This window comes from Onychomys torridus, chromosome 22 (genome assembly GCF_903995425.1).
Source record: "Onychomys torridus chromosome 22, mOncTor1.1, whole genome shotgun sequence".
NCBI lineage: Eukaryota > Metazoa > Chordata > Mammalia > Rodentia > Cricetidae > Onychomys > Onychomys torridus.
The window spans coordinates 34,843,733-34,987,911 of NC_050464.1; the positions used below are offsets into that span (position 1 = coordinate 34,843,733).

Sequence of the window (144,179 nt, forward strand, 5' to 3'; positions counted from 1 at the left end):
AAGGAAGGAAGGAAGGGAGAAGGAAGAGAAAGGAAGGAAGGAAGGAAGAAGGAAGAAAAAGGAAGGAAAGAAGGAAGGAAGGAAGGCAGGAAGGAAGGAAGGAAGAAGGAAGAGAAAGGAAGGAAGAAGGAAGAGAAAGGAAGGAAAGAAGGAAGGAAGAAGGAAGAGAAAGGAAGGAAAGAAGGAAGGAAGGAAGGGAGAAGGAAGAGAAAGGAAGGAAGGAAGAAGGAAGAGAAAGGAAGGAAAGAAGGAAGGAAGGAAGGCAGGAAGGAAGGAAGGAAGAAGGAAGAGAAAGGAAGGCAGGATCGAAGGCCTTGGGTTTGGGCCCCACAACTGTAAAGTCCTTAGTACTTTCTACTTGACAGGCCCCCATACTCAGCATCCATCAGGAGAACCAGGCCCCAGCTCAGGACACAGAGGAATTTTTTTGTTTTTGCTTTTCTGACTCATAAAACCAAACAGGAGCACAGAACCTGGGACCCAGAGCTGATCTCTTGAGCCTGGGGGCCAGGGAGGGGGTGTAGGTTCTTGACTGTCCATACTGCCTGATGTAGCTTTTCTTTCTTTATTTATTCAGCTAAGGGACCACTCTGCTGACTATCCGAAGATAGTTGCCGCTGAGGGCCGACTTGCCCTGGCTAAACTTCCCACTGTTGCCTATGCTGCTGGCTTTGGTGGTGGTGGGAGGGGAGGGGATTCTTCTCAAGCTGGAGGCAAGCTCATTTGAAAGAATGACGGGCAGCTATCTCCTTCTTCCTTGGCACTGGCCTCCAGGTGCCAAAGCACTAAAGGAGGCCCATTCATTTAACAAGGGCAAACACCATTCCTTGGCCCATGGCTGCCGTTGCCTGGGGGTGGGGTGGGGGGAAGCTCAACATCTGGTGGCCCCAGCTGGGGTTCGTGGGAATGGGGAGGTGCTTGCACAATCCACTGTCTGGGTAAATTTCCCAGACAGACCTCTGCTGATGGGGTCAGACTCCGAACACCTCGGACTCTGTGATTGGCTCCTTCGCAGGGACGCCTTCCTCTTCACCACTCTCCTATCTCCTTCTGTGATTGGTTCACCCAGATTAGTAAGGGGGCTTGATGCGTTTCAGAGAGGCTGGCACAGATCTGTCGCGACGGACGTGGGAGGGATTAACAATAGCTAGGAACACGGTTCATGGCACTGAACATCTTTCACGAAGGCAGTGGACTCAGGCATGAGGACAGAGGGTGACTTAGGCCACACACACACACACACACACACACACACACACACACACACACACACCATAAAAAAGGACGGGGGGGGGGGCCTGAAGTGGTCAAGGGACTGGCTTAGGGGGACTCTGAAGCCCAGTGCCAGTTGCCTCCAGACCCCAACAGAAGTGACATGACAGCCATGGCCCGGTGGTTTCATGCGCCGCAACCTGCCCTTGGCAGCAAGCAGGTGGGGAGGATGCAGTTTTGTAAGAGCCACGGCAGGGTACGAGGGCGATGCATCGCAGCTCAAGAGTCAAGGAGAAAACCCAGGGTTGGGGGGTTGGCAAGACAGCCCGGAGCGGGAGAAAGGACCAGGACATAGCAACAGGACAAAAGGCAAGGAGGGGGCCACATGGGGTCCTAGGGGGGGAAGGTTCAGCCATGTGTGTCCGCGTTTAGTCAACCTGCGGCCGCCCTAGCTTGGGCACTTGGGGCGGCCATCCCACCATCCCATGGGGCAGGAGGATCCAGTTAGGAGCTGAAAACCCTGTTGGATAAGAGAGGGAGGATATTAGCGGCAAGGAAGCCAGGCTCCTTAGCTTCTTCCTTAAGGTGACCTGGGCGTGACATGGGTGTACCTGTCATCCTAACATTTGAGAGACAGAGGCAGGAGGAGAGCAAGCTCAGGCTAGCCAGGGCTATACACAGACTCTGTCTCAAAAAGGCGAACCCCAAACAAACAATGAACAGACCAGAAAAGGGGGGAGAGATGTCCTAGCAGTTAAAAAGTACTCGCGGCTCTTCCAGAGAACCAGAGTTCGGTTCCCAGCACCTACGTGTGGCAGTTTGCAAGTAATTGCCTCTAACTCTAGGTCCAACCAACACTACCTTCTGGCCTCAGCGGGCACCTGACACATGGGTGTGAATGTATATGCACATGCAACGGTATTGTAAGCTGAGTGGACAGAGAGTGTTTGGAGCCAGCCGAGCTGTGTGAAGGAGAAACAGTGAGAAGGTTCAGGAAACAGCCATTCTGACTAGGAAGGCATCCTATCTGCTTCAAAGGGAAGGGCTAGGGGGAGGGGATGGGGATGGGCATCAGCACACTAGTCCTCTTGCTGTACCCTGGGAGGTAAGGTTTACATGGTGAGACTCCATCCCGCTCTCATGACATTTCAGACTGTTTCCAGCAACTTCTAGAGGCTGAGTGAAATCATCAAGATACTCTGTTTTCATCTGCACCAATGAGAATGTTCCCAGTGACTTCTGGGATAGGGATGGGGAGCTTCAAGAGCTACTGTAGTTGGTAGGGAGGTCATCGTTCCACTAGGGGGCACCCTAGACAGGTGTCAGCATCCAGAGCATCCCCAGAGGGCTTGCTTGCTCACCGCTGTGACCTAACTTTTGAATGCCAGACTCAGCAGGACTGGGGTCATCCGGGAATGTGCACTCTTTTGTTTTATTGAGACGAGGTCTTCATGTGTAGCTCAAACTGGCCTCAAATGGGCAACCGTTGGCCCAGGTAGCAGCAGGATCACAGCCACGCATTTTGGTCTGCCCCAACCCCACCCCACGGGAAAACCAGGCAACCCCCAGCTGCAGCCCCTCTGCCCAGGGCTGGAGAGAACTTACTCATCTGTATCTTTTTTGCTCTCTTCGATGAAGGCGATAGACTCGGATCTAAGGCGGTTGGTCACTTCATATGTCCGCAGGGTGACTCCAAAGATGTCCTCATGGTATCGGTTGTCATCCTAGGACAGAAACAGCCAGGGGATGGAGCATACAGCAGGTAAAGGGTTGGAGAGACCCAGCCAGAGCGATACATGGATTAGCATATGCAGACAAGACAAAGGCTGAGCCGTAGGTCCTGGGGTATCTTTGGGTCTCTGAGGCTGTGTGTTAGCAGTTACTTTGTCTTTTTGTGCCTCTCCAGGCTGGGTGGTAAAGAATCTACAGGGGTGAGCATTTAAATAAAGGAAGGGTGGCTGCCCTGAGGATTCTGGGCATAGAAGAAGCAACAAAGCCTGAAGGAAGTCTCGAATTCTCTCTCTCCTCCTTCCAATTTACCCCTGAAGGTTCAGATCCCAGCAAGGCTGAATTAAGTGTGAAATGCCCCCAGGTTATTGGTACCAGAAGATGGGAGAGGAAAAAGAAAGTAGCTGTGGTGGTGGTGAGGATATGGCTAAGAGCTTCCCCAGCATGCACACAACCCTGGGTTTCATCTCCAGCACAGGAGGAAGAAAGCATGTGTGTGTGTGTGTGTGTGTGTGTGTGTGTGTGTGTGTGTGTGTATTCAGAAGTAATGGAAGCTCCCTTGGCAGAAGTGAAGGGTGGGCTGGAGAGTTAAGAAGAATATTCTTTTTTTTTTTAAATTTAATTTTATTTTATGTGCATTGGAGTGAAGGTGTCAGATCCCCTGGGATTGGAGTTACAGTTGTGAGCCACCATGTGGGTGCTGGGAATTGAACCCAGGTCCTCTGGAAGAGCAGCCAGTGCTCTTAACCACCGAGCCATCTCTCCAACCCCAAGAAGATTCTTTAAGAGTGACATCTTTGTGGTTGGGAGGAGAGATTGATCTCAGTGCCGATGAGGGCAGTGATCAGGAGCTTGGCTTGGCTAGCAGAGTCCATGATGTACTCAGCTCGAGCACCCTGCTTCTGCAGCAGGGCCCAGAGCTGGAGAGAGTGGTTCATTTCCAGCGTGGATGATTTCTCTGTCCTAGTCTGCAAAGTTCCTGGGAAGCTATGCAAGTGTTTCCAGGGGACTGTGTCAAAGACACCAAGGGAGTAGCGGGCTCCACAGCACCCCTCCCTACCTGGCATGTCCCCCCCCCACCGCCTGTGTATGTTTATCCATGTGGGTACATGTGTGCGTGCACACATATGAAGGCCAGAGGATGATGTTGGATGTCTTTCTGGATCACTCTCCACTGGGTCTCTCACCTGAACCTAGAGCTCACTGATACAGCTAGTCCCACAGCCAGCTTGCTTTGGAAGTCCCTTTGGATCTGCCTTCTGTGTGTGCTGGGACCACAGGAAGGCTTCATGCCCATCTGGCAGTTAGGTAAGTGCCAGGGATTCAAACCCAGGCCTTCATGTTTGTATAGTGAGCACTTTACCTGCAGAACCATGTCCACAGATCCTGGCCCATTTCTAGCCAAAATCTCTTTCCCCTCACTGGGATTTAGAATGGAGTTTGGAGAAGAGCTTCTAAAAAACAACCTTTGGTTACTGCTTGGGGCTGGTGAGATGGCTCGGCAGGTAAAGGCTCTTGTCACCAAGCCTGATGATGTGAGTTGAATCCCTAGGACCCACATGATAGAAGGAAAGATCACTCTGCATGGCATCCTCTGACTTTCACCTGTGTACCACAACATGCTCTCCCCCCCACCCCCCACCCCCCACCTCTACCCACCACTACCCCCGCCACCCCCACCACACACACTAAAAAACTTGTTTCTCATTTAAGAAAGCAGTGGTGGGGGGGGACGCCTCTGGGATTCAATTTCCCTTTGTGGGGTGGTGCTCACTCGGCTGGGGAAACTGTCATAGCCTGAAACCTAGCCTTTGAAGGCGTCAAGTAAGGCCCTTCCTTTAGGGCTGTCATACTCCATGCCAGGTGAGTGGTTTAGAGATCGAGCATCTGGGCCTCCAGTCCACCCACCCCCTTCGATGAGCCTTTTTGTGCAGTGCAAGCAATAAGCATGGGGCTGAGGGGCAGCTTGGCTTGGGGGTCAGGAAGTGTTGAGTCAGGAGGACATCTGTTTAACCCCCCACAGGCTCACACACTTGTTGTTTTTGTATGCTAGAGCCTCAGACCACACTGACTGTGTGCGTGTATGCCTGCACACCTGGCTCTTCATCTCCTATCAGCTGAGGCTAGGTACAACCCCAGTTGTAAAGGGCAGAAAGAGCTCCCTGAATTATGGGTACCAATTGCACGACAGGGGAAACTCCTGGACCCTGGTTGCCTGCCCGCACTCACCCTCAGTCTGCTGAGGAACACACCAGCGTCCTCCTCCGACAGCTTCCCCTGCTGGGTCATGATGCGCTGGATGGCTTTGAGGACATCCGCAGCCATGGTGACATCCCCACAGACGTAAATATGGCCTCCTTGCTCCTTCAGGGCACGGTATACGGGCTCAGCTAGCTGCTCCTGCAGCACGTCCTGGACATATTTCTACAGAAGAGGATGATGAAAGGGATCGCTATGAGAGGCTTCCATGCCCCAATCTCAGAGGAAGCAGTGTCATGCGGGGGCTTGTGGGTAGGGAGATATCTTGTGAGGTAACCTCAGGGAAATGGGACAAGGGACCAGAAAGTGCAACAGGGGACCTGATCATGGTGTGTGAGTGAGCTGATTCCAAGCTCAAGCTTGTCTGCTGGACCCTCTGGGGAGCTGGGGAAGTGCTGCCCAGGTCACCTCCAGGGGGACCACCCCAGCATGTATGTTCATCTTAACTGTCAACTTGATAAAACCTGGACTCTCCTAGGGGACAAGCCTTTGCGTGTGTCTGTGAGGGAGTCTCTAGACTGGGTTAATGAGGGTGGGCATGCCCACCCTGAGTATGGACGGCACTCTTCCATAGGCTGGGTTCTGGACTGAATAAGAAGAGAAGGCAAGCCGAGCACCAGCGGTTACCTCTCTCTGCTCTCAGACCGCAGTTGTAAATGTGAGCACGTGGCTCAGGCTCCTGCCACAATGCCCTCTTCGCCACGATGGACTAGAGACTGTACTTCCTAATACTGAGCCCAAATGAAACCCCCTTATTTAAGGTGCTTCTCTCAAACATTTTGTCAGCAATGGTGTGTGGGAGCCCGTTTTTTAGGTTCCTTGTGGCTTTACCCAGCAGATCCGCATAGAGAGGATGATTAGGACCATGGACCTGAGTGCAGGTGTCTGAGATGGTCTGCACTTGGCTGTGCTTGGTGGTGGGGGGGGAAGAGGTCTTTGGCTCCACCCCCTTGGCGTGTCTATAAATACCCTGGGGCAGAGACAGTCAGGGCCTGTTGGAAAAGGTTCCAGGCCCTCTTCAGGCTATCCTTCATTTTCTGTTTATCTCTACAATCTAAATCCTTCTACCTAATATTTCCTGCTGCTCAAGAAAACTCTGGGGAACTGTGGGGTTGGTGGGCATGGAGGTAAATGCCCCACAATGGTGGGCATAAGGGCAGGCTAGGAGCTTGCAAGCTGGGCACAGAGGTACTCCACTGCAGAGTTTGTTTAATGGTCTGGAAACTCCTCCTATGTGAGGCTGGACATTCAGCCAGTAAATTCTGTTGATGGGCACCTCCCACCCCAGTCACCAAACTGCCACTTTCCACATCCTCTGACTGTTCTTCTCCCTATGCCTAGTCCTAGCCTGGTCCCTGGGATCTCCAAACCACCTCCTCATCCAGCGGTCAGAGCTCCAGCCCTGTGGCCCATGTGTATTCTAATCGGTGCTGTCTCTTGTGGGCAGTAAATAAATATATTTTGAGCTTCTCTGTTAATTTTAACTTATTAATTTTTGGAAACCAGTCTTATTGTGTAGCTCAGGTTGGCCTTGAACTCATACTTTTCCTGCCTCCACCTCGCAAGTGCTTGTATTTATAGGTATGGCCTCGCATGCCCTGTTAGGCTCTATTTAAAACGTTTTTTTTTTTTTTTAATTGTTAAAAAATATATGCAACATAGAATGTACCAAGTTAAAGTATACGACCCGCCTATAATCCCATCATTTGGGAGGTAGAGGCAGGATGGTTACAAATTCTAGGCTGGGTTGGGCTAAAGTGTGAACACTAGGTCAGCCTGAGCTATATATTGAGATCATATAATGCAGCTATTTAATATTTTCAAAGGTTTCAGCCCTATCCAGGCCTTCTGAATACAAAGCAGATTTGGGTGAGGGGCACTTGGAAGTGGGGTGTCTTAGTTTCCTTTCTGTTGTGATAAAACACTCTCATGAAAGCAACTCAGGGAGAGAGGATTGATTTTTGGCTCAGGTCCATCATTATGGGGACATCCCAGTCTCAGGAACACAAAACAGCCAGTCACATCCAGAGTCAGGAGCAGAGAGGAATGGATGCATGGCGCTCAGTGCTGAGCCTGCTCCCGCCTTTTCATTCTCTCCAAAGGTCCCGTCCTTGAAATGATGCTGTGCATAATTCAGGGTGGCTCTCCCCACCTTGATTAACCCAATTAGGAAAATCTCTCTCCGGCATGTCCATGAGCCAACCTAACCCAGACAATCCTCCAGGAGCCTCTCTTCCTGCGTGGCTCTATGTTTCAAATGGGCAATAAAAAGTGGCCAGCATGGGATGGTGTGTGTGTGTGTGTGTGTGTGTGTGTGTGTGTGTGTGTGTGTGTGTGTGTGTGTGTGTTGACATGCGTGTGGGCTGGTTTACCTTTGGCCTGTCAGGTTCCCGGGAATAGGCGGTATACAGCTCTCTGAAGACACCCTTGTTCTTGGCCTGTAGGGTCTCCTCTCTGTAGATATGATCTATCTTGGATTGTCGGCACCCGAAGACCAGGACCATGGGGCAGGGATTCATTCCTGGGGAGCAGGAAGACCTCATATCACAGATGGCTCTGATGCCTAGGTAGGCAGTGGTTGAACTTCAGGAACTGGGGTGCCAGGACCTCAGGGTGTGACATGCAGAGGAGAGCTCACATACATGGGGGTACCCACACATGTTCATGCATGCACACAGATGAGTACAGCCTGTGGGGAACAGGGGCATTCCTTCCAGATGCCCAGCCCTGACTTCTTACTTGCCCGCCATTAGAAAAGGCTGAGTCCAGACTGGAGCCTGACGGCCCGGACCCGAGTCCCAGTTCTGTATGACCTTGAGCAAGTATCTTCTCTCTCACAGCCTCAGTTTCCCCATGTGAAAATGGAAGCACAAACTGTCTCCCATGATGCAAGGGAAAGGGTGATTCTAGGGTGCCCCCGGTGTGAAAATCTGCAGCCGCCCCAGTTCATGTAAAATAGCACAGCATTTTCTAGAACTTCTACACATCAACCTTTGCACCTTCGGTTACCTCTCAACTTATAAATAGTGGGTACAATGTAGACTTTCTAAAATAATTGTTATACTGCACTGTTTAAGGGGAAAAGTCTGTAGATGTTCACTCCAGACTACATATTTTTCTTCAATTGTTTGATGGGCAGTTGGGGAATCAGATTCAGAACCCTGTGTGTGGGATGATGGTAATACTACCAACCACCTCTTGGGGTCACTGTTCTGTTGGGCACACAGCTGTATGGGGGTCCGTGTGTCTGTCTGTCTGTCTGTCTGTCTGTCTGTCTGTCTCTCTCTCTCTCTCTCTCTCTCCCTCCCTCCCTCCCTTCTTCCTTCCCTCCCTCTTCCTCCTTCCCTTCTTCCCTCTCTTCCTTCTTTCTATTAATCCTGGCCCAGAACTATGTAGACCAGACTGGCCTGGAACTCACAGAGATCCATCTGCCTCTGAGTCCTGGTCTAAAGGCAGTGCTAACACAGCCTGTCTAGGTTTTAAATCTGAATCTGCACTGTCCTTCTGTCTGATAGTATTGGACTCCTTATTTGACGAGTCTGCAACTGGGGACCTTTTCTCTCCCTTTTCCAAACCTGAACTTTATCTCACACAGCAAGGCCTGTCCTTGTGATGGTTCACGGGGCAGCCACATGCACAAATCCATTCGATAAGGATGCGTGCCTATCCTTGGTGGCATACTGGACTTTTAGGATCAACTCTTAAATCAAGGAGATGCTCTCTGAGGATGAGATTCCAGGCCCCTGGGACAGGCTGTGTAGCAGGTCTGTTTGGGTGGGCTGCTTAAACTGCACCCTGTGGCTACATCGGTATGGCAATCCCTCCTCTCCCCTCCCCAGGCAGTGAGGTTCTGAAGCAGGGGCCCTCCATCTTTCTCTGGGTCAGAGCTCAGTGGCCCCTGGACTTTATGTACCTTTGTGTTGGATGTCAAATTGTCGCTGTTGCCAGAAGCTTCGGAAGGGCGCGATGCCAGTGCCTGGGCCAACCAGGATGCAAGGGACCTGGGGGTTTCGAGGCAGGTGGAAGCTCGGGGCACTGGACAGAGAGAGAGAAGCATCACTGTGCGCTGCTCCATGTTGGAGCCCAGGGTAGCCCAGGGTAGCCCAGGGTAGCCCAGGCAGCCATCTTAGAGAGATGTATTGTCCTTTAGTGGGACCATGGGCTCCCTTTTTAGACTGAGAATCCATAGATTACAGGAATTTAAAAGTCAGTTTGCTGGAGTTTGGCTCTTTTTCCATTCCTCATCACCTGTCATCAGGCTAAGTCCCATGGACAATAAACCTGAGCTAACCTAGGCTTACTCTTTGTTCTGACTTTGGGAATGGGGACCCCTTTGTTGGGGGAACTATTGTATACATTGTGGGAGTTCAAATGCCACCCTGGGCTCCTACCAACTTGATAACAGGAGTAACTAACTCCAGAGTCATGACAATCAAAAATGTCTTTGGACATCATCAAATGTCCCCAGGGTGGGAAACAGAGGGAGACGATCACCCTGGGTTGAATTTTAAGTTAAAAAATTTCAATTGTGTGTGTGAGGATATCTATCTATCTATCTATCTATCTATCTATCCATCCATCCATCTATCTATCATCTATCTGTCTATCTATGTGTGTATGCATGCACATGCATGTGTGTATGTTTGTCTGTACATGTATGTTCATGTGGAGGTCAGAAGTCAACACTGGATGTCTTTCTATCATTTTCCACTTTATTTTTTGAGCCAGGTTTTCCCACAGATCCTGGAGCTCCCTGATTCAGTGGCTAGCTGCCTCTAAGCTCCATTAACCCACCTATCTGCTTCCCAATGCTAGAGCTGGGCTTACAGACATGAGTACCCTGCCTTGCTTTTAAGTGGGTGCTGAGGATTTGAGTTCAGATCCGTACAACTGTAAAATAGGCACATTGCCCACTGAGCCATTGCCCCATGTCCTGATTTCTTGAGAACCAGTCTTTAGTCACCCATGAGATATTTAATCAGGGGGTCACAGACATCGGTGCCTAAATGAGCTACCTGGGGATGTTAATATGTATGTTCTCAGGCTATGTGGTTAAGCTGGGCTTAGGACTCTGGTTTTAAGGGCAACTCTATGAGACTCTGATGAGGACAGTAGGTAGTCCCGACACCAACATTCTATCCTCCACAGGAGAAAAGCGTGGTGGGCGGAGCCAGTGTTGGAGCAGAGTTTCCATTGAGGAAGCAGCTGTTTGTGAGGTGAGGGTCCCAGCTCAGGACCATCCTTGAAATGGGGAAGTTTAGTCTTCTATCGATGGGGGTGGTGTTTAGTACACCCCCATCTCTGAGAAACTGGAGTGAAAACCAGAAAGAAAAACATAAACGAGGAGCCATTGAGATGGCTCAACAGATAGAACACTTGCTGTGCAAGCCTGCTGATCTGAGTTCGATCCCCGGATCCTATGTAACAGTGGAAGGGGAGAACGGACTCACTATGAGGTTGTGCTGTGACTTCCATGTGTATGTCTGCACTCACACGTCACACACACACTGGTAAAAGTAAAAAAAAAAAAAAAAAAAAAAATCAACCTGGTGTGTCTTTCACCCTCTGCCTACCACCTCAGGGATATCTGATGATGTCTGAAGACATTCTGGGTTGTTCCATCTTCAAGGATAGAATGCCCACTAGTCTGTAAAGCTCATGAAGGTTGAGGCCATCTTTTCATGGTTTTGTGTAAAGTATTTATTAACTGGATAACCAGCTGGCTGTGTGTCCATTGATCCTGTCTCCCTAACAACTCAAAATGATGCAGGATATTGGTGTTACCCCTGCCTCTATCTATCTAGAGCCCTTCAGGCTGGTCCTTCATGTACGCCAATGCACAGCATCATCATGCTGACAGGAGATGGCATGCATCTCTCCATATCTGTCACTCACCCTCTCACGAAGCAGGGGACTACATCATCAGCCTGTATCCGGTTGAGCCAGGAGGAGCACACACCGTGGTGAATTGGTCCTTCCCCATCTAACAGAACGGAGCAGGTGGTCCATGTCACCATGTCACGCACTGTCTCACTTTTCCAGTCCCAGCCCCACCCCTCACCCCCAGGGAAGTATCTCCCAGCTCAATGCCAAGTGTCATGCCTCTGAGTTCCAGATCTGGATCCCTGCCTCTGAAACGGAGGAGGCGCTAGCACCCTCAGAGTGAGCTCCTTGTGCATGGGCACCGGGTTTGGATTGGTCTGGATGGGAATATTCAGACCCTGCCCACTTGACCTGGGTTAGGTGCTCTGAATGGCTTGTTCATCCCAGTCTCAGAGCCTCCAGGCACTGAGCATTTCAATGGCTTGATCACAAGGGGAAAACATCACAGTGGCGCTTGTGTTCTTTAGCTCCAGCCAGGCTTTTGTGATGCCCCCGGGAGTGCTGTCTGGCAGGGTGGACAGGGTGGGGGGAAGCCAGTCTTAGGTGCTGCTCCCAAACACACCCCTTCCCTACTTCTAACCATACTCGGGGTTAGCTCAGCTATGGGGACACACTCTATTCCCCGGACTTGGGCTGGCAGTGTCCTGTAAGAATCTGGGATCTGCCGGGCGGTGGTGGCGCACGCCTTTAATCCCAGCACTGGGGAGGCAGAGGCAGGTGGAGCTCTGTGAGTTCGAGGCCAGCCTGGTCTACAGAGCGAGGTCTAGGAAAGGCGCAAAGCTACACAGAGAAACTCTGTCTCGGAAAACCATTAAAAAAAAAAAAAAAAAAAAAAGAATTTGGGATCTGCTCCACAGGCAGTTCAGGGAGAGACCTCCAGACACCTTGAGGGGAAACGCAGACGCAAGGGTCTCCCAGCTGGCACTTTGGTGCATGCGCACCTCGGGTGTGGTAGGAGACAATGGCCACGGTGAGGTGCACCTCGTCGGGGTACATGTCTGGAGAGGAGCTGATGGAATAGTAACGAGGCTGCAGCAGCGAGAGCTGGGTGAGGAGAAGTGTGGCCGGCATCTGGATGGACGGGAACTCCTCCAGCACCTCCACCATAGTGGGGTTCTTGCCCCATTTCCACTCCTCGTATTCCTGCAGCCCCTGTGGCAAGAGGACAGAGAGGAGCTTGAGTCCAGGTCCCAGGTTTCTGGTGGGGCCTGGAGGAAGGCCAGGGCAGGGGTGAACGGACCTGACGATATTCACTACCTACAGTGGGGCTATGCAGGTCTGGCTTTGAAATGGATCGGCTCTTGGGGTTGTGGTTTGATTGTGAACTGTGCCCCATAGGCTAACGTGTTTGGACACTTGGTTCTTGGTAGTGCCGTTTTGGGAGGTTGTCCAATCTTTAGGAGGTGGAGCCTAGCTGGAGGAAGTGAGTCCTTGGGGGCGGGTCTTCGGGTTTTATAGACCAGCCCACTTCCTGTTGACGCTCTGCTTCCTTAACTGCAGATGCAATCGGACCAGCTACCTCATGTGACTGCTTCTATACCTTCCCTGTCCTGATGGCTGCACCCTGTGACCTCTCTTGCCTTAAGCTGCTGGTTATTATTGAGCATTTGGTCACAGAGATGGCCATAGCTATTCCGAAATACCCAAGGCTGGTTAATTGACTCAGTAGAAATCTACCACTCACATCCTGGTGGCTTGTGGTTGGGGCGCCAGCAGATTTGGTGTCTGGGGAGAATCTACTTTGGTGTAGATCCTGGTGGTGCCTACATGTCCTCACATGGCAGAAGGGGAAAGCAGATTTCCTGGCTTCTTTTTTATAAAAATGTCTATCTGGCCTATGAGCGCAGAGTTCTTGACTCAACTGCCTTGTTTTCAGAGTGCTGGGATTAAAGGAATGTGCCACCGCTGCCCGTTGTGCGCTCGCTCGCTCTCGCTCGCTCTCTCTCGCTCTCTCTCTCTCTCTCTCTCTCTCTCTCTCTCTCTCTCCCTCTCTCCCTCTCTCCCTCTCTCCCTCTCTCCCTCTCTCCCTCTCCCTCTCTCCCTCTCTCCCTCTCCCTCCCTCTCCCTCCCTCTCCCTCCCTCTCTCCCTCTCCCCTTCCCCCCTTCTTTCCTTCCCTCCTCTCTGCCTCCTCCTACAGTGCCAGTCCTTGTGGTTGAATTCAGAGCCTTGTGCACATCACTGTAGCTTCCAGCCACCAAGCTGCACCCCCAGCCCAATCCCTACCATTTGATGTCTTCCCCCTATTAAGTGACACACTAACTCTGAGGGAGTCTAATTTTGATGTGAGAACTCTAGGGGCCATACACCCTCACCCTGCAGCAGTGGTTTACCATCATCCCATTTCACAGATGCAGCTGTGGAGACACAGAGGCCTGGTAAGCTAGGACTAGGCTTTGTGTCTGAGCCAGGAAAGGCAACCTTTAGCCAGCACACCAATCCCTGACCGCCACATGTTTGTGTGAGCTGTGAGGTAAGAATAGTTTTTACATTTAAAAAGCTTTACTTTAGATTTTTTTAATTTATGTGTATGTGATTCTGTGTCTTTGTGCTCTTTTGTGTGCTTGTATGTATGCATGTGTCCACATGTATGTGTGTGTGCATGTGAATGCTTGCAGAGGCCTGAAGAGGGCGTCAGGTTCCCTGGAGCTGGAATTACAGACAGTTGTAGCCCACCTGATGTGGACTCTGAGAACGAAACCAGTCTTTGCAAGGACAGCACGTTCTTTAACTGCTGAGCCGTCTCTCCAGCCCTGAGGACAGTGTTTTCAAAGGTATCTACTTCCAACGCTGAGCCTCACCGGCCTCCAGCTGCTCAAGGCTGCATTACTCATTTCTCTAACTGCTGTGTCTGAATCCCCGACAAGAAGCAACCTAAAGGGAGGTGGATTTGTTTTATTCTACGATTCAAGGAGATACAGCCAATCATGGTGGACAAGCAGCTGCAGGAACACAAGGCAGCCTTCCTACTGCACACACGCAGCAGGAAGGAAGCTGAGAATGAACAGGGACATGGAGCTGGGTTGTGAGAACGCAAGGCTCACCCCTGATGACTCACTTCTTCTGCCTACTAAAAGTTCCATGACCTTTCAAGCAGCGCTATCAGCGATGGACCAAGGAGGAGCCTGTGGGGGATACTGCACATTCAAAGACTTATTTTTATTGGTATTAATTATATACGTGTGTGTGTGTGTGTGTGTGTGTGTGTGTGTGTGTCTACATGTGAGTATTGTACTTGAATGCAGGTGCCAGCAGAGGCCAGAGGCCCAAATCTCCTGGAACTGGAGTTAACATATAACTGCAAGCTGCCTGATGTGGGTGCTGGGAACCAAACATGGGTCCTCTAGAAGAGCCACAAGTTCTCTGGACAGCTGAACAAACTCTCCAGCCTCACTTTTCACATTCAAAACACAGGCATTCACTTAAAACTGACTTCCCCCTGGCACTGACCACTATCTGAAACTGGCATCCGGCACCTGTGCTGCTGCTGGGCATGAGTTCCTGCAGGATGTTCAAGCTCATGATAGATGTCAAGGTGACCCCTCCTAGGGAACCATGACTTTGGCTCTAGGAACCCCCAAGGACCTTGGGCATTTTTCAGAAACCACATTGGGACACTTCCACCCGACCTCGCTCCTTTTCTCCTTTTCTTTGGCCAGCTTTGTTTTGCAGCCTGACCATCCCCTCCCAGCCCCCGCTACCTCCAGGCCCATTTTCTCTCTCACAGTTATTCCTGACAGTAACAACAACAACAACAACAACAACAACAATAATAATAAAATTTTGCTCACTTGTCTTGGAGACTCTGTGCTTTCCGGGAGAAATGGACTTCACATGAAATTCTCTCTCAAAGAATACTATATAAATGTTCCCTCGTCATACTCACCCCCGCCACCATTAATCATAAGTTTTGAGTCTAAATTATACATATTCTAAAAGTTCTAAAATCCTGCTAAGCTTAGGATGCAGAATGACGGCCACCCGTTCTACCATGGCCATCTGTCTCCAGCTCCCCACTTCAGAGTCCTCGCTGCCTTCTGGTGTTTATTTTCACATTTCTTGATAATACGCTCTTGCTAATGAGCCTCCTCCTTGCTACTCAATGCCCAGTACCCTTTCTTGGATAGCATAAAAAATCGCCTCAGCTGGGGGCTTGCTTCCTTGGAAGGAGACCCCCAATTCCTGGAAACACTGGGTTGCGTGGTCCACCTGAGTAGGTTTGTGTCTTTATTTTAAATTATATTGGTTTTTAAATTTTAGATTTATTTTATGTATCTGAATGTTTTTCCTGAATGTGTGTGTGTGTGTGTGTGTGTGTGTGTGTGTGTGTGTGTATGCTGTGAGTGTGCCTGGTGATTCCAGAGGTCAGAAGAGGTCATTTGATCCTCTGTAACTGGAGTTATGAGCTGCTATGTGGGTTCTAGGAATAAAACCTTGGTGCTCAGGTCCTCTGCAAGAGAAGCCAGTGCTCTAAACTGCTGAGACATCTCTCCACCTAAAACCCTACATCTTTTCTTTTTTGTGCACAAGTGTGTGTGTGAGTGTGTGTGACTGTGTATGTGAGTGTGTGTGTCAGTGTGTGTGACTGTGTATGTGAATGTGTGTGTGTTTGTGTGTGAGTCAGTGTGGTGACTGTGTATGTGAGTGAGTGTGTGTGTGTGTGTGTGTGTGTGCACATGCATACTAGTGGAGTTCGGAGGACAATTTTCAGGAGTAGGCTCTCCTCCACCATGTGGGCCCTAGGGATTGAATTGAACTCAGGTTGTAAGCAGGAGCCTTTACACACTGAGCTATCCTGCCTGACACCCCTCCCCTCCCCTTTATTTCAGACCGTGTCTCGTGCATTCCAGGCTGACACTGAGCTCTCTATATAGTTGAAGATGACCTTGAACTCCTGATCCTCCTGCCTCCACATCCTAACTGCTGAAATATATGTGGTACTGGGGATTAAATCCAGGGCTTCCCCTGTGCTAGGCAAGAGCCCTATCCACTGAACCACACCCCCAGCCACAGGTACCCTACTGAGCAAGGCCAGAGAGCAGCTTGGGTAGGCACCTTCACCGTATCTAGGCAAGGGTGGTAAAGCTTTTGGGTTCATCTGACTGCCAGAGGTCTCTTTTCTAGCAGTCAATTTTTTTGTAGCTATTCTGCATCAGAAAACACCATTGTTACCGCCCCCAGAACGGAACCGGTCTGTAAACCCACAGTAAGGATCTCTGCTACCTTTGTCTTCCATGCATGGGTCAAGGTGGTGCTGACAGGAGCTCAAAAATCACAAAGGAAGGTGGTAAGAGATATTAGAGCCAAGCCTGCTGAGGTTCAGGAGGGGGTCACTCTCGACTTATCAGGCCTTAGAGCCAGGAGAGTCAGATGGGACAGGCCAGCATGGCGGCTGTATGCAAATGAGGACACGCCCCCTCGCTCGAGACTGCCATCTGCCGTGAACAGTTGGAAGAGCACATGCATTGCTTTCCAAAACCCAGGACCCACCTTGCTGAGGACCAGCAGCCGCTGCTTCTCTTTCTCGCTGGTGGCCAGGGAGGCGAACTGCTGCAGCTGCAGGGGCGTGGGCGGCGTGGTGATATCCAGGTAGTACTTAAAGGCCTGGAAGATGGTGCAGGGTGGGAGGCGAGGCTCATCCTTCCAATTACTGATGACACCTGGGGAGGCACAGTGGGAATGAGGCTCCGGTCACTTAATCCTCGCCACACTCATCACTCCAGGTGTGGAAAAGGGAAGCACAGAGAAGTTAAGGAATCCGTCTAAGGGCCACACAGCTTTCAGGTGCGAAGGCAGGCGTTCTGGCCTCACACCTTGCTCTCACTACACTGGACCCCTGGCTCTCCATGTCCATGACTTCTGCATTCAGTGCATTTGGCAGAGGAATGAGAACAGTGGGGGGTGGGGGGGGGGGAGAGAGAGAGAGAGAGAGAGAGAGAGAGAGAGAGAGAGAGAGAGATATCTCATCTGTACTGAAATGTCCAGACTCTTCTTATTATCCCTAGACACTATAGTGTAGCGACCATTTATATAGCATTTATATTACCCTGGGTATGCCATCTAGAGAGGGTTTAAAGTATGCAGGAAGACACACACAAGTGGTATGTAAATATGACAATGTGCTAGATGTCATGTAAACACAATGCCTTTTCTATAAGGCACTTGGGCATGGATGGATTCTGGTATCTTCTAGGGGTCCTGGAACCCTTCCTTCATGGTGGGAGGACCATTCCACTTCTTTGTACCTTCCAAACATGATCCCCTACCTCAGTGTGAATTCAAGATATGATGGAAATTCTGGTCTAACACAGAGAGCTACATGGGATTGGATTCATGAAGGGGAGTGTGGCTCCTTCCAAGAAGATTTGCAGGAAGGCTGACAGATGGCATACCATTTTCACCTTCTAGTTAGCTCCCCTGTAAAGGTGACAGTCATAGGGTCACAGGCTGTCAGGTATGGCCACCCCAGCTCTGGAGCCCACTCCTATCTATGAGGTGAGGGTGAAGCTTGGAGACCCATCAGCTTTGAAGGTTCTTCAAGCCAGGTGTGGTGGTTTGGGTCTGTGGTCCTAGCACTTGGGAGGCTGAGAGTTGGGAGTCAGCCTGGTCTACATAGAAAAAAGGAAAGAAGGGAGGAGGGAGGGAAAGAACAGAAAAAAGGAGGTGGTGGTGCACGCCTTTAATCCCAGCACTCAGGAGGCAGAGGCAGGCGGATCTTTGTGAGTTCGAGGCCACCCTGGGCTACAGAGCAAGATCCAGGAAAGGCACAAAGCTACACAGAGAAACCCTGTCTCAAAAAACCAAAAAAAAAAAAAAAAAAGGAGGAAGAGGAGGGAGGAAGAGAAGAGAAGGAAGGATGTGAAGGAGAGGAGGAGGCTACTGATGAAGACATCCGTCAGCTGGAGTGAGGTAGGAAGCCCCCACTGATAGGCTGACCATGCCCTGGCCGATGCTCTGCCCACCTGGGGCCGAGGCCCTCCCAGCCCTTCTGGCGGGTGCAGCCAGGACCCTCACCCAGAGCTGTGTTCCTCTCCTCCAGCATCTCCACCTTCACCATGTGATTGGCAGGCGGTGCATCCTCCAGCCGCTCAATGAGTGCATTCACGAGGTCCTCGTGGTTGCCAGGAAAGACACCTAGGTGGTCCCCTGGCTGGTACTGCAGCTCCTGATTCCCGTTGGTGTGGAGACGCACAAAGATGGTTGATCGGCTGCAGGGAATGAGGGGGAATCGTGGGACACAGACCACCACCCTGTCCCTACTTTGCCCCTGGTCTGTCACTGTTGGCGGCAGATCCCCTCCTTCCATGTTGCCTGGTTCTGGACTGGTGACTACATGCCCAGCACTCATCTCTCTCAGAGCTCTCCATCACAGAGCTGACAGCCAGGTCCTGGACCAGGGACACCACCCATGCCATGGCTCACCTCCATCTCAACCCTCTTCTTGGGGCCAGCCCCCAAGCTCTCTTGGCCTTACTGGTGTTCATAGCTCAGTTTCCCACGCTGTCCCGTCTTCCCCTTTAAGTGCTGACACTTGCTACAACCTGCTATTTTGTCTGAGATGTATATTTCCTGTACCTCCCTGCTCTTGCCTCATTTTCTTCCATTATGGTATCATTTACTTCCTTCTGTGGCTGGTGATCTATGCTAGGGCAATAGGAATACCATGACACAGGACATTTGTCTGTTTTGGCTGTGGCTTTATCCCCATGGCAGTGGCTGGCACATAGTATGTCCTCAGAGTCCTTGCTGAATGAAGGGACTTCAGGCTTACAGGGTTAACTAGTTGCTAGCCACATCCTTAGTACCCATCAGGGTTCTTCTAGGGATCAGTACCTCATTGTAGCCACACATAGGGTGTCTCTGATGTATGAAGTTCCATTTCTTATTTCTCATAGAATTCTATTCTCTCTCTCTCTCTCCCCCCAGGTGTGTGTGTGTGTGTGTGTGTGTGTGTATGCATGCATGCACGCGTACATGGTACATGGTGGTGGTGGCATGTGCTTGCCACGGCACATAGGCACATATGTGGAAGTCAGAGGACAATTAATGGACTTGGTTCTCTCCTTCTGATCTGTAAGTCTCAGGGATTGAACTCAGGTTGTCGGGCTTGGCGGCAAGCGCCTTTACCCACTGAGCCCTCCTGCTGGCCCTCGACTCTCTTTTGCAAGCAAGGTCCATATCGTAGTCTAACGAAGGCCTGGCCTGAGGCTCAGGGCCTCTCCTGCTCAGATGTGTCAGTGTGAGAGAGTGTGGGGCTCTGGGAAGAATCTCTGCTCCTGGTCATACCCACATGGGTTTGTGTGTTTGCAGTTCAGGAGGCCCACATTAACCAGCTGCTTCAAGAATGAATTCTTCTCCGAGAGTTCGAGGCCAGCCTGGTCTACAGAGTGAGATCCAGGACAGGCTCCAAAACTACACAGAGAAACCCTGTCTGGGGGAAAAAAAAGAATGAATTCTTGGGGCTGGAGAGATAGCTCTGTGGTTAAGAGCTCTTGCCGAGGACCCAGGTTTAATTCCCAGGATTCATGTGACAGCTTGCAACCACTTGTAACTCTAGTTCCAAGGGAATAGGATTCCCTCTTCTGGGTATGTATGTCCATGGTACACAGATATTCATGCAGACAAAACATCCACACACATTGAATAAAATAAAACTAAAAAACAAAACAAAAACAAAAAAACCCAAAACCCAAAAGAGGGCTGGAGAGATGGCTCAGAGGTTAAGAGCAATGGCTGCTCTTCCAGAGGTCTTGAGTTCAATTCCCAGCAACCACATGGTGGCTCACAACCATCTGTAATGAGATCTGGTGCCCTCTTCTGGCCTGCAGGGGTACATGTAGGCAGAACACTGCATACATAATAAATACATCTTTTTTAAAATAAAAGTGTTTTTTTAAAAAAACAAACAAACCCCAAAACCAAAAGAATGAATTCTTGGGGCTGGAGAGCTGACTCAGTTGGGCTCGCTAAGGACCTAGGTTTGGTTCCCAGCACCCACACAGAGGCTCACAGCCTTCTCTAACTCCAAACATTGCTCTTTCCTCCTTGCCGACTGGTCTCAGAGGAGGGAGAGATGCTCGTTCCCCACATGTAAATCACACTTGAATAGATCAAGAGCACTTGCTATTTAGGAATGCTTTTGGCACAACCAAGAGCCCCTTTGTGCTGCAAATAGCCACCGTTATTAAAAATAGCTAAGCTGGCACATGTCTTTGTGCGTATGTGGGGTGGGGGTAAGTGTGGAGCCTTTTCTTGAAGCCTGGCACCCTGTCTGTTGTATGGTGGGGAACTTGGGAGGCCTAACAGTGTGTTCCTAGGGCTTGGGACACCCCTCTCCTCTTCCAAGAGGGTCTTGCCCTCTCTAGGATGCTGAGCTTGACAGTTACAGCAACTCATATGACTGGTTTTTCTCCCTAGCTCACATCAGCCTTTAGTTCCTGGGAGCAAAGAAATCATCACTACCATTGTTTTCCCTGTTGACAGGAAGAGATTGGCAGAAGCCACTAACCAGCAGGGGGCGCTACAAGGCCTCTAATTCAAGCAGAGTAAGTCTTGGAAAGGCTTTCAAATCAACTCTCACTTTCTTCCCTACATCAGGACTTGTTCCCAAGAGGAAGAAGGCCAAGGGCCCAAACCTGCTGAGCTGGCTGATGCTCACTGGCTTCCCCAAGGCCTCCCTACCCTGCAGGTGATTGGACAGTAAAGGAGGGGACAGGCTAGGGGACAGGATGTAGCCAGCTGGTGCAGAGAAGGTGGGTTCAGGTTCCACCCCATCTGGGATTTTGCACAAGATGACTTTGCAAGTGACTAGCCGGGCATGGCTGGGTGCCCAGGGCATCTGGGTGGACAGTCCTTAATGTTTTGTTGAGTTTCACTGGCCAACCTGAGAACTCTCAATTCTGCTGCGTTTTTTTTTTTTTTTTTTTTTTCTATGTTTGTTAAGCTATGGGATATGGATTTTTCTTTCCCTTCCTTCATTCCCTCCTCCTCCTCCTGTCAGTCCCCCTATCACAGACAGATGCTCTCACACTCCAGTTCAGGCTGGCTTGAAGCGCATTATGTAGCCCACACTGGCTTTGAACTCTTGCCTCAGCCTCCCAAGTGCTAAGATTACAGGTGTGAGCCACAGCTCATACGGTCTGTTGAGCAGCTCTGGGAGGGAAGGGCCCTTTGGGAAGCAGTCGCCTTTTGGGCCTCAGGTTCCTCTCTCCTCACAGCCTGGCCTGTGTCCTACTCATTTCTTTCACCTACACAAGAGTCACTTCCATGAACTCAGACAGACAGACGCACACACAGACACATGCGTGCACACATGAAGACACACAGACACACCCATACAGAGACACGAAGACAGACACACACATGATCGTGGTTCAGATAGGTTCACAGGCGAGACAACAACTGTCTAACACCTCATATTACGTAGAAAACTTCGAATGGCTAATAGTTTCTCCCTGCCTGAAGGGGAATGAGAGCCTTGAGCTAGCTCGGGCAAGGCGAGCAGGCAGGCTGTCTTATTCTCACTGAGAAGTCACTTAAAGGTCCCACAGAGGTTAGGTGAGTGGCTATGTGGCAGCGGTGGACAGAGTGGCGTAAGGGAGACAGTGGTCGCTCTGTGGTCTGATATTTGAACATAATGAGGAGTAAGCATACAAAGACCCCTGGGCAGAGTGATCTAGGCAAGAGGGACAGAAAAGAAGGGGCAGCATGTGAGGGAAGGGGACACGTTGCTTTTCTTCATTTTATACTGGTACCTCAGGAACTCAAAATCCTCTTGCCCCAGCCTCTTGAGTGCTAAAATTAAAGGTATGTGCCAGCGTGCCTGGCCGTGACGGCAGAGTTTGAGAGATGTGATGGGTGGATCCCAGGGACCTCTTCATGATCTCTGTGACCCCAGGGACCTCTTTGTGACCCGTCAGGCAAAGGTTTCAGAGCCCCCTTTGATCTGCAGGAAGCACCTGTAGGCTGTAAAGCAGAGAGTGCATCTGCTTCATTTTAAAAAGATTTCTTGGACTGCCTTAACAAAACAAAACAAAAACACAAGGTCCTCAGGCTAGGGAAATCCTCTGTAGTAGGTGTGCTTGCCACACAGGCAGAGGGTCTGTGCTCAGATTCTCACTCGCAAGTAGAAAGCTGGGTGAGGTGGTGTAGCTGGAGAGGAGGGTCCCTGGGGCTCATGGGTCAGCAGTCTAGTGGAATCGGTGACCTTCAGGTTCAGGAAGGGTCTACCTCAAAAACTAAGATTGAAAGTGACTGAGGAGGATCCCATCTGTCACCTTGGGCCTCTATACACATATACACACATGCGCAAACGTGTGCACCCCACACAGACATAAAGCTTGCTCTCTTGGGACCTCCCTTGACCATTGAAAATTCCCTCTGTGCTCTTGAGTTCCCAATGTTCCCTTTCTAGACAGCTTCTCCCTTTTCCTGCAGAGTCCATTCTCCTTACCAAGCAATCTCAGCCCTTCATTCTCTCTCCTCCCCTTGACTTCTAGAATTTTCTGTTTCTATCCTGCCCACACTCACCCTATGACACACTCTCTTACACATTGTTTTTGTTTTTGTTTTTTGTTTTTTCCAAATTACTGTGCCTGCATCACAAAATTCATTTCCAGGCAGGATGCTGAGTGGTGTCACTCTGCACGGTCACCCTCCAAAGGCCACTGACTTCCTCCTCGGTCGGTACTGGACCTATAATTAAGGATTGCTAGGGGGAATGATTTGTGATATCTTGTTGATGGTTTCCAAGGCCAGAGAACCCCCACTTCGGCCTTGGCCTGGAGAACTGGGTGAGTTCTGCTTTTCCACTCAATTATACTTGAAAAATTCTATAAAGCATCATCTTTTAAAAGCATATTTGGTAATTTTTCATTTTATGTGTATGTGTATGGGTGTTTTGCCTGCATGGACATTTGTGCACCACATGCTTGTCTGGGCCTACAGAGGCCAGAAGAGGACATTAGATCCCTTGGAACTGGAATTTTTTTTTGTTTCTTTGAGACAGAGTTTCTCTGTGTAGCTTTGGAGCCTATCCTGGAACTCACTCTGTAGCCCAGGCTGGCCTCGAACTCACAGAAATCCACCTGCCTCTGCCTCCTGAGTGCTGGGATTACAGGCGTGCGCCACCACCACCTGGCGAACTGGAATTTTAAGTGGTTGTGAGCCACCCTGTGGGTGTTGGGCATGGAACCCAAGTTCTCTAGAAGAGCGTCCCGTGTTCTTAACCACTGGCCTCTTGTTCCAGCCCCCAAACCGCTTAGGCACAATTTGGTCTTTTCTCTGCTAGTTCACAATGATTTTAACTCAATTCCGGTTCCTAACCTTGCTTGGCATATTCCTCTGTTAATTGTCACCTAAAGTGTGCCGGAGTCAGTTCTCCTTGGGTGGCTGACAGGGCCGATTCCAAGGCCATTTCCCTGTTTTTCCTTAGGGCCTAAGAACCATGCTCTAGGGAGGACTCACCACACACTGGCTTTTCAACGCGCTTGCAACATTACTTTCCACCGGATAGAATTGAGATATCAGCTACGGCTTTCCAACACGCAGCTCCTCTCCCTCAGATGTCCCTATGCACTTAATGTTGTGTTTAACTAATTGTTCAAAGGTATTAAGTGCCTAATATATTCTATTAATGTCTGAGAATATTTGAGAAAGAGTTCAAGAGGCTCGGGGGGCTCTGTAATGTGACCTCTTTAATCAAAGGCTTGGAAGGGCACGCAGAAAGCGTGCGTGCTAACTATGCAGGTAACTTGAGGAAGCTGGGAGAAACAAGGAATGTGCATGGATCCTGTACTATGCCAGCCGCTTTGGGAGGATCATTTTCAATGGTCACAGCAGAGGCCATCTGTGGAGTCATTTGGCGTGGCGGCCAGAGAACCAGGTCAATGTGACCTTGAAAAAGATGCTTGCATTTTCTCACGGTCCCTTTTCATATCTAACATGTGAGCAATTGTGGCCTTGATTTCCTGGACGGGTGGGAGTAAGAAATAGCGTCCAGAGAGCTCTGCTCGGTGCATGGAAGACAGAGTGTGTTAGTTACAAGTGAGCAAGCTTGCTGCCAGCATTTCCATGCTACAGTGAAGGGGAAAGGTCCTCAGAATATGCAAGTGACTTTTCAAGAAAAACATTTATTTTGTCTATGAATGTTTTGAATGTATGTATGTTCACTGCTACCCATGGAGGCCAGAAGAGGGCACCACATAACCTGGAACTGGAGTTATAGATGGTTGTGAGCAACCATGTGGGTGCCGGGAACTGAACCAGAGTCCTCTGCAAGAGTAGCCAGTGCTTTTTCCCTTTTAATATTTATTTACTATGTATACAGTGTTCTGTTTGCATGCATGCCTGCAGGCCAGAAGAGGACGCCAGATCTCATTACAGATGGTTGTGTGCCACCATGTGGTTGCTGGGAATTGAACTCAGGACCTCTGGAAGAGCAGCCAGTGCTCTTAACCATGGAGCAACTCTTCCAACCCAAGTAGCTGGAACTTTTAGTCACTGAAGCATCTTTCCAGCTTTCGATTCCATACCCTGTGATGTTTCCAAGGCCACATGGACCCAGTTTGTGTGTGGGAGAGCTGGGGTCAGTGCCTAGGGCTACAAAGAATAAATAATTTAAAAGACATAGCTGAGCTGGGCAGTGGTGGCACGCGCCTTTAATCCCAGCACTCAGGAGGCAGAGGCAGGCGGATCTGAGTTCGAGGCCAGCCTGGTCTACAAAGCGAGTTCCAGAAAAGGCACAAAGCTACATAGAGAAACCCTGTCTCGAAAAACAAAACAAAACAAAACAAAACAAAACAAAAAAGACATAGCTGAGTTTTAATTGAAAAGTGAAAAAATAAAATCCCAAGAGGGATCAGTGCAAAGACTTAAACAATTATTATAGATGCAGAAGGGTTGCCAGTCTGGGTGCGATCATTTTGCAAAGAGAGATGCCTGGGCTCAGTGAGGACACAGTGCAGGCTTAATGGGTGAGTGGGTTGTTTGGGAGGCCAGTGTCTCAGGACAGGTGATATTAATATGTCCCGTTCAGGCTGGTGATGGCAGTAACCGACCCAACACAGTTGTTGTTGGTGATCATGTGACTTCTGCTGCTGGAGCTGGGAGTGGTATTCCCAGTGGAGGAATAAGAGCCGTGTGATTGAAGTCTGAAGCTAGGGTCCTGGGAGAACAGCTTGGAGGTAAAGGGACCCAAAGGATATGGGGTCAGTGCCCTTGGCTGCCTAAGTCTCTTATTAGGAAGAAATGAATTTGTTCTGGGTGTCGCTGAAGAGGCTGAGTTTTAAGTCAAGTGCTGAGACTTAAAATGTACTTCAGTGGCCCAGCACTTGCTGAGTGTGTATAAGGTCTCCAGTTCAAGCCCCAGCATTGCATGAAACAAACGCCACACTCCACCCCAAGTGCTAAGACAAATGCACTCTGTATCAGATAGCAAGGCGTTTGGTTACAGTAGATAATAAGTTACTTGGTTATGTTGGGTAGTAAGATACTTTCTAGGGATGGGGAGATAGCTCATCCGGTGAAAGCATTTACTGTACAAATGTAATGACCTGAGTTCAGATTTCTACAGCCCACATAAAAGGCTGGGTGCATAGGGCTGGAGAGATGATGCAGCAATTAAGAATTGTAATTAAGACTATAAATGGACAAATCTCTCCTGCCTGCCTGTTTCCAAAGAACTACTCAGAGGCTTATATTAATTATAAATGTTTGGCCAATGACTCAGGCTTATTACTAGCTAACTCTCACATCTTAAATTAACGTATTTCTATTAATGTATGTATTGCCATGTGGTTGTGGCATTACTGGTCTGCTGGCATGTTGCTCCTTGGGCAGCTGGCTGGTGTCTCCTTGACTCCGCCTTTCTTTCTCCCTGTATTCAGTTTGGCTTTCCTACCTAGCTATATTCTGCCTTGCCATAGGCCAAAGCAGCTTTATTCATCAATCAATAAAAGCAACTCATATTCACAGCGTACAGGAGGACATCCCACAACAGGTGGCCATGGCAGAGGGCCCAAGTTTAGTTCCCAGCATCCACATAGTGGCTCATAATCACCTGTAACTCCAGTTTGAGGGGATCTGACACTCTCCTGGCCTTGGCAAGCATCACACACACACACACACACACACACACACACACACACACACACAATTTTAAAAAAGTAAAGTAAATGAACAACAACAAAGAGCCACATGCAGAGCACACATTCCTGAAAAGCCCAGCAGCCCACAGGAAGGGACAGGAGGGTCCACAGAAGCTCCATAGACCAGATCCAGCTTATGCAGCAGTGAAGAGTCCCTGTCTCAAACAAGGTGGAAGGTAAGGATGGATACCCAAAAGTTGTCCTCCGATCTCCCTAGGCACGCGGTGGCACCAAATCACCCCCCACAGATGATATATTATAGTTAGGGTTTCAAATAGAAGAGTAAGCTGTTTTAGGGTATGCCGGTCATCACTCCATATAAGATAGGTATCTTTGCAGCGCTTGAGAGTGGCGGTCCTCAGCCTTCCTAATGCTGTGGCCCTTTAACACAGTTCCTCAACTTGTGGTCACACCCCAGCCTTAAGAGTATGCTTGCTGATGTTCTTAACTGTAATGTAAGTATCTGTGTTTCCCAATAGTCTTAGGTGAGCCCTGTGGAAAGGTCATTCGATCCCCAAAGGGGTCGTGTGACCCACAGGTTGAGAAACACTCCTCTAGAGAAAAATCACTCACAGTAAGATAATTTGATTAAGCACTTTCCGGTGGAGATGCTGCCTACAGAGAACACCCAGCTATTTCACAAGGGGACTCCCCACTAGGATCACCCTGAGGCCCATTTCTTTCTTTTTATCTTCTCCCCCCTCCCAGAGCTGAGGATCGAACCCAGGGCCTTGTGCTTTCTAGGCAAGTGTTCTACCACTTAGCTAAATCCCCAACCCCAAACATATTCTCTCTCTCTCTCTCTCTCTCTCTCTCTCTCTCTCTCTCTCTCTCTCTTGCCAGAGCTGAGGACCGAACCCAGGGCCTTGTGCTTGCTAGGCAAGCACTCTACCACTGAGCTAAACTCCCAACCCCCCATTTCTTTCTTGACATTGTATGATTGACACTTCTCCTTTGTCCCTGTCTCTAGTTGGGGACATGGGGACATGAAGGCAGGAGTCTGAGACCTGGTGTGAGGGGACTCTTGAAGCTTTCGGTAGCCTCTGGAATCTGAGCTTTTTCCTTCCTGGCTATGGATGGCAGCTGGGAGCAGAGGGGATTGGTGCTGAGCAAACCTGGGTCTTCCTACCTGGATTTAGGGCTCTGCAGGTTTTGGCGGCTAAGGAATCGAGCGGCTGAGACTCGCTTTTTGTGGACGTTGGAAAGACCTGAGAGGAGAGAAATAATGGTCACCATGAGAGAGGGTTAAACAATGGTCCATAAAACCTCTTCAGCTTTTTGTGTGTGTACATATATTTATATGTGTGATAGCGTGTGTGTGTGTGTGTGTGTGTGTGTGTGTGTGTGTGTGTGTGTAATCCAGAGGACAACCTGAGTTGTCACTATAGGTAATGTTTAAACTTATCTTTTGAGACAGGGTCTCTCACTGGCCTGGAGCTGGCTAGTTAGGCTAGGCTGGCTGGCTGTGAGCCCTAAGGTTCTCTGGTTTCCTCTTTCCCCGTACTGGGACTGCAAGCATGCAACATCATGCCTGGCCCTTTCATGGGTTCTGGGGAAATCAAACTCAGATCCTTGTGTCTGAAAAGCCTGTACTTTGTCAAGTGAGCCCTCTCCTCAGACTCCTTTCCAGCTCTTCCTCTCGAGTGGAAAGGATGAGGGTGGGGGCAGGTATCAGTGGGGCTGGGTGAGGTGGTTGCTGATGCTGAACCAAATAATGCCAAGGTGAATGGAATGGAGGTGGGATGGTTCATGGGGCGGGCTGTGCCGCTGGAGAGAGGCTCCCAGGTGTACAGTCCCCTGCGTGTGGGGACAGAAGTGTGGTCTGTGTGTATGCAAGGGCGTCTCTGAAAGGGGGACCAGAGTGATAAAACCACTATCCCCATACACCCTCGAAAGGATCTCTCCAGCCCAACCCTCCCTAAGGTGACGAAGGCCTCCTAGGAGGGCAGTGTCAGTACCTTGTGTCAGCTCTGGAGCCTCAGCCACGTAGGTGAGGCGGAACTTGTTCCTCTTCCAGCTGCGGTCATTGCTGATGAGGGAATTGTTCGCCTTCTCGATGTTGACGTCATCCCCCACGCAGAACACATCACAGGCTGCCTGTGGCCCACAGAGAGTTTTTGGTGACCTCAGTTATCCTAGATGGCGCCTCCACAGGAGTTCTAAGGCATGGCATGGATGTCTCTCCCCATCCCTCTTTTTTTCTCCTCTCTCTCCCTTTCCCTCCCTCCCTGTCTCCACCTATTAATCTATATAGCTGTTCTTCCTTCCACCATCTATCTACCAACCCCACTCACCCGTCCATTGATCTGCCCACACTTTCATCTACCTAGCTGTCTGTCCATCTACCTTATTGATCCTTTCTTCCATCCATTCAACTAACCATCCATCCATCCATCCATCCATCCATCCATCCACCTACCTATCCATCCATCCATCCATCCATCCATCCATCCACCCACCCATCCATCCATCCATTCATCCATCCATCCATCCATCCATCCACCCACCCACCCATCCACCCATCCATTAACCATCCATCCAACCATCCATCATCCAACCATCCATCTATCCATCCATCTATTAACCATCCATCCATCCATCCATCCATCCATCCATCCACCTATCCATCCACCTATCCATCCACCTATCCATTCAACCATCCATCCTTCTATCCATCCATCTATTAACCATCCATCTAACCATCCATCCATCCATCCATCCATCCATCCATCCACCCACCCACCCAACCATCCATCCATCCAACCAACCATCCATCCATCCATCCATCCATTAACCATCCATCCATCCATTAACCATCCATCCATTAACCATCCATCCATCCATTAACCATCCATCCATTAACCATCCATCCATCCATTAACCATCCATCCATCCATCCATCCATCCATCCATCCATCCATCCAACTAACCATCAATCCAAGCATCCATCCATCATCCAACCATTCCTATCCATCTACTGACCCACACACCCATCTACCTTTCTACTCACCTATCTATTTGTCTGTCTCCACCTAATATTTATCCACCTACTCACTCTTTCATATACCCATCCATCTACCCCCACCCATCCATCCATGTGCTCACCATCACCCTATATTTTGAGCAGTGACTTGAGGTCTTCACCTCTACTGAAGACACATCTATGATGACGTTTATTACTAGAGTCTACATGCCCAGAGGCTTAACAATAAAAATGAAAATAAATACCATAGAACTTTCTTTCATCTTCAAAAGATTTAAAACAATTACACAAAGCCAGGACAAGCTGTCTGGATACACACTTTTTTCTTATTTGTTTCCTTTTTGGTCAAAGCTTCTCTATCAGCAAACATTAATGATCCTAAGATTACTGCTCAGAATGATTAGTAAACTTTTTCTGAGATAGGTCCAGGTTTGTCTTGAACATGCAGGTCCAAGTGATGCCCTTGCCTCAGCCTCTCAAACAACTGAGATTGAGGTATATACAACCATAGAAATATTTTTTTTTTCAATGAAATGTAAAGTTTTCAAACATAGGTTTTATTATTATCTGGCTGTGTGCCTATTTTAAAACAACAGTTGACATGCTCATCAACATAAAAATAGAAAAGTAAAATATCATACTGTGGAATATTATTTGGCTACAAGAAGGGATAAAGTACTGACCCATGCTACAGTGTGGACGAACCTTAAGAACTTTATAATAAGAGGGGCTGGAGAGATGGCTCAGAGGTAAAGAGCACTGGTTGCTTTTCCAGAGGTCCTGAGTTCAATTCCCAGCAACCACATGGTGGCTCACAACCATCTGTAATGAGATCTGGTGCCTTCTGCTGTACAGGCAGACAGGCAGACAGATCCATGATAAATAAATCTTTAAAAAACCTGTATAATAAGGGAAAGAAGCCAGTCATAAAAGGTCACCTGGTTTTGGATTTCATTCCTACAAAACGAACAAGAAGGAATGTCTGCAGACACAGACATGAGTGAGCTGGGGGTGGGACGGGAGACCAGGATGCCAACAGATGGCTAGAGCAATGTTCTCAACCTGTGAGTCATGACCCCGTTGACAAACCCGTCTCCAAAAATTTATCAGTTATGAAGTAGCAACAAAAATAATTCTGTGGTTGGGGGTCACCAAAGCATGGGGAACTGTACTAAAGGGTCGCAGTGTTAGGAAGGGTGAGAACCGCTGCTCTAGAGCCTTTTCAGGCCTGGCCTCGGGATGCTCAGTCAAGCTTGGCTGGCGAGATAAGGAAATACAGTGATCTCGAATACGAATGACCCTGAATCATCTCTGCTCTCAATGTCTGGGTGGAAATCCAGGTACGGGCTTATAAGTACAGCTCCTTCTAATAACTCAGAGCCTTGGGCCTCAGTTTCCCCTTTTGCCTTCTGCACAAGTGCCATGACAGAAGCTGCCCAGGACCCTTCCTTCTGGGGTTGCTGATGAGGAACCCATTCCAGGGCAGTGGACAGAAAGAATAAAAGCCACAGTGTCGGCTTTGGGACCCCCGAGGACCCTGAGTAGAAAATGTGTGCGGAGCTGTATCCTGGCTGATGGACATTGGGGGAAGGCTCTCCCTTGCCTATCCTTCTCTCTTTCCCCTTCCTTTTCTTCCTAACATTTCTCCTTCCTTCCTCCTTCCCTTCCTCACTTTATGTTTCTACCCACACCTCCTTCCCTTTCCCATGCTGGGGTTAGAACCCTGTGCCTCCTACATGCTGGGCAAGCACACTACCACCGAGCAATCCTACCATGGAGCCACACTGCCACAGACAGCTTGGCATTGTCTGGAGTACAATGGGTCTCCTACCTTGAAGACCTTCTTGGCCCAGGTCCTGAAGGCCTCTTCCTGCCCGCAGAGCTCATCCCCCTCTCTCATCTTCAGAATCCTCTCCCCTCCCAGCTCCTCCAGGAGGGTGTCCACTGCATGCCCAAAGGCGCAGAAGTGGGGGTACGCTCGAGATCCCAGGCCGAATACTGAGAACCTGTCCAGGAAAAAAAAAAACCCAAAAATTAGATCTATGACGGGGGCTGTAGGGTGTAGGAGGTAGAGTATCTGGTTTCATGGGCTGAGTAGTGTGACCTCGAAATTCACGGACTTGAGTCCTGAACCCCTACGGGATTGTATCTTGAAATAGCTTTAAGGAAGTGACCAAGGTTAGTTAGATCCTTATAAAGTCAATTTCCTCTCCTCCTCCTCTCCCTCCTCCTCTCCAGAAAGAAGGTAGTTTTTTTTTTTTTAATTTATTTATTATGTATGCAGAGTGCACCAGACCAAATTATGGATGGTTGTGAGGCACCATGTGGGTGCTGGGAATTGAACTCAGGACCTCTGGAAGAGTAGCCAGTGCTCTTCACCTCTGAGCCATCTCTCCAGCCCAGAAGGTAGTTTTTAACAAGCCAGTAAGAGAAGCCAGCTGGAACCTGCCCCTTGCTGAGCTCCGAACTTTCAGAACTATGAAGAAACACATTTCAGTGGAAGGATGGCTTTAATCCCAAGAGCTCTCAAGATCCTTCTTCCTCTTGGTCTCTAACAGTGATTACTGTCCTCAAGAGAAAGTTCCAGTGGTTTCTGAGGAAGGAGAGTCGGGGAGGGCAATGAGCGGGAAACACCAGCTGTTGGATGCACGATCCGGTGTTAGCTAGACCATCCACAGAAAAGAATCTCAGTGGGGATGCTTCTGTGTGCCACATATCAATTTGTCTTAAGAAGGGCCATGGGAATTCTAATGTGGTGGCCATCAGGGAGCAGGACTAGCAAAGTGACCAGGAGGACTTCTGAACATATCACATGTTGGTGTAGAGGTAGGATTTCCTCCATGGGGTTAAAATAGAACCTTAGTCACGCACACTGTACATGTGCACTGTACCCTTTCTAATGTCTGAAACTGATGTTTCACAAGCTCTCTCCACCAAGAGAATGCTGATACTTGAGTCAGTAGGGGTCAAGTTAATATGAGTTTTCTCCATGCTGAGGTAGGGACCAAAGTATAGCAGGGGGATGGAACTTGTTAACAAAATTTTTGTTTGTTTGTTTGTTGGAGGCAAGGTTTCATGTTGCCCAGGCTGGCTTTGAACTCTGATTCTCTTGCTGCCATCTCCTGAGTACTGGGATTTCAGGTGTATAGTACTACATCCAGTTACTTTATAGTCTTATAGATATTATAGAGCTCATTTCTGGAGTGTGGTCCTGGCTGGTGTTCTGAGCCAATAGGACTACAATGATGGATTCCAAAATGGGACAAAAGTCCCTCTCTCCCTCGACTCCAAGGAAGGTATGCTGCTGAAGACAGTCACCCCAGATAAGCCAGGGAGTGGAGCCCTGTCATCCGCTGCCCCTGAATGGCTTGAGGCTGATGGGGATGAGAAGGTGATGGAGACGGAAGAGGAAGGAGGGACATTGGGAGGAGACCCTGCATCATTACAACATGAACTAGGATGGATCCAGGGGTCTCACTGGCGGAGCAAAAGTTATCACAGGTCCCTATGTCCTCTGCAGACCGACACCTACATGGTTATATCGTGACATTCCCTTCTCTTACAGCCTTCTGTTCCAGTGGCTCCTGAGCCTTCTCAAGTGCAGCCTGTGCATGAGGCCAGGTCTTTCCCATCATGCCCCACAGTTTTGCTGGGTCTGGGTACCACTCCTCACAGGAAAGCAGCCTGCACATAGATGTAGTAACCAGTGTGGGCAGATCTGAGGGGTGAGAGAAAAGGGCTCTTCTGCCTCATGCCGTTCATCTTCGCCTTAGCCCAATACAGATACACCTACGTCCAACACTCCTGTTATGTGGGTGTGTAATGTTGGCCACACTTGAGCATGCTTGATACTGTTATTGACTTTTCATGCTCTTTGAATTGCTTTTTAAAAAATTATTTAGATGTGTCTGTGCAGGTCTGCACACATGTGTGCTGACGTGCATGCCTGTGCACAGGCAGAGGCCAGAAGAGGGCATTGCATAGTCTTCTCTCTCCCTCTGCCTGTGCATATGAGGCAGGGTCTCTCCTTGAATCTGGAGCTTACATTGTCTAAGTCAGCAAGTCCCAGCAACTCTCCTGTTTGCACTCTCTTCAGACATGGGATTGCAGGCATGTGTGGGATGCTTGTTTCGTGTAACTTCCTTGTAACTTTCACTCACTGGCTTGGCAGACCACATCCTATGGCTTGAGTATTTGAATCCCCCTGACTCACATGTGGAAGCCTCTTGTGAGGGATGAAGAGAAAAGGCTTTTGGGAGGTGATTAGGTCGTCAGGGTGGGGCTCCTTAGAATAAAATTAGTGGCCATCTAAGGGGTGAAGAAACCAGACTTCATCCCTTCCACCACATGAGGACACCGCTGTAAGGAGCTGCGTATGATTAGGAGTGAGCTCTCATGAGACACTGGCCTTGGACTCCCCGGACCCTAGAACTGAGAACAATTGATGTCTGTCAGCCTTTTGGTACAGCATGGGCAACAGACTCAGACACGTGACTGTCACTAGCTCACCAGCAAAGGATCAGGTGGCTGACTCATGGACAACACTTCTGGATAGTCTGAGGGGCCCACACCACAGTCACTGGGAGACTCACGTTTCCATGACAATCCCTACTTAGGAGTCTAAAGCTCCTATTTTAAACCAACAGTTGACTTAAGTCCTCATGTGCAGGGCCAGATAGCAAAGATATTTAAGATTTCAAAACTGAAGGTGCCTTGTGGGCCTTTAGACAAGAAAACAACCCCCCCCCCTAAAAAAAACCCCAACAACAAAAGCCTGCATATTTTTAATTGATGAAATTAAAATATCACCATGATAATCAAGTACAAGGACTTTTGGTGTGTGCACAGGTATGGGCACACATTCATATGGAGATGTCAACTTTAGGTACTGTGTCTCAGGATAGCTTTTTTTTTTTTTTTTTTTTTGAGACAGGATGCTCACTGGGACCTAAGGACCCTGTCTCTCCTTCTCAGGGCTGGGATTACAGCTGCACACCTCGATGTGTGCCGCTATGCCTGGATTTCACCCAGGTGTTAGGGATCGAACTCGGGTCCTCATGCAAGTGTGATAAGAACTTAACAGACTGAGCCAACTCTCCACACTCTCGAGGACAGTTCTTTAAATACAAGTCTACCAATGGGAAAAAGGGAGTTCTTTTGGAGGGGGAGGCGGGGGGGGGAGGATTAGGGTGGGGACAGCATTTTTTCCTGACTGGATTATGAAACTAAGGCTAAAATAATGTCCTGATATCAAAAGCTAAGAGCTGTCCCACATTATGAGTGACCACACACACACCCCCACATACACACACACCCACATACACACACACATACAAAATAGAAAAGAGGGTAAAATGTTGCAGTAGACATGATTCTTCACCACGTAGGAGCCCTGTGTCCTGTGCCGTCAATGAGCCTGGCTCTGAGCAGTCATTGAGAAGGCTGGTCCGGCCAAGGTGGGAGACGTTCATGACTAGGTCTGGATGGTGGACGAACAGTGCGTTGGTCTGTCTTGACCTTTAACCAGGACAGCAAACCTTGACAGTCCCCATTTTCTTTCTTTCCAAATACTTATTAAACTGGACACACATCGACTCCTCAAATGCGTGTCTTTGGCCACTTCCTCCCGCAAATTACTTCATGGAATGTGACTCTGCTTGGGAAGACGTGGGCCTGGGGAGTAGTTTTCAAATCGGACCTCACAGGAGAGGCCCCTGGCAAGGTTTAGAAGAGAAGAGGCGGGGGCGGGACCAGTCCTAGACCGGCTGCAGGATGTCTCCAGGCTGGGCGTACCCAGGCATCACACTGCAGATCGCAAACCTCCCTAGGTTATTTTTGTTTTGTGGAGACCAAGTCTCCTAATGTAGCCCAGGCTGGCCTTGAACTTGCCATCCTTCTGCCTCAGCTTCTCAAGGGCCAGGACACAGCCATGCACGCTCAATGCACCTCCAGGTGACTCTATCATGCAGCTAGGGTTGGGAACCACTGGGTCATCATGGCACCTACGGTTCACTCTGTGTAAAATTTGTCTCCTTGGAAAAAATGGCTTAGACAGTGGCATTCGGAGACTAGGACCCTCCAGCACAGATGGTGGATGAACCTTGGGGATGGGATTGGTGGAGGGGGGGAGGTGGGGTTAGAGGTCAGAGGTCATCAGGTACAAATGTCCCCACACATGGGAGACCAGGTAGTGTGAGTCAGAGAGGGAGGGACCCTGGAGGAATGAAGGGACGCTGGGTGAGAATTCTCCTCCTGAACAAAGAGCCACTTTGCAGCTGAGCCCTGCTCCCTTAGAGCCTTCGTCAGCCTCAGTCCCCTGCACGGGTGCTCACCTCACATTGGCCAGGGGTCCAGTACTTTCAAAGTTGTCCCTGAGGTCGGGTCCGTCGCCTGATGACTTCCGGGAGTCAGAGTAGGAGGAGACGCTGTTGAATCGGACCTTGTAGCTCCTGTGGTAAGCGAACACTTAGCTGTGAGTTCTGCCTTGGAGCCCCCTCCCGAGGCCAGCTCCCACTCTGGATCTTCAACTTGCTGGTCCTGGTTCTAGAACCTTCTCTCCAGTACTGAGCCAAACTATACCACTCCCCCAGGCTCTTTGAGAATGGACTTCCTCACAGTCACCACAATGATAGCCAACTTCTCAAATGTTTCCGGGCCTTGTTTAAATCGGGAAATGGAGACCCACAGAGTTCAGATGGTCTCATCAGTACGGAGAAGGGGATGGAGGGATGCTGTGACTGTGAGACCAGGTCTCCTGGCCTCTCAAGTTTTAGCAGGTGGAGCTCTGCTGAAGTGATGGTGTACTGGTTCAGTAGGGATGGGGCGGGGGCCGAGAGCCAACGTTTCCGTTCCCAGACCTCAGCGGGTTGCTGGAAACAAGACTGGTGCTCTCCGATATGGCAGCCATTTGCTCCCTGCAGCCATATAAACCCAAAGATAATTATAATGAGCTACAATTAAAAACCAGATGTCCAAGAAGAGGGAACTTGGCTAAATGTGGGATGCTCATAGTAGGTATCCAGAGACTTTTCAGCCATAAAGAAGAATGAAATCACCTGAGCGGCGGCAGCGGCGCACACCTTTAATCCCAGTACTCAGGAGGCAGAGGCAGGTGGATCTCTGTGATTTAGGGTCAGCCTGGCTTAGAGAGAGAGTTCCAGGACAGCCAGGGCTACACAGAGAAACCCTGTCTCAGAAAACCAAAACACCAAAAAAAAAAAAAAAAAAGAAAAAAAGAATGAGGTCACATCATTTGCAGAAAATGGGGGCTGGGTGATGGTTATGTAAGCCAACCCCAGAAAAATATTCCACATTTTCTCTCATTTGTAGTTCCTAAATTTATGTATGTATGAACACCCCGAAAGAACAAGTGAAACTATTTAGGGGACATGGGAAGGGGGTTAGGGATGTCCGGGAAGTATGCTCAACCGACAATGTGTACGTGTATGAAAATTTCAAATGTTGTTTCCTTGCCTGCACCCGTCAATTTCTGGTCCAGGTGCTCAGTGGCCATGTGTTGCTGGTGGCTGCTTGACAGCTAGTGTCAACAGATGAGATCATTGTAGAAAGTCCCACAAGCCTGGCCCATCCCTGCCAACACTCTCCTGCTATGGAGTGACAGTCTTAGACATTTTAGGGTCACGAGCCACATTTCCAGGAAAGATGGAAACTGTTTTTGGCACTGATCTGACGCACGCATGGACACTGTGTGTGGGTGAATGTGTGTGTATGTATATATGTATATGTGCACATGGGCACACGTGTGCATGTATGTAAGCATGTGTGTGCACATTTGTGGGGTGTATATGTACTTACTTGTGTGTGGAGACCAGAGGTCTTTGGGAGTCTTCCTCAGGTGCTGTCTATCTTGTGTTTTGAGACAGAGTCTCTCATTGGTCTAGAACTCAAATAGGTTAGCTAGTCTCCAGAACCTGTCTATCCCTGCCTCCCCAGGGCAGAAATAATCATACCTGCCTTCTTGGCTTGTTCTCTCTCTGTCTCTTTGTCTCTCTGTCTCTGTCTCTCTCTTTTCTGCTCCCCCTTTTGCATTTCTGGAGACAGGGTCTCAATATGAAGCCATGGCTGGCCTTGAACTCACAGCTGTCCCCTGCCTGTCTTCCAAGTGAGGAGATTAAAGGCATGAGCCACCACACCTGGTCCCACCATGCCTGGCCCATGACTTTTTAAAATGTATTTTCAGAGGATGGAGCTCAGGTTCTGCATCTCCCCATAGTTTTCCCTGCCAGGGAGGATGTCTGAGACCCGGACCTCAGCACAAGAGGCTCAGGAACCCAAGACAGAAAGCAAAATCCATTCCCATCAAGACCTTTTGCTTTTAGACACAACAAAACCGAGGGCTGGCAGCTGCTGCTCTGGCAGAGGATCTGAATTCAGTTCCCAGCACCTACACGGAGGCTTAAAACTACCTGTAACTCCAAGGGATGTAATTCCCCCTTCTGGCTTCTATGGGCACTACACATACTCACATAATAAAATATATTTAAAAAAAAAAAAAACCCCAATGTAAAACAAAATTCCCAATACTCAACAAACAATCCTTCCCTTCCCAAATCCCCTAAATGAAAACAGAATCCCAAGAAACACATTAGAATGCAAAAGGAGAGAGAGAGAGAGAGAGAGAGAGAGAGAGAGAGAGAGAGAGAGAGAAACAAAAAAGGAACATGCACATTCTGGCAGAGCATTTCTAGGCTGGATGCTTTTCAAAGTTTTTGTTCTAACAAGGTTCTAAATACACGGATGTGTATTTTCTGCCCCCAAAATAGACTCACATTGAGTCACTTCTCCAAATCCGTCATGCAGCATACCAGGGGGGTGGCTGTGTCGTTAGCGGGGGAGGCAGGATGGATGGTTGTGGGGTAAAAATACCAGCACGGGTACCGTATGAGGCTGGAGGTTTCTGCCATTGCTCTCTCTGTTGTGGACAATTCCCTCCAGCCTCAGCAGCAGCCTCTAGAGACTGGCAGGGGCAGAGATTTCTCCCCATTCGGTTAATGAGAAAGACCAGGGGTCAAGAGATTTGCTTAAGGTCCTTGAGTTAGTAGCACAGCCTGGGTGAGAAGTCAGGTCTCTTTGAGATTCAAAGGTGGCCTGGGATGTTCCAACACTGGACATGCATCATCTAATGTATGCCATGCATGCACACACACACATACACACGCAGCAGCAGCACGCACACATGCACACACACGCATACAGATGCTCTGTACCTGCGCTGGCTGTCACGGACAGCAACCAGATTGTGGGCTCCAGAGTCAGCCTGGGAGAGGGAGGGCCCTTTACGGGGAAAGAAACGCAAGGGTTCCGGGTACCTAGAGGGGAGAATGGATGGTGCCCTATCTCTCCCTGAAGGAGGTGGGGAGAGGGGAGCTGCTGTAGATGGAAAGGAGAGAGATGGGAAGTTGAGGCCAAGATGCTGGAGCTGGAGGAGAGCAAGTGCTGACCAGAAGGTGCTCATGGTTCTGTTCCCTGGGTACCCAGAACCTGAGCTTGGTCCTGTGCTATCAGGAGGGAGACCCAGAGAGATCGTCGCCATGCGTGTCTAAAGTCCAGCCAGTCAAGCATCACACACACACACATTCTTTCTTGTTTGTTAATTTTTCTGATTTTGTTTTTATGAGACAGGTTCCTCTGTGTAGTCTAGGAACTCACTCTGTAGCCCAGGTTGGCCTCGAACTCACAGAGATCCACCTGCCTCTGCCTCCCAAGTGCTGGGATCAAAGGCATGTGCCACCACCGCCCGGCTCACACACACATTCTCAAGTCACAGGGTCTGCTCTTTGGAGGCAACCCTATATTGGTCTCCTCGAGGGGGGTTCAGTGTGCACATGCCCTGTGTTCAGCACCTCTAAGGAGGTTCTGGAGATTTCCAAAGGTGGCTTGGAGCACAGATACTTCCACCTTGCAAAACACTCTGACCGGGAGTCCTTTTTTAACCCTTTCACTATGTGGGTCCTGGAGATCGAACTTAGTGATCAAGGTTGGTGGCACGCAACCCCCACCCCACTAAGCCACCTTGCCAGCTCTGTAAAATGCCTTTAGAACCTTGAGAGCCCCATGGGAGATGCAACTCCTCCAAGAAGGAGTGTGAAATCACAGGTGTCTGCCTGACGAGATATCTTATTTACTCTTTCAACTTGACTTGGACATTAGCTGCACAAGGAGAAAATGGCTCCCACAGGTGTAAGTTCTAAAGGCAGAGAGTTCCAGAGAACCGAGGTTTGCACAGTGTGCCTCATCTTTCCCGAGACTCTCCTATCTTTTTGTTTTTCCCTCATTTGGTTCCCACCAGTCAAAAAGTCAAGGTAGATATTTACAATCTTTGCTTGATAACAAAATTGGGGGAGAGACGTGTCGAGCTGGAAACTGTAACAGTAGCCTCAGTGAAGCCCAGACCACCAGCTAAAACCCATCTCCAAAGGCCATCAGCCATAGCCTGGTCCTCACATGAACCCTAGGCGTCGAGACATATTGTTCAGCGGTTCCCAAGAGCAGTATGTGACGTCAGAGGGGACATTCACTTACTTTCTTTCCTCCTGCACAGAGTTCGGGTGCCTCATCTCCATCAAAGCACAGCCAAATTTCTAGAAGTTAGAAACAAACAGAATATGAAGAACCTATTAGTGGAGGGGTCACAGAGTCTGGGGCCTTAGCTGGTAAAAGCAGAGCCTGAAGCCTGATGGATAGGTATCAGGGACAGCCAGGGGCTGAGATGGGCAGCCAATGCCCCAGCTGCAAGTCCGATGTATGTATGGGGATGGGGTGGTGCATACCCAACAGGTGTGAACTCTCCACCCCAGTGTACGACTATGTGTTGTGGCCTTTATTGTATGAAAGTACTACAGCATGCTCAGAATTGGAGTACCTCAAACACACAGCTCACTGCGGGGACTGTTTAGCCAGGAGACACTGACAGACAACATTTGGTATTGTCCCATTTGCCCAAGTTGGATCAAATCAAATCCTGGCTCTGGGGCTCTGGGAGGGAGGGCTTGCTTCTGAGGGGCAGCTGTGGGGCAGGGTCCCAGCTGTGCCTATTTCCTCTGGGGGATGGAACTCCATGCCAGGGCAGGGGCATTCCCTCTCACCTCCCCGTTCTCAGGGGGGTCTCCATTGCCAAAGGTGCTGGTGACCACCAAGACCAGGGCTTCGTGCTCCAGGTGCACAATGTCATACTCCTCCATGGACATTGCCTAGGTGGGCGGGGACATGGGAGAGGGGAGACGTAAGTGGTGATGGGAAGGGATGCAAAGGGGACAGGGACGCAAGCAGCAAGAAGGTGAGCTAGTCTGAGCTGCCTCTGTGAAGGTGAGCTAGTCTGAGCTGCCCCTGTGAAGGTGAGCTAGTCTGAGCTGCCCCTGTGAAGGTGAGCTAGTCTGAGCTGCCCCTGTGAAGGTGAGCTAGTCTGAGCTGCCCCTGTGAAGGTGAGCTAGTCTGAGCTGCCCCTGTGAAGGTGAGCTGGTCTGAGCTGCCCCTGTGAAGGTGAGCTGGTCTGAGCTGCCCCTGTGAAGGTGAGCTGGTCTGAGCTGCCCCTGTGAAGGTGAGCTGGTCTGAGCTGCCCCTGTGAAGGTGAGCTGGTCTGAGCTGCCCCTGTGAAGGTGAGCTGGTCTGAGCTGCCCCTGTGAAGGTGAGCTAGTCTGAGCTGCCCCTGTGAAGGTGAGCTAGTCTGAGCTGCCCCTGTGCTGGGGCCAATGTGCTTACTATTGGCTTACTATTCTGTGGGCTCACTCATGACGTTTGCTGGCATGACATCTTGCTATGGCCACTGTGTCCTGAAGGGTTATGGGAACCTGGGCCCTGGTCCAATGAAGTAGTCTGTAGGAGATTAGATCTTCATGAAGACCCCTGGACTTGTTTTTCTTTGCTTGCATATGTGTGTGTGTTTTTGGTGTGTGTGTGCGTGCGTGTGTGTGTGTGTGTGGTGTGTGTGTGTGTGTGTGTGTGAGAGAGAGAGAGAGAGAGAGAGAGAGAGAGAGACAGAGACAGAGAGACAGAGAGAGAGAGTGTATGTGTGTGTTTTTGTGCATATGTGTGTGGTGTGAATGTGTATGTGTGCATGTGTGTGAGAGTGTGTGTGTGTATGTGTGCGTGGTGAGTGTGTGTGCATTAGACAGTCAGAAGCTGACATTGGGCATCTTCCTCCACTGTTCTCCACTTCATTTCCTGAGACAGGGTCTCTTAGTTGAGCCCAGAGATCACTGATTAGTCTAGGCTAGCCAGCCAGCTTGCTCTGGAGAGTTCCCCTATCTCACTGTCCATGTACTGGGACTATAGGCAGGCCACTACCTGGCATTTACATTTGGGTGCTGGGCATCCAAACTCCAATTGTCATGCTTGGAATACAAGTGCTTTTCTGGCTAAGCCATGCACCCAACCCCATGTCCCCAGATACTTCACAACTTGGAGTCCTGACCACAGCAGTTAGGGTGGGCGCGATCTGGCAACACCTGACCAGGTTTGCCCAGTATTTTCTCTAATCCTGCCTCCAATATCCCAAAGGCCCTGAGCCCCTCGAGGCTGAGGTACCCACCATAGGGAGACACTGTCACCTGCACCTTAGCATTACTTGAACATTTCTCAAAGGACTTTCTGAGCCTCCCCAGATGCTCCATGAGAACCAGGGATCTTGTTTGGGTCAGGTATGTTTGGGAAATATGTGTAGTTCATAATTTCCCAAATTATAACGGGTGTTCATAGATTAAAAGCTCTGAAAAGTCCTGATATATCCTTGGAGCTGTAGCTATTGAGGTTTCTCACACTGATCCTAGCAGGATGGGCTGTCATCAACCCATTAACATTTTGCTCTACAGATGGGGGTTTCCTGTGCCCTAGACTCTTGGCAGATCCATGGGAGACATATCTATGTCTGATGTGTATACAGATATGTGCATTATTTCCCATGAGGGTCCAGGAGCGTATACTAGCCTTGCTCACCTTGGCATCAAAGGCGTGCTTGAAGATCTCGCACAGGGTCTTGGCGTAGGCTTGTGATTTGCCCGTCTCTGTGGCGTAGAGAATGGTTGCTTTGACCCTCTTGGCCATGGCTTGCCCCATTAGCTTGGCCGAGAACTTGACGGCTCTGCGAGGGAGCAGGTGGAGAGAAAAATGGGGAAGAGAGAGGGTCACAGGATGCTAGGATGAGACTTAGGGACCTCTAGAGACACACAGCACCCCAGAATTCAGAGGCCATTTGATTTGTGCATTATTTCCCCAGAGCAACAAGTTCCGAGGTCCCAGGTTGGCAACATGGCTGCTGTTGGATGGATGGTTGGCTGTTTCTAGTCCTGAGAACCTTGTTACCAATAATCTCCCAGCCCTGAATTAGAGGAGATTTAGAGATAAAAATTGATCTCTTTTATGTATTTAGTGTGTGTGCACCGGTAGTCATATGCTTCTGCCTCAGCCCAGGCACGGAGAGTCAGAGGTCAGCCTACCGAATTGGATCTCTCCTTCCATCGTGTGGATCCTGGGATTCAGATTCAGATCCTCAGGCTTGGCAGCAAGTGCCTTTACCCCATGAACCATCTTGCTGGTCTAACTTCAGTGGTTTTGTTGTTGTTGTTATTATTATTATTATTTTAACATCCTCGGAGGAAGAACAAGACTGCTTTCTTTACAAACATACATCCAGCCAAGTTTCTGCATGGAACTTGGTGCCTAGTGGGCAGCATCTTGGAGAGATAGCAAATATCTCTCCAAAGACACTGTGAAGTCTTAAAGACCCTGTGCCCAAGCTGGGAGGAGTCTGACATCAAGTTTGAGAACTCGAAGCTAGGGGCGTAGGGGTGGCAGGGGAGGGACAGGTGCAGGGGGAGGTGGAGAGGAAGAGGGAAGGGGATGAGTGGCTGCCGACCACAGACTTGGCTCTACCCTGCTGAACCTGAAATTCCCCTCCCTGTTCTTACTAGGAATCTCCTAGAAGACAAATTCCTAGACATCTCCCACCTGAGGCATATTGGCAGGAAGTTCATAATTTTATAGCGTTAGGGAAACCACCCACACTGCAGGAAGGCTTGGAGCTCAGGGGGAGGAAAGAGAGGAATAAAAGTTCCCTGGAGGGCTCCCCTGGAAGGCTGGGAGCACGGAGAGCATGGATAATTAACCCACAGGGTCTCCACCCTGAATGTAATAACAGTGTTCCTTCCAACTGCTTTTCTCTCCTGGCTCCTGCAGAACGGAACTGTAGACAAAGGCTCTCCGGAGACCGTTTGGGGTGCTCTGGAGGAGGCTGCTGGTGAGCTCTTAGTGGCCAGAGGTTGGGGAGGAGTCAGGAAGAAGAGAAAGGAGGGAAGTAGGGATGGATGGATGGAGAATGAAAATATCTACTAGGTCCAGGTTCATGGGATCAGGTACCGCAAGGTGGCTCGGAGTCTTGCCTCTGGGGTTCCTAGTATAAATGGTACCTGCTGCACACCTGGATGCCACACATGAGAGTTCTAGAACCTAGGGGATGAACACAAGCTAGCTGAGCTTGTATCAGTGTCTTCTGCAAACAGAGGTTCTTGCTGAGGGGTGAGTGGGGTCTTCTTTCTTGGGACAGACAGCTGTTGATTCCATTAAATCATCTTAGTGGCGTACACTACATACACCAGCTGGACCCTGGCTTAAAAGTGATTCCTTAGTGCCCTTGGTCCATAGCCTTCTGATCTTCCTTTTGGCTCAGTTAAACATTATTATTATTATTATTATTATAGTAATGAATAATAATAATTATTACTAATTTTTAAAAAAGACAGGGTCTTGCCATGTGGTGGTGGCACACACCTTTAATCCCAGCACTCAGGAGGCAGAGGCAGGCAGATCTCTGAGTTTGAGGCTAGCCTGGTCTACAGAGTGAGTTCCAGGACAGCTAGAGCTACACAGAGAAGCCCTGTCTCAAAAAACCAAAAAAGAAAGAAAAGAAAAAAAAAAAAAAGACGGGGTCTTGTTATGTAGCTCAGCCTGCCTTACCTATAACCCTTATCCGGTGTGTGTGTGTGTGTGTGTGTGTGTGTGTGTGTGTGTGTGTGTGTGTGTGTGATGGTGGTAGTGGAATGGAAATGGACGTACCCACCACTGTGCTGGCACAGGACACAGCACCTGCCTAGTTCCAGGTACCCCCAGCTTGTGAACATATTCCCTCCATCCCCTGGTGCAGGGCACTCACTCTGCCAATTTCTTGAAGCCAATCGCTCGCCGCTTTGTGGGGGTCCCATTGGTGCCCTTCCACACGTGGGTGTTCCATGGGTCAGGCTGGGAAGAGAAGCAATAATACCAGTCACAGCCCTGAGGAAATTCAATCCCACCTGGAGGTGCCCAGGGAAGCTAGGGCTGGCCAGCTCTCAGCCCTACAACGTAGGGATTCAGCCAGGGATGGCCACAGATGTCCCTATGCAAGGCGATGGGCACAGCCTCCCCACATTGTCCCACCAGCCCTTCCCACTTAGCCCAGATCCCTTCAGACTCTGTTTGAGATAGGCTCTAGCTATGTAGCCCAGGCTGCCTGCAAACTTGTCATCTTTCTGCCTCTCCCTCCAACCCAAACTCTTCCTGGATAAGCACGTCCTCTTCCTGAATACTCATTTCCCTGTCTCTGTAAGTCTCTTGGGCTACTGGGCACATGCGTGTTCACAGCACTGACCCCGATAGAGATGGGCCCCTGTGGGTTGGGAAAACTTGGCCCAGGGCAGGATAGATCCCAGGGCAGAGCAGGAGCACAGGGCAGTGTGGGGCAGGACCTGGTATTCGAAGGATGGAGTGAGTCGATAGTTGAGCATCTCCTGGTGGAATACAGGGGTGATGCTGCCCGACATGGGGGGCACAATCCACACCCAGTCAGCGGGGCAGCCCCCTCTGCAGCGGTATTCATTTTCCATGTGTTTGATGAAGGACTCCGTGGCAGAGTGGTGGTCAACGATGGTCACCTTGTCACTCTGGGGGAGGAGAAGGGACAAGGAGTCAGGAATGAGGAGAAGGCGGGAGGTTTGGGAGCCTTCCTTACAGAGTCTGCCAAAGGGCCGCCTTGGGATGAGTCTTAGCTCTTGAAGTCTAATGGTCCAGGACTTTCGTATAATTTTACAATTCTGCTTGGTGCTAGTGTGCCTCCAAGACTTTCCTGTCAATCTTGCCCATCTTCCCTACCGCCTTTCTCTAACCCGGGGCGGAGCCTCAGGCGGGAGCTAGACTCTCAGGCCTTTGGTTGGTTTTTTTCTTATATTTGTTTACTTATTTCATGCTTTACTTATCTTCTGTAACTATTTATCCCAGTGAAATAAAATCCGCTCAACTTAGTTTTCAGGAGTGAGTTCGAGCCGACTGGAGATCAGAGGAGTGAGCCAGCATGGAGGTGGGCGGACCAGTGTCTGGCACAGACTGACTGGAGCTGGCAGGTATGGATTCACAAGTTGTCGAGAGACACTGCCCTGACTCCGTTCTTTCCCTCACCTCTCCTATGTCCTGAGTGTCTCCACCAGCGGCTCAGTTCTGATCATTTCCACAGCTCCTTAATTCTCCCTGGGAGGTGGCCTCTTGCCCTGCCACCCCTACAGATCTCTGCACCATGATGTTCTGGGAGGTGCCTGCTCTAATCACATCCACCCAAGGTCTGAATGAACTTGCTGTCCTCTGTCTGCTCAGATGGAGGCCACTGGCGCTCCCTGTCCTGAAAGTGGCCATTGAGATCCCAGTTAGTGCCTGTCCAATTGGAAGAGTTGCCAGCACCTATCTTGGGCTCAAAAGCTGCCCTTTCTAGGTGGTGTACTTCCCACCCATCTTACTAGAACTCCTGTTGGGAGGGCGGGGGGCTATGTGGCCGAGAGTAGGATTGGATGTCGTCCCTGTGATGTGAATGTCGGACTCTCTAAGAGATGACAAAGCATGGAGATACCATCCTCAAACTGCAGAATGGTGAGTATCAAGTCCAGGGGTCTCTCCCACTTCTCTCTAGCAAATGTCTATCCTGCCAAGGCCCACAAGACAGGAAGGCATATGGACAGGAAGTAGGTCACATTGACAGATGGGAGCCCCCTGAAGGTGGTGTGTGTGTGTGTGTGTGTGTGTGTGTGTGTGTGTGTGTGTGTGTGTAGGAAGGTGCATGTGTGTATGTGTGTGGAGGTTGGAGGGGAACTTTCTTCAGATGTCTGTTTGAGTCAGCATCTCTTCTTGGCCCAGAGCCTCACCAAGCTGGGCTAGGCTGGATGGCCAGGGATTCGCCTGTCTCTGCCTCCTGTGTCACATCGCTGGGATTACAAGCATTTGTCCCCTCCATCTGGCTCTCTGTGTGGGTTCGGGGGGTTGTGAGGCCAGCACCTACTATACTGACTGAGCCATGTCTCCAGCTCCCAAAGGTGGATGGATGTTGTTGGCAGAACCCTTGACCCTCTGTTTGAAGTTTCTAGAAAGTTCTTTCCCCCTCTCTCTTTTGAGGCTTGAGCATGGTGCTGAGCCTTAGGGTACCTGGAAGCTGTACAGAACAGCAATGTTGATCTCCACCAGCGCCTGGTCCTTCCACAGTGAGGACGTCTTCCTGGTGTCCAAGTCCATCTTCTTGGCTACTTCCTGGAAGGGTGAAGGAAACATAGACTCACAGGCTGGCTAACTCTGGATTTCAAAGACAGCTGTGTTGTGAGTGGTGGAGTTCTTTAATTATCAGTGAACCCATTTGTGGGCTGACTAACTGGCCCACAGGTTCCAAAGATTTGCTACTGACAATCCAGGTGGTAACCAAAGAGACATGGCTGGCCCTTTTGCTACCAAACTCATGTGCCAATCAATGGAGGAGACTGTGCTAATGCCTGACGCTTGAGACCTGGAGAGCCAGGAGCTAGCTGCTTTCTCAGCCAACAACACTCTAGCAAAATAACTTGAAAGAAATACGTCCCAGCATTAGTATTTGACATAACTGAATGAACAGCCCGGACGCAGAGGCCTGAGGCAGATTCCTTAATTAAAGTCATGCCTTTCCCTCTCTTTGTCAAGGCTAGTCGCTGGTGGGAGCCCAGGTCTCATTACTACGCTCAGATGCCACCATCCCTCAATCTGGGTAAATTGCTCCTCATCCCCGGCTGACATTGTATATCCAGCAGCTGGAATTGAAGGGCCGGGGTGGCAGAGCCTCTCATTTAAGTTATGAGGTGACTTGGAGAGCAGAGAGCAGACATTAATTCACTGTCCGAGGCGAAGGCTTTCGGTTTAGCTTGGATCCGAATCGGGGGATACCTCTGCAGAAAGTGAATGGCTCCTGCTTTATGTGGTATGCTCACCACCCTGGTAAATTTCTGAAATGGGGGAGGGTACACACAGCTGGAGCATTGGGCAGCATTACTTGGATTTAAAGAATAATAAAAATTTGTTAAAAAGTGCCCTTTCTGACTTGAAGAAAAGCCCAAAACCACTTCCAGATGTTGCTTAAACTAGGATGTGGACTAATGTGTTTTTTTTCTTCCTTTGGTGCCAGAGGTTTGCATATACTGGTGTTCAGCTAGTGGAATCTTCTAGGGAGCTGTAAAAATGCTGATCCCCAGGCCATACCCCAGACCAACGGTGTAAGAGTCCTATGGACTGAGGCCCCACCACCAAGAAACTACTTTCCATAGTGACACCAGTGAATATTGCTTTGTTTTTCATGTTTTTGAAACAGGGTCTCAGGTAGCCCAGGCTGGCCTGGAACTTGCCATGTAGCAGAGGATAGCCCTGAACTCCTGATCCTCTAGATTCTACCTCCCGAGTATGGGATTATAGGCGTGGGCTACCACACCTGGTGACACCAGTGGGTTTTAACATCATAAACCTAGCGCTTGGCTCTGAGTTCTAATCTCACCTCTTCAACTGATAGACTGTGTGATTCAAGCCCAGCCTTGACTTCTCTGTTTCTCTCTAACCGCTTTGGAAACAAGGTCATCAGTTTCAAATTGTTGTTAGGACATTTGTTGACAAACGAAATACAACAAAAAATACAAAGTCGGACTGGGGCTCTAGTTCAATGGTACAGAGATTGCTCAAGGACCTTGGTTCAATCCCCGGCATCATAGACGCAAACAGAAAACCCAAACTGAACAAACTTGATAAACCAAGATACCCAATCCTCCAGGAACATACACCCTGCATAGCTTCTTCACCAAGCACTCCTCAACTGCATGGTCAGACCATCCTGGACCAAAATATTAGAAAGAATTGCATCTGTACAAAGCATGTGAAGCCATTCCCCTTGTCACTGGTCCTTGGACTATAGAGGGACAGCCCTTTGTATAGTACCTACCCTGAGTCTAGAATCATATGCCAACTCCAGAAGGTTCAAATATACGGGGGGGGGGGGGGCTCAGTGTAAATACTGCAGCATTTTATGTATGGGACTTGAGCATCTGAGGTAGGAGTGTGTGTGTGTGTGTGTGTGTGTGTGTGTGTGTGCGCGCGCGCGCGCGCGCGCATGTGTGCATATGTTCATGTGGAGGTCAGAGAGAAGCCTCAGGCACCAGTGTTGTTCTTTGGGGGCCATCTATCTCATCTTCTGAGTCAGGCTCTCACAACTTACCAAGTCAGCTAGGCTGTCCATCCAAAGAGTCCCAGAGATCCATCTGTCTCCACTCCCCTGATCTTGGGGTTATATATACCCACTACCAATCCTGGATTTTAAAGTGTGAATTCTGAGGATTAAACTCAGGTTGGGTGGGAAGTCCTTCACCAACTGAACCATCTCTCGGCCCCTCCGCAGACAGTCATAGCTGGAAGGGCCCAGGGAATCCTCTGTGGATGTGTCAAGGGAGGACATCATGTGCAAGGTGCTTGCACAGTGTTTGCTGTGGAGGTGGCTGTGCTATTTGTTACCTCAACCACCATTAGGAGAGACATAGGCGCTTCTGGCATTTCTAGAAGATTCGCCAGGATTGCAATTCTGTCCCATCCCTGTCCAATCTCCTAGCCCCAAAGCTGCTGCTGAGCAGTGCCCACTGTTCCCGCACCCAGGGACCTCACCTCCAGGATGTTGTACCGGGAATTGTCACAGTAGTCACGGACGCCGATCTCTGTGCCCATGTACCAGCCGCTGAAGGGGCAGGCGCTGAACTCCAGGCCCCCGATCTCGAGCAGCATGTTGGACACAGCGGGGAGGCCATACCATTTGAGCCCCAGGTCTTTAAACCAGTCAAACCTGCAGAGAGCAAACGGCCCCCGTTCAGCATGGAACAGTGTCTCCCGAGCACATGGGTGCAGCGTCCTCAAGTTGGGGATGCTCCAGGCCCAGTACCCGCTGGGAGCATGCACAGAACCGGATTATTGACCTCTCCACCTCCCCACAATCTCCTCTTTCCTATGCCTTTACCTTTAAATCTATGCTTAATGTTTCTGACTCTGGGAAACCTCCCCAATGTCCAGCTGGGTCCAGGTGACCTCATATTTCTCCTCTGCTGTACTCTTGTGGAACTGAGTGTTTTAGGAGCTGTTTTTCTACAGTCTTCTCCTCTTTGACACAAACCACAGAGGCAGGGACACAGTGGGCCCCTAAGCTAGTGCCACGGCCGGATAGAGTAAGGACTATAAAGATGGTTGAACGGGCCTAGAAATGAATGGAAGCCAAGTGTGCCTCAGCATCTGGTTGTGTTCCAATGTCTCAGGAGCCCCAGGAGAGGTGTTCCCTGTCCAGGGAAGACTCAGGCAAGGCAGGTGGGGTACCAGTGCCAGGTTGTAACATTGCAGGTTCCCCCAGAGGCTTAGCCAACAAAGTCAGCACTGTTATTTGCGTATGGGATATTTTAAATGAAGCCACACTTAAAAAAAAATTGAAAAAAAAAAACCCCTCTTTAAATAGACACGCTCCCTCTTGTGTGACTCACCTATCATCACACCCTCATGGCAGGTATGAGCTGAATCCTGTTTTTATTTTCAAAGTTGAGATATAGTTCATCATAGATTAAAAATAATCAACTTGGTTTTTAAGGTCTGTTTTGCACATTCCTTAAGTTTCTTAGCAACTTCCCTTAGGTTAGGCTCCTGTCTAGCACCTCAGCGTGGCTTTCCTTCATTCATCTTATAATTACATTTATTTACTTGTGCGTGCTCTCGAGGACAGCTTAGAGGAGTCAGCTCTGTCCTCCCTGGTGTGGGCTCAAGGATCGAACTCAAGAAGTCAGGCTTGGCGGCAAGCTCCTTTACCAGCTGAGCCATCTCTCTAACCTAGCACGTCCTTTTACTCTTAAAGGACACATGCCACCTGCTTCTCTTACTTCAATCTCCTCGCTACTTCTGGGCTCTAGATTCTGTCTGAATTTGGTTCACCCAGCGTCAGCCACTGTATGCAGCTTTCTGTACAGAATGCCCATGTCCATAGTAAGACAGTAGGCGTGTCTACTCTCGTGACCCCAACAGCTGGGCAAAGGGCAGGTCATGGAGTTGCTTAGGAGTAGACGTGTCTGATGGCTCAGGCTGGTTCATCCCTTGTCTCCCAGCCTGATAACCAGGATGAGACCCAGGACCCTCTTGCTGTCTCTTGGGGTTGGGAGAACCTGGGGTGGGGGGGGGGGTGGGGTAGATGGACAGAGGAGGTTATTGGGGGACCTCACCCCCAGGGCAGTTCCTCTTACTTGGGGTGCCTGATGGGCACTTCCAGCACCAGCTCTGGGGGGATCTGGAAGAGCTCAGGGTCATTGCCATTGGCCTGGAGCAGGAGCGGCAGGACGTCGAAGCGGCCTCTTGGGGCTTTCCAGCCCTGCTGTATGCAGATCTACAAACAGAGTCCCCCTGTCACAGCTCCGCCCCTGCCCCTCCAAACACAGCAGGCACAGGGGGCTAGGGCAAGCAGAGGTCCTCACACTCTCTGGGGCCTCTCAGTCATGAAAGGAGCTTTTAAAAATATAAATAAATAAAAGCCTCCTTTACAAGCTCAGTCTGACCTCACCATAGAACCAGGGCAATTTCTCCAGGGGACACAGGTCAGCGCTCTCCAGAAAGGGTCTCCCGTGCCGGCTGGGCACACAGCAGGGATGAGGGCTGAGTCTGACTAACTGTGGCATCCCCCACGGGCTAGCTTTATGCGTGGTGTTAAGTGCTGCAAGATACAAAGGAGATCTCCAGTGCTGTGGCTCACTATAGAAGACTCTTGCATAGCTGTCCACAGACACAGTGAGACACGGGAGTCCAAGTGTTCTGGAGGCCTCATTAAAAAGAAAAAAACCCAAGAAATGAAGTTCATTTCATTAGCATACTCATGATAAACTGTGAATTTTAAATCCAACTATGTACCTCATATGAATAATAATTCATTAACAATGGATTAAGATTTTCATGAGACATTTGACACCAAAATTAAATAAAACATTTGTTCATTTACTGAATATATTAAAATCTATGTTTATAGAATATAATAAAGTGCATTAAATTTCAATATTAATTTCCTAATTGTACACATTTTTATTATCTGATTTTTATTTTAAGTGTTCTCTCTGTGGTGTATGCATATTATGGATGTGCTTATGTGTGTAGGCTCTCAACCTTATTTTATTAGAGAGGGCCTTTTTTTTTTAAAAAAAACAAACAAACCTGTATTATTTTTATTTTATGTGTGTGGGTGTTTTGCTTGGGTGTATGTCTACATACGAGGTGCATCCCTGGTGCCTGTGGAGGCTAGAAAAGGGTGTTAGATTTCCTTGAACCGGAGTTACAGACAGTTGTGAGTCACCATGTGGGTGCTGGGAATTGAACCAGGGTCCTATGGAAGAACCACTAATGCTGTTAACCATAGAGCCATCTCTCCAGCCTTGAGAGTCTCACTGTGTAGCCCTGACTATCCTGGAACTCACTAAGTAGAGCAGGCAGGTCTCTGGCTTCAGAGTGCTGGATCAAAGGTGTGTGCTGCCACGCTGGGCTCTACAGACTTTTTTGAGACATGCATGGCCTCTGGCTACACCTGGAGCTCACAGGTGTGGCTAGATCGGCAGCCGACAAGCAGGATCCTCCTGTGTGCAGCTCCTCTGTGCTGGTATTACAGGCATGTGTCTCTGTGTTGAGCTTTTTATGTGTTCTGGTGATCCATGTTCAGGCCTTCAAGCTCATGCAATAAACCCTCTGCTTACTGAGCCACCTCACCAGCTCTATCTTTTGTTTTGAGACACCATCTCACTATGTAGCTCAGGCTGGCCTCAAACTCACAACCCTTCCACCTCAGTCTCCAGAGTGCTGGAAGTACAGATGTACACCACCATGATGCACAAAGAAGTGAGTCGATTTAAATATGACATTTAGTAGTAAAATTAATCATATTTAAGCCAAGACGTTTCCTAATTTATCCATATGCTAATTTGCTCTACCCTAATACTATAATTTCAAACTATACTCAATAGAAGACTACTGATGAGCCCTTTCCCTGTTTGTTTGTGGTCATCTTGGAGATCTCTTGGTTGGGGCCAGCTGTGTAGCATGTCATATGCGTGCACAGGCCACCATCGGGGACATGAAGGGCTCCATATAACAACATGGCCAGGTTTGGGATGTTTCTGTGTGCGGTGTGAGTGGAAACAGAAGTCGTACATCTTGACTTCAGGAGGACACATCCTGGTCAGGGATGGTTCCGGACACAGATAAGGAAGAAGATTGGGGCGCATGGTCATGTTCAGCTAAGCAGGAGCCAAGGTCAGCCAAGTACACGCTTGGCAGTTAGCGCTCAGCCAAGTAGAACAGAGTCTGGGGAGTCTGGCCCAGGCTCTGAGTGCACAGGTGCGGCTCCTGGTTGCCCTGGTTACAGTCAGTTCTCAGGATGATCACATTTCAATGAGAAAAGCCTTATGCATATGAAGTCAGCACACAAGGGTGTGGGGGGGAAGCAGGATGTGTGTGGGTTGAGTAAAGGGGGACCTGGACATTGGCATCTGTTTGCTATGTGTCCAGTGGGCAGAGCCTATTTGATAGTCACTATGTCCACATGGAAGGGACCTTGGGAAGGGAGATGGGCAGTCTTGATTCTCTTGGTAGCTTTTGTCAACTTTGGTCCCCAGCATTGTGGAATACAGATGCCTGGGTGAGTCAAGCTCTCTCTAGGAAGGATTAACAACTCAAACTTTTTTTTTTTCCTTCAAGACAGGGTTTCTCTGTGTAGCCCTGGCTTGGCTGTCCCGGCACTCACTGTGTAGACCACACTGGCCTCCACCTCCCAGAGATCTGCCTGGCTCTGCCTCCTAAGTGCTGGGATTAAAGGCGTGGGTCACCACACTTGTCTCAAACGATTGATCAACACACGTCTGTCAGCTCAGGAAGGTGGCCAGGGATGTGGCTTCACTGGATAACATTTCTCCTGGTGGGAAGCTGGAAGACCTTCCCTAGGGTCCTAGACATTTCTTCCTTCATTTAATAGTTGGGGACAAGTTCCTTGGCATTGGCAAGACTCAGTCTATTCAACTCTGAAAGGGGGCAGAAGCTCCCATTGGGAGGGCTGTGTGGTGAGAATGAGGTGGTTATGTGTAAGAGCAGGTCCTGTGTTCCTTGCTGGCTGGCCCCTCTGGATAAAGCATTCAAGTGGAAAAGCATAGGGGAATCGAAAGCCCAACCAGGGATGGGCTTGGTGCCTCTCAGCTCACCTCTGTAAATTGCACATTGGCTGGGTCCCCCAAGGTAGAGCCATCTGGCTGCTTGTAGCCGGCGTAGCGGATGAGCTGCGAGTTCCACACTCGGAAGTCATGCTTACCGTCAGTCCTCTGAGGGAAGATAGTGATGGCCGACCTTGGGAGAGGGAAAAGGACATGAATTACCAGGGCAGGATTTGCCCTTTGGAGCTCACAGTGACAAAGTTTGGGGATCGGATGTTCGGGTCCCTAGCTGTGGGAAGGAGTTGAGTTACCAGCTCCTGCCACAAAACCCATAGTCTGTGCAAGGTGGAGGGTGGGAAACACACATCCTGGCCTTGAAGTTGTGACCGTCCTACCTCAGCCTCCTGAGGGCTGGCGTGAGAGGGATGTGCCACTACACACTGCAAGGCATATGCTCTCCTGTCTGAATGTCATGTTCCACCCTTTGTCTGAAATCCCTCTCTGCTGCCACAGGCTCACAGCCAAGGCTGCGCTAGGTTCTAGTTCCATAAACAGCATTTGAGATGGAGCTCCCTGGACCCTGTTTTTGAGCACGTTTTGTAAATCTAACTCTCTAGGCCAGGGGATGCAGCATTTGGTGCTGCAGGCCACGATGTCACTGACGCTAGAGGACGAGGACAGAGTCTGGGCTGAAGACAACGCATGGAGGCAAAAACTGAGGTTCCGACATCTCTTAGTGAAAAATCTCTGCACCACATGGGAGACAAGCAAGCCGCTTTCCTTCTGGCATGGAGACACATGGCTATGTCTGTGGGTGGCCACCAGCCAGAGCCTGTTTGTGTACACATATATTTAAGAAGCCTATTGACAAACAGCAGAGCCACACATAGCGAGTAGGGTGTGATACTCGCTCTCCACGTGGGAACTGAGATGGAGGGAGCCAGAAGTGTGGCCACGCCTCCTCGTCTGCTTTTCTGGAGCTACCTGAGGGCCGTTTCAAGGTCTGTGCTGTTGAGTCGCTCGCTCAGGCATAAACTATTTCGGCTCGCCGCATACATCCTCCTGTGTTTGTGGCATAGTTTTGAGACCCGAGGTTTACATCTTAAGAAAACAATCCTAAATGATTATTTTAATTAGCTCTCAATGAAGCTCCTCTACCCTAAGGTAGATCACTGAACACAGCAGAGGGGTGCTGCCGAGTGTGGGGTGACCCCCTCCTCTGGCCGGCTGGCTCACAGTGTCCCTTGAAAACCACCAGAAGAGCCCCTAAGCGACTCGTGGGCTTAGCCTTGGCAAGATATGCTGGAATGTTCTCTTTCTCTTTCTATGCGTATGCATGTGTGTGTGTGTGTGTGTGTGTGTGTGTGTGTGACGCATGTGTACATGCATGTACATGGAGGCCAGAGGCCCATCATGCTTTTTGAGACAAGGTCTCTCAGTCATTGTGTGCTAGGCTGGCTGGACAGCAGGCCTCAGGAACCCATCTCCACTTCCCCAGCCCTGGGATGGCAGGCATGTACCACTACATTTGGCTTTTTAAAACACGGGTTCTAGATTTGAACTCAGATCCCTGCACTTGTATCATGAGTACACCTCACCAACTGAGCATCTTCTCTACCCCATTCGCTGGAAAGTTCTCTGATGTTTTCTCAGGGTGATGTTACTTAGCAAAGAGTCCTAAACATGAATTCCTCACATACAAATTATTTCTGTCCCGACTGGTGGCTTTAGGCAGCGTGGAAATCCATGCTGGAGGCAGGCAAGCCCTCTCTGTTCGAGCTCAGGGCGGCCCAGGGTGGGGGTGGGGGTTGTGGGAATATCCCTGAAAAAGCCTTTGGTGTTTCTGAGGCAGGACTGGTTCTCAGCAGTGGGGGACAGAAGTCACCAGCAGGATTGACAAGTGCAGCCAGCTGTGGTTGGGGCCTCATCTGTGAGGGAGCAGCTGAGGCCAGTGTGGAAATCACAGACCAAGGTGCCGCCCTGCCTCAGCTGGCTCTTGTAGGCTATGTTCATTGTATTTCTCCAAGAGTCCAAGGTGGGGTCAGATGGGGCAGAACTGGGAGGCAGCCACAGACAGCAGGGTGGGATGCTGTGAGGACTGGTTCTACTTGGAAATGGGAGTTTGTTGTTATTATTATTTTTCTTTCTAGGAATCCTAACTAGTTCCCTGTCCTTTCTGTGGGTGGCAGGGAACTACAGTCCAGTGAGACTCAGTTTTCTGTTGTTCTTTCCAGAACAGGAGGAGCAGGGGAGAAGAATCTTCGTGGGTGGCAGGGAACTACAGTCCAGTGAGACTCAGTTTTCTGTTGTTCTTTCCAGAACAGGAGGAGCAGGGGAGAAGAATGCCAGGCTATTTCTGCCATCTGGGCTGCCTCCCCAGGAGGGGACAGCCTTCTCTCGTGGCAGCTGAGCCATATCCAGAATTAGGACTCCCATGCAGGGACAGCACCCACCCCGCCCCATCCAGCAGGACAACTCACCTGAGGTTCCCTTTGTTGGTGGCGTACTTCACGTGGTTGCAGATGTAGTTGAACATGCCGTGGGCTGTGGTGCAGTCTCTGGCATCAAACACCTGCAAAAAGTGCATGGTGGGATTGCTGGCTGCAAAAGTGCATGGTGGGATTGCTGGCTGCAAAAGTGCATGGTGGGATTGCTGGCTGCCTCCCATCTCCCTGGCAGCCCCAGGGTGGGCGTCCTTTCTAGGAGACCCTGAATTCACTATAGCTGCACCCCATCTTAGATATCCAGCCCCGCCATTCTTGAGGTCCAGGCTGTATAATTGTGTATTGCCTTTTGTTTTTTTCCTATGTGAATAACTGAGAAAATATCCCTAAAAGTATACATGGAAGGCAATAACTATGAGAGCGGGCTGGTGAAGAAAGGAGTGAGCTGTTGCGGGCTGGTTTATGTTTTCTGTGGGCTCACCAGGCATTTCAAAACAAGCAAAAAAAAAAAAAAAATCAAATAATCTAGAACAGAGGGTGGAGGTGGGGGCTCTTGAGACCCTACTCTGCCCTGAGGAGTGACTGGCAATTGATGGCTTCTTGCTTCCTTTGGTGGCGTCGCACTGGACAGCTGACCACGCCCCAGTGAATAACCCCAACCCCCAGTTCACGCCAGAAGCCCAAATCAAATCAGTAGGTCACAGAACATAACTATAAAATATAAGACATGGACGTAGAAGAGGACCAGCTGGGAATGTGAAGGCACCTAGAGAAGGTGGTGGGGAGTGAACATGATCAAAATATGTTATAGAAATGAAACGCTATAATGAAACCATCAGTATGCAGAATATATGCTAACACAGCCCATCGAACAGAAAGCCTTGATCCTACAAACAAATCTACTTATAACATTAAACTACTTTCTAGGACAGACTCATGCTAGGGACACAGAAGTGAACACCTTCAGGCAGGTGCAAGAAAAAGGGAGTGTTGGGGTCTTTGCAAACAGGACAGCCTGGATCCTACATGGAGGCGTGGTAGTGTCATTCACTGGAGAGCCCTGTTCTGCTAGACCTCCACCAGACTGGATCTCCTTTGAAGCTCCCTCTGCCCCCTCGGCTTGCTCCCTCCCAGAGGGTCTCCCAGGTGTCTGAGTGTCACCACCTACCTGCAGCTTGGACCACTGGATCCTGCCCACACATCGAGCAGCATTCCGCCAAGCATGCTTGGCGCCGTAGATGAGCTCGGTGTCTTTGAGCTGGTAGGTGCTAGTGCTTTCTATCTCCTTATTCACCTCCTCCAGCCTGTCCATGTGGGCCTTGGAGCCAAACCTAAAGGGAGCGGGGACAGAAAGGGGGCCGCAATGTGATGGTTTGGAAGTGTTCCGTGTTTGTGTGTGTGTGTGTGCACAAGTGTATGTATATGTGCATGTATGTGTCTGTGTTGTGTGCATGTGTGTATATGCGTTTCTGTGTGCACAAGTGTGTGTGTGCATGTATGTGTGTGTTGTGCATGTGTGTGTATATGCATGTCTATGTGCATGAGTGTGTGTGTGTGTGTGTGTGTGTGTGTGTGTGTGTGCGTGTTAAAGGCTCGAAGGCTACTAACAGGTGAAGGAGCCTTTATGAGGTGGGGAACAGTGGGTATCTTTCTCAATCTCTCTCCTTCTCACTTTTGGAGGCAGGGTCTCTCATTGAACCAGGAGCTCATCAGTTTTGCAAGGTTGGTGGTCCAGTGAGCTCCAGGGATCCACCTGTCTCTACTCCACCTGCAGTGGAGTCGCAGACACACACCAACATTCTCTGTTTTCACAAGAGAGCTGGGGATCTGAACTCAGGTCCTCACAATTAAACTGGTGAACATTTTCCCACTGGTCCAACTGCCCAGGCTCCTGTACTTGCCTTTTAATGGATGAGTAGTATTGGTCGAGAAATTCTTTGGCTAGTGGGAAGAGCTGGTCCTTGGTGTGGACATCTTCTGGCTTCCGAGTGTGCTGGGATGGCAGCATGATAGAGCCCATGCAGATGTGCTCTGTGCACCCCGTTTCCTGGGGGCCAAGAAGTAAGTGAGTGAGTGTCTGGCTTCTCGCCACCAAGGTTAGCAGGTGTCATGACTGAGGACCAGGCCTGGACTCACAGAAAGCTTGACTTGGCATTCCAAGGGATCCAAAGGGATCTCCCAAACAAGCTTCAGATCATTGCTGGACATGATTGGTTGAAGCCCTCGAGGAACTCCCCAAGGTGTTTGCACTAGTCAGTTAGGGAAGGGGCCCTGCCACTGGAACACATACAGCCACGGTGCAACAGCCTAGTGTCTGTCTGCTTCTGACATCTCTACCTGAATCCTCTATCCTCTGTCAATCATGTACCAATAGCCATCCCAGCATTGGCCTGGAAGTTCCAACCCCCATTGAGGCTTCGGTAATGCTCACGCCCACAAGGCAGGGCGGAGGAGGAAGCAGAAGACCAAGGATCGAGAGGAAGTCTCTCTCTTGGTTCCGGGACCCTGGACGCTGGAGGTAGACCGAGCAGAGTTCTCCAGAGAACACCGCTGGACTGTGCCATACCTTTGCCAGACCCTGCAACCTACCCCTTCATTTGTAAGTTACCCCACAAAATAAACCTCCCTTTTAACTACGTGGAGTGGCCTTAATAATTTCAACAATACCCATCTATCACCTATCTACCTATCATCTATATATTATCTATCTATCTATCTATCTATCCATCCATCCTCTATCTATCTGTCATCTATGTATTATCTATCATCTATATATTATCTATCTATGATCTATCATCTATATATCTATCTAGTCATCTATTATATATCTATTAGTCTATCATCTAGGTATCAATCATCTGCTTTTAATTTTCTGTCTAATCTATCATTTATTATATGTCAATCATCTATTATCTACCTATCACCTATCTATCATCTATTATCAACCTATCAAAAATCTATCAATCATCTATCTATATATCTGTCTACCTACCCTCTATCCATCCATCATTTATTAATTCTATTATGTATCTACTATCTATCTACTCATAATCAACCCATCCATTAGTTATTTACTCATGTATTTATCATTGAATATCTCTCTCACTATGATCTGTCTGTCTGTCTGTCTATCTATCTATCTATCTATCTATCTATTTATCTATCTTCTATTTTTTTATTTTGAGACAATGTCTCATATAGCCCAGGCTGGCCTTGAACTCACTATGTAACTGAGGTTGGCCTTAAGTTCTTGACTCTCTGCCTTCACCTCTCAAGTACTAAAAGTATAGGTATGTGCCGTTACACCCATTTCCAGAGAAACTTTTTTATTCTATGTTGATCAAAGAGAACTAATAATGATGTTGTCATCCTCATCCCATCATTTGTTGTCGTCGATATTATTATTATTATTATTATTATTTACTACTACTACTGCTACTACTACTACTACTACTACTACTACTACTACTACTACTACTACGACTACTGAGACAAGGTCTCATATAGCCCAGGCTAGCCTATATGGCCAGGGAGGTGTGAGCCCATGCCTGCTGACCCTCTGGCTGTCACAACGTGGGTGGGTATTCTGGCCTCTCATGGTGGGGAGCTTCAGGTAGTGTTGATCACGTTGCCATACACAGGACCCTCCCCACAGTTATCCCCCCCTCCTCTTGTGAGGTGGGTCAGTCCCAACACTCACCAATGTACTCTTGAGGTGCAGAGTGTCAGTGAGGACCACGTCTGTCTCCCAGTTCTTGACCTTGAGGAAGCGGGGGCACCTGGAAGGACTGCCATTCTTGGTAGGCGACTGTTTCCCCGAGGCAGGGGGCTGTAAATGAGAAAGGAGGTGACATATGAGACTTGCAGGCTTTGCTCTTTTTTCTTGGGGTCACCCACTACCTTCAAAGAGAGAAGGCCCCAACCTTCCCTGGGTGTCAGGTGTGAGGTTCCCAGGAACGAACAGCTCTGCCTATGCAAAAGACACACGCTAGCATGGAAAGATGTTATGGATTCAGTCCTGGGGTGGGAGGCAGACGGTCATAGGGGATCGCTTCAATGTCATTGCACAGAGTCAGGGATATCTAGAATAGACTAGACATTCTTGTTTGTTGTTTATTTGTTTGTTTTGACACAGGGTTTCTCTGTGTAGAACCTTTCGTAGAACTCACTCACCCAGGCTGGCCTCGAACTCACAGAGATCTACCTGCCTCTGCCTCCCGAGTGCTGGGATTAAAGGCGTGTGCCACCACCACCCGGCTCTAGACTATAATTCTAATATCTAGAATACCTCATAGAGACCCAGTGGACGCTTGTTGAATGAATAAATGACAGAGGAAACTAGCAGCGGTTGAGCAGTTGCAGCAGTCCTTAGAGTTGTAGAAATCGGGTCATGTGCTTGGTTGGGGACACCCCCAATGGGAGAGGCAACCGGGGAGGGAGTGAGTCTGAGCTGTGTGACTCACGCATAGGTAAGTTCTAGCTCCCAAGTTCTCACAGACACGTTTCATCTTAACTCATCAGAACTCATGGCCAGAGCAGACACTGGCCACCTACCTCAGCCTTCTGAAACAGGAGAGAGAGAGAATAAACAGATACAAAGATGATATGGTGGCAGGTGGGGGATGAGAACACAATGGAAGGGAGGGGATGGAGCCTGAGTGGAGGAGGGAGAGAGGTGAGTGTGACAGCCTGTGGTCAGGATGAGTTTGCTGAGTTTGACAGACAGGGGTGGGGGTGGTGGGGTGTGTGGTGTGTCTGGGGTGCTGGCTCAGTTGCTTCACCAAGCGCACGGACCTGAGCTTGATTCCTGGAATTCATGTGAAAAACTCAAGCATAGCCATGTAAGGGGGAGAATAGGGATGGGAAGGTTAAAGGTCAAGCCCACCGCTCACAAGCTTGGAGGGGTTGAGGCAGGAGGTCAGCTTTGAGTTGCACGATGGAGCTGGTAGCCTGAGTCTTTGAAGACCAGCACAAGCTTTCTTCCCTCAGTCCTGGGTGTCACTCTGGGCTGCTTACATTGGTGCCCTGGAGACTGAGTGATGACAGCAGGAATTCCAGGGGGAGCGGTGGACATGGTGTCCCCATAGGGTGGGAGGGCAGAGGTTCGGAGTGTGGCGGGGAATGAGGACAAGGTGTAGGGTATGGTTGGTCGAGGGGTGCCTCAGCCCTCCCCACCAGGCAGCAGAGAAACAAGACAACAGGCCAATGGGAGAGCCTGGGTAGCACACCAGACACCTTGCTGGGGCTGCTGTACTTGGCTTTGATGTTTTAATTAGCTACCAGTGACACTGGGTGACCCAGGAGGGGACAAATGAACAGACAGAGGCACATGTAGCAGACAGGGGCCCTGCATACAGGACACAAATGGCTCTTCTGAGTGGGAACCAAGTTCTCGGCTCAAAATGCAGATTAGCATGCTCAGGACAGTGAGGCTGGAGCGGGCACATGTGGACTGAGCTGGCGGCCACACTTGTCCTTTCCGGGCTTTGTGTCTGCTGTAGGATGACGGAAGCGTCTGTGTGTGTGTGTGTGTGTGTGTGTGTGTGTGTGTGTGTGTGTGTGGTGGGGGAACACCTGCTCTAGCTGGAGGCTTGCAGAAGTGTGAGAAGAGGCATTGTAATGGTTTTCTGAACTCACTCTGCCAAGGGGTTTGCTGAAGTCTGAGAGAAAGGCCTGGGCACTCAGGCTCCACAGAGGCTGAAGGCCCCCACACAGGTGACAATGCTCGACCTGTAACTGGGGAGCAGGTATGACTCACTGACTCTCCTGAGGCAGGGGTCTGGGCTCTGTAGCCCACGGGCCCAACCCCTGCATGCCTCTGTGTTTCTATCGAGCACATTTCCCCATTTTTCCACAGTTGGATACAAAAACCCAAACAAGAATGGTATTTTGTGTTTCATGGATATGACACAAAGCTCAAGTTTCAGTGATAAGTTTTCCGATGGTCATCCATCCTGTTGCCTGTTTCTTTTGTGAGGGACCAGGACTGAACCCAGGCCTTTATACACACTTGGGTGAGTGTTCCCCACTGAGCTACATCCCCAGCCTTTGACACAACTCTGTTATGTTTTCCAGACAGGCTTTGCACTCACTGTGTAGCCCAGGTTGACCTTGACCTTGTCATCCTTCTGCCTTAGCCTTCTGAGTAGTTGGAGTCTTGCACCTTCGCTATCAGACCTGGCCTGGTTATGGTTTCTTGTACACTGTAGTATCATTGTGTTGTAATTATGACAGAAACCAAGACTGGAGAGTCCCCAAAGCCAAGGATGTCTCCAATTTTGCCACTGGCCTATTTTGCTCAAATGCCACTGGATTGGAGATCTTTCCAGAATATCTAGGAAATAGCCCTGTGTGCCCTGCTCTCCAGCAACTCTTACCACATGCTAGACATCTTCACAGCACTCAGCACAGCCTGCAGGTGGGCTTTTGTGCCTGTGTGTGCCTGTGTGTGCCTGTGTGTGTGTGTGTGTGTGTGTGTGTGTGTGTGTGTGTGTGTGTGTGTAGAGGTCAGAGGACAACCTTGGGTATTATCTCAGGCACTATCCACCTTATTTTAAGACAGGATCTTCTTTTGGCCAGAAACCCCACAAGTAGCATGGGCTAGCCAGCCAGTGAGCCCCAGGGGTCCACTCCTTTCCATTTCTCCAAGTTACAAGTCTAAGTTAAAAGCACTATGTCTGACTTTCTCCTTTGATCTTAGCATGCTCAACACCGTGGAGTGGTCTAAATGCACAGCCAAGTACTCTGGTAAGGTCTTAATTTAGGGAGGATAGAGAAACAAGAAGCTGCTTGGCTGTAGTGAGTGAGGGAAGCCAGGGGCTAGTAACAGAGGTGCCTAGGCTCTTTATGGGGTCACAACCTGACAGACCCATCATAAAGAGACAATATCATAAGAAGAAAATTCGTTATGACACCTAACCCATGGACCATCCCGGCTCAGTAGCAAAGCTCACTGTAGAGTGACGGCTGTTTCTCCTTGTGATTTCTCACCGGTAGGGAGCTGCAGTGATTGGGCTGCATATTCTAGCAAAACATGAAGTACTATTTCTACGGAATAAATATTGCTTTCTCACCATCGCGAAACTGAAATGCTAAGGATCTCAAGGATTGTGGGAGGGAGTGGGGGAGGGCTGAGAGTCTTGAAGATGCTTTCTCAACACTGTGGTTGGGGGAGGGTGGAGCAGCTGGAAGGTGGATCTTCTGGAAGTGGGGCTGCAAGAGGGGAGCTGGGCTGAGCCTGGTGTACAGGAACAGCAGCCAGAGGAGAGTCTGGGGTGTGAGAAAGGCCAAGTCAGCTTGGTGGTTTCCTGTCTGGGTCCTAGATGTTCTGAAAATTTGATGAGACATTATCAGACTCTGAGAAGCGTGGGGGAGAATGTGGGAGCTGGAGAGAGGAAATGTTTAAGGTAGGAAGCAAGAACCTCAATATTACAGGAAGGTGTCAGAGCAGGGGCCAAGGACCTGTGTGTTCCCAATAGTTGTGTCCCCTCAAATCTTCACATGGATGCCCCAAAGCCCCGTACCTCTGAATGTGACTGTGGTGGTCACTTGAGAGGGTCTAGAATCACCATTGGAGACAGGCTCCTGGGCACGCCAGCAGGAGAGTTTCCAGATTAAGTTCATTGAGGTGAGCAGACCGACCTCTGACTGTGAGTCTCACGGTCCTATGGGCTGGGGTCTTGGAACTGAATACAGAGGAGAACGTGAGCTGAGCTCCAGCGTTCACCTCTCTGCTTCCTGACTAGGGATACAATGTAACCAGCTGCCTCACACTCCTGTCGCCATGCTGACGCCTCCACCCTCTGACTGTGAACCAGAATCAACCTTCCTTCCATGGGCTGCTTTGGTTGAGTATTTTGTCAAGGTAATAAGGAAAGGAATTGATACAGTACCCCAACTGAAGACAGGGTCTCTATGAAGGTAACAAGTTAGAATTCAGTCACTATGTAGTCTCTCTCTCAACATGGCTGACATCACGTAGAAAAAGGGAATTCAGGGACAGAGGCTCCCTCACCCAAAGAGAAAGCCTTATGATCGTGAAACTGACTATTACCCACCACAGAGAGAGGAGCCATTCTGCTCACACCTTGATTTTTGGGTTCTCTCTGTCATAACCATGACACAAAGCACCAGGTTGTCAGGACTGGGTTATGCAGCCTGGGTGGGTGAGCCCTGGAGCTGAGCCCAAGCTTCTGCGGAGTCAGCCAGGATCTCCGTTCTTCCTTGTTGGCACCAGCCATGGCTGCTCTGTGACAGCCCTGCGTCAACCTGCCTCCTCTGGACTTGTCCTGAAATGAGGACAGCTATCCAGGGCCAAGCTGGGCAGCAGGCCATCACACCCCAGGGGCTAGACGCCGCCTACTGTGATCTTCCTGCAACCCTGGGCAACGCCTGCTCCAACCTGTGGGGACGACTTCTTCAGGAGAGCCAGCCTAACCCAGTTATGGTGATGTAGCATCCATGCCATGAGCAAATAGTTGCTTGGAGCACAGAAACAACTGTGCTTAGGACCTGAGAATGGTTTCTGTGGGGTATGCACAAAGCATTGTGTCCAAAGTGATCTGGTCCCTGCAGTGACCCTTTGGATGCCAGCAACCACTCACTCTGTTTCCTTTCCCCATCCTACCATGTTTAGTTCATGTTGCTGGGGAGGAGGAGTACCCAGGAAATAGACCTGTCTAGGAGAGGCAGCTCAGATCCCTGAGATGAAGAGACCTTTGAACTAGAACGTGAGCCAGGGAGGGATGATCCAGTTTCTGAAAAGCTGGCTGTGCAAGCCTGAGGACCTGAGTTCAGATCCCCAGCACCCATGGAAAAAGCCAGCGGTCACAATTTGTGCTTGGAACCCCAGCACTGGGACAGAGGACAGGTGGATCCATGGTGCACTCTGGCCAGTTGGTCCAGTCAAAATGGGTTCAGTAAGAGACCCCGGCTCAGAAAAATCAAATGGAATCACCCACTGGGGCATGAACAACTTACTATAGGCAACACTAACTGGGTTATAACAAAAATAAAAACCACAAAAGGACATGAAGTTGGGAGAGGGTATGTTAGGGTAGGGACAGTGAGGAGGGCTGGAAGGAGGGGATGCAGGATGGATATGACCAAACTGTATTGTATACATGCAAGGAATTTTTGAAAATAAAAAATAGAGAACGTTGAAGGTAACACCTGGCATTGACCTCTGACCAACACATCCACACAAATACATGTGCATATGCATCCACACATGTGCACCTGCACATGCACACCCCCCAACAAAGCTAGAAAACTCACATTGACCCCCATCCTGGAGAGACTGCTGGATAGTTGCATGTTCCAAGACAACCCTAAACTAGGCCCTGTGACCACACCACACTAGAACAGCTATATGCTCAAGAACGGAAATTAATTTTAATAATGAATCCTGTCAATACCTGTGGTTTGTTTCCACCAGGTCTTGTCCTGCATGTGAGCTTGCTAAACACACGTGTATTCAGCCTTTCAAATATCTTGGGAGCATGAGGAAGTAAAGGAATGAAGGGAGGGGTCTCTGGAACTGTCAGGAGGTCAAGGGGCCTCAGCTATCAGTTGGGAAAAGGGGTGGGCAGCTCAGCCTGGACTAGGGTTACGGAAAAAGGATTTTGATAGAGTGCCACACAGTGACTCAGTATTGAGAGAATTCTCCCTGGCTCCCCATCAAATGCCATGGTCTCGCTAGGTGGGACAGCCTGCACCGAGTACACTGGCTATGGAAACAAACCGTTATCAGAATATGTGGAAGTTCCCACAGGGCTGAACCCAAACACTGGTCTAAGGGCATTCAAACCCCATTTCCTGGCTCCACATTGGCTCTGACCCCCAGACAGCAGGACTTGGTGTCTTTGTGTGCACGCAGGGTATGTGTATGTGTATGTGTATGTGCATGCATGCGTGTGCACATGAGCGTCTATATGTGTGCTTGTGTGTACATACATGTGGCATATCTCTACCTGTTTGTACATGTGTATGTGGGGGGCCAAAGGTCCCTCTTGGGGTATCTTCCCCAGTAGCTCTCCGCCTCACATTTTGAGGCAGGGTTTCTCACTGAACATGGAGCTTGCCAGTCAGTTAGACTGGCTGGCCAGTGAGCTCTAGGAATTCTCCTGTCTCTGCCTCCCCAGGACTGGGTTATAGGTATATACTCTGTTGCCTGGCATTTTACTTGGGAGCTGGGGATTTGAACTCAGCTTTTCATGCTTGTGCAGTGAGCATTTTACTGATGGAGCCATCTCCCCAGAGCTGGTGATTGCCTTTCCATTAAGGGACCTATAAAGACCAGGGATCACCAAACAGATTGCTTAGGTAGAGGGGTGGGAGGCATCGACAGAGACTATATTCTGACACCCAGTGCAGTGGACAGAAGGCCCTGTTTAGGAGAAGTTTCTGGAAAGCATGGTTTTGAAGGGTCTGCTTCTTAGGGGCAGTGGGACTCAGCATGGGTGAGCTGAGCCAAGCAAGGTGGCGTATGGGAGTCAAGTGTACTGTGTGTGTGTGTGTGGTGTGTGTGTGTGTGTGTGTGTGTGTGTGTGTGTGTGTGTGTGTTGCATACACTTGAGTGTACAGGTCCCATGTTTGTGCCTGCAGAGGCCAGAGCAGGAGGAAGGACATCAGGTGTCTTCCTCCGTCACTTTATGCCTATGCCCTTGAAGCAGGGTCTCTCCCAGAGCCTGAAGTTCATCACATAGCCTAGGCTGGCTGGCCAGCAACCTCTTGAGACCTTCCTGTCTCCAGCCACAAATGCTGGGGTTATAGGCATATACAGCCCTGCCTAGCTTTTTATGTAGGTGCTGGATTTGAACTCAGATCCTCATACTTGCTCAGCAAGTGCTCCTACCCACTGAGCCTCTTGCCAGCCCAGACTCCTGTGTACTAGAAGTTGTTGCTAGAAACATTACCCAAGTAGCTACACTGTTGCATTCGGTAGGGGTAATAAAAACAATAGTCATACAGTATAGATGCAATTTTGTGAGTATTTTTGGTCTGCACCCTAGTGAATCTATGGGTGGAGAGAGAGAGTCAAGACATGCTTGATGCCGACTGTACTATCCTGGGTGGGGCTGGGGATGAAAAGAGATGGCAATCCTGAAGTACTCAGTACAGCACTGGCAATGCTCAGTAAGTACCAGGCATGGCTGCTGTGGTTACTGCCATTATTCCATAGACAACCCACTTCATCCTTCCAGGAGATGATGAGCCCTTGTGGTGAGGGGGAGGCTCAACTCCATGCTAACTAGTCATCTGATGGAGATCACCAGTGAGGACCAGGCCATCCTGGCCCCATCTACAGCACTGGTGGCTACCATGCTGTGGCCAGGAAACCCTGGGCTCTAATAGCTGCCCATCTATCTCCATGGCGGTGGTGTTCACTGCCACGGCTGATATTTTTATTTCGACATCACTAATAAGCCTGGGTCAGGGCTGACTAAGGGTCCCTGCTGTTACGATGGGTTGGAAGCTGTGAGGCAGAGAGTCTGCTCGATCCCTCTGCTACCCAGGCCCATAGGGCAGCTGTCCTTCTGCCATTCAGCAGAGCAGGCTCTCAGAGACTCCCCTGCAGACTAGGGAGCATGGGTTCACGAGCCTGGCCCCTCCTGCCTTGTAATTTGGAGCTCCCCAGAGGCCAACATGCTGGTACTTGCTTGGAAATACAGAGAAGCTCCACAATGGAGTCTGACATTTTGAAAGCAGCCAGGAAGCCCTGGGTCCCCAGGGAGAGGAAATGCCAGGTCCTGGTGAGGTGAGGGGTGGGGAGGGAGTCACAAGAAAGGCCACTGGAGTGACTACCTAATCTCTTCAACCAGCAGGAGGCTGGAGACAGGATGGGGTGCTGGGAGAGAGGGGCGGACCCCAGGGGAGAAGCCACTTTAGTCTGGAGCCTTCCCTACCTGTGCACTGTGGGTTGGATGAGTGAGTGATTAGACTCTGAAGGTGGACATCTGCCTCCAGACAATGGAAAGTTACTTTTCCGTTAGGAAAGCCACTGGGGCACATGAGAGACACAGATAATCCATGAGAGGGCGTGTTAAGAAGGACTGGGTTCCACTCCTAAGGTTCTATAGAGCATTTTGGCTTAATGGGATGTGGCTCCCACAAGCTCATGCTTTGAACAGCTGGACCCCAGCGGGGGGGTGATGTTGAGAGGCCTGGAGCCTGGCTAGAGGAAGTGAGTCACTAGGTGATTGGCTCTGAGGTCATAGCTACGCCCCCACTTTCTGTTCTAGCTCCACTTCCTGATCTGCCAAGATATGAGCAAGCAGCCTCACCCTCCTAACACTGCGGCAGCCAAGATGGCTTCCCTCTATGCCTGTCCTGTCATAATACAACCCCTGAACTGGGTAAAGAAAATAACCTCTCCTAAAGCTGCCCCGGTCAGACACTGTCATGCTACAGAGAAAAGAACAGAGGGAGAAGGGACCAGCAGGTCTCATGTTATTTATCTGTTGTAACATTTTACATATGATGATTATCACAGAAGGGCCTTAGCATGGTGCCTCAGGTGGGGTGAGCCTGAAAGCTAATAGCAGAGATCCAGTAGAGAGCCTCAGAAACTCAAACCCACAGCTTGTCAGCCATCATTGTTTGTTTTTACCAGAAAACTTTTTTTCTCTACTTTATGCTAGGCAAACTCCTACTTGATCTTCAAAGCTCAGGTCCAGTGGTACCTCTTGGGGCAAACCTCCCATGCTGTCTGATGAGTCACATAAGTTCCCACAGCACCCTGTCTAGCACTAAGCACACAGTAGATGTGCACTTGGCCACAAGGCTCTTGGGGACAGGGAAGGTGGAGTTTGCTTTTCTCTGTTTCTACCACAGGCCTATGCACATGGGTTTTGAGGGAGTACAGGAAGAAGCACATTCCACCTTCCATCTTGGGCCAGATGCAATTTGTGCTGCAGATGTGCAATACGAGGTCCACAGAAGTGTCACCAAAGACTAGAAATTACAGGATCTCTGGTCCTTCTAATAGCTAACTAAGACTCCCAGCGAGAGAAATCACCCCTATATAAAAACAAACAGCTCAGCTTTCCCAGACTGGTTCAAGGGTGGGTGGCGGCACCCGTGTGCCAGGCTCTCCAAATTTAAACTAACACGAACCCCCAAGGATGGTGGCACTCCTTTGGGCAAAGAGTGCAACTTCATTACTTCTTAAAAATAAATAGTGTTGCAAGTTAGGAAGTTCTTTCTCATGTCTAGCCTGTATCCTCCTTGTTTCCTTCATACCCTGTGCCCCTTTGCCCAGTTCTGGGAGGGAGAATACAGACAGCTTCTCCCCCTCCATGGTCACCAGCCTCTTCCTGACTTGGGAAGCAGACAGAGAGGTCCCTCTTTGCAGAGTGAACAGCGCTGTCTGTCTGAGGATGCTCACCAAAGTAGCCCATGAAAGTAGCATTGCAGAAAGCCACTGCTGGCCGAAATGCAGAGAAGGCCTGACTGTGGGATGCTCCATCCCAATCGACACATCTGGAACACATCCCTCCACCTAAGGCTTGGGGAACACCATCAAAGAGGAGCGGAAAGATTCGAAGAGCTGGAGGACCGGGGCACCTGCATCTTCTCATGACATGGAGGCTGCTCCCACGACACCTCAACTGTATGGCTCCCTAAACAAGACCTGCACAGTGACAACACATGCCCATGTGGATGGGGGAATCTCACAAGGCCCTGCCCCTATGTGAGGAGCCACTCACCATTCACAGCTGCCGAGAGAGAGAGAGAAAGACTCAGTCTTCTCTAGGGACTATCCCCGATAGGTGATCTATTCGGCCCTAAACTCGTGTACATACAGCAACAATGAATGGACTCATTGTTCACACACACACACACACACACACACACACACACACACACACTGACTAAAGAAGAAATCATGAGGTTGAGTAAGAGAGGAGGAGTGGGGGAAGGGGAGGGCAGGAAATGATATAAACACAGCCCTCCCGTTTGAAAGTCTCCAAAAATAAAAAAATAAAAATAAAATTGTTGGTGAAAGTATGAAAGTGAAAAGCAGACTGCTTTGGGAAAGGAGGAGGCGGGCTTTAGCAATCAGGTGAGATGGCTTTGAGCAGCCTCTGGGAAGGTGGGTGTAAGAGACAGTCCACATCATACAGGACCAGTTCTTTATTGAGTTGCTCCACATGAAGGCCTTGGGGGCAGGGATGAGATGCCGATGGGCCACAGGGCTGCCTCCATACCTCTGGAGCTGGCAAAATGTACCCTAAACTTGGGTCTCTAGGCATGCCCTTGCTCACTCTCTGTCTTGGGGATTGAACACAGGACCAAGGGAATGCCGGGAAAAACGTACTTTTACATCAGTTATATCCACGGTGCTTGTTTTTCTTTTTCTGGGAAAGGGTCCCACTATGTAGCCCAGGCTACCCTTGAACTCGCAACCCACTACCTCAGCCTCTTGAGTGCTGAGGTGACAGGCTGCCACTAGCATGGCTCCTTTCAGCTCTGTTCCTGAAGGCCATGTGGAACCTGGCTTTACAGTTGGTGGGTCTGGGAAGATCGTGTGGACCAATGGTTTGGACTTTTCAGGAATGGATTGTGTTGAGTGAGGTTCTGATGTGAGGGGTAGAGTGGACCCAGCCCCCTCACTGCTTGTCTCTCTGAGTCAGTTTTTCAGATAAAGTCAGTTGATCATCTTCTGGGTCCGCCCCTCTCATGCCCTCTCATGCCATGCTGGCTGAGAAGCCCATCGCCAAATCACTCCTGCTGTGTTCTCTGCACTGAGCTCCACCCCTCTAACTAGAAGATCAAGGTGATTTTTTTTTTTTCAAATTGCCACTTTAAACAAGGTGAACACCATGAAAGGAAGTGGCCACAGTCCTGCTCTTGCTCAGACTTTGCCAGGGACTTCCAGTTATTTCTAGAAAAGTCAAGAGTGCTTCTACTTCTTCCCCAGACTTCCCCTTCAGCCAAACTCCAAGGCTACCACCAACAGGGGATTACAAACTCCAATGGCAAACCAGCAAAGCAGGCTGGCAATGTCAAAACACTGCATTTGGGTATACATTAAGCACATGAGAATATTCCTCATTTCTTATCTTTCTTGACACATAGGAACTTCTTAGTCAATTTCTACCCTCCCATGTTGGGAAGCTCTTCACTGCCTGTAGTTCCAGTTTTAGGGGATGCGAATATCTGGCCTCTGCCTCCCAACTGCAGAGATTACAGGTGTGCACCACTACACTGGTTTATAGTTCCTTTCTTTATTAAAAATGAAGCTATGTGAACTGATAACCTTCCCAAGGCAAAGATGGACAGGAAGTGGCGCCTCTAGCCAGATCCTGGCTCGGCCACAGTTGGTCAGGTGTACAGTCTGTTGTCCTAAGAGATGAGTCTGATTTTTAATTTATTGTCATGGTTTCAGAGTTTTGCACAAAAATAGTGATGTTTCTTCTTTAAAAACATACACTATCTAACCATATGTGAACCTGTCTTATTAGGGAGTGTCTTAGTCACTCTGTTGCTGTGAAGAGACACCATGACCAAGGCAACTCTTATGAAAGAAAGGATTGAACTGGGGGCTTGCTTACCCTTTCAGAGGTTTAGTTCATTTTCATCATGGCAGGGAGTATGCAGCCAGTGTGGTATGAGAGGGGATGAGAGGGGTACTGAGTACTGAGGACCCAGTAAGATGACCAAATGGCTTTGAAAGACTGACCTAGAGACCAGCAGTGAGGGGTTGGGTCCACTTTACCCCTCCACATCAGAACTTCAGCACAATCCATGACTGAAAACTCCAAACCATTGGTCTACATGATCTTCTGACACATAGACCTTCCTTCAGACACTTTCTTCTGAACACTGTAGATACCTGTGCTCATGTGCACAACGCCCACACACATATTTACATAACTAAGATAATAACAATGAATCTTAGAAAATCACCAAAGAATGAGGAGATAGCTCCATGGTAGAGCACCTGCCTAGCATGCATAAGGCTGTGGGTCATCCTAGAACCCCCAAAATAAAACTAAACAACAGTAACAACAAAAGGATACAAAAAGATTTATCCCCTATCCTAAATGTAAAAATAAAGATAGCAGCATTGGTGTGCTAATAAATGATAATGGGTCTTGCTATTGATGGTGGTAGTCATGGGTGGTAGGGATTGTTGCAAAGTCTCTGTAAGGAGGTTGGCTTACGGAGACTGCTGTTACCCTGTGGTGGTTTGAAAAAGAATGGCCTCCATAGGTTCATTTATTTGAGTACACAGTTGCCAGGGAGTGGACCTTTTTAAAAAATTAGGAGGATTTGGGGGTGTGGCATTGTTGGAGGAAGTATGTCACTGGAGGCGGGCTTTGGGGTTTCAAAGTCCATGCCAAGCCCAGAGTCTCCCTCTCTTCCTATGGATCAGGATGTAGCTCTCAGCTACTGTTCCAGTGCCTACCTTCATGATGCATACTCCCTGCCATTATGAAAATGAACTAAACCTCTGAAAGGGTAAGCAAGCCCCCAGTTCAATCCTTTCTTTCATAAGAGTTGCCTTGGTCATGGTGTCTCTTCATAGGAACAGAACAGTGACTAAGACACTCCCTAATAAGACAGGTTCACATATGGTTAGATAGTGTATGTTTTTAAAGAAGAAACATCACTATTTTTGTGCAAAACTCTGAAACCATGACAATAAATTAAAAATCAGACTCATCTCTTAGGACAACAGACTGTACACCTGACCAACTGTGGCCGAGCCAGGATCTGGCTAGAGGTGCCACTTCCTGTCCATCTTTGCCTTGGGGAGATTATCAGTTCACATAGCTTCATTTTTAATAAAGAAAGGAACTATAAACCAGTGTAGTGGTGCACACCTGTAATCTCTGCAGTTGGGAGGCAGAGGCCAGGGATTCGCAAGTTCAGCCTGGGTTATGCTTTAAAAAAGCCAAGGGCTGGTGATATAGCTCAGTGTACAGTGCTTTGTGCTTGTATAGCCCCAGATTCCATTCTCAGGACTTCCCTCTCCTACAACAAAAAGAAATTATGAAGGAGTTTTTAAAGACCACAGTAGTTTGTTTTCTTGTCCATGAACAGGAGTCCTCAGTGTTCCATAAGGCCTTGGTTTGTTTGTTTTGCTAGGGTGGACCCAGGGCCTCCTGCTTGTTAAGCACATGCTCAGCCACTGAGCCCATCCCAGCTCCAATGTGGCCCTGATTTTTGAGAACAGTTTAATGCTGTTCATCTACAGATATTCCTGGGTGTCACTGGCTACAGGAGGGTCAGCCAGTGGGATCGTGGAATTCCCCACACCCCTTCTTCCTCCTTAGTCAACAGCAGCCACTTCTGCGGTGGCTCTGGCTTGGCTCATCCGCCTCTGATGCCCTGCAGAAAGGCTTGGCATTCTGGCTCAGAGGGACTGAAAGGCTTCATTTGTATGTAGGTGCCGAGAAAAGGGGGTACCACCCTCTCTTTCAGACCTCCCATGAGTCACCCCACTCTTGCTGCTGTGGGGTAAGGATGATTGGTAGGAGACATGCGCTCCTTCCAAGGGTCACCCTGGCCTGGCCCGTCAGCTGCCTGGGCAAGAGAGAAGTGGCTGCTGGTCTGTGGCCAAGCTGAGGCACTCTTAGAAAGGGATGGTGACTCAGCTGTCAGCACACATCTCAGCAGATTGGCAAGGACTGAAATACTTGGGAACAGATGGAGCTGGCGAGGCTGTGGGCAAACAGCCCCCCCCCCCCCCCCCCCCCCCCCCCTGCTCCCGCCACTTATCTGGTAAGATGGGTACTGCCACTGGGTTGTAAATGTAAATGACTTTTGACTCAACCTTAACACTTCTAGGAATTTTTTTCTTCTGAGTCTGCTCATGTGCCAAATGAGGTATCTATACAATTCCACAGGCTACGGTGCTGCTGTCAAAGCCAGAGAGTGGCCATAGCCCAAGTGTCCCATATGAGGACTTATTCAATAGAGGATGACATAGCCTCACACTGGAATATTATACACTTGTGAAAAAGAACCAGGCCCTCTGTACTGGTTACTTTGATGTCAATTTGACAGAGGCTAAAGCTGTTGGAGACGAGGGAAGTTCAATTAAGTTTCAATAAGATCAGGTTAGGTGAGCCTATTGGGCATTTTCTTAATCAGTGATTGACATGGGAGGGCCCAGCCCATGGTGGGTGGTGCCACCCCTCAGCTGGTGGTCCTGGGTTCTATAAGAAAGCAAGCTGAGCAAACTATGAGGAGCAAGCCAGTAAGCAGCTCCCCTCCATGGCCTCTGCATCAGCTCCTGCCTCCAGGTTCCTGCCCTGACTTCCTTCAATGATGGATTATGACCTAGAAACTGTAAAGTGAAATCAACTCTTTCCTCTCCAAGTAGCTTTTGGTCCTGGTGTTTATCACACCAATGGAAACCCTAATCAAGACACCTCCCCTGTTTACTTTCTCACAGGGGCTTATCTCCTAGACACGTTAATATATGAAAGAGCAAAGCCAAGTGCAGACACAATTTCATACAAAGGTATGAAAAGAACACACGTGTCATTTGTCTGTTTATACAGGAGGTGTTAGAACACACACAAAAAACAACCAATACTGTTGCTCTCTAAGGTTGGCATTAAGAAGAAAAATGTATTAGCGAGGATATTTGGTGGCTTTAGATTTTTTTTTAATATTTTCCTACATATCTTTAGTTTTATATGTTTATAAAAATATTTAGGGTTTTATATTTTACCCATCTTTAGAACATGGAACACAATGCCCTTCCTGGTAGTAACGGGGATGTAAGATGTGGAAAAATGGCAAGTTCCCAAACACTGGCAAACATGACACATCCAGAATTGAAGCTTGTCCTCGAACCCCAGCCCAGCCCTCTTGGCTTCGCTTCCAGGCCAATGGCTCTGGGATCCCATGCTCCCCTCCCCTCTCTCACCCTCACAAGGAGTTGTGAGAACCCAGGACGCTGCCAGTGCGTCCACTTACCTGCTCCTTCTCTGAATACGGATTGTTGAGGACCACGGGGACATTGCCTTTCCCCCACAGGTCATTGAAGACTCGGTCATTGTCACTGCCCAGGGGCAGGGCTTTGGGCGGCTTGCCATCCAGGTCTCTGAAAAGCAAGGGCGGGGGAGGGGAGGGTGAGGAAGAGTGATAGCAGGGTGGTGGCCTTGATCTGGGAGCCCTGAGTCTGTAGAGAACCCCAGCTCACTTATAGGTCTCCTCTGTGTAGCCTGTGGGCCCACACATCTTCATCAGGGACACCGTCCCCCACCCCCACCCCAGTGCCACAGGGAAGGCAGTTCCGGGCTGACATGCAATGTCTGTGGCTTCAGCATGGCTGCCACATAGACATCACTCAGCCCTCCTCCCACTTCCCGGGTCTGAGAATCTGGCATCTCCCAGATCTGTCAGCATCACCGTCATCAGGTATGTACTGTACACCCTATCCACTCAGGACAGCTTGTGATGAGAAAGTCAGGGCAAGGGATGGGTGGGAGTCCTGCAGGCTGGACCCAAGACTCATTCTGATCTTGACCAAGGCTTTGGGCTTCTTTAACAAGAAATCACCAGCTTAGGAGACAGAGCAATGAAAATAATATCACTCAGCATGGTGTCTAGAGTTAATTAGCATTCACCACATGTCAGGCACTATATGTATGGTTCATGAGTGTGTGAGTGTGTGTGTGTGTGTGTGTGTGTGTGTGTGTGTGTGTGTGTGTGTGTATGTGCAGGAGTATGTGGAGGCCCAAGATGAGCCTCAGGTGTTATTCCTCAGGAGCCATCCAACTTGCTTTATGAATCTCTCACAAGTATAGAGATCATGGATTTGATGGGACCACGGAATAGGAAACCCCATCCATTCCCCTGCCTCTGCATCTCCAGTGCTCAGGAGCCTCCCTTCATGTGGATTCTGGGAACCAAACCCAGGTCCTCACATTTGCAAGGCAAACTCTCTACCAGCTGAATGGTCACCTTACCCCTCGGTGTGTGTTTGACTCATCTACCCCTTGAGATGGTCCATGGGGTGGGAGTAAGAATTAGCTCCCATCATCACACATTCACAGACGGTGCAGATGAGAAACAGAAGTCAGGGGCTGTGGAGGTTAGAGCTGCTCTCAATGCCAGAGTCTAGGATGAGATGGAAGACAAGTCTCTGGCCATGCTGGTGGGGAATTACCTTGGCTGGGTCAACTCATACGGAAAGACCCATCTTGACCGAGGGCTGTTCCCAGGGATTATGGACTGTAAAATACTAGAGAGTGAACTGAGGCCCAGCATGCATCACTCAATGCTTCCTGACAGAGCACACAACGTGACCAGCTGCCTCAAGCTCCTGCTGCCTATGGTGAACTGCAACCTAGAACTGTGAGCTACAGACCCCCATGCCTTAGCTTGCTCCTGCCATGTTATTTTATCATGGCGATGGGAAATGACTCATCCCAGCGGCCAAGGTCCCAGGTGGTCAGTGGTAAAGACCAAAGCTTCTGGCTCACTGCTTACCCTCACGTCGAAGTAGAGGCTCCTAGGACTGTTTATCCACCACTGTCACCACCATCACCACCCTCAGAAACAAATCTCTGGCTTTCCTTTCTCATCAGCAGGAACACTACCACCAGTGACACCCTCACTGTCATAATCATGAGCTTTGTCACATCATCAACATCATTTTCACCATCACTATACCACGACCACCATCACCACCGTGGTCACACATCATCGCCAACATCAACATCATCACCATCGTCAACATAACTATCTTCGATATAACCACCACCCATCACAACAATCCATCAATCATCACCACATCATCATCCTTGCATCTAAATACAAAAATACTGCATCAACTAGCATTTCACCACCACGATCACCACCATCATCACCACCATCATCACATCACCATCACTGGTATCCAAACCATCACATCACTATCATCTTCGTCATCACCATGGCCAGTATCACTATCATGGCCACCATCATCATCACTATCATCACCATCCTCATTGTGCGGTGGCTTGAAAGAAAATGGCCCCCCAAAGGGGTGGCACTATTAGGAGGTGTGGCCTTGCTGGAGGAGGTATAACACTGTGGGGGTGGGCTTTGAGGTCTCCTATGCTCAAGCTATGCCCAGTGTCACAGTTCACTTCCTGTTGCCTGTGGATCAAGATGTAGAACTCTCAGCTCCTCCAGCACCATGCCTGCCTGCATGCCACTATGTTTCCCACCATGATGATAATGGACTAAACCTCTGAAGTGTAAGCCACCCAAATTAAAAGCTTTCCTTTATAAGAGTTGCTGTGGTCATGGTGTCTCTTCACAGCAGCAGAAACCCTATGATACCAATCATCAACACCATCATTGCTACCCAAGCCATCACTATCACTATCATCTTGACTATCATCATCATCACCATCATTGCTACTATAACCATCAACATATCATATGATCACCATTACCATCACCATTTCCTCACCTTCTTCACCATGATGACCACCACCACCTTCGATCTCACCACTACCAGCATCACAATAAGAATCACATGAGAAAGCCGAGGTCCAGATACAGAAAGTCATTAGCTCACATTACACGGTCCTCAACCACAGGCTTGGGCCTGACTCCAGAATGTGATCGCTTGCATAGGAAGCCCCATTGGCTTCCTGACCTTTCTTCTGATCGGCCCAGGCTAAGGCTATGATAGCAAGGCCCTGTAGGGTAGCCAGCCTCAGGGATGAATACTGGACCACATTACCCAGATGCCTATGTTACCTCTGTCCTTTCTTATGAGGGCTGACCTGTTCCCCTCTGTCTATTGACCTTGCATCCAACTGCAGATGTACCTTATTGTCACACCCTATCCCTAACTTCAAGCCACTCATCTATTTTGTGTCCCCTGTGGGTATTGGTTGCAGGCATGGGGCCTGTCTCTTGTCTAGCTCTCTGTGTTAACCTTCCCAGCTTTGGGGACTCCCCCTAACCAGGTCTGTGTGGATTGTCATTTAGGAGGAATCAGGAGCTGGGAGGCTGGTTCTGAATGCAGGGCCCTGAGTGGTTCCCCTTTGCACGGCTCTGATGGGGCCAGCCCACCCCTTCTAGCTGGGTTTCCCCTGGCCCCTCTGGCCCATGGCTCAGCCACTTCTGTTCTTCTGCTGGGTGAGGATTACATCAGAGGGAACATTCTGTCTCACCCTCTTTAAAATGTCACCAAAGCATCCCTAGAGTGGTTCTCGATGGCCAGCATTTCCCAAGTCAACGGATTACCTGTGCAGCAATTAACTAGGGAACGGGCTGTAGAAGGCCGCTTCAAATGTCACTCAGCTCCATTTCAGCTCTGTTGTTCCTGAGCTGACAGCGTCATGTGACCACAAATGGGGGCCTCAGCCAACAAGGGAAGAGGTTAATGCATTTGAGGACGTCTGTAATGTACCAGGTACTTGTACACAGTTATCTCATCTCATTTCAACAGCCATTCGCTGCTCTTGGTTTCAGACAAGAGAGCACAGCCCAGAGAGGCAATGTGTGTTCCCTAGAGGCCCACAGCTTGAAGCCGAGGTATAAGTTGAGGTCTGATGGCTGGCTGTTAGCTCACATCCCTTCTGAGATTACAAAAGGGGCCGGGAGGGGGAAGAAAGACAAGTCAAGATACTTGGATTTTCAGCCACAGGTGACAGAACAAGAGCCTCAGCATTTGTGAGGTCCATCACCTAGGCAACTGGGGTGGGTCCTCTTGGGGCCTTGCAGGAAGGAGCTCACAGGTTTAACATCTATTTTTTGTGTTTTTCCTTCCTTCCTCCTTTCCTCTCTCCTTCCTCCCTTCATCTCTCCTTCCTCTCGCCTTCCTCTTCTTCTTCTTCCTCTTCCTCCTCCTCCTCCTCTTTTCCTTTTCTTTCTTTTTCTGTTATGAACACCTTTGTTCAAAGAATGCACTTGGATGGGTTGGCTAACACATGCTGATTTTAGAATCATGTATGATGAACAGGGGTGGACATTTTTAGTATGGAGCCCAGGGAATGCCAGAGCTGAGCTATCTGATCTCCATGCTCTCAGGACAAATTCAGGAGTAGACCTCCTGACCCACAGCCTGTAGGAGAGGGGCTGTGGAGGACCTGGTACCCCAGGGGTTCGTCTGCATGATGAGGGCTCCTGAAGCATCCCATGGGGTCTGCTCACAGTGGCACCCATGTAGTATCCACAGTGGGGACTGGGCAAACCAGGTTTGACCCTTGGCTTTGCTTAGTAAGCCAGGTGAATCTGGACATGGAACTAGCCCCAGTGTGTCACTTATTGAGAGTTGATAACAGCATGGGTAATGACTGAGCGAGAGGACCCTCCTGGCACAGGGCTGGGGGAACCTGCTAGTGACTCTCCAACATTCTCCATCCTTTGTTCACAGAGTCTTCTAACCTTCAGGGTCTTTTGTCACTGTCCAGGCTATAGTCAGCCATGATGGACATGCTTTCTGCCTGTACCATCAGGTATGGTCACTAGTCACACGTGGCCACTAGACACTTCCAAAGTACAGGTCTGCAGTAAATGGAGCTAGATTGCCATAATTCCCAACCTGATCTCCACTCTCCCCTCCTCTGTGTGCCCTTTGTCCACCCCCAGCTGAGTGCTGCCTCTGCTCACCCTTCAAAGCACATGGGACACCCACCTCTGCAGGGTACTGCATGACGTCACGTGTGTACAGTGCCTGGCACATAGCACAAATAAGACACTAGCTATAATGACGCTCCTCAGCAACGAAGGAAACTGCAGCTCAGAGAGATTGGGTCACTTGTCCAAGGTCACATACCCAGTGAGGGAAGTTTGCAAAGCTGTTTTTTTTTGTTTTCCTCTTATAGCTAGGCATCCTGGGGCATGGGGGTACACAGCAGACCCTGGAGGTGCATCTGGCTAAACCACATACTCATGAAGAGTTGTGGGCATTTTCTTAAAAAATAATATTTGAGTGTATGAATGAGAGAGGGAGGGGGAGAGAGAGAGAGAGAGAGAGAGAGAGAGAGAGAGAGAGAGAGGAGAGAGAGAGACAGAGAGAGAGAGACTGAGAGACAGACAGAGACAGACATACAGAGTATCACAGCATGTGTGTGGAGGTCAGAGGAAAACTTATGGAGTGAGTCTATTCTCCCATAGCCTGGGGATCAAACTCAGGTCAACAAGGCAGCAGGCACCTTTACCTGCACTGCCAACTTGCAGGGCCCAGAACTTTAAATTAGGTGCTAGACACTTCCCATCAATGAAGGAAGAGCGTTGACTCCATCCACTGAGTAAATGCAGGCTTGGTGATTTTTTTTTTATTATTTCCCCAGGGGTGGGGTGGGGATACTAAGAGCCCACTGAAGCAGGTTGTCTCTTGACTTCTGGCAAGGGTAGATGGATGACTTTATTTGGTCATCACTCATGGGTCCAGGGCCTGCTTGTCCAGCTGCTTCGAATTGCCTTGATGTAGTTGGAACTATCTGGGCCTCAACTATGGAGGTGTGAAGCCAGAGACCTTGTAGTGAGCTCGGTCCCAGGCCTTGAGGGTTAGTGAGCTTCCTGTCTCACTCTGTGGCACACCTCATGATGTGACAAAGATATCCGAGGACACTGTGCTGAGATGTGCCCTAGCCACGTACCATGTCAGTATCCTGAACCTGGAGGTCTTCAGCACAGGGTATTTGGGAATCTCTCACAGAACTCATGGACAGGTAGCCTAGTCTGACTCCTCAGAAAGTTCAAATGGCTGACCACTGGCCAAGCCTGGGGACCTGGCAAGGAACAGGTGTGTCAGGCCTGTGTCTAGGCTCCGGGAAGGTAGAGGCAGTTACCAGACGATGGGGTTATTGCGGAGCAGCTGGCCTTGGCGGAAAGCCTGGCCCAGCTTTCCAAGGATGTGTTGGCTCACTCATTCCCATCCTCCTTGCCCTGCGCTGGCTTTTCATTGCTACCTTGACCTGGTCTCAGACGCTGGGGCCCGAGTAATACAAAGACCCCACGTTTATGGAGGTGGGATGTGGCAGCCTTGGCCAAGCTTTCCCTTGGCTACAGCAGGGTGCTGTCACCCTGATGAGGAGGTCTTATTAAATAAATTCAGAGGTTTTTCTATATTGAGACAGGCCCAGGCTGGCTTTAAATTCCCTGGGTAGTCAAGGATGACCTTGAACTTCTGAGCTTCCTGCTTTATCCCCTGAGTGATAGGATTATATCACACCTGGTTTATGAGGTATGGGGCTGAAGCAAGGACTGTGCATGCTAGGAAAATACTCTACACCCTCAGTCATTCTTTTTATTTTTTCAGACAGCCTTACTATGTTGCCCAGGCTGGCTTCAAACTTGCCACCCTTGGGCCTCAGCTCTCCTAGGTCTTGAGATTACAGGGTAGGCTGTAAAGTTTGCTTTTGAGAACGGGAATCCTACAAGGGATGCTGAAGATGGAAAAGAGAGGTAGGGTAGTGGGGCTCAGTCACCACCACGACTCTAATTACTGATACCCCCAAGATGGGCAGGACCCTTAAGCCTAAACCTGCAAGAGTAGGTAAGTAAAGAAATTGGGGGTAACAGGCTGGGTTTGGATGTAGGAGAACAGGAGAGTTCCTATGCCTTGACGCAACATCTGTCCTGTCCCACCTGGACATGGAGTGTGTGAACAGCCAGACTTATACAGCACAGGTGCTCTCAGTATTCTTAGGGGCTATGTGTCTGAAGAGCAGTGATGTCTGGGAGGTGGCTCAGTGAGTAAGTACCTTAGTCCAAGTGTGAGGACCTTAGTGCAAGCCTGAGGACCTTAGTGCAAACAGTAGGACCTCTCTGCAAAGGTGAGGACCTTTGTGCAAGTGTGAGGATGTCCGTGCAAGCCTGAGGACCTTAGTACAAGCATTAGGACCTCTCTGCAAAGGTGAGGACCTTTGTCCAAGTGTGAGGATCTTCGTGCAAGCATGAGGACCTTAGTACAAGCATTGGGACCTCTCTGCAAAGGTGAGGACCTTTGTGCAAGTGTGAGGATGTCCGTGCAAGCCTGAGGACCTTAGTACAAGCCTGAAGACCTTAGTGCAAGCATTAGGACCCCTCTGCAAAGGTGAGGACCTTTGTGCAAGTGTGAGGATCTTCATGCAAGCCTGAGGACCTTAGTGCAAGCCTGAAGACCTTAGTGCAAGTCTGAGGACCTGAGTTTGATCCTCGGTGCTCCCACAGAAAGCTCCACCCACTGTTTACCCTGCATCCCTTGGAGCCTTCCTTTACCTCTTTGAACCCTTCATGCTGGTCCCTGCCTCCGGATCTCTGCACCCACCCTACCATCTTGCCAGGCTGCCCTCATACCCAGCTTTCACATGACTGGCACCTCTGTCTTCCCCCACCTAACATTCTCCCCCCTTCTGAGCAACTTCCCCCCAAATCTCTGGCCTATTTCCTCCCTGGCATGAGTCACTGGAAGAGATGACGGCAAACGTCTATTTGTCTATTCTTCATGTCTCTGATGTGACTCGGGGAGGGGAGAGCTCCCTGAGCAAGTCTCCAGCTCTGAGAGCAGAACCAGGGGCAAGACTGTGTTTGCTCAAAACCTCACTTGGGTGGAAGGCGGCGAGAAGCCCGCTGGGGACATGTCAATTTTGGGAAGGTAGACACGTGAGTGAGTTCTTCCACAGCTCATTCAGGATGAAGGGCTGAGTGTCCAAGTAACAAGACAGAAAGGGGACAAGGCAGGGGAGGACAGATTGGGGAAGACACGCGTGTCTGATGAGGGGGAGAAGGGAAGTCACTCTGGGTTGTGGCGGGGAAGTTTGTGGGAGAGCTTTTGCATTCCCCTTCAGAGCTGTGTGTGCAACACGCACCAACCCAGGCAGCCTGGAGCCAGCCCAGATGAGGGTCACTCTGAGGTCACACACACTCACACATGCATGTGCAAGCATGAGGACCTTCATGCATGTACATGTGTGTGAGAGCATGTGTGTGCACATGTGTGTGTGAAGGTCACTGGGAACTCTCCAATTAAGCAGGACTGCTTGATCAGCAAACTGTGCAGGAATCTGGCTGTCTCTGTCTCTCTAGCACTTTTGATGTGGATGCCTCAGATCTGAGCCCAGTTCCTCATGTTTGTGTGGCGAGCACTTTCCCCACTGAGCATCTCCTCTGCCCCCTCTTGGGCACCTTGGTAAGCAAACACTAATGAACTACATAAAAACAGGCCAGTTACCTTGCCCTGCTACAGGAAGAACGGACCCGGGATCCCAGCTCTTCCATGATGATGGCTGGAAGGTTGGGAAACCCACAGAACCCATCAAAGAGGCTCTTCTGTAACTCAGGTGGCCCCTCCTTCTCATCTTGAAGGATGACAAACCTTGGTCATCTTGCCTTACATTATTTACCCCAAGCCAGAGCAATTTCAAGGTCTTAGTTTCCCTTCCAGACTCAGATGAAATATTCTGACAGCTTCAGACACCCAGTGGCCAGTAGCCAAATGTACTGTGGGCAACAGGGCCATCTATCTATGAGGCCACAGAGGTCAAGAGCACAGCCTCAGGCCTGAGTCTGGTTTGGTGGTTTGCTAGCTGTATGGCCCGGGACAAACAACAGAACCTCTTTGAACCCTGCTTAATTCATCATGGAAATGGGACACTTTTAAGAAGGAAACGGGATTGACAGAGAGATGTTAGTATGGGGCCAGCTTCCCCAGGAGTGGGCATACGACACAATCCTCCAACCCAGGTTTGCCACAGAGTGGGTGTCCTGCTTATTATCCCCCTCCCACAGCTGTTTCTTTTGTCCTTTAACTCCAGACACTTATTGAGAGGCTTGTAGGTTACACTCAGGGCTGTGTGACCCTGGCTAGGTGGCTTTGGCTCTCTGATCCTCAGTTTGCTCACTTAGAAAACCGGGCTGAAGCCATGTGTCCTACTTCTACAGCACCATTTGCATGACCTCTGAAGGGGTATGTAGGGACTGACCGAGGGCCTTGCAAAAGTGAACAGGGGGGTGGGCAGGTTTTCTGATCATAGGGCCAGGATGACCGGCTGTTCCAGATGGATGCTGGCCCAAGGACCTTGGCCTCCTTAGAACCCTGCCTCAGGGCAGCAAGCTGAGCAACCTTGATATCCCCTGACACTTTTTAAAGTGACCGCTCTCAAATACAGAAGGTACCAGAAGTCTGGGTTTGCAGTCTCCTGGGACCACTTGGCTCCTGGGGTGAGGGCATTTGGCTGTCATTCTATAGTAGCACATCACCTTTGGTCCCCATTAACCCCAGTGATGGAGCAGAAAGCAAATCTACTCATAGCAGGAATGAAGGGCAGCAGAACCGATACAGGGAACACCCTGTACTAGCCAGTGGCTGCTGCTCCGGATGGCCTTAGGAGTCACTGGCTGATAAGTGTATCCTGAATGTGGGATCTGGGTACAATAGGAAATGGCTCAGTGTGGCAACCATTCATCCAGCCTCTAAGTTGCCAGTGACAATCCTCAGCCCCAAACGGCATCTGGTCAGGGAGGTCAATGGGAGTATAAGATATTCCCCATAGCTGTGTGCACCAAGGGTCCCTGATGGTCTCAGGGATGCCAGTGTGAGACTGACCCTAAGGACAATGTGAAATGGACTCTGGCATTTGATTTCAGCCCCCAGGAGGCTGTGTGGTAGTGGGTTGGGGACATTCTGGGCTGCTGCTCTCTGCGTTTAGGGGTGTTCCTTATATTATAGAGGTGGTACCATGTGGGGACAGAGGGACATGCCATGCCAAGGATAAATTCCGCCTAAGGAGCCAGGCCCTCAATAAGCACAGGACCTTCAATAAGCCAGGCCCTCAATAAGCACAGACGGAAAGCCGGCAGAAGTTTCTGGGCTCTGCCATACGATACCAATGGCTTTGATCTTCCAAATGTGAGTCCATAGAAACTGGGAGTTACCAAGTGAAGCCAGGCTGACCTGTTGTCTCGTTGAAAATTGCTCATTTCAGAAAATTGCATCACAAACCCTGACACCACTGTGGCACTTGGGATACCAAGACGACACATCTATATCCTTCTATATCTGAAGCTCCTGTGTGTGTAACAGGTCTGGGTCCAGGCACACACCTTTGGCCTGCTGGCTGAGGTCCCCCATGTGCACCAACACCATCAATGGCTGCCTCTTTCTTTAGGAGATTGACACTGTCCTTTGTATCACGGTTAGGACATGAAGTGTCTGAAAATGTCAAGTAGGGGTGGGCTCCGCCAATCATATGCTAGCTTCCGGCTAGTAAGGTGGGCTTGGGTAGGACATGTGCATAAACCGCCAAGCTAGGGGAACAAGTGTCGTTAAGAAATGTCACCCGTTCCCTAGAACCTGTTCCTCTGAGCGGCTTCCCAGGGCTCTGAGCCTTCCGGGGTGGCTTTCTCTCAAACCTCGGCTTATCTATGACGTTTGGCTAAGCCACTCGGCATGTGCAAGGTAGATCTGGGTAGCCAGAGGGAGGCACACGATGGGAGAGAGATTTACGGAGCCACCCCCAAGTCAGAAAAAAATGGGTCCAGGGGCAGTGTCCTATGTCACGCTGGCTGTGCCTCCTTGGAGGAAGAAAGGCAGGCGATGGTTTCTGTGGAACGGAGTATGGAGTTTGTTTACAGTGCTCTTTTTGCTCCGTAACTACCCCAGCACCCCATGTTCTGGAAGGCAGCCATGCTCATCACTTATACATACCACTAGTCTTATACCAACGACTCTATAGTCTAGGTGGCACTTTTGTGTCACTTCCAGTGTCACCTGAGGGACAGGGTCAAATTAGTCACATGACGGGCGGGGAGTACTCCAGCACTTACTGTGGGTCTTCCAGGGGAGGACCCGCATCATATGGGGTCTGGGAGTGCAAGACTGTCTGAAATAGAACCCAAGGGGTCCTTCTACCCATAGTCTCGGACCCAGCTGCCAATCCAAGTCAAATGTATGAACCATGGATACACCCAATGGTCAGCGGCCATTGGCCAGAGACTCGACCATACTGGCTAAGACAGAGTCTCATGGAAAACCCTCTGAACTTGTCTTCTGCTAAGGAATAGGGTTAGTTGACTAGGACCAGCTTGTGTCATGCACACAACAGATACAACTCCGGAGTCCGGGTGCACCACATGGCTTCAGTGAGTGTCGCAGATGCGTGCAGGTTTGAATTCAGAGTGGCCCCATCCCCATCTTGGCAGCCTGGAGCAGGGCTACTGAGTTTGATGGCGGGAGAGGCATAGGGAATTCCCTAATTGTGGGACACACAACTCTCTGACTGCCAGGGCCAGCTGTTCCTCCCTCAGACGGAGCTGGCAACACCCGCAGCTCTGCTGGATGCCTTTCACCAGAGACTCCCAAAGCAGTGGTTTGGTGAACAAGAGGAGTCACCAGTACTTTAGGGTCTACCTCCAGGGTCCCAGACTGGAAGACTGTGGTTTAGGGTGCTGGACTAATTCTGCAGTCTTTCCCTCTCCTTGGAAGCCTCTCTTGTCCTTAGCTGGCTACAGAGAAGAGAAAGCAGAGTGGGTTTTAGAGTTCAGCTCTCCTCTGCTCTCTTTCCCAGGATCATGGCATGAGCTACCTGCCCAGTGAGCTCTGTGCACATGCCTCTCAGTCCCTGCTCAGTATCAACAAAGCCATTTCTACCTCTCTCAACCCCACCCTTGATACATCCTTCCCACATCCCACCTTATGTGACGTTGGGAGATTTCATGGGACAAACACACGAAGACACAATTCCCTGGACCATGGTTATTAATGACTCCCGGTTTCACGGCAAGAGCCATGTCTTCACATGGATGTCTGCTCACCTTGCATGACCAGGATCTCCAGGGAGAGATGAAGGGTGGCCAAGCCATGTGGGTGGGCAGGCTGGCTCCTGGGTTGCCAGGTGGAACCTCCACATTCACACCTCCACACAAGCACACACTTTGTGTATCTTACCTGTCCACCTGGACTCCTGTGTCTTTCATCTCTGCTTTGGCTGGTCCCTCTCTGCTGACTGCTTTGCCTCCGCTATTGAGGAGGCAAAGCACAGGCTCTATCTCTTTGAGTAGTTCATCATGGTCTCCACTGTCCTGGAGACTGGCCTTGGTACTTTTCATTGTAGGGTCAATGGCCAGACCATTAGCCTGGGAGACTGAGCCAGCTTCCTGTCCATTGCCTTGGGCATGCTGAGGCCCATTACCCGGACCTGTGACCCTGCCTGCTGCTAATGGCTGGTCTTTGCTGGCTGACGGTTGGTGGGACAGATCGACGGCTTTGGTGGGGGGGGCCCAGGGGCTGGGTCACCCGGATGGTCTTGGGGGTTCCATCCCCCGTGAAGGTGGTCTCCAGGTGTGTAGTGAAGCCCTCAGGGCCCCTCAAAATGAGGACCACGTGGGTCTCAGAGGCAATGCCTCTGAGTACCTCCAGGGCACTGTCATAGCTGAGGTCCACCAGGGGCCGGCCATTGACGGCGAGAATGATGTCTCCGGCTTGGATAAGGCCGCTCTGCTCCGCGGCACCTCCTCGAATCAGATCTGAGATGATCACGGGTGGCTTGCTGACCCGTTCCTTCACCAGGAAGCCCAGACCCCCGACTTTGCGTTTGAAGAGACGGACAGAAATGACATTGGGTTGGACCTGCTGAACCCCAAATGTGTGTTCTTCCATGGTGTCTGTGTCCTTTGGAAGGCCTCCAGGCTAAGATGACTCCTGTAGGAGACCTGAGCTACTCCGGAAAAAGGGCTGGTTACAGAATTTTAGTCGCCTCTGTCTTTGACGTCAACTTGGCGTCACCGGCTCATTGCCATTCAGCCTTGGGTGGCATGATTTCATGTGTCCCCACCTCCTTCCTTGTTCTCTAAGGAAGCCAATGTCCACCAGGCAGATGTCAGGAGCAATGAAGGGCTGTGTCCCCAAGCAACAGGTCAGGAGGACTGGGGGCTTGCTGCGTCTTATGACCGTGTCTAAAGTGACACACAAGCATGGGGACTAGTCTCTGGGCATCTTGGTCACCAGCTTGTCAAATGCAGATGTGATGTAGGGGTTTCTGGATCTGATGAGTAGAAAGAAGAGAGCAGGTGAGGAGAGAGAGGGAGAGAGTGCAGCAGAGCACCCCATACCTCAGAACTAGGATGGAAGACACTGAGTCATGGATGCCTGGGGTGCTGAAGCTGGCCTTCCTTGAGGGGACACCCACCTTTGTTAGCACAGGCTACTTGGCTTTATCCCTGTGATCAAAGCCCTCAGGGACCAAACAGCCTCCCTGGGACACCACAGTCAAGATAGCCAGGCAACCCTAGAGACCCAAGGGTAAGAATTCTCAACCTTTTATCTTTCCCAGCATGGGATCCACGGCTCTGACTTATCACACTGTCCTCAGTGCCCTGGGTTTTGCAAACAGTTCCCATTCACAGCTCAGAAGCTCTTCTGGCACCAATTTTTGGGCTCCCCACTCTGGAACCTACCCACCAACCTCCACCTCCACCATCACCAAGAACAAAACCCACTGGATAGATTCAGAGGCTGCATTAAGCGGTACCATGGACAGAGGATTCCAACTAATCCCGGCAACAGGTTCCCTCATTATTAGCTCATTTCAATTTCAAAAATAGACACTTTGTCATGTTAAGAAGACTTTCGAGACAAAGAGCTAGGTCCACACAAAGCTCTGGAGTACATTTGTTCCCCACATACCACATGAAAAAACCCCAGTGAGGGAATATGAGGAAGACAGACTGTGACCCTCTGGGCTTAGTAATGGCACCTAACACGCTCAATCAATATCCACTGACGGGAGACTAACACAGGAGTTTCTGAATACATCTATTCTCAATAGTTATTCTTCCTCCTTTGATGTCCACAGAAACCCACCCCTAGACCTGGAGCCCCAACTTGAAAGACGTCTCAGTGCCTGGTCCAAGGTCACATAGAGCAGGCGGTGGAGGGACAGACCAGCTTCCCTTTCAAGCCTGAGCTTCGAAACTTACCCGATAATTACTCCCAATGCATATTTTCACAGCTCCGTATTTAAGTTCTCTAAACTGCTATCCATTTTTCAAAGCATCACTTGTCCCAGGGTAGGGACTTGGGGTGATGTTTACAGTGTTAAAGGCCAGCAGGGGCCAAGCTGTAGCATGGTGGTAGGCTCAGATCAGGCAAACGCAAAGGAGCTGTGTGTATGGGAAGCTGTGGGCTGTGACAGGTGATCTGTTAGTGGTGGGCTGGGTAGGGATGGGGGGGGGGAACAAGCCAATCCTTACATCCGTTTCTCTTCTCCCCTCCAAGCCCCGGTTCTACCCGTATCCCTAGGCTCTTCTTTCCAGCATCCTCACCATGCCTTAGCACAAGGAGGGCCGCCCATCTGCTGGCATGACTGACAAACCCAAAACCTTGCTTCCTTTTGCTTTTGCACCTTCCCAGGGCCACCCCAGGGCTGAGCCAGCAGAAACAAGTGCCCACTGCCTCCGAGAACTGGAGCTGACTACAGAGGTTCCCCCTGCCTTTCAGAAGAGGTCCTCCCTTCCTCCTCCAGGGCCCCTTGAAGGAGGCTGGTTAGTGTTTTTGCAGCTTGTATTACGTAACCCCACCAGCCGCTCTGTGTGGGTTGGGGAGTAACGAATCCCTGGCCCAGCCCAGGCCGCTTTCTCCATCTGGCGCGGCTCTGTGTGTGTGTTTCTCTCTGTGTATTCATGCATCGCCCTCACGCTGTGGCATTTCTCTGCTGTGCGTGGCCCTGGTGTCAGTAGCCTGAGTATGTTTTAGCATCTTGCTGCCTAGGCTCTGGTGTGCAGGGAAAAGCACCCAGGACCACCATGCTCTCCCTTGTCTAGAAGGACGTGTTCTCTCTCTTGCTTCCTTAGCTCCCCATAAGTGCTCCATCTTCTGGGGACCAAACTCCAGCCAAAGGTGGAGACAGCTGGGGCTCTAGAGCTCTCTCTGGGGTCCACATTTGGCTCTGGGCTCCATTCTTTAATGGGAGAAGGGTCTGGAAGGGGAGGCAAGGACCCCAAGCTCACTTATTACCAACCCTGGCTTAGGTCAGACAGTGTGCCTTAGTAAAGGACAGTGTGTGGATCTGGCCTTTGGTGTGCCTTGATTAAAACGAAACAAACCAGAAACAAAGCATGTCACGGTGTCTCCCACCTTCAGCCATGCTCAGCTTACCCTCTGTCTCTGCAGTCTTCTAGAAACAGGGGGCCTCTTGGCAGGTGGCTGGGAAACTAGGATCCATCCTTCCCTCCCTCCTCCCTCCCCCTCCCTCCCTCTCTCCCTCCCTTCCTCCCTCCCTCTCTCCCTCCCTTCCTCCCTCCCTCTCTCCCTTTCTTCATGTGGTACAGGGGATGGAATCCAGGGCTTCATGTATATGCTAGACTATATCCCTTCTTAATTTTTATTTTGAGACAGGGTCTGCTGAAGTTGCCTAGGCTGAACTTGAACACACTCGGTAGTCCAGGCAGGCCTTGAACTTGCCATGCTCCTGCCTCAGTAGCTGGGATTACAGGCCTGAGCACTTGCCACAGTCTTGACCCCACAGTGACCTGGCTTTTTCTTTTTTCCTACCTAGAAGAACCATTCCATCTGCCATCGTGTCTTGTTCTTAGCCTGACCAGAGTCAAGTTCACCTGCCTTCCTTTGCAGGTAGACACAAGAAACTTTGTAGGGACGCTTATGTGTCCCACTTTGCAAACATCCAGGTCCCCCGAGTCTCCGCAGCCTGGCTCTGTCTGTGTTTCTGAGTGGGCTTCCTGTTTGCCCTGAGCCTTATTTCCCTTATCTGTAAAATGGTTCTTTAGTAGCAGCCACCAGCTGATTAACCCGGGGAATGGACAGGCACAGAAAATACAGGGAAAGTCATGCCACGGAGAGGAACATCGCCTGGAAAACCCGTCTTTGTTTATTATTATATAACATGGTGATTTGGACTCCCTGGATTTTAATCAGTACGGTTTGGTATTCTGTCTTTTGCTTCCCCTCAATCACAGTCCTTTTGTGACATCTCTAAGGGCATCCTTCCTTGCAAAGGGCACTGAGGACTCTCACCTGGTTCCTTCGGGAGCATCATCTACAGGGATATAGGGAGAGAGAGAGAGAGAGAATCTAGGCTGAACGGTCCTGCCAAGTTGCTGCCACTTTTGGGAGCTGGGATTCTAAACAAATCTCTCTCAATCCCCCCCCCCCCCACCCCCACACACACGTGCACGGTACGTACCATGGAAACCACACCTGGGCATGAGCCTCTGCTGAGTACTTCACTCATTCTGGGAGTGTTTATTTCCTTTACCTTGCCCTGAGGAAATAAGGGGACGACTGCCAGGGAGGAGGAAGCAGCCAAAATAGGGAGTGTCTGATGTCGCCTCCTTCTTGTGTGACCTTGGGCGGGCAGCTCCTCACCCTGGGTCTCATTTCTACAAGGGGAGGAATGGGGATGGTAGGAGTTCTTGGCTAGGAAGGGTGCCAAGCCCTCTGCGGGGATTTGATTCTATCCGTTTACAGCCATCATAGGAATGAAGAGCCGTTCTCATCCTTGCCTTGCTGGTGGATGAGGGTTGCAGAGGTGAACTCTCCTTGCTGTTCTTCTGGTTTTGCCTTGTTTTAGAAGGTTACACTTTATGAAGTTATTTCCTGTTCGGCTAAATTATCAGTAGGCTCTTAAGAAGATGAGAGGAAAGAGGGGAGACTCCAGAGAAGTTTAATAGTCATGGTTAGATCTAGGCCAAATGCCAATTTCAGACACGATGGCACCTCCATCTCTCCCCAAAGCATGCCCTCCACCATGGCCTCACATTTCAGCCCTATGCTGCTCAAGGTCACGCCCAGGGGCTCTACTCATGTACACACAGGATGAACGTAAGCTGCTCTGGGTATCATTTGTCCTGGTTTGTTATGTTTGTTGTGGTTTTCCTATTGGCACACTTTCCATTTCTAGACCAGGATGAAGATGAGCCATTGAGAGCCTAGTATAGCTCATTCATTGAAAAACAAGGAACAGAGAAGTCTGGAGACTACAGGAGCATGCTCAGTGTTGTGAACTCAAGTGGAAACACGGGTATCTGAAATTCCCAGGAAGAAGGGGTCTGGGTGAGATGGAAGAGAGAAAACCCTTGCCTGTGTTAAAGCGACTACAGGCTGAAGGACTGAACTTTGAGACTATGAAGAGTTAGAATGTTGCAGATCAGAGCCAGATCATCTCTGGCTAATTCTGGTGCCTTTGGAAGTTGCCCTTTTACACCCCTGTGTTGGGCCCAATGTCCTTGTGACTATCAAAACTTTAGAGAGGATTCTTAGCCAGCCACTAGCTCCCCCAATCCCAAAGCTAAAGATATCGTCGGATGTTACATAGGCCCACAGTGGAATCTCCCAGGCTTTGCTGTGACTGCCCCCTCGCGCCCAGACTAATAAGTCCGGTAAACACTTCCAGAGTCTTCTAGTCTGTAGCTAATGAATCTCATGTAGCCACTTTCATGACAGAACATGGAATTTGGGGAAACCTGAATCTCTGTCCCTAAGCTGTGGTGGTCACTCAAATGTGGCTCCAAAATAAACTCTCTTGCTCCCTTTGGGGTGAGAATTGTGGGTTTTTTGTTTTTTTTTTGCATTAATCATCATTATCAGATGATGGTGAGCCACAGGGTCTGAGATGGCAGCTGCTCACTGTATGTTGGTTGGGCTTCCTTCACTGTGGCTAAGATGTTCTGGAAAAATCCAAGTACACATTGTGCTTCAAGGACTTGTATGAGAAAGAGATTGCAAAACATATCAGTTTTTTTTTTTTTTTCTGAGTTAGGTTTTTTTTTTAAAAACTATGTTAGCCCAGGCTAGCCTTGAACTCATGACCCACTTGATGACAGCTTCCCAAGGGCTAGCATTACCACATTATATATAAATTTAAAATAATGTTTCCATCTAGAAATGATACTGTTATGGATCTATTAGGCTAAGCAGAATTATGGAAATCAGTTTTCCTTCATTAGCTTTTTATTATTTATTTAGTTAGTTATTAGTTACGTATATTTTTGTGATGCTGAGGATGCCAGGTGCACGCCAGGCAGGTGCCATCCCACTCAGCTGCAACCCTCTCTCTTCCTTTACTAAGCTTCTTTTCAGTGTGATTACTACAAAGCTGAACAGTTTGTCACGGCTCTTACCACACTGTCATCAGACACTGTGGGTCCAACTGTGACGATGAGGCCAGTGGCCTGACCCAGCAGGTAAAAGCTCTTATCACCAAGCCTGATGATCTGAGTTCAATCCCCGCAATCCATACAGTGGGAGCAGAGGTCGACACCTCCAAGTTGTCCTCCGACCTCCACATGTGCCCGTGGCAAGCATGCCCACCCAATGAATACACAAATATTAGTGAGGTCCCTACAATCTCTCCTCCCTCTTGTTCCTTAGGAATCTACTGGAGACTTAGCTGGGCACAGGTATGGGAGGAAATGATGGAGGAGAAAACCTATCGATACACAGGAGAGGTTAGAAATGGGTGTGTCTAGGACTAATATTCTAGTTCCTGGAGCGCTTGTCTCTGGGCATCAGATGAAATCTAACATCTATATGCAAGGAGTGTGTTTTGGAGAACAAGATGGGCATCTGCAGATCAGAACGGAGCCATCCTATTCCGTGTCGGGTGAGAAAAATGCATGCATGGTAAATTCTGTACATGTATACACAGTGATCATTCTGGAAAGGACAGGTATCCATGCATGCATCTTCCCAAGGCCCTGCAAGTCAGAAGTCGGTGGGCACACCCTCGTCACCAAACACCTTTCCTCATACTGGAATGTCAGCTCACTTAGGTCCTAAGCACAGATGCATTTATATTTTAAACAAACAGTATGAAAGAAAACAAAACCTAGCCTGTTTGCAGTCTGCACAGCCACAAGGTCGCCCTCGGAGCCACAGCTTTGTGTGGCAGTCTCTCTCTGATCTTAGGTAAAAACACATTTCAAGTTCTCAAGTCTTAAAAAGCACAAGACACAGCCTCCCCTGATACAAACAAAAGACAACAAGCTGCGCCCCCTTTTAACAATACCCCAACAACCAACTTCCATAGTCTTTAATTTGCAGCCTTTTAAGATCCAAGTTGAAGCCATCTCTCCCACGCCAGCAAGCCAGAGCCCCAAGCCTGCCACGCCCCCACAAGTCAGCAGGGTGTGTGCTGACATCCTGTGCCTTGGGGATCCCAGAGATGAGTCTCTGGGTCCTATTGTGAATCACGCAAGCAAACTGTGGAGCCCCTCCCCCCCTTCGGGGCTGCAACCTCCTGAGAATGACTTTGACTTTCTCAGACTGAATCCACAGCTGGGCAGGAAGAGTTTGAGCTCAGAGTAGGACGGAGGAGGGCTGTAGAATTCTGATCCTCATGGCTGGGGGACTGGGCAGGGGATGGGCCCTCTCTTACACTGTTGCTTCGTACAGACTCTTTAATATTTGACAATATCGCCCCTCAATTTAAAATGCACATACCTTTGGTCTGGCTATCGAGAATTTGGACTTTCTCCTTCAGATAAACCACAGAGAACATCAATAAGCACACACAAACACACACACACACACACACACACACACAGGGGTAGACATGCACATATGAACACATACATACATGTGCATGAATACACATTTCATACATACCTTCATGCACACATACATACACATGTCTAAGGACTCACCAATCCGTCAAGGAAAAGTAAACGCGCAGTGTGGTGTCTGTGTCATTTTGGGCAGGTGCTAAGCTGGGGTGGGGCTAATCTGCAAGGATCCATCAGGATAACCCCCAGATAACCCTGCTGCTGACCAGACACAGTAGCCAACAGTCCTCTAAAACCTTGCCTGCCTACCCACAGATCAGGGCAGCTCCCCGACCTCATCAGACAAGTTTCTTTGTGCTGCGGATGTGTGAGGTGCAGGAATTCAAAACTGGTCAAGGTGCAGAGAGTGAGGGTCCGTGGAGTACTCAGCCACAAAGTGGACATCTAGGTCACTCACTCCCCACCCCTGCCGAGGCTCAGGGAACATCACAGAAGAGGCGTGGAAGGAGAGTGAGAACCAGAGGCCGGGGACACTGGAGCGAAACAGTGTCTTCTGTGTATGACAGGATGGCTGCATCCGCAAACTCCCTGCAGCTGTGGCTGCCTGTATAAGACCAAGCCAGTCAACATGGGATTGGGACTGTCTGTACAGCTGTCAAGCCAGGTACAGCATGGAATCGGAAGAGGTTCACGAGACCCACCCCAAACTGAGCCGCAACTGACACCGAATGGCGTCTGGGTCAGGAAGAGTCAGTTTTCTTTAAGGGGTAGCTCTGGACAGACTGACCATGCTCCAGAACATGGCCTGACATCCAGGAGTATGTGGGTAGCACAAATCAGAGTAAATGGGTTGAGAGAGAGAGGAGAGAGGGAGGGAGAGAGGGAGAGAGATGGGGGGGGGACAAGAAATTGGGGGTGGGTAGGGAGGTGGGGTGGCTCTGGGAGGAGTTAGGGTGAACCTTTTCAAAATACATTGTATAAAGTTCTTGAAGAATAAAATGCTTTTTAAAAAGTCAATGAGGAATGATCTTTGAGATGTATTACTCTGCTGGGTGGTGGTGGCACACACCGTTAATCCCAGCACAGGTAGAGTCAGGTGGATCTCTATGATTTCAAGGCCCACCTGGTCTATAGAGTGAGTTTCAGGACAGTCAGGGTGACAAAGAGAAACTCTGTCTTGAAAATAAAAAAAAAAAAAAAAAAGAAACAAAAAAGATTTATTATTCCATTTAATGTGGACCCTACTAACATATGTACTTACGAATCCAATTTGCCTATCCATACATACCCAGCCAGGCCCTTGGCATCAGTGGCTGTTTCTGGGAAAGGGGTGGGATTCGGGTAGAAAAGGGAACCTTACTTTTTGGCTATTCTTTTACACTTGGTTATTGATAACTGCTTTGATTATTGTTTAATATCACTTTTCCCAAACAGGACAAGGTCTTGGAAGCCAGGCTGTCTCTACTTGGCTTCACAATGGCGGGGAAGTTACTCAACCTCTCTGAGTCTGCATCACGGTCTGTAAAACAGAGTTGATGGTAATGCTAGTATCTGCGGATGGAGGGAGATGAGAGTTATTAGGGTCTGATTTTTTAATGTTCCATGGACTGTGGAATGTATCCAATAAAAGGTCCTTGTAATTTCCTTGTAGCCGATTCTGACTATTGAGCATTCATCTTTAAACAAAGCGTCTTTGGTATCTGGTAGATGCGTGTTGTTCCAGGCACTTTGTACTGTGGATACGTGGACTGATCCCGAGTCCCGGGAGAGTGAGTGTCTGTTCCCAAGCCACCAACTCCTCCTTGGAATGGAGAATGAGTAGAATGGAGAATGCTGGGATGTTGATCCCGAGAGACACAGGCAGAGACATTCAAGCCCCCAAACTCAGTAATGAGCCAGCCCTGTGAGGAAGGTTTGGAGATGTCACTATCTACCACCCTGGGAGAGGTACAGGGCTCTGTCCCCATGCTGGAAGAGACAGGGGAGTCGCAGATCTTTCATCTTGGCTTGGCTTCCCAAACTCAATTACCAGAGCTAGCTCAGCCACCTGTATGCTACTACATCCGTCACAATGACAGAAAGTTCCAGAGTTCAGAGCAGAGGCTTCGCCATTGCCTTCTGCTCATCTCTCACCCTAGCCAGGCCTGCCCCATCACTGGGTAGAGGTCAAAGCGTGAATCCGGAGCCAGAAAAAACCTGGGATGTAGGTTCACTTTCTGCTAGCCTCAGATTCCTCATCTGGGAGGCAGGAATGTTGATGGGCTCCATCTATGAATTATGGGGGACAACTAAGTGCGTATGTGCTCAGGGGGGTTATCCGGGACTCATGTGTACCACTCTTAACTGTCACCTTTAGAGTCACTTTAGGCTAGTAGTCAAGACACACAAAACTCAGTGCCCCAGAATTATTTACAACAGCCAGGGAAGAGCGCCAGCATAGATGTCCATCAACAGATGAGTGGATTAAAGAAAATGCGGGGCATGTGTGTGTAATGGAGTTTTGTTTATTTGTAAAGAATGAAATTATGTCATTTTTTTCCCTCCCAGTGAAATGGATAGGACTGGAAGTCATCATGTTAAATGAAATAAGTCAGACTCAGAAAGACAAATTGAGGCTGAAGTGTGCCGTGAATCCGAGTCATCATCCTGCATGACCCAGGGAGGTCCTATCTCAAAAAACAAAACCGAAAAGTGGGGCGGGGTGGGGGCTTACACATTTTCTCTTATGTGAAATCTAGATTAAGTCATTTTTAGGATGGCAAAGTTGAAAAGGAACTATTTGTGGGGAGGAAAGGATCAGCCCAAGAGTCGTAATGAAGCCTATTATTTTGTTTTGTACAATGACTAAAAACGCCCTTTGAACAATCTGATAGTGATGGTGAAACTTGGAGGCACTGTATGTGGGCTGTGGTCAGATTCTGACTTGGTAAAGATGGGAGGAAATTCCAGGGGGCCACGGGAGCCCAGGCAGGAGCTGTTCCAGGTACTGTGTGGTCAGCACTGGGTAGTGACCATGAGGGAGCAGGGCAGAGGGCAGGGTGCAGAGTGGAGAAGGCAGGCCAGCCCTGGGGATGTGGTGACTGATGGGCCAGAGGGCTGAGGGAGAGGGTGGCATCTTCAGAGATTCCTTGGCTTCAGTTTCCACGTAGGTGGGGTAGGAAATAATTTCCTAGAGGAACGCAACCTTGTGTGATGGGAGAAAATCGTAACAGTGAGCAAAAGTCATTTGAGAAATTGTGCTTTTTGCGTCCTGATGCGTGATTTGATGGTGGTCTGCAGGATCGTGGGAGTCAACACTTTGTGATCCTTGACTCCCACTATTCTGAGAGCCCAAGGGGATGACAGAAAAAATACTTGATCAGGTCCATTCTCTGGCATTGTCCCTGCCTGGCGGATGGATGCCAGGCATGTTGTCTAACCACCTGACTCTCAATTTTCTTGTGAAATTGAAAAGGTAGTCAGAAGTAGTTCCTGAGGATTTTGTAAAGATTCAAGCAGGTGGATACTGTCGAGAACACTCTGTAAACCATCATGTCAGATGTAATGACACCGCTGGGTCCTTGTCTCTAAGGAGACATCGAGCACATCATGCCCCAAATTGCAGCTGAGTGTTAACTAAAGATTCAGTAAACTCCCCCCTCTCCTGCCTATCATGCTTGGATGCAATGCGGGTGGGAGGGTGGTGAAGTTAGGTCCAGAATGTGGGAAAATGGGCTCTTGGAAGGATACAAGGTAAAAACCTCTATTTAAGGCACTCTTGGTATTAAGCCCCTTAACTTCAAAGACGCCCATTGACAAGCTGCTGCATCCACAAGGTTCTGAACTCGCCACAGAAGAATTTCGGCAAAGGGAGAAAACACGGCAATGGAGGGGGAGATATGCCTGTCCTAAGACAGTTATGTCCATAATACCAATAAATCAAACAGGGTCAAATCTGAGCAAAAGCTTAAGGCTCTCAAATAACAACATGGGTGTGGGGACAAGGTCCCAGGACAGGAGAAACTAGTCCCAAAGGCAGGTATGGGCCCAATATACATCTGCTGTTTATATGGCTCTCAGACAGAGTCTACTTTTAATTGAAGAATTTAATAATACAATTTACTCTCTTCTTAGAAGATATTAGTCTGGAAGCATGTAATACTTATTTCTGAATACATGTTCAAGTTCCAGAAACATCTTCTATTAAATATTATTTAGGTTTTTAAACATATGAAATTAGTAGTATTATGGATGAATTGTACCAATCCCAAATGTTATGACTTTAATATTCTGAACACTTTTTGTAGAGAGTGTCTTAATTTTAACAAATTAATAAGATGGGGTCCCACATATCCCAAACTGGCCTTGAATTCACTGTATGGCCGAGGATGACCTTGCACCTCAGGCGCTCTTGCGTCTGTCTTCCAAGTGCTGGGATCATAGACGTAAGCAACCATGCCTGGTATATGTGCTGGGGATCAAAGCCAAGACCTCTTGCTAGGCAAGAACTCTACCAACTGAGGGACATCTCTAGCTCTAGCAGGATCTTTAGTGAGTGATCTAACTGAACTTAAAAGAAATCCCAAAAGACACGATATTATTTATCTCCTCTTTATAGAGGGAAACAAGCCTCGGAGACACTAAGGAAGGCGGCTGACATCGATGGAGTCAATGGTGGGGGGGGGGGCACAAACTGAGTTTGTCTAAACGTGATGTCTTTGCTCTTTAGTCATTTTCCAACTAGTACTGCATGCTTGTGACTTAAGCAACCTGACTACAGAGGCGACCTGCAGTCTCAGTGCCTGGAAGGTGAGAGGGACTCTGGGCTGTTCCCTTCAGTCCTGTCTTGGAGTCTGAGAATGTCCTTAGGGCTCAGGAATCTCAGAACATCAGAGTCAAATGCTTAGGAGTTCACCAGGCAAAGAGTCTATGGCATTACAGTTTTCCAAATGCTCCAGGTAGCAACAGGGACTAAGGGGAGAAGTGTGCAGATCAAGGTGACTGGTGAGTTCAAGCTCACAGCTAGAGACAGGCTTCAGAGAGTTCCTCAGACTGCCGGAGCTGGGATCAAACTCAGGACCCCCAGACTCATCCAGGCTCTCGTTCATTTTCTTATCTCCTCTTGAATGTCAGAAAGCGGGCTGCAGATTTTGGCCTCTTTCTATCTAGATGCTCCAGGACTATCTAAAAAAGCCCAGATGGTTACAAATTGATTTCCTCTCCTTTCTAGTGAATGACCCTCAAGTACTACTGGCATCTTAGGATGGAGAACAGGGTATTGGAAGGACTCACAGGTGCTGGCCAGGTGAATGGACTCTAGCCACTTCAGAAAGTAAATGTTTCAAAGGTCAATTTCATGATTATGATAAAAGGCTGTATGTCAGTGTTGTGAGGGAGCTATAAAGCACAGTATAGCATTTTTAAACTAAAAGAATAAAACTAAAATGAAGAACATGGTCTTGGGAAAACCTGCTACAATTCTCTCATCAACTGCTTTTATTGGGCAACTACTTTGTTCCCCCAAACAGAACCAAAATGCCTGGTGAACCAAATGAGCTGTGAGGTTGGATGCTACTTGCAGACAGAGGTCTTGTTTTTTGGGTTTATTGTATCCTCGTTGAGATGCCTGGGGCTCAGCACATCTTAGGTGCCCAACAACTGAGGAACTGAGCCTTTACATCTACAGAATCAAACCAGTGAGGACTGTGATGGAACGGGAGAGCCTGGGATGTCCAGCGTCTGGCAGTTCCAGCAGGGATTTGCCCCAAAAGAGAGAAGAGAATAAAATCCCTTCCTTTCCTTCCAGGAGCTACGGGGGAGGAGGGATGGAGGTGGCCTGCCAAAGGGAAGAGTCAGCTGGACTTCATGGGTCCAGGAAACCAATCACAGACCCAGAAAAAGGGGAGTTGAAAAAGAGGGGTCTCTGTGAAATCACCAGGGATGGATATCACCTGGTGTCCTGCTTCCCAAAGCCTAGTCCGCAGGCCAGCATCACCATCAGAGATATAAACCCTCAAGCCCCACCCAGATGCCCCACTTCACATGCCTCAGATTCACTTGCAGAGGACCAAAGAAGCATTTGAGACACTTGGGTCCTAGTTTACTTCCAAATGCCTGGTGCACCTTCAAGCACTAGTCAGTCTTTCAAAGCCTCAAGCAGAAGTCTTCCAGGTAGCAACTGTGATAATACTAGGTTGAATCATACAAAATTTGACAATTCTGTGACCTACAAAGATGACAGTTTCAAATGAAACTCCAATTTCAGCTCAATCTACACCCTGTTCTGAACAAAAGCATTTCTGATCTGGGATATGAAGCTTAAAAAAAAAAAAAAGGCTCTGGCCAGAGTCTATTTATAACAGCCCACAGGTACGCAGGTGAGCTATATGTGGTCCACAACATTGAGTCCCCCTTCAATTTACAAAGTGGAGGTTTTTTTGTAAGATTTATGGGAGCATCAGGCTTTCTTGTGCTCATATCAAGCTGAGATTTCTTCAGCTCTCCATCTTAGAAGGAGGTGAGGATGGTTCACCAGGAGGGGAGGTTAAGTAATTGTAACTATTCGGACTTGCTGAGGGTAGTCAAGAAACACGTAGGTAGAGAGTGGCTGGAAATCTACAGCTCACAGTTTTGACTGTCAAACACAGCAGGGCTGGGTGGTGGCATCACCTGAGCTCTTGGTCACCATTGGCCGCCACACAGCCTCCTTCACACCTGCTTCCTGCCGTGGCTTTGGAGGGAAGACCCGATTGAAGACTCCTTCAGCGTTTCAGTAGGAAATCGTGAAGTCTCCTTTTGGAACTCCTTAATGAAGGGCTAAGAGGCGGCTGCGCGTTAGGGTCTCTTGGAAGACGGAAGTGACTCATGAGGTCTCCTGAGGGCGCTCAGCCTCTGTGCAGCTCACGCCTCTGGCTGAGGCTGCCCCTAACTGTCCATGCCCTGGTTGAAATCCACCGCTATCTGTATGCTTCCTACCCTGGAATCTTACTAGGTCAGCTCCCTACCACCCAGGACTCTTGGCAGGTACCTGCTCCATCTAATGCTTCTCTCACTGTGGGGTGGGTACCAAGCTCTTCCTGTAGGAACGTCTTTCTTCTCAGTGAGGCCTTTTCTCTTTGCTGTCAATCCCAGTTCTGACCTTCCCCAGAGCTGAACAGATTCCAGTCTTGGTCCTTCACACAGAGGAAAGAGGTCATTCCGGGTCCCACGAGTTTCCCATCTTAGTGTGTTCCCTGAGCATGGTGTTTGGCTCCTTTTGTACACCTGCCAATCCCCTGGGAGGTCCCAGCCTACCTCAGCTTCGAGGACACACCCTCTTTCTCTATGGCTCAGAAGAATGTTACAAGTCTCTCTCGAACTGAAATCACTTAACGAAGACAACCCTAGGTCACTAATCAGTCCTGGATGACTCAGAGAGGTGGATGAAGGACCGAGACCAGAGACACACTCCCCAGCACTGGGTTCATATCCTGACCCTGAGTGGCTCTGCACAGGCCTTTAGCATCCCTGTTCCTGTTCTCTCATCTATAAAATGAGGATAGTGACTTGGGATGATATGAGCCAAGGTCTTCTTTCCCACTCTGGCCTTACACTGTCCTTCTTGGCACCCCGTGTCTCACAACACAGTTATACATAGTTATTCGGCTAATACTTTTCCTTAACATTGACTGGCGAGTGTGTGTGTGTGTGTGTGTGTGTGTGTGTGTGTGTGTGTGTGTGTGTGTGTGTGTGTGTGAGAGAGAGAGAGAGAGAGAGAGAGAGAGAGAGAGAGAGAGAGAGAGAGAGAGAGAAGGAAAGAAGGAGCTAGGTAAGAGGTACATATGTGTGGCCTGAGGATTATGTATGTTTTCCTGAATTGCTCTCCATCATATTTTTTTGAATTGGGGTCTCTCACTGATTCTGGAGCTTGCTGATTTGGCTACATCACCCAGCCAGACATCCTTCCATCTCCACCTCCCGAGTACTGAAATTATGGGTATGTGCTTCAGATGTAAGCCCTGAGGAATTGAACTCAGGTCCTCATGTGTGAGTGGCAAGTCCTTTACCAACAGAGCCATCTCCTCATTCTCTATCCAGCTCATGCCTTTGGAGTGATACTGGCCAGATACAGATGTGTTAGGCAGGCTGTGTGCTCCTTTCCCAGGGGTCCCCAATCCCATCGCATAGCCCCCCCCCCCAATTCCACTGTGCCTGATCCTTCTGGCTGGGTGGACCTGCTTCCTTGTCCCAGGTCCCTGGTTACATCCTCCTCGTCAGTGGCTTTAACTGTCCATCAAGAATGTTTTCATAAATGATCCTGGAAACTCCAACCATAATTGTCTTCTATACCCCGTTTTGACTGCCTGGTAAATTCTCGCCCCACCATCCCACATGTACTGGGATAAGAAACTCAGAAGGAATTCTGATGGTTATAGTGTGGTCTGTTTGATCTTTGCCCATTGGCTTTGCCGGCGCTTCCCAAGCATCTAACTGATGATTGTAACAGCCTGAGGTGTGAGGTGAGGTGGTTTAACCTGGCTTCCACAAGAGAGAGGCTTGGGAGAGGCTACTGAGCCTCGTGCCCAAGGCTACAGAGTAATTAACTGGCAGTTACTGAACTTGAAGCCAGCTCAGACCAGCTCCGGAGTCTTTACCTCCATGATTGTTCGTATGGAGGTGTCTATCACGCTTGGTGTCACAGGACTAACAGCCCCAGAAGTGACAGGGCCGGCCTGGGAGAAGGCTGACTGTCACCAGGGAGGTCAGAGTTGTCACAACTCCACAGAGCTAGAAGCAAGAGCAGAGCTTGTGGATATGGCCAGGATGCCACACTGGCCTGGGAGAGGGCAATTTAGGAAGCAACTCCAGGAGTGAGTCACAGGTTCACTGCATGTTTACTGCATGTTCACCGGTAAGCCCGGGACACGATTGGCTGCTGGCCGAGAGAACAGTCACCTGGAAGCTGCTCAATGCCTGTGAGATGATGAACCCAGAGAAAAAAAGAGTGCTAGGTGGGGACTTACAGAGACATTCGTGACACTGTCACCAGCGTCCAGAAAGCCGAGACTCACAGTCTTAATTAAAATGCCCAAGGATAAATGTAAAGAAAGGCTGCTGGGAAAAACAATGATTCTCTACTACACCTAGGGGGTTGGTGAGGGAGGTGAGTCTTCCAGGAAAAGGGGGAGGGGGAGGGAGAGAGGGGAGAGAGTGGGCGCTGAGGAGCGTGTGCATGCCTGTATGTGTGGAGTGATGGTATGGAATGGGAAAGATACATTTCTCATTATTTATTTTTAGGTAGGGTCCCATGTGGCCCAGGCTATGAATATTATTCTTCTAAGAGATCAGGAAATTGAACAAGGAGAAAAGTTTCACTGAAACTGTACCTCTCAACTTTTTATTAGGAAATCATGCACACGGGCACATATGCATGCGTGTGCACACACACTCACTCACACAGATCTTGCTGTTTTAGCCAAGGCTGGCTTTGAACTCCTCCTGCCTCAGCCTCCTGAGTGTTGGGATCACAGGTGAGCACGAATGACTTGTTAGGAAATATTTACACACAGAAACCCTAAACAAATAACATAACAACCTGCCTTAGATTTCGTAGCTGTTTACATGTATCTTCGCTCATCTGCCCCATCAGAGCATCACTAAGCTGTGCATTTACTCATCTACCTGCCAGCTCTTTATGCATCCAGTTATCTGTCATTTACCTGCCTGTCTGTCTGTTCAGCTACCTGTTTGTCTTCACTTATCTGAAGCCCAGGCCTTGCATATGTCTACCACCGAGCCAGACCCTGGTCCTTATCCTTACAATGAATCATCTTAAAATCAATTGGAGCCAACACAATGTTTCAGCCTTGAGTAACGGCAAAAATAAAAATAATTATAACGTTCTGTAAATATAATATGCTAATATCAATAGTCATTAGTATAACATTCTTTATTATTATTATTATTATTATTATTATTATTATTATTATTTATTTTTTTGGACAGAGTCTTGCTCAGTAGTTTATACTGGCCTCAACCTTGGAACAACCCTTCTGCCTCAGTCTCCTAAGTGCTAGGATTTCAGGCATGAGGCTTCACACCAAATTTTCAGCCCTAAGTTCTTAAACTTAAGTCTTTGCTCTTAAATTTTTCATTTAAGACTCAATGAAGGTTTTTTTTTTTTTTTTTTTTTTTTTTTAATTTTAATGCCAATCTGTGCAGGAAGCCAGAGAGTCACTGCTTGAGAGAAAAGCTGACATCTTTTCTCCCAGCCATGGCAGTTGTGAGTTCAAGACCAAGTCCAGGATACCTCTCTTTGACAGTTGCTTTAGTTTAGGCTAGAAATTTAGCCTGACTACACCTATGTCTTTCAAAACAGAAACAAAAACAAAAAAAGAACAAAGTCCGAGTATTCTTCCACCCAATGTTATCACAGCCTTTCCCTATTCTTTTACTCCCTGAGAGGGTTTCCTGTGTCAGGCCTATAGGACAAGGCACCCTTTGGGAGGTCAGTCTGTGGGTTCTGGGGACTGAACTCTGGCCATCAGACTTGGCATCAACCCTCTCTGTCTACCTGGCTGTCTCATGGGCCCTGTCTGCCTTTTCTCTCAAGCAGCAGGGAGTTGATGACTGCATATCTCCCCACCCCAGAGTTCTGAATGTCTGGTAAGAAGATAATAAAAATAATAAAAGCACCTAGATAGTCCAAAAGTAATAATAATAATAATAAAAATAATAAAAAAAAATAACAACTCTACCCAGCTAGGAGATCTATCCAGTCTGGTGAACCTCTGTTGTGCTTCGTAAAGACACAAAAGGGTCTCGTCTCTGAGACTGCATCACAGGAGGAGGAAATGAGAGGCAAAGACTGTGCTTCATCAGCAGACTTGCTCTTGACTCTGTCGGCTACCTGAACACTGGTGCGTAATTGTGACTGGATTTCATTTCAGTTGTTGAATATTTCAGGGCTGAGCTGCAGCATCAAACATCAGAGAGACAATGGAACCCAGAATATGTCAGTTGCCATTGCAATCTATCTAAAATTAAAATTAAAACTCCTAGGATGGAAGATAATCTGACAATATCCACAATATCCAAAAAATATGATATTTTTATGACTAAAGGGAACTGGCTATGCACACCCCAGGTCTTAACCCAGTTACTGTCAACTGGATACCTCTTAGACCCTGCAAACATCTTAGAGCAGTGGTTCTCAACCTTCCTAATGCTGTGACCCTTGAATACAGTTCATGTTGTGATGACCCCCCCAGCCATAAAATTATTTTGCTGCTACTTCATAAATATAATTTTGCTCGTTATGATTCATAATGAAAAAACCTGATATGTAATCCCAGAGGGGGTGTCGAACCACTGTCCTAGAGGAAGGGACCGTCTTACCCTTTCCTGATGCCACCCTCTCTCTTAGAAGTCTTGCTGGCATTAGAAGTTCAAGGTCTGTCCCTTAAAGCAAGCCACCCAACCCTTGTTTATAACAAGACATCAAAACCTTTAGCTGAGAAATGATGGCTGCTGCTTTGATTCCACACAAGCTTCCCTTCTTCGTGTCTAAGTGGAAATGGGTTCCGGAAAGGTCCACCTTGTTTTTCAATTTGGCTGTGAAGTTTTAATAAAAAAGAAGCTGCTTCCAAAAGTTATTCAATGCTGAGATGATGGGCCAGTGTTTCTGGTGGAAGCGGACAGAACTTTGGGGCACCTCTGAAAGTCTGGAGAATTTATTCCAGGGACTTTTCATGACAAACTCCTGAAGCACAGTATGATGCTTCAGACTCAGGACTACCCTTCCTGGAAAAATCACCATCAAGACAAGATGGCGCCAGGTATAGTGAGACACAAAGCAGGGGCATGTGTGGGACAGAGCGCACCTGCCCACTGCACATGGAAGCCATGTCCCTTGTAAAGGGTTTCTGACTTCCATTTGAACAAGAAACTTTCCTTTTGGGCAGAAATAAGGGACTGAGACTGGGCAATGTACGTCTCAGGCGAGGGAGAGAATATTGATGCTAATGAGGCTCTGAGGACCGCTAGCCCAGGGCTTGCAGCTCAGACACCTCTAAGGTCAGGCAAGTGGCATGGACCCCAGGCACTGGCCCTGAGATGATCTAGATCAATACACCAAATCAACTGAAAAAAAAAAAAAAAGCCTATAACAAGAGCCCTCCCCCACATCTAAATCCAAACCAGCAAAACACAACTGTCTGCCAGCCTCCTCGTACAGTATCTTAATAGGCATCTCGATGGAGCCGCCATGGATTCCAAAGTCTCCATTTCACAGATAGAAAATGGAGGCTGAGGCTGAGGATCAGGCTCAGGCCAAACAACTTGCCAGTCGAAGGGGTTTCTTGCTTTCAGGTTCTCTCCTCCTGGTTACTGGGTCATGTCCCTTTTCACAATGCTGCCCGCTGACTCCCCCTGACAGCTTACACAGTACTTAATGATTGCTCACTCATTCCAAGTCACTCACTAGATGCATTCCATAATGATGCCCCTGTCAATTCCCTGTGATGCTTCCCCTTGTGATCTGACTGTGGTCAGCTCATCCTGGAAGATGCCCTGTCGCCAAAGAGATTCATGCAAATTGGGGTGGCACCATCTCTGAATGTCTCTGCCTCTGAGATGTCTCCCCTGATGCCCTCAGCCACACCACACTGGCAGCAGTGACAAAGTACTTCCAACACTCCCAAAGAAATGTCACACTTGGCACAGTGCTTGCTGGATACCCTACTGCCTGATCCAGCCAACCTCAGGGTGGTCAGAGCACCTGTGTCAGGCACCTGCCCTCAGACATGCAGCGTGTACACAAACACACACACACACACACACACACACACACACACACACATACACACACACACCATGTCACATCTGACACATGAAAGTGTCTGTTGTAGAGCCAACCATGGTAACTGCCCAAATTCTTGGCCTTTCTCGCTGAATACAGATACTGCAAGATTGCATGCCTGAAGAGCCCTGTGAATGCCCACACTGGGACTCAGTGGCATTTTCTGTTGATGTGTTATTTGCTTTGAACTGCTCCAAGCCAGCTCCATTTCCCAGCATGGCAGGTTACTCACTCCCTCCTTCCCAGGCTCAGAAGCTTGAAGTCCACAGACACATAGACAATTTGCCAAGGCTGGGCCAGGGCTGACCACAAAGCAAGGGCTTTTGGTGAGACCAGTGGCAGATAACTTATTCCTGATGAGTTGCTTTAAAAAGGACCCTTGGCTAAGGCTCACTGCTGGATGGGAACTCGGGGCTGATGTCTAGTGAGGCTGAGGTGGGAGGAACCCCCACCAGTGCCCTAACTTACAGGGATGATCAGAAGAAAGGAAATCCTGCTTCATCCATGCCTCTCTGGGGTCTGTGTATTGAGAGGACACCATGAAATATCACCTACAGGTTCTAGACAAAATGCCAAGACGTAAGGATCAACCCGGGCTTTGACAGAGAAGGGCTGTGTGACTTTTTACAAATCCCATGTCTTCTCTCGTGTTCCTGCACAAGGAGGCCAGGAACCAAGGGCCTTAGAACCTTCTAGAAAAGCTCTATTGAAATGTATATACGTCACGTCTCCTGCAGGGGATGAGGACTCTACAGACAGAAGGGTACTGACATCTCTGCTTCCAGCTTGTGGTTCTGACGTTGCTGGTCGGCTGCGCAGGCATTTGACACTTACTTGATTGGAAGATGTCTAAAGGCGATCAGACATCAGGAGACAAAAAGGCGTGTCTACACTGTCTGCAGCCTTTGTGCTATTAACCACACAGCCTCACACTGTTTGGGGGTGCAGAAGCGTGCCCCTCCATGGAAACAACCTATGTAAAAATTGCTCTTGAGTTGCCAAATTCAACCTCTTAGTATGCCAGTCTCTCTGGTGAGCATACTTGCCTGTGGTTCTTAACTGCATTCCGAAGCACATCCACCCCTGCTGAGACAAACCGGGAACCTGAGTGACAGGCTGTGAGCCAAGAGCTGTCCTAAGACATCTAGGGACACAGACACATGGAGGGAGACACACACACACACACACACACACACACACACACACACACACACACACACACGTGCGAATATGGCACATTTTCTTCATGCTTACAAAATCCTAGGCAAACTAACCCTAAGTCATCCCTGTGAGGACTGGAAGTATCTGGAACACTTTCTCCCAGCACCTTGGACAGCTCCCCGATGCTTGGCATGGAGACCCCTGGGGACTTTTCACATCAGTGCACTCCCCAGATTCTCAGCTGCCTTCCAGGGTCCCTCCTCAGAGATAAAGCCTTTATGGGCTGGCACTGACCATTTGGGGAAAATGGACAAGAGGCAGGAAAAGATATCTATATCTCATGCTTGCATCAGAGCAGAAATTCCAAACTGGGTTTCATTATCTTTTATTTAAAAAAACCAAAAAAAAACCAAAAAACAAATCCAAAACCAAAAAAACCCCAACAACTTTAACACACTCCGGGTGTCTCTAGACTGCCTGTTACAGACATTACAGTATCTTCAAGACAGCTTTTTGTAGGAGTGATTCTCTCATTTGACAGATAGTGGGACTACAGCTCAGAGATGTTAAGTGACCAGGTGAAATGTCACACAGCCATGGAGCAAACAGGGCCAGACAAAAATCTTCAACATGTCTCCACTGTGCTGCTTGCTCTTTCCCTGAATGTCCTGGGACTTTGGAGAGGGGGTGATCAGACTTTATGAAGTCTCTTGTGCAGATGCATCTGGGAGTGTATGTGCAAAAGTGGGGCATAGGTCAGGCTGGCTATGCACGCACTCCCCCCCTCCCAGTTTAGGAAGCCACAAACCTGGGTGGAGGTCTCCTTGGTTGACGATGGGCAGCTAGCTTGGTTAGCCCTGCCTCAGTTTCCATATCTGGAAAGTGAGGTTCAGGTAGCTGTCCTAAGTACCAGGGAAGTCAAGATATTCCAGACACATCCTGTATGCGGTAGGAGCTTGCAGCATACACAAAGCCGCATGCCCCTCAGTTTCTTCTAGAATTTGGATTGGGGCAGTGGCATTAGCAATCATGGGGATAAAGTGCTTCCTTTTGGGAACCCATGAAGGATTCTGTAACCCTGCTGAGGCTCCCTAAGACAAAGAGTGGGCATGACCCCTACTCCATTCTGGCGTACACCTCAAATTAAAAAACAAAAACAAAAACAAAAACAAAAAACCCAAGCCCCTAAACAAGCCCCATTTAAAAAAAAAAAAGCAAAATATCCACCCCCAAAACTCAGTTCTCCGGGGAGCTGTGTTAATGCCCCCCCCAACCCTGTTATTTGCTCTGATCCCAGTTTAAGTGGGGCTGGGCAAGGGGGTACTTTTCCTCATGTCCCCTTTAGAGGAGTGGCCTGAAGGGTCAGCTCCTTTCTATTTATTGGGGCAGGCCCTTCCTGGGTGCCGCAGGCTTGCCTGAATATCACACCTGTCAGCTCACCTTTGGGGACTCTCCCTCTGTGGGGGGCCTCTGGAGCTCCCCCGCCCAGTCTGTGAATATGTGTGAAGTGAGGTTTGGGATTTCCCCATGAGTAGGACAATGTTTTTAAAGAATCTCATCTGCCGCAAAATGGAATGCATCTTCCCAGGGGCTGCTTGAGCAGACTGGGAGATGGAGGTGGGCACAGCTTAAATCACCCTCCTCAGGACCCTTGGTTTGGTCTGTGGGAAACCACAAGATGCAGAGACCCCAGGATCTGTTCCAGGCTGCATCAGTCCCAACCACCAATATTTCCCGCGCTGAGCACCTACCCTCAGCTTCACACCAACATTTACGATGTTTTAAAGGTTTGCCAACAATCCCCAGGAAAGGGCCACTTCTCTATTTTACACACGAGAAAAATAGGCTTAGAGAGGGGAAGGGACTCACCCAAAACAGTTGCTTTAGGAGTAGAACCCCAGGGAAGTCCCTCTAAGGTCCCTGCCCCAGCTGTATGCCTGCACGAGCCTTGCTTGCTCCAGACAGCCAGGTCCCCAGTGTACAGAGACAGCTGCAGTTGCTGAGGCCACCTTGCCCTGAGGATGGAGGTGAGCCTCTCACTTCCTGTTCCCCAGAGAGCAGCCCAAGAGTCTGGTGCTGGACTCCAAGACCCAAGTGTCCATGAATAGCCAGGGAAGCAGGATCTCCTGGGGACCCTGTCTCACTCTTGGACCACTTAGATAAAAAGCTATGTGTGGCAGGGACCCACAGAGTGCCTTTGCTCTGCTCTGGGAACCATCAGCCTCTCTCAACGGTCTTCTAGGTACAACTTTTCAGGTTAGGTGAGTGAAGGCTGCTTTCCTGGATCGAGCCAGCCCACAGGAGCGCAAGGCGGATGGGGCAAAGTTGGAAAGCCAAGGAGCAGCACTCCAGCAAGCCACCCTTGCACTCTGGTCCCCCTCTGGCCATGCCAGAGTCACCAACAGAGTCATAGGGGTTGGAGGGATAGCAGGAGAGAAGAGGAGAGGGTCTTCCAGAGGAGGAGGTGGCTCCAAGTTGAGTCCCTACTGGTGCCGAGGTCCCCAGGGTCGTGCATCCCCAGCCTCGCCTCGGGTCATGAATCCCTGCTATTGTGACACAGAGGAGGTTAGGGACATCCGGAGAATGAGATTGGGAGGGTCCCCTGCCCTTGTAAAGTTGGAGCAAGGTAGCAGGACCCATCTTCCCAGGAGCTCACAGCCTGGCGACCCGGGTCCGCCCCATTGCTGGGAGAGCCAGTCCACCAAGGCGAGCCAAGTTGGGACGCACACAGTCGGAGCCAGAGCACCAGTCTGGGAGAGGGTACGTGGGACACGCGGGGTCCCGGGCAGAGAACTCACCTGCCGCTGGAGCCCGCGCAGTTCCAGGGCTGTGGATCTCGCTGATCACCCTGCCTCCCGCGCCTCCTTCTCCCGCGGCTGTCAAGCGCGCAGATTCAGAGCCTCGCTCCAGGGCAGGATGCTCCTGGCTTCGGCAGCGCCTCGGGGTAGGAGCTTCCAGAGCGAGCGCTCCCCGCCCCCTCCCGGTCGGTCCCTCGCTCCCGCCTCGCTCCGCCCTAGCCCAGCCAAGTTCAGGACTGGAGGCTGCCAGCGTCCCCACGCGCAACCCAGCTCACCCCGGCCGCAGCTGCCCCTCGGAGCAGAGCCGCTGTGCTAAGTGGTCGCTCACACCCCGCGGCTGCATCAATATGCAGAGACCGCGCAGCGAGCTCAGTGAGGGTCGTGAGGGGGAATTTATTTCTTAATGTCCCTGCTTTATCCTATCACCGCTGAAACGAATTAGTGGTGACGTCCAACCGGCTGGTTTATGGGCGTGGGGAGGGAGACGTCGCAACCCTCATTAAAAGGGCCGCTCTGGGCTTGGAAGCATACATCTTTTATGTAACCTAATTTCCATCTTTTTTTAATCAGAAAAAAATCAACATACATACAATGACAATTTGGGGGAACCCGAAGGGGACTAGAGGTAGTGACCACAGCATGGAGGGAGGCAGTTTTGGGAAGAGAAGGACCTTGCTGAGGCAGGTGGTTGTTTCTGTCCTACATGGTGGAATTATTCTTTAATGGGATAGCAGGGGCACGGCCCCGAGGCAGGGCAAGAAGCCCCCTCACAGAGCCAGTGTGAGAAGGCAGCCTGGTTTCTGGCCCGGGTTCTTAGGTGGGCAGATGTTCTGGAAAGGATGCCTGGTTGTTGTGTTTTTTGGAGTAGAGTGTAGGCATCGCATCTAGGGAGGGGGATTGGAAAACTCCCGAGGGGGTCTTATTCTCCTATGGCCTGGAGACCCCAATTGCCAGGAGAGGCCAAGGGCTGGGCTGGGGGGAAGGGCAGGCTGAGAGAACACTTCCCTTCCTTTCTTAGGGGCTCTAACATATGGGTAACCATATAAACCCGTCTCTAAAGCTGTCTTTTCCTGGGCAGATTGCACAGGCGTTTTTTGCATTTAACTGTCGCTGTTGCTCACACACTCTTGGAGAAGGAGTGGTATGTGTGTGTGTGTGTGTGTGTGTGTGTGTGTGTGTGTGTGTGTGTGTGTAGGGGGGGTCGGACTCAAGGAAGGAGAGGACGATTCAAACCCAAACACATCCAGATACCTGGCTGCTAGCTTGATCTCCCCTGATCAGTCCCCATCGAAGGCAAAGCACACTCAGAGTACAATTGCGCCGAGGCCAAGAGCCAGCTACCCCTCCTTGTCACTCACACATGGTCTTCAGATAATCTTACATGTCAAGCCTGAGGAAAGGGGCCATGACCTTGAGGGGGTGCAGGACAAGGATTAGGGGAGGAGAGGAGGGAAGGGAGGCATTAGGAAAAGCTGGTGGGGTGTGAAGAATGTGTCCAGGAGGGATGTGTCTGAGAAATCCCATGGGCCTGCCAGGGCCCAGCCACTTCCTGACTGGGTGTGCCGGGTCGGAAGCCTGCTTCCTGAGCCTTGGATGTGGGTCTTGGGCTGTGGGGAGGCTGGTATAGTCAAATGTTGGTGGCAGTGCTCTTCGTTTGGTGTCTGGCATACAGTCCCTGAGAAGACCCGCCATCCATGGTGACACTGATGGGGACTGCCTGTATGTCAATGGGTAAATGAGCGTCCCGCAAGTGGACGCTGGAATGAGACCTTGCAGCCTGGGCTCTGTCCATCCTGGCTCTCCGCTTCTCCCTGATCCCTTTCAAAGTTGAGCACTGGGCTTCCATGGTGTTGGGTCTCAACACTGCTCCCTCAATTACCATGGCAACTGGGGAAAATCAGGAAGCCAGGAAGGGAGGCTGCTTCTCCACTGGGCTGGCAGTTCACCTACTCCAGAGCCTCGAGCCAGCCTGCTGTGTGTGGGAGTTGGGGCCGGCAGAGGTCCAGAGCCATCTCCCATGCGAAGGGTGGTCAGTAGGGAAGGCTGAGATGTGACATGTGGGGTCAGGACCAAGGCTGAGCTGTGCCTGAAGAAGCAGAGTTGGCCTGTTGAGGGAGGAGACAGAAACTCACTGCCCCCAATCCTGTCATTGTTGCTAGGTGTCCTGGTACAAGTGATGCTGAGGCAGGACCAAGAGGTCCCGAGGTCCCTGCTGCAAGGATGGAGCCCAAGTCCAGGGGAAGAGCCTACCACCACAAGGAGGTGTGTGTGTGTGTGTGTGTGTGTGTGTGTGTGTGTGTGTGAGAGAGAGAGAGACAGAGAGAGAGAGACAGAGAGAGAGACACAGAGAGACAGAGAGAGACAGAGAGAAACAGAGAGAGACAGAGGAATAGAGACAGAAATAGAAGCAGGTATTTATATAGAGACAGAAAGAGCCCCACCACGGACAGATGACAGACAGACTTGCCATCCTCACTCACCCTTGTTTCCACGGGGTTAAGCAGAACTAGGATGTAACTAGCAGTTACTGGGTCAGAGAGGACCACGGCTCTCTCCTGTGGATCACGTCTCATTTTGCCGGTTTTGAACCAAGCCCTTTATAGTACACAGTTCACTGGATTGTCACCAAAATGACAAGAAGTGGCTCCCCTCCTCACTTGTGCCTTAGTGGGGCGCTGGAGGCTTGGGAGTCAGAGCCTTTTCTAGCCCCCAAAGCAGTGGATGAGGAAGTGGGTACAAGGACCCAGATCCTGGTTGGGGGGGGGTGTGTGGTTCAGGGGTAGTGCTCATCTGATTGTGCAGGAGGGCCCGAGTTCCATCCCCAGGACCCCGAAGTGCTTGCCTTCTTATAGGGAAGGGGAAGCGGAATGAAGTCAGAGTCACTGTGCTGGGGTGTGTCTGAAGGGAGGAGCCGCTCTCAGTGTTGGGGAGCCTCCTGGATAATGCTGGACAGAACTGACATTCCTAAGAAGTGCAGGAAAAAAAAACCCAGAAACTCTTGCCATCTTACCTGGGCAGGGTAATAGCAACAGTCCTCCAAATGCTTCTTGGATCTGGTGACTTAGAGGGTGCTGTGGCTTGATTCTACCAGAAGCAGCCTTGGGCATGCAGGGGTAGATGATGAGGATGTTGCCTTTCTCAGTCTGAGAGGGACTGAGTCGGCTGACACACATCCAGCCATCTTCTCCAGGCATGGGGGTCTCACCCCAAACCCCTGCATGGACAGTGAGTGTTTGCATCCCCCCTGCTCCATGTTCCCCATGACCCTCTACTAAGAGTTGGCCCAGGGAAGCAAGGGAAGAGGGACCTGGTTTGCTTACTCTATGTGGCTGCCACCGAGGGCTAATACATTACCCAGGGCTAATGAAAACATAATTATCTTCTTTTGGCTGCAGAGAGGGGCTAATTTAATAGGCTGCGATCGAAAGGCATCTGTTGAATTCACCCATCAGTGAAAACACTTGAAGGGCCCAGGAGGGGAGAGGAGAGCGCCGCTGGCTGGCTTGCAGCTGTGGCCAGGCTGCAGGGCGCCTAGAGCTCAGATAGCAGCAGCTGAAAGCCCATGGCTGAAGGCCCATGGCAACCCCCAGGTGTCTATGCAGGCACAGACCTGGGGGCGCCGTTCTTGCTACGAGTTGTGGGCTTCTCCTTTGCCACTAGCAGCCTTGGCTTTCTCATTCATACAATGGGGCTTAATCATTCCTCTTATACCACAACATAAGGGACATGACTTGAGGTGATGGGAGAGGAAGGGTCCCAGCATGTTCTACGTCTCTAATAAAACAATCTCTTCTCTTGCCCTGACGGCGCAGGCTGTACTGAGATGTAGGGTCCTTGCATTAAAAACCCCCTCTTGGGTTGGGGATTTTAGCTCAGTGATAGAGCGCTTGCCTAGCAAGCACAAGGCCCTGGGTTCGATCCTCAGCTCCAAAAAATAAAATAAAATAAAATGAAATGAAATAAAAATAAAACCCGCTCTTTGGAGAAGCCCTTGTGCTGAATACCCCGTGCACTTGGGAATATTTACAAATTCGGTGTTAGACTGAGTTAGAAAAAAACTCAGAAGGGTAGGATGACCACTATCACTCATCACTCCAAGTCAGTGGTTCTCAAAGTTCCTGGACAACTGAGTCACCATCCCCTGAGAACCTCTTGATGATGCTCACCCCAGACCCACTGAAGCAGACACTTGGGGCTGTGTTTGTGACACACACTCATTGGGGGAGGAGGGATTTGTCAGAATCCAGTGTCAACCAGAAGCCAAACACACACTTGTTTAAATATGTGAATGAAGGGTCGAGCATTCATTCAGCCAGGCTTCGTGTGCTCAACGACAACTCCCTTATTAGGCACCAACTGTATACACAGCCCCATGCGATGAAGCCCTAGAATTCTTCCAACCTCTTTAACCTACGCCCACGTCCCCTCACACCTCAGTTCTGAAGAATGCCCCTGCGTTACAGGGGGTGATGGCAGTCTCAGGGCTGTCCTTCTGTTGCCATGGTAATCAGATCCCCCCTGTCCCTGAATCCGCTCTGCTCATCTCTCTGGTGAGAGATACTGGTTTCAGAAATGAAGTCAGCTAGTGTCTGAGCTCAGCCCTGGGTGTTTGCCTGGGAGTTGTTGGTCCAATGTGCTTGTTATGAGACTCCACGCCCATCAGTCTCTTTCAAAGTCAGAGAAACGTGAGGCCCTGGAAATGCTGTCTGGCATTATACATAGAGAGCCTAAGACCAGAAAGTTCCAGAGCCATCTAGGGGCAACAGCCTGTGGGTGGCTGATTGGTTTTTTCCTCCAGCTCAGGGATCATAAGAGGGAAAACATCTCATCTAAGCAGCCTTGGAGCCGTAAGGCTGACAGGCCAGACAGGACCTCGTATTAGAAACATGGTTATCTGAGAGGCTAGTGTCCCCAGGGAAGGAGGGGGCACAGTCCCTGGAGATGTTACCTCAGACGCGGGAAATGATTTGTAAGATTCTAGCAGAGATAATGGAGGAACCATTTAAGGTTTAAAAGGAGTAACCTGGGCATAAGAAATAACATGACCTGACTCTGTCACTCATGCATGGGCTGTGTGAGCTTGCGTAAGCAGCTTGGAGTCTCTGACCCTCAAAGGAGAATTTAATGTATAGATGGGTGACTCCACGTGTTATATGCAAAATCCATTACATGAAGGTCTCGCAGTGTCCAAAGCCCCTTTAAAGGGCCCCCAGACCTGGTAGTTTGTCTCTGGGGGTCCCTGATGGCTGAGGCATTTACTAAGCTAGCTCAGCAGAAAGGCAGTTCCAGAAATGGCCGACAGATGGCACTAAGCCTTCACGGTAGCCAACTTGCTTTTTGAGACCCACCTGGAAGACACTAGGGTTTCTTAAGAGTCAGCTTTTGGGACCTCCGGCCTGGGTCCTGCAGAAGCTGAGCTGATTTGAATGGCATGGGATTGCTGGGTCTGTTAATACCTTATAGTTAGTCCAATCCCAGTCTTGTAACTTCCTGTTCTTTTCAGATCTCCTCAGTGTGGACAGCTGGGCTGGAGTTGGCAGTTTGAAGGGCACAGCTAGGGCTTTGGTGTCTTACTTTTGGAGGAGACATCAAGTGGGCTAAGTGTGAAGCATCGGAGAGTGGTAGGGTCTGCAGAGAATTCTAATTATTCCCATCATATTAAAGCATCGAGGCCACTTGTTAGAGAATTCTAACCACAAATGTGGGTTTCTGCTCCCGTGAGTTGTGCTGCATGGTGTCAAGAGAGCGCCCCATCATAGTGTCACAAACTGCTAGGTACCTACGAATTCCCAACATTCATGGATGGGACCCCTGCGGTGATATATTGTGTCCCCCAATGTATTGTGCACCCCAATAAAGCTTTTCTGGAAATCAGAGGAAAAAGCCAGTTACTGTATTAAACATAGAAGCCAGGCAATGGTAGCACACGCCTTTAATCCTAGCACTCAGGAGGCAGAGATCCATCCAGATCTCTGTGAGTTCAAGGCCACACTGGGAACAGAGCCAGGCATGGTGGCACACGCCTGTAATCCCAGCACCCTCACCCAAACATGGAGAACTAGGATGGCTGTGTCCTCAGCAAGCTGTTGGGGAGGCCAAGTCAGATGATCTCCTTGGTCCAAGTTGACTATTTTGTTAATGTGAGCCCCCACCATTATGTAAGCTGGGCTGGGTCCTCATCTTTGGCTGCAGACATCTGGAATTCAATGACACAGCTTCTTGGCAACCACGACACCATTCCCTTATCCAAGTCGAGATAGAGATCTCCTGTGACTACACGCCTCTTCACCACACTGCAGATGCTCACAGAGAAGATCATACCATTGGCTGTTACTGAGCAGTCTCTGAGGGAGGTCACTGGGATGTGGAAGACAGAGGGGCAGGTAGAAGTTCCAGCTTTATATTCTAGAAAGCCCCCAAAGCCAAGGTCAGGTACCATAATTCTTCACCTCACTCTACCTCACCTGCTGTGTGACCTTGGGCAAAACTGCTCCCCTCTCTGGCTTCTACAAAATGAAGGCGGCTGGGCTAGAATGTAGCATCCATCTCTACTCTAGGTTTCTTAGGGCTCACAGCAGTTTGGTGGGTAGAGGGTGGAGACTGGGGAAGGGTGCCATAGCCCCTTGGTCCCTCCTCAATTCAGAGGAGCTCTGCCTTTTGTATGTTTGGCTTTCTTGCTTGTATATCAGGATGGTAGTGCTAAACGTAGATTCCCATCATTCAGTCAGTCACCCACACCTCCCTCTTTCTGTGTGTGGAGCACTGTGGGACCATGAGACCTGGGGCAGGATATTTGGCCCTAGAGGACCATAAACTCATAGTCCATAGCAGTCACCTTAGTGCTGACACTCTGCAGTCTCTATGGTCTGCACCCCCACACCGGGAACCTGTCAGCCTTACCCTCACTTTCAAATCTTTAATGAGAGAAGTCACTTTATTCTCCCTAGTCAGACGGCCCTGAGCTCTGACATCCAATTGATTCAAGCGGACACTCTTCATCTTTTTGTGTGGATGGGGGGCGGGGGAGCTGGTGCCATTTAAAAGCTTAGGATTCAGTTCTGGGCTCTGCTGACTCCTAACTGTGTGATCTGAGGTTGGTTATTGGACTCTTTTGAAGGTAGTGGCCATGTTGGAAACTATTTTGATGTTTTCAAATGTCTAGCAGTTTGCTAACGCATCCCAGGCATTCAGTAACTCAACCCAATTGCTTGGGAGGATTTGGCAGTTTCTCTACACTACTGATTTTAGAAGCTGAGTCGTTGGACCAGCAGCAGCAGCAGCAGTGGCAGCAGCAGCACCTGAGTTGTCAGTGGCACCTGCACATTTTTCTGTCCTTGTTCCAGTCAGTAACACTGCAGGAGGAATGAACATGGCTAGCTGAATTTTAAGATGCAGTTCTGATGTGCTAAATAAGCTTGGGACTCACTTCTCTATTTTCTCATGATATTTTCACAATATTCATTATCCAGATAAAATTGTGCATATGATTATATATGTAGAATGCATCATAGTTTACTTTATTATGATTATTTTTTGAGACAGGGTCTCAGGTCATCCAGACTGGCTTTGAACTCCCTATGTAGACAAAGATGAACTTGAATTTCTGATTCTGAGTGTTGGAGTGATGGACATGTTACTACCATGTCTGTTATTGTTATTATTATTATTATTATTATTATTATTATTATTATTATTATTATTGGTTTTTTTGAGACAGGGTTTTCTCTGTAGCTTTGGAGCCTGTCCTGGACTAGCTCTGTAGAGCAGGCTGGCCTCGAACTCACAGAGATCCACCTGCCTCTTCCTCCCGAGTGCTGGGATTAAAGGTGTGCACCACCACCGCCCGGCTATTATTTGTTTTTATTAATTAATTATTTCTTTTTATTGAGACAGAGTCTCACAGAAACCAATAGTTTAAGTAGTAAAGATGACCTGTGGTTGCTGGAAGAACTCAAATAGCCAAAGCAGTTCTTGCAGAAAGAACACAGCCCAGAGGGATTGCAGTATCAGACCTCAAACTGTACTACAGAACCATAGTGACAGCACCAGCATGCTACCGGCAACAGACCAAACACGACCAGTTGAATAGAACAGAGGGCCCAGAGATAAAGCCATTCACATCAAAGATCCCAAAGCAACAGAGACAAGACTTGACAACTGGTGCTGGAGGAACCGGATGCCCACAGGAGGAAAAACAAAACCAGGTTCCCTACCACACTCTGCAAAAATCCGTTTACACTTGATCAGAGACCTTCATGTAAGATCTGAGACTCGGATGCTGCCATACTTCACAATGCAGGCAGACAAGGATGTTTTCAAGAGGACCTCAGCAGATTGGGAAATCATAGCCCAAAGTGTTAAATGGGAATGTGTGAAATTAGAAGTGTCTGGATTAGCAAAGAAAACAATTAAATGAACGCAGAATGGGAGAAGGCCTTTGCCAGCCCTTCACCTGACAAGGGGATAGGATCCATAATATATAAAGAGTTCAAACAAATAAACATAAAAAACCCATCCAGTCATTAGTGGGCAAATGAGCCGAAATTTGTCTTTGTTTACTTTTCTGCCACTGTGATAAATATCATGATCAAAAGCAACCTGGGAGGAAAGGGTTTGTTTCAGCTTATAGTTCCACAGCATCGTCTATCACTGAGGGAAGTCAGGGTAGGAACCTGGAGGCAGGAACTGATGCAGAGACCATGGAGGAGTGCTGTTTACTGGTCTACTCCCTGTGGCCTGCTCAGCCTGCTTTCTTACACACCCTAGGACCACCTACCTGGAAGTGGCACTGCCCACAATGGGCTGGGTCTCGCACATCCATCTCTAATCAAGAAAATGCCCCCATAGTCTTGCCTTTGGCCAATCTGATGGAGGCAATTCCTCAATTGAGGTTCCTTTTTCTCAAGTAACTCCAGCTTGTGTCAAGTTGTCAAAAAAGCATAAAATTGGACATAAAAAAAGAAGTACAAATGACCAATGCACACAATGTTCACTATACTCAACTCCAAGGGAAACAAATAGTTTGAGAATGTGGCTCTTCCCGGCAGGAGTGGCCATCACCAAGAAAGCGAATGCTAACAAGTGCTGGCAAGGATGGGCGAGCGATTTGGGTGAACCTTGAGGTCACCATCGGTGTCGATGGGAATGGAAATGGGTTCGTACTCTGTGGAAGTCAGTATGGAGGCCGAAAGTAGAGTCAGACCTGATGGCGGCTCATGCCTGTCAGCTCAGGAGGCCAAAGCCCAAAGATCAAGGCTACATCATGGGGTAGACCAGGCCACTTTATCTGACTCAGTCCAATCCCCAAGCCCAGCAACAACAGAATCATCATGTGATTGTGTGTTCTAGTTACACAGTTCCTGGCTACAAACCTGAAGGAATGTAAACGGGACAACTAGAGAACTCTTTGCACACCCATACCCTCCCCACCCCAACACATGCCCAGGTTTACTGCAAGATTATCACAAACATCAAGGTACAGAATCAGACTAGATGCCCAGCATCGGATGGATGGATAGAGAGTGGGGCATACATATAATAGAGTATTAGTCAGCCACAGGAAGAATGAAATGTCATCTGCAAGAGAATGCGTGGAACCAGAGACAACGATGTTAAGCAAAATGAGCCAGATTTAGAAAAATTTAGACATTGCATGTTTCGTCCCATACATGAAATCTAGATTTAAAAGTAAATATGGGGATAAAAATAGAAAGAGGAGTGTTTTGTGGGGGAGCAGGCTATAGTATGGGGCAGGGGAAAAGGGAGGATGATGGGGTAAACGAATGAAGTCCATTGCATATGTGTATGAAAACGCCACAATTTAGCACAGTTAATATACACTCATAAAAAGGACTGTCTGGAATTTTTTTAAAAAGCAATGTTTCTCTAGGAAAGCAAAAAGGCTTACTAGAGGGGCCTTGAAGGGGGATAAAGACTCCCTTCTTCTCCCATCCTCCTCCAGGAGCCTCTGAAACACTTAGGACTTGCAGGAATCAGCTTAAAAGGCAGTGCCTTGGGATTTTTCATCTTGCTGCCCACTGCCTACCTACCCAGCAAGCAGTCCACCCACCTGTCCATCTAACATCTGTCATCCATCCACCCACTCATTCTTACACATATGAACATGTCCACCCATACATCCATGAACACACATATCTGTTCATATGTCCATTCATGCACACATCCATCTACCCATGTACCAATGCACACATGAATTCATTCATCTATCTACCCACTCACCACCCATATATATACCCAGTCCATCATCCATTTGTATATTCATTCACCCACTTATCCATCTACATATATGAACCCATCCACCCACCCATCATCCATCCATTCATCTGTTCACTATCTGTTGATGCATCCATGCATCCATGTATGTCTATCCATTCATCTGTTCACTATCTGTCCACCCACATATCTGTATCTATTAAGATCACATGTCTCTTACATTTCTATCTGTCTTACCAAGAAGACTGTTTCCAAGCACGCTTGTAAAGAGGATAACATTGGAAGACAGAAACACTGTGAACATTCAGAAGTAAGGGGGACATGTGCTCACTATCACATCAATAAAGACACCAGTGGCCTTTGGGACAGAGAGCAGGTTTTCCCATCATGCAAGAGTTGGTTTCCTGAGTTTTGGATTCCTCTCCTGAAGATAACCCATGTTACTGGGTCCTCCTGGTGTTGCCTGTTGGGATTGGGCTCAATGCTGATATCCTGGTTTCTACTGTTGACATGAGTCATAAAGGCCAGTGCCCCTGCCCCAGTCACCTTGTGTCATGTGCAAGCATGCATGAAACTGTGGTTGGCCACATGTCAGCTTATGGGTGGGCAGTAACCTTCAGATGTCAGAGCTTGGACGATATTCAGCTTCTTTGCACTCAGCTCTGTGTGTTGGTCTCATTATCATATAAACCACTTAGGGGATGGCCCAGCCTAGAGAGCTTATAGAGATTCCTCAAGAGGATGGGTAGAGACACAAAAGGACTCCAGCTGAGCTGTAAGACATTAAGGGGAAGCTTTGGGGTAGAGTACATAAAGTAGGTAGACACCAGAAAGTGAGTGACTGATTTTCTCAGCCATGCTCCAACACTCTCCTGTCCTTCCATGGCTCACTGCTGCCCAGTGCCTCTGTCTCCACATGTGGCAGCAGCCCTCAGGAAAAAGCCCTTCTTCTCCACCTCTGGGATACTGGCACTCTACACCAGTGTTTTGTACACCGTAGTCATTAAATAAAGGTTTGTGGATTCATAGGAACACTCTAGGTGGCTTCATCCCACAGGCCAGCCGAAGTGTGAACTCTCACCCACTTGGTGGACAGCATAGGGATTCTCAATCTGAAAACCCAGGAAGCTCCAAAACCCAAAACTTAGTGTGCTTTGGTTTGAGGCTGTGAGTGGAAAATTCCACAGCTGACCTCATGGGAAGTCCCAATAAAATCGCACTGATAATACGGCATAAAACCGCCTTCAGCCCGGGTGTGGGAGGTATGCAGGAAACAGAAATGAACTCTGTTCTTAGACCAGGGTCCCAGCCAACATAGTTCATGACATAGATGCAAATATTGCAAAACCTGAAAAAAATGCCTTAAATCTACATTTCTGCCCCCAAGCATTTTGGAGAGGGGACTGGCTTGTTTTGCATATTTGCACGTTGTTTGCTGGCCACTGGTGCTTGGCGGAGTCAGGTGTGGGCTCAGGAGACCTGCCTCTAGGGTCTGTGCATTTACACAACATGATGGTGGCCGATGAGGAAGGGACAGGCGGAGGGGACAGTCCTGAGTATGGAGAGCTGAGGAAGCACATGACATGAGAGTGTTATTGCTACATCGTCACCATGGTTATTATTTTGGGTCGTCTCTCTTCCAGCTGCCCTGTGAGCTGGGCACTAGTGGCTGAACTTTGGGAGACACCAAGGCATGGAGAGGCAGAATTACTTACTCAAGGGCATGTGTCTAAACAGTGACATCTGTAAAGTTTGAATCCAGGTCTGTTGGACTTGGATACCAACCAATTGTAAAGGGAAAGTCTGGAAGTGAAGCCTGGCAGGCGGGCCTCAGGGTGAGACCAGGGTAAAGGAATCCACTGGCTAAACTCTGGGACAAGGTTGAGCTGATTCACATCTAGGGCCAAAGAGAGCAAGGTGGGTAGAGGTAGATGAGAAAAATGGGTAACCCCCATGAACTTCCCAGCCCAGGCTACCCCCATCATTGTTACACCCCACTAATCAACACCATGAGAGGATGACCACAGAAGCCACAGGACACCTGGCTTTGACCAAGCCAACCTCTGCCTGATGCTAGCTGTGTGACCTTGGGCCAGGGACCTAACTTCCCAGATGCCCCCCACCTCACCCCCAGTATCTATCTACCTTTCAAATGTTTTGAAAATCACACTGACCAATAGCCACAGGACACTGGTGTATAGCGGGCACCTGAATAATGAGAATTCCTTCTTTCTTTACTTAACATTGGTATACACACACACACACACACACACACACACACACACACACACACACACAGAAACTATCATGCATACCACAGTATATTTGTGGAAGGCAGAGAACAACTTGTAGGAGGAGTCAGCTCTCCTTTTCTACTATACGGGTCCCAGGGATCAAACTCAGGTTCTCAGGTTTGGGAGCAAGAGCCCCGAGGGGCGGCAGAGCCATCTCCTACCTTAGCTGCTTACTGTGTTACCATTCACAATCTAGAACTTTGAATTTCCCCCAAGCTTTTTCCTTAGCCACACCAATGGATATACACGTATGCATAGTCATCTCCACTCCTGCAGGACACCTGGGCCATGGCTTAGCTTTCAGTCCCCTGGTAAATACTCACTGGGCAACACTGTGTGCTTTAGGCCAGATAAGTAAACCGGCAGGCCCGGCCTGGCCCTCATGGGACCTGTATTCTCATTCCACAAGCAAACGGAGAAATAATATATCAACTGGAGATAGTTGCTGTGACTCAAGAATGGAAAGTAGCTGTGACAAAAATGTCAGGGAAAGGGGCAGAGAGGCCATGCTGGGGCTGATTTCATACAACATGGCTGAGACATGGTCTTAGAGCCAGTGTTCCACAAAGCCTTGCTAAATACAGAGACCACCATAAAGATGATGTAGGCAGCTTTGATACGAAAAGGAAAAATCCATGGGGATTTTGTTCATTGCTTTCAGAACCACAGACTACCGAGTTGATACCTGTTCTGGTTAGTTTTAACTGTCTACTTGACACAGTCTAGAGCAGTGGTTCTCAACCTGTGGGTCATGACCCCTTTGGAGGGGGTTGAACCACCCTTTCACAGGGATCACCTAAGACCATTGGAAAACAGATATTTACATTATGATCCATAACAGTAGCAGAATTACAGTTGTGAAGTAGCAATGAAAATAATGTTATGGTTGGGGGTCACCACAACATGAGGGACTGTATTAAAGTGTCACAGCATTAGGAAGGTTGAGAACCACTGGGCTAGAGTCACCTGAGTCAGGAATCTCAATTGACAGATCACTTAGTTTAGATTGGGCTGTGGGCATGCCTGTTAAAGATTGTGTTGAGTTTAATTGATGTAGGAGGGCCCAGGCCACTATGGGCAGCACCATTCCCCAGGCAGGTGGTCCTGGACTATATAAGAGAATTGGATAGAGGAATTTATCACACCAACAGAAAGGATGTTAGAATAACATGACCTCATTCAGATATCGGATATGTCCCCAACAATTACCATCAGCCATCAGTCATCACTATGACTCCATACAGGGCCACCTGAGGGCCTGGAAATCATAGGCATGGGAACTGGGTCCTGCCATGGATTCTGTTTCAAGCCTCAAGTCTTAAGCCTGAGAAGTGGCCAAGGCCCACACTACACAACAGCTAATATTTTTTGTTTGTTCTCTTTGCTCCAGGCACCAAGCTAAGTACCACACCATTAAGGCTCAATGACCCCATTAGGAACATACTAATAGAACCTTATATTTTTAAGAAAAGAAACAGGGGTTCAGGAAAGGTCACATAACTCGCTTGAAGTTGTATAATGACTGTGAGACATGTTAAGGGAGATGGCAGGCCAAAAGTGCTGGGAACACAGAAGAGGTAATCTAGCCAAGCCCAGAGCAAACAGGTTGTGTCTGCCCCTGTGGGGGGAAACACTGAGTTGGGGGCAGGGGACTAAAGAGTAGGAAGTGGAGGTCCGTTCTAGAACCCAGGGTATGTGTGTGTGCCACATTTTGGTGGCTTCATTACCCTCCTCCTCCAAGATGCTGTATTTAGGTTGCACTCTGGGTAATTCCCTGCCCCTCCTTCAGTTGAGGCCATACCTCATGCATGGCTCTGTATCTGCATGATGCTGTATCCAGAGGATGGAGTCACTCTGGAGACTGCAACCGAATCTCCATCTGTCCATCAGAGGCTGAGTATTTACACTGGTCTGTGGAATTGGTTTGAGCTTCTGGGGTCTTGGGGCTATGGGGTCAACATCTGGGGAGGGTCAGGGCATGTCACAGTATCTGACGATTTGTCAACACATGCCTCTAGAGCCCCCCTCCCCCCAGTGGTATTTGCTCTGCCCATGACCTTGGGCTATAGGGCCCAAAGGAGGCAGTGCTCCCTGCCCTTATATGTGACCTCTTATAAGGAGTTGGAGAAGGGTCACATGTGGTTCTCCCTGCTCCTGCCTGTGAGGTGGATTCACTCCTGGTCAGATCAGTGGACGACTTCTGCTGTCTATTCCGTTCTGTATTCATGAATGTATTTCCTCAATTTACTTTAATAAATTTCCCTAATACTTATTTTTTTTTCTCTTTCTCAGAGCCGAGGACTGAACCCAGGGCCTCGCGCTTGCTAGGCAAGCACTTTACCACTGAACTAAATCCCCAGCCCCTCCCTAATACTTCTTAAACAGACTCCCGTGGATTTATCACTTTACCTCCCCATCTTCCTTTAACCCAGGGATGTAGCCTTCCTTTCAAGCCACCGACGGAGATCTCAGCTTTGGTCAGCAGTTGAATCAACTGTCACATTGCTTATGGTCCCAAAGGCTCTGTGACTTTGTCCGTGGTCTCCAGACTCCTTAGTCATAATCCCATGTCTTCTTTCCAACACCTCTCTGTTTGAGCTGCCACCTTCCTGGTCTGGGGCCATCCATTAGCCCCAACAATGCAGCCTGTTTCCCAAATCAGAGCTCTTCCTACATCACCCCCTTTGAGCTCGAAGGCCTTCAAGTGGGCACTCTTCTGGACACGGCCTGATTCTTTGTCCATTCCTTTTCTCGCAGACTCCTCCCAGACCCCGACGTCCACTGAGCATGGAGGTGGTTCCTGATGGGGTGCTGGGAGGCATGCCTTCCTCCAATCAGCAGAATGAGGCTGACCACCACTTCCCTTGCTCAGCATTCACAACTTTTCTTCTCTCAAATACACCCCGATTTTGTTTGGGGAGCTCTCATTTCCATCTGTGAAGCCTTGGAACTCTGCTTCTCTGCTATGAGGCTTAGCTGTCCAGCTTTGTCTCAAAACCTCTGTGCTCCATTGAGTCCTTTGTGGATGTTGCTGAAAATTTAATGGTCCACTTATGATCTTGGAACCAAAGAGAGGGGGAGGGGGGAGGGGACTGCTCTCCTTTCTCAGCCATGAGGGGACCTGGGTTAGCATCTGTAGATGGTTTTAGGTCCCTTCACTGGTTTCTAAACCCTCTTTGGTATCTTGGGAAGCTAAGCCAAATCAGCATACATCCCACTTCTTGGATTCAGCCAATAGAAGGCATGGGCAGAACAGAGGGGCGGGGCCACATGAGGTTCTGTCTCTGCTGCCACAGTTGAGAGAGCAGGCTCTTCTACCCCTGTCTTGCCATCAGGCTTGATGTGGGGGTCAGCTGTCTCCTGCCACCATGTGGGTCTTGGGAATGGAACTCAGGTCATCAGGCTTGGTGGCAGGTGCCTTTATGGGCAGAGCTCAAAGTCTGAGAGTACAGTCCCCCACAGTGGCAGATGTGTGAGGCAGTTGGTCATGTTGTATCCCATGATCAAGATGCAGAGAGATGAGGGCTGGTGATCAGGTAATTTTCTCCTCTCTATGCCGTCCAGGCCCCTGGCCCATGGAATGGTATGTCTGAAGGTGTGTTTGTCCACTTCAATTAACTTAATATTGACAGCTCTTCACAAACGCAGCTAGAGGCTAGTCTCCAAGGTGACGCTAAATTCTGGCAAGTTGACCATCATTACCAACCTAGTGTGGTGGTGTGTGTGTCTACACTCACAGTGCTGGAGAGGCAGAGACAGAGAATCTTTGGGGATGCTGGCCAGGCAGCCCACCCTGATGGGTAAGTCCCAGTGTCCCTTGTCTCAAAAAATGAAGTGGAGGATGACAGAGTAAGACACCCAACATTGATTTTTAGCTTCCACATATGCATTCATGGGCATGCACACCTGCACACACCTGTGCATGCACACACACACAATACACACACACACACACACACACACTCTCTCTCTCTCTCTCTCTCTCTCTCTCTCTCTCTCTCCTATCTGTTCACTCTGTCTTCATTTTGTTTCACATGCTCTTTCTAGCCACCTTTCTTTGTCCAAATTACACTTTTTTCTCTTCATGGGACAATGTCTACAAACAAACAAAGAAAAAAAATCCCTAAAAAAACATAAAACCCCCTAAAAAACAAAAACAAACAAACACCAAACCTTAAAATACATGAATTGTTTTCTCCCTCTTTAATTAAAGGTATAAATAACTTCTACATTTTAGCCCAGCAACTGTGAAGACAGCCAATGCTCTCTGAGCCCAAGAAGGCAGGAGCTCTTCACCGTGGGAGGAAAGCATGGGCTTTGCAACCTCAGGTGGAAAAGGCAGATAAGGGTTCAGGAGCGGCCTGGACTGACGGTGTACTTTGAGAATGTATAATCTTGCAGATGGCGTCTAAAGTACACAGTAGGTACTCAATAGACACTTTCAATTGGAGTGGGAACCGTCATTTACTCCTTTCTCCCCAGACTTTGGCAGTAGGCAGGTACCAATCATCCTGAAGAGATTTAAAAGCACCCCCCCCCACACACACACTCAATACCCTGCTTCAAGCCGAAGAACCCCCCACTCCCTGTTTTCCCCTTGTGTGCTCCTTGAAGAGCATCTCTGTGCTCACAGCAGCCTGAGAATCATGCTATTCACAGGCTGAATGGGGGTAATTCTGGCGATGCTTAAAGCCGCCTTCCCACAGTAGCGGGGAAAACACTTGCCCATCTCCCGTGCCATGAAAACCACTTGAATGGCCGCCTGCAGCTCCTGAGAGCAGCCTCTTCGAGGAGGCTGGGCTTGAAAACAGTGTGAAGAGGTCAGGCTGGGTTTCAGTAGTCCCTGGGTGAGAACTCTGGTCTCCCTCCATAACTTGTATGATGTTTTTTTCTTTTTACTCTATGGGGGCTTCATAGGGATAGAAGCAGAGAGTTCTGGGTAAGGTGAGACTCATAATGCAGAGAGGTGCCTAACCACATTGACATCATTACCCAATGGGCTTTATATCAGGGTGGCAGGCACCAATGACCATAGGAACCAAGGTGTTCATCACGGAAGCAGGTCACGTGGTTATACCTCACACTCATTAACTTCTCCTGATCTTTTCTTGTCCCCTTTCTTCCCCCAAATTGTCCTCCTCTGTTTTCATTCTTTGTGTGTGTGTGTGTGTGTGTGTGTGTGTGTGTGTGTACACATGTGTATTTTTTATCTAGATGCTGTATTTTTTATTGATTTTTTTTCTCAGTTTTTCAGTACAGGGTTTCTCTGTGTAGCCCTGGCTGTCCTGGAACTCACTCAGTAGCTCCCGACATAGTCAATGTGCATGCATGCATATGTGTGTGTAGTATATGTGTGTACATGTCCACACTTGGATATACAAGTGTACCTGCACATGAGTGTAATGTGTGGCCAGAGGTGAACATCATCTCAGCTGTATTCTTGGAGTACTCTCCACCTTGGCGTTTTGGGACAGTATCTCTCACTGAATCCAAAGTCAGCTGCTTTGGCTAGGCTGGCTGCCAGTGGTCCCCAGGAAGCCTGTCTCTGTCCACACCCAGCTTTTATTTTACGTGAGTGCTAAGGACACAAAACCAGGTCCCGATGCCTATGAAGCAAGCACTTTACCAATCGAGCGATCCCCCAGCTTCCTCCACGTGTGTTTGTTTAATGGATACTGAACCATGCTACATAGCAAACCTTTGACCCTAGAGGGGACCAGATAGGTCCTCCAGAAATATCACAAAAGCCACAGCATCTGCTGAGTGCCCATGACACATTGGGAATTGTCCCAAGCACCTACAGGAGTTCCATCTCCTTAAACCAAGAAGGTGGCTGCTATCTGATACGGCTATTGCTCACATACCAGGCACTGCAGGGAACACACTGGTCCTCAGTGGGGGTGACTTTCTGCTCCAGGACACTTGACAATGCCATTTTTGGTTGTCACAATGGGGGCACGGAGAGGGTAGATCTCAGACATGATGCTCAGAGCCTTACAGTGCCCCAGCACAAAGAATGACCTAGGTGAGGACTATGATACCTAGCCGTAGACACAGCCCAGTGGCCCTCAAGGCTCAGAGAGCACAGAAGGTGGAAACTGAGGATCAGGGAGGGTCAGTGGAAGCAGGATGTGAACTTGGTGATTTGAGTGCCAAGCTCTGTGCCCTCAGAGCCTGCTCTGGGAAGGGGAAGGGCTAGAGACTGTACTGGGCAGGAGCTAAGGGTCTGTTTTCCTGATTAGCGGCACACAGCCCTGTCTGAGGGTCACCAGAGGGGTGGGAGGGAGCTGAGTGCCTTGTCCAGAGCCCAAAGCAGGCCTGTGGGGAATTCTCCCAACCAGCCAGAGCAGCCACCAGATGGGGAACTGAGCAGAATTTAATATGTGACCATCTGCAGCCAGCAGCCGTAGAACATGACAGGCGGCTCCTCCTGGGGTGGGAGTGGGGGCTTTGGGGTCAGCTCTGTGTTCCAGGGGTCGCCAAGTAGTCCCAGAAAACCAGGTTGTGGAGGAGAGCACCTCACAGCACAACTACACCCCCCTCGTACCCAACTCACACCACCACGCTCCCTCACTGCCTGCATATGGCCATCCTCCTTGATGGCAGGAGTGTTGCTGAGTACTGAGCCCATTAGTGGCTGTGGCTGTCAGACCATCTGTTGCATCCCCCACACCCCCAGCCACCCACTCCACCCCATGCCTCTCCCTGGTAGACTGAGTACTGAGCCAGGATGAGCTATTTCTTTGCGTTCTGGACTAAACAGGAGGACCCGGATTGCTCAGAGTGAGGGCTTGATGCCTTCAGAGGCAGAATCGTAGATAGCAAAGGAGACCATTCCCCTAAACTGGTCCCTAGACTCTCCACCCTGAGCCTTTAGAAGGACCATAACCCATCTCCTGCATGTGAGCTTCCAGTGAAGGCTTAGAGCCATGGCCCAGTACTCCCACTAGTGAGCCACAGGCTCTCCCTCACAGAGCACACAGCTCTGGGGTGACAGCGGGAACCCACCGTTGACTGACGATTTTCTAGACCTCACCTCAGAGTCACCGCGACAGGAAAGCTATTTTCTGATGCTCAGAGAAGTTAAGCCTTCTTTTTTTTTGGGGGGGGAGTCACCCAGCAAACACGGTCTCAGGGTTGTGAAGAAAGCAGAGAACCACGGCAGGCTGTGTAGATGTCCCAGACTCACCCTTGCCTTAGGACTGCCCCATGAGCCTACTTTCATGAGGAAACAGGTGCTTCCTGCCATCCACCAAATACCCGAGAGGGTGACTTGAAGAAAGAGGACCGTACTTTGCCTCATAGTCTCGGTCCATGGCTACTTGGATGGGAGAACATCACAGCGTCAGCGTGTGGAGAAACAGGCTGTTCGGCTGATGGTGAACAGGAGTCAGAGACAGACCAAGAACTGGCTAATACCTCAAGTCATGCATGCCTCCAGTGACCTGTGTCCTCCAGCCAGATCCCACCTTTTCAAGTTTCTAGAATAGTACCAATGGCTGAGGAACAGCCTTTGCCCCATGAACCCATGGAGGACATATTGAGCACTTGGCATTCCCTGTCTGTTTTCATCCCTGTGTACTCTGTGCATTGGATTCCCCCATCAACCCTAAGGGCCAGAAGACCATTGCTTCACAGGGCATTGTGAGTTTGGGGGGTGGTGAGGTTTGATAGTCACATCACGGCCAATCTAGGATGGGATGTTTAAGTCCCCATTTTTTCTGGGTTTGGTTTCTGTGCACCTCTGGAAGACTGCCCTGCTCAGATCTAGCCAGGGTCACCATGGAGATAGGCCTGTCTCCTGCTACCTCCAGGGTTCAGGGCACTTTCCACCCCAATGGAGTTGGACTTAGCTCTCTTTCCATGATCTTAACCAACATGGGCAGAGCTGGCTACATCTATCAAGGGCCTTCCAGTTTCCAGCAAGACCAGGCCAGACAGGCAAGGAAGTTGTTCCTCCAATCCAGGACACCATCCCCCAGGCATGGAAATCACATTACTAAGTTATGATTTGTTTCTGAGCTTCCCCGTCCAGCTAGGATGCTGGCTTCCTGTCCCCATTCATCAGAGATGCCACTTTCCAAAGTCAAGGCAGCCTGTGGCCCATGTCTGCATCTTCAATTAACCTTCCTGGAAAACTGGCTTTGGCAAGTCGCCTGACCTCGGAGCCCCAGACTTTCTCAGTTCCGGCCGACATTCTCCACTTGTTCATTTCATTTTTGAGACAGGATCTTGCTATGATGGGATCCAGGCTGGCTTTAGCCACAGATCCTTGTGCCTCTGCCCCCAAATGGAGTGCAGGGGTGACAAGAGTATATCACTGAGCCCTGGCAGTGGGACCCTTCTCTGGTTCCAAGGAAGGTACCCATCCCTTTCCCTGTTGGGCGATTGTGTCCCTAGGGTGCAGGGAGGGTTACACAGGATGAGACCAGCCAGGCTTGTCACTCAGGGCCTGACATGAGGTGTGGAGTATCCCTTAGTGGGCGGCAGGGTGGCTGCACTTGGAGCCCTTGTGTGGGACGAGCCCAGTGGCTCACTTCTGATGAGAAGACAGAGCAAGGGATGGGTGTCACTTCTGAATTCCGGGACAAGAAGACAGTGGCCTCTTTCTTCTTTCTTTCAGAGCCCCTGGGCTGTAAGCTGTCTGCCTTGAACGAAAATGGCCCCCATAGACTCATAGGGACTGACATTATTGGAGGTGTGGCCTTGTTGGAGGAAGTGTGTCACAGGGGGTGGGCTTTGAGGTTTCAGAAGCTCAAACCAGGCCTAGCATCTGTCTCTTTCTCTCTTCCTGCTGCCTGTGGATCTGGGTGGAGAACTCTCAGCTCCTTCTCCAGCACCGTGTCTGCCTATATTCTGCCATGCTTCCCCCCCATGATGATAATGGACTAAACCTCTGAATTGTAAGCCAGCCCCAACTAATTGTTTTCCTTTTTAAGAGTTGCTGTGGTCATGGTATCTCTTCACAGCAACAGAACCCTAAGATACCAGTGTACAGCTGCCAGAAGCCGCAAGCCACACAGCAAGCTTGGGTCAGGGCTAGCCAACCCCTGATTCCCTTGGCCCAAAGAAAACAGTGTTCTGTAGGGATCCAGTTCTCACACAGCATCAAGTGCATTTGTCTGCTTAGAAAACATTACATGTGGGAATTTAGTGAGAAGTATAGCACAGAGCTGGGAGGGGTGGGTCAGGCCTGTAATTCCAACACTTGGGAAGCTGAGGCAGGAGGATCATGAGTGCAAGATAAGCCTAAGCTATATAGAGAGTTGTAGGCCAACTTAGGCTACATAGTGAGACCTTATCTCAAACACAAAACGTAACTCTGAAGCTTAGAGACGTTCAGTTAGGCATGCTATCCATACTAGGCTAAGCTGGGACCCAACAGAAGCCAGCTGCTCTAGCACCCATTTCCAACATGTGTATGTTGGACCTTCCTAGCCGTGGGCCCCCTTTATCCACCCCAGAGAGTAACTTGAATCGTATTTTTGCCCAGAGCCTTTGGGTATGGGTATCACATGGCCCCTAGTGAGACCTGGTCCCCACCTGCCTGACTGAAGAGGCACACCTCCAACCCTGTGTCGCCAGCTCCAACTCATCTGAGCAAAGATTGTCAGTGGTGACTTCATCCCCACCCATCTGTGCCTGCTTCTCCGTAATTCATAGTGGTGTGATGGGCCTGGGCCATGAACCAGGCTAATTGTTTCCAAACATCGGATTGCAGGGATCCTGGGATGATTATGGTGATATTAGGGTGGGGAGTGGTGAGGTCCTGCTGTTGTGATCCTCTGGGGACGCCATCTGCCCGGATGAAGTCCACAAGGACACAGGCGGGTCCAGACACCCTCCATCTCCAGGATGGGTGGGCACCATGCCTGGAAGGAGCAGGAAACTCTCCATCTCACTCTGTTTCCATGTTCTCCGTGAACCATAGGGAGCCCAAGCGTGTGCTTCCAGGCTACCCAGGAAGGGGAGCGGCTCATCCAAACAGTAATTACACATCACTATCCAGCCATCAGAGATCCCCCTAGGTCTCATGTAACTCACGTTCAGCCCCCAGGGGACGGCCACTGACCACGACTGGTTTATAGATAAGGAAACTGAGGCACAGACAGGGATTACAGTCAGGACCTGCGAGTTCGGAGGCTGTAGCCACCTGGCTTCAAAACTCATGCACCAGCCAGCGGAGCTTCCATTTCCAGTTCTAGAAGCTCCGGGGCTGGGTTTTAAAACTGTTATACTTCAGTTCGTTTCTGGGTCAGGCTCTCCACAGTCCATGTTCCAGAGCTGTTTCAGAGTCCCCACCCCCCCCCCCCCCCCCCCCCCCCCCTCCACACATCTCACCCCTCATGATGGATGGGTTCCGGAGGTCAGTGTGGAAATAGGAAGGGAAGTGGGGTATGGTCCTCCAGCCTGACTCATTTTGTGTAGCTGATCTCACTGACTCCTGAAACAACGTCCCTAGGTTGGGAGTGACTAAGATATAATAATGAGGAGGGAGGAAATGAGGGGTTAGACAGGTTTCCAACTTGCCTGAAGTTGGCCACAAACCCATGTCAGAGCCAAGAGTGGCCTGTCCCAGAGGGCTTTCTTGTGACATATCCTCCACATAGCACATGTGTCTGTCAGACATCACTAATGGGTTACAGCACATACTCCCGACGAGGTTGGATCTGTTCTCAACACTGCGGCCTGGGCAGCAAACACCAAAGGTCTTGAGATGCACAATACTCCTGTCCCACAAAGCAGTGTCTTCTGATCATGTGACCTCTCACTCAGGACCTTGGGGGATTCCTGAGAATATGAGAGACCTAGAAAACTTCTTAAAGATTGCTGAGAACAAACCACATCTGAGCTCAGCTTCCTCCTTGGACTTGCTCTTTCTGGAGTAAACACCACCTGTATGGGATTTGTTCCAATTCTCCACTTCTGCCCTTCTTGGTCCTTGGAGGCAGGCGGTCCACCATCACAGGTGTTCCTGGTAATAAAGGCCCATGGGTTTGGATGCAAAATGCTGCCCACAGGTTACTGTGGTACAGGTCCCTCCGCTCCTGAAGGGACTATAGGTCCTCTTGGTGGACTCAGGTGACCAGAGGTGGTCCCTGAGGGTTAAAGCCTGGCTTTGCTTCCTGCTCAGTGATGATAGAACACACGGTAAACTCCACTCTACAGACTGGGATGCCCCAGCCACAGTGTGACTCCCCTGTCCTATCCCTAACCTCCCCCTCCCACATGGACCCCATTCCCTGAGTCAAGACAGACATCTCCTGTGAGCTGCTGCTGCTGCTGTGGGGACCCGGCCACAGCTGTGGAGAGCAACCAAGGTCTAGTTAGAGAACAGTGACCTTTGGCAGCAGGGCAGACACTTGTCCCTACCAGGGATGAGCACACCTAGGAGGGAAGTCCTGCTGTCCTGAGCCTTTTCCCTCTGCCATCTGCTGATGACTCTGGCTTGCCTGACTGCCCCCATCCTCTGAACAGTAATTCTGTCCCCACGCACCCTGCCTTGAGTACAGTTGGGGAACAGGCACCTCCAGTCAGGACCTTCAAAAGTGGCACATATCAACTGTGTCCCCACTTCATCCTGGCTACCATAGCTTCAGACACTCGCCATCCTTGGCTCATTCCCTGTCTGGTTTGGTCCCTAGAATGCAAGCACTGGCGACAAGGACTCTGTCCCTTCTGTTTCTTAACGACTCTTCATGCTTTAGACCAGTGCTCAGTAAAGACATGTCAAGCTATAACCCGATTCAAACCGCATCCCAGAGCTTCTGGATTTGATAGCAAGCCCCAAACGTTCTGGAAAACAAACAACAATAACAAAAAGTACCCAACAATTCCCTAGATTATTATTATTTTTTAACCAGAGCTGAGGACCAAACCCAGGGCCTTATGCTTGCTGGGCAAGCATTCTACTGCTGAGCTAAATCCCCAACCCCATTTCCCTAGATTTTTAAACAGGTACATTCTGTGTGAGAAAAACAGGGATGGGGCAGGTCAAGTGAACTGGAAGTAAAAGGAGAGCCTCAGTTTCCCCTGATAAACTGGAAGGACCAATGTCAGCTAGAGGAAAGAGACCACATGGACAACCACATCCAACAAGGGCACAGAGAAAGATTCCTGGAGCCAGGGAATGGCTGGATCCAGCTGTGCCTGAAGGCAGCCCAGAACCATTGATATAGGCAGCTGCTTTCTTCGTTATTTTACTCTGCATGTATCCCTGAGTTATCTTGGCAAATAAAAACTACAGCCTCCACCTTTATAGGTCAAAGGAGGAGCAAGGCAATGCAGAAACAAATAGATGAACAGAGGCCATGGCATCAGATGTTTAAAATCACCGGGTTGGGGGATGATACCACAGAGAACTGTAAAATCACCCGGGGGAGGGGGACACACCACAGAGTACTGTAAAAGAGAATGGCACAGAAGATGTCCTTTAGTAACATTCACTCATCAACCTCCTAGCTCTTAGGTGATGAGAAGATGGCCCAGGCAGAGAGAATAGCAGGCACAGAGGTCCTGAGGTTGAAGGAAGCTTGGCATGTTGGAGGACATGGGATTGTAATGAGCCCTGAGGGAGAGGCCTCGTGGCTTGAGCTGGGGCTGTGCAATTGGATGACAGCTAAGAGCTTGGGGATCCAGGCGAGGCATTTAAAGCTATCAGTTGGGCACTAGGAAGTGCAGAATAATCTAGAGGATGGACTTTGACAGCCACCTTGTCTACACTGAGGAAAATGCATTTACGGAGAGAGTTACAGGACCGTGCTGCAGCCTCCTCCCAGGGATCCAGCTAAGAGAACAGAGGCTTGGGCTAGAATAGGGATATAGAATGAGGCAAACATAGCCAGATGGGGCAATCACTGAGAAACCCTGGCCTCTTGTAGGAGGGATGTGTAGGTTCTTGTGCTCGGAGATAAGCACTAGGGAAACCAGGCATGTTAATACATGGGGCTGTCTCTTTGAAGGGAGAGATGTTCAAACTCTTTTCCACACAGATGGCTGGGAGTGAGTGTGGGTAAGAACCTGCTGACCTCTGCATTATCAGTATGGCCAGGCCACACCAGTTCCCTCAGACCTACATCTTGAGCCCGTTTATCTCAGTCAATCTACAGTGCCACCCTAGACCTTATCATACACATTGTTTACCTTGATCCTGCCTCCTCAGTTAAGCTATAGAACCCGTCTTTATGGAAGATGTCACCTCTACTTTACAAGAGTTTTCTATGTAGTCATGTCTAAAGCTTTGCTGTACATGTGGGACTGAGTTCATCATCACCAGGGAAGTGTTCTTCCAAATTGTGCTGTGCTTCAATATGCCTGAAATAAACTGTCTGGTGTCAGATTCTCAAAGTCTGAAGCAACACTGGCTTCTGAGTTGTGCTGAACTGGACTTTCTTCCTGCCTCCCCTGGACCGACACTCTGTTGGCCACGGTGTTTGCAGAGACCCCCACCCTCTTGCACTGCGGACTCCTTACAATCAATCATTCTCAGGCTCCACCTTGGGCTCCACCCCCCTCAGCTGGGCCCTGACATGCCATCACTTGTGGTTCCAGCCTTTACCATGGCCCCTCTCTCTGCTGTTTAAGATGTCATATGACCCCACACCCTCATCTCAGTTCCTCCTTGTTTTTATAAAACACAAATTTCAAAAATGACTCAGTATTGCGTTCACTGGTAACAAAACCCATGTTGGCTTCCCCATCTCCATCTCTCCCTCCCCCTCTCCCTTCCTCGTCCCTTCTTTCTCCTCTTCCTCCTTTCCTGGAAAAAAAAAACTATGGAAGAAGAAACGAACCCCAAATCTAATTTCCTTTACCACCCCAGTGCTGGTAGCAGCCAAGTACTTTAAGAACCCTTCACAGCATGTGCCTCCTCAGCTTCCCAACCTCTGATGGCTTCTGGTGGCCTTTGTCATTGGGACAAATCTCCTGGTCCCAGGACTCAATCTCCCAGAGTGCTGGGCTTGGACACAGACACAGTCAACTTCAGCCTGAACTTCATAAGGAAAGCGAGCTCACTGAGTGCAGGCACCCAAAGGAATACAGCCTCCTGCTGCTGATGGCTAGGGCCCAGCAGTCCCAGGGCAGAGACAGTGGAGCCCACATGGTCTCCAAAGGGCTATGGACTCCTTGGGGAATATGGAGAGCCTGTGGGATTTCTCCCAGGAAAAGTGCCAAATACACACATCCCAGCTGACTGTTTCGGGAACCTCGTGCATACTAGAACCTCATCCTAGGGCCCTTGGGATGGAGTTCTAACTTAAGAGACAACGTGAGTTCTAGAGTCGAGTCTCAACCATGTTTGCTCCATTGTCCATGGTATTCAAGGAGTTGAGTCTGCTCTTAGGTTCGTTTGTCCATGTGTGAAATGGGCAGAGCCTGGCCTGTGGATCAAGAGGGCTAGAGAGAAGTTCCAGGGAGGCTAAGCCTAAGGTCTTCCCTCGTCTCCTACTCCACCCACCTTCCTCCTTACTTCCTTCTCTCCATTTTATTTATCATTCTGTCTATTCATCCATTCAGCCAGTGATTTATTTGTCCATCTATCCATTTTGCATCCATCTATTCATCCACTCATCTGCCTATACATCATTCATTCATTCATCTACTCATTCACCCATGCATCCTTCTGTCCATTTGTTTACCTATTAGTCCATCCATCTTCCTTCCTTCCTTCCTTCCTTCCATCCATCCATCCATCCATCCATCCATCCATCCATCATCCATCTTTCCTTCATCCCCTGCTCATCCATTTACTCATTCAGGAACTAGCAACAACCTCCACATATCATGCACTGAGCCATCTCAGAGGACACAGGGATGAAGGCATCCATCCTGAACCTGACTTTACAACATACCAAGGTCAAGGGAAAATGGAGTCCTGAACCTAGGGAAGAGGATCAGTGTTTTGGAGGAGGCAATGCCCAGATGGGCTGTTGGGGATTCCTGGCTTATCAATGGCTGGTTTCCATGGAAGCAACTCAGGCTTGTCAAGTAGCAAAGTCATTGGTGAGGCTGTTTCTCTCACCCCACGATCACCAGAGAGAAGACTTTCTTTGGCTCCACACTGAGTTGTGTGATTGGGCTTCCCACACACTGGTCCCCATCTTGTTTACACAGCCATAATCCAAACAAGAAATGCCCAACAACATCAGTCTCAGTCCATCTGTCCATCCATCAACCTACCTTCCATCCATTCAGCTACCCATCCACCCATTCACCCTTCTAACTACAGCAGTCTCCATGACCCTCTTTACTGCTACTGAACCTGACTGAATCAGTAGGATGCTTGTGATCTCCCATTCAGGGTGAACACCCCAAGAATAAAGAGGGGTCCAGAGGGAGGAGAGGAAGTGACAGCAACAGCACTAATAGAGAACTGTCTGGAAGTTTTAATCTATAGCTGTGTTGGAGTTAGTGCCAGACAAATCTAACAAAGATGAATGTCAGGGGATTTAAGAGATGAGAAAAAATTCTATAAGTCTTTGATATATAAAAAAATTAAAGCCAAATAAAACAAAAACCCATTCCAAAACAAAGGAAAGAAATGCTAAGTGACACCAGCTGTCACTCAAGCAGTATTTGCCAAGCAATGAAAATCAGGCTTTCTGCAGATTTCTAAGGCTCAGGACTTAAAGCCAAAGATGGAAATTGTCCAAAGAGTCGGGTATGTCTTTCACAAAAGGAGGTGGTCATGTGACCACTCACAGCATGAAGACGTATCAGTATCATCAGAGAAATTCAAACCAAGAGCACACTGGGCCTCTCTCCCCCATGTAAAGGACTGAAAGCAAAAATTAGGATTTTAGAAACCATGACAGTTCCAAGTTTTGACAAGGGTGTGGAACAAGTGACCCTTTCTTATATGGATGAGGGTGACATTAATAGTTTAATCACGTTGGGAAGCTGCTAGGTTGGGCCTCAGTGAACTTGCTGCCTACAAAAACACCTGTCTTAAGAACAGTAATCCCAGACAAGAACGCACCCAAATGTCTACCATCGGGGAAATTGGTAAACACTGTGGTATGTCCATTTGGTGGAATACCAGGTGGGAAAACATTTTTAAGAATGAATGAACTCAACCACACCAACATGGGTAAGCCTAAAAAATGTAACATGGTGCACAACCAACCAGCTCTAAGGTCCACAGTGTGTGATTCCATTTACAGGAAAGATCACCTCTGCTCTTATGAAAGTGGCTACACCTAGCAGGTGGAGGAAGATTTGTAAACAGACATGGAGGAATATTCTGAGACAATGGAAAGAGTTCACCTCACAGTTTGGTTGATGATAACATGAGTAAATAATGTGTTGGAACTTCGTCGAGCTATGCTGGGAAGAACTGTGGGTCCATTAATAGCTCAGTACTTTCATGCACACACATATACACATGCACACAGATGTACACAGAGGTAACGGAGTGGGTTTCTACCAGGAGATTCAGTCCTGGGCTGTGGTCCAAAAGGCTAGTGTGCCCTTCACAAACTGGAGGCATCTTCATAGACAAAGACTTAAGAAGTTTGTGTTTTGTATTACCTCAGAACAAAACCAAACTCAAAGAGAAGCTCCCAGGGACCAAGTGATAAGCCACATTGAACAACCCAAGAATGGGGAGGTCACGGCTGTCAATAATGGATGCTGGCCACAAGGGCTAGGGAGCCAAATAGATGAGCCCGTACTCCTGATCAGTGGTCAGCTACAAAACAGACTGAAAATCGCTGGGTGGCGGTGGTGGTGGCGGTGGCAGCGGCGCATGCCTTTAATCCCAGTACTTGGGAGGTAGAGCCAGGTGAATCTCTGTGAGTTCGAGGCCAGCCTGGGCTACCAAGTGAATTCCAGAAAAGGTGCAAAGCTACACAGAGAAACCCTGTCTTGGAAAAACCAAAACCCAGACTGAAAATCATGGTCTCAAGGTCATTCAGTCAAGGAAACACTCCTGTCTGTATTGATGTTTTCATCCTAAACCCTCAGGACACAGCAAGAGAAATCAGAGAAGTGAGGGAAGGAGAGAAGAGGTGATATTGTAAGGAGACAGGGTATAGACAAGGAGAGAGAGAGAGAGATGGTTTCATGAGGAGGGTCCCGGGTTACTGACCAGAGAGAAGAAGTGACCCAAAATGTCAACAGTAGATGGTGAGATGATAGAATATTAGACAGTCTGTAAAATGATGCCCTTTTCCTTATTCATATTCAAATAATTTTTTAGGGGGACTGGTGACCACAAGTGAGTTTCTTGTGGGTGTATATGTAGATCAGAGGTCAACCTCAAGAGGCCGGACACCTTGTTTATTGGGACAGAGTCATCTCATTGTAACCTGGAGCTCATCAATTAGGCTAGGCACAAGCCTCAGGGATCCTCCCTCCTCAGGGTTGAGATCACAGGGTGTGCACCACCATGCCTGGCTTTTCCTGTGGGCGCCGGGGACTTTTCATTCATCATTCTGAGCTCGGAACTCTCTCTACCTCTCGCTCTCTACAGAATTCACTCACTTACTTGTTCATTCAACACAGGATTGTTGAGTACATACTATGAGCTGCATACCATGTCAGGCCTCGGGACACAGGATAAGCACACCAGGACTCTACATTCATGAGGCCGACATTCTAGTGTTTCAGGGGTCATGTGTAGTACTGGTGAGGACAGGGAATGTTGGCATGGTCACAAAGGACTCTTTGGTGAGGAGACACATTGATGGATGGATATGGAAGAAAGCTAGGTGCACACCCAGGGGGAGAGGTTTCCAGGCTCAGGGAGTAGTTGGTGTAAAGGCCCTGTGGCCCCGAGGATGCTCAGGGTGCCAGAGAGATGCTGGGGCAGCCAGGAGGAAGGGTAGGAACAGAAATTGTAGAGTAAATGGTATATGAACAAGGCCTCGTGGCCATGGAACAGACTCTGGGTCTAATTCTCAGTTGCCAGGGAGCCATGAGAAGCTCTGGAGAGTGGAGAATGATGATATCAGAAGCCCTCTCTGTTGGAGAACGAGCATGAGGGTCGTACAAGGATGTGGTGGCATGGTGTGGGTGAGGAGACCGACACCGCCTAGAGCTCTGTGAGTAATTAAACAGCTGTTCTTAAATCCTGGACTCAGGACAAAGTGGAGTCCTTTCTGTGGTAAGGATGGAGAGGAGAAGCATCTTAAACCCAAAAGTAGGACTTTTTTTTTCCTCCCCCATGCCAAGGCTTTGGCCATGCCGGGCTGTTGTCTGTTTGTTGAGGAACCAACTATGCTCTGGGGCTGCGTTGTATCCAGCCTCACTGGGAACAGTGGGCCACGGGCACCATTGCCAAGCTCTCTCCCCTGCAGCCAGCATCGTACCTAGCCTGTAGCCAACCTGGCTGCTGACCATGGGTATATGAGTGAGGCCATAGGAGACTAGATGTGGTCAGCTGACCCAGTGCCAATGGCCAATCTGGCAAATGGCAAATTTCAACAGCTTAAAGAGAATAGGCATTTGTGTTTGTGTATGGTTTGTTACACAGCATGAGCTGACCAATACACAAGGTGGATGCAGTTTCATGGGACTGTTGGCAACTTGACAAGGGACAGAACCTCCTTCAGGAAGTCAGTGCTTCCTGGCATGCTGCCTCCCAGCGGGTCATCTTGGGGACCCACGTGACCTTTGGCACCACCCACACCTCTCACATGATGAAGGCAACATGCTGGGCTTCTATCTTCAGGACCCTAGTCGCAATTCCAAAACTGTGTCCAGACCTTGCCAAAAGTCCCTCAGGGGACCAAAAATTGACTCTGGCTGTAAAACCACTGACATAACACCCTGTGAGGCCAAAGAGAATGTGCTGAGGACAGCAGAAGGCAGAGAGAAAGGCAGCTAAAAATAACAGGTCTCAATCAGGAACCACAGATCACTAGGACTGCTGTGGCCTGAGGCTGCCATCTGTTTCTATGGTGTAGGTGGGGAGGGGAGGGGAGGGACAGAGGGGAGGACAGGGGGTGAGGAGAAGTGGAGCCAGGGTGAGGAGGTGAGAGCGTGGTGGCTGGGAGGCTGAGGTGAAGGAGACACTGTGAGGTTGGTCCCCTAGGAGAGACCCCTGTGGCGTTGACTTCTTGGGAGAGGCCCAGAGGAAGCATGGAGGAGAGCGGGAAGACACTGGGCCACGAACAGAGTCGAGGCAGCCAGGAAAACCCCTCACTCTGCCCACAGTTGTGTTTCCTGGACTCACAGTAGCCCCATGGACCTTAGGGGGCACACAAGGGCTTCAGTGTGGCCAGGTAATCTGACTTCGTGCAAGAAGCTGGGCATTCGGGTTCCTTTATTAAAAAAGGAAATCTGGAGCTGGGAAGATGGTTCAGCCAGCAAAGTGTCTGCCATGCAAGGGTGAATTCCACCCCTAATACCCATGCAAAAAGCCAGGCATGATGGTGGACATTTGGAATCCTGGCACTGGGGAGGCAGAGACAGGAGGATCCCTGGGACTTCCTGGCCAGCCTAGTCCAAACAGCGGGTACCAGGCGAGTGACAGATCTTGTCCCCAAAGATAAGGTCGAGGCACATGTGGAATGACAGATGAGGTTGACCTCTGACCCCCATGCTCACATGCACACACATGCATGTTCATGTTTCCAGATATGCACCTGCAAAGCTATGAAATAAACTCCCCATACCCCGCAAAAAGAACTTGTGTGAATTAGAAAGCACAAGACAGAACACTTCCAATTAACACTGATGATCCACACAGAAGCCCGGGATAGCTGGTTCCACAGGGGTGGGGGTGGAGGTGTGAGGGTTGGGGGGTTGGGGGAGGAGTGAGGGGGGAGCAGATGCTCCAGAAGTATCCAGGTCACCATGGTGACCTTTACTGTACAGACCTGAATTTAAAACAAAAACAAAAACAGGTGCTGGAGAAATGGCTCAGAGGTTAAAGAACACTGGCTGTTCTTCCAGAGTACCCAGGTTCAATTCCCAGCACCCCTCTGGCGGCTCACAACTGTCTGTAGCTCCAGTTCCAGGGGACCTGACCCCCATGGCAAAAAATAACAATGCACATAAAGTTAAATTATAAATAATTTTTTTAAAAAAGAAGAAAAAAACAAAACAAAAACAAAAAACCATGTGACCAGGCACGGTGATGCATGCCTGTAATCCAGCACTGGGGAGGCGGAGGATCATGAAAGGCAGCCTGAGCATCTTGACAGAAAAAGAACAAAGCAGTGTCTCTCTCCCTGACTCCTGCGGCTCCCACTTCTCATCTCTCTCTCTCCACCCCACCTCTCCCTTTCGCCAAGACTTTGCACTTTGCCCCAAATACACTACCGCTGTTCACACCTCGCAGCCTTTTCCACATGCTGTTCCC

General features: G+C 49.4%; 1 protein-coding gene across 1 annotated transcript; it reads right to left on the reverse strand.

Moving 5' to 3' along the window:
• Positions 1-260: 260 nt before the first annotated feature.
• On the reverse strand, positions 261-110,451 carry Nos1 (nitric oxide synthase 1). The gene is given in 30 exon segments (XM_036172049.1): positions 261-1,732; positions 2,818-2,936; positions 5,170-5,364; positions 7,572-7,720; positions 9,113-9,234; positions 11,095-11,182; positions 12,024-12,234; positions 16,571-16,740; positions 18,095-18,288; positions 27,356-27,434; positions 28,185-28,323; positions 31,041-31,215; positions 35,542-35,658; positions 39,752-39,810; positions 40,315-40,419; positions 42,161-42,305; positions 44,373-44,458; positions 44,944-45,138; positions 46,661-46,762; positions 49,175-49,349; positions 50,779-50,918; positions 53,764-53,905; positions 56,193-56,284; positions 57,325-57,487; positions 58,058-58,203; positions 59,857-59,985; positions 75,096-75,222; positions 86,998-87,326; positions 87,328-88,093; positions 110,416-110,451. Coding segments are annotated over 29 exon segments (4,290 nt in total). The 5' UTR covers positions 87,709-88,093; positions 110,416-110,451; the 3' UTR covers positions 261-1,716.
• Positions 110,452-144,179: the final 33,728 nt, after the last annotated feature.